Raw genomic sequence first — 116,744 nt, 5'->3', positions numbered from 1 at the left:
CCTCTTTTTAGTCAAGTTTAAAACTACAAATAGCATATAGGTCGAGTCAATGAAAATATTTTAATGAAAAAAAACATTAAATTCAGTATTGCAAATGAAAACATAAAATAAATCAAATATCTTTCAGGTCAAGTGGCTACTAAATACAATGCAACTAAAATGAAATATTAAAGTAAGTAAATTAATCTTTTTCGTCAAATAAATAAAACGCAGATTAAAAAAAAAAAAAATCAATAATCATGACAAAAAACAATTTTGGTTCAAAGTGCAACCAGTAAAAATATTACAAACAAATCATTTTTTTGAACACATTGAATGTTTTATTAAAAAAGAGAAGTTATAACAGTATACTTTTTACACGACTATTTATGAGGTTATAAGCCTATTCATGGAGAGCATTTGTCCTTATCTTTTTTGACAAGCATGCCCACTTCACAATGTCAAAAAAAAATAAAAATATAAAAAGGGGTAACAGAGGTGGGGGGCAAGTGAGAGTGGTGCTGTAAGACCGAGGACGCACGTTTTGGGTAAATGAAAATTAAACACACTAGGTAGCAAAGAGTACATGCTGTGTGTGGGTGTGGGTGTTGACGTGTCCAAAACTCGGAAGAACGGGAATGGGAGGTGTGCATGCAAGTGCACAATAGGTAGACACGGTGGGCGAGCACGCTGTGCTGAAATACAACAGAGGCTCCCTGACCGCAACACAAGTCAACTCTTTGTCATGTTTCGAGATACACCAGGGAAACTAGAGACATTTTGCTCATTTGGTTAAAAAGTTAATTTAGTTTGGAAATGAAGACTCCTCGAGCCAAATCCATTTGCAATGCAAAGGCAGGTTTGAGTTGACTTTTTGTCCACACCAACAGCAGGCTGAGGGTGAGTATATGATCACTTTATTACCCAGCAGATGCAAAATGCTTCTTAAAAAGCAAAAGTATGACTTCAACATAAAGAGAGCTGTTTGTTTTTTGGTTTTGTTTTTTTTCCCAAAAGGTTACAATTCAAGGGGCTTTTTTTTTATGTTTCTCTTATTCAACAATCTAAAAAGCAAGAATTCCAATCTGGATTACTTTTAAAACAAAAAACTCTCTTCAAGTTCACGACATTGCTGTTTGGTGGTTAGGATTAAGAATGACAGGAAAAAAAAAGGAGGGGGAGTAAGAACGCTATTTTGGCAGCTTCCAGAGAAAATTCGAAAGCTGAATACGAATCTGAATACGACCTTTTTAGGTTATCCTGAGTGGGCTCTCATCCAAAATCATCTTAGGAGGAAAAAAAAAAAAAAGAACCTGCATCCCGCTACACTCTTTAAATGTACCGCGGACGCAATGCAAACCAAGGACGTGGTGCCAGCTTTCCATGTGCCTCTTGTTTTGGATGGACTACGCTAGGAAACATCTGTACAAATGAAGCATCTTATACCTATCATCACACGACAGACGCCAGCTAACTTAAAAAAAATAAAAAAAAAAAAAAAAAAAAATCTGACTAAAGCCATATGAATGCTATCTATTTGGAGGACTTGCAACTCCGAACTAGCTATGTGTTAGCATCCATCGAAGTGGAGATTGTCCAAAGAGGAAGAGGAGTACCAAATGTGCTTTTTTTTTTCTCTCCTTTATCCCCTTCCTTTTTTTTTTTTTTTTTTTTTTTTAAACTGTTGTTGACGAGGCACGAAGGAAGGGAGTTGAGCTGGGATCCACACTACTGCATTCTCGGAAGGGGGAATACATTGCGAGGTCCTCTCCGAGCACTTGGACTGCCGTGTTTGGTACTGTAGACACACAAATGTGAAAAGAAAAAAAAAAGAGAAAAAATCCAAACATCTCGTCTCCTTCCTTCCTGCATCGGGGTAAAACTGAGGCGAAATGAAAACGGGGTGAAAACGGACCTCGGGTGAATCCAAAGCGTGCTCAGAGCAGCGGCGTCATGTTTGATGACGTCGTTTGTTCTGGTGACCCTCCCCCGCAAAAAAAAGTGAGTAACTGCCAAGCCGGCATCCAAAAAACGGGGTCGCATCCGTCCGTGAGCATAGCGACATACCCTGTGCGTGATTGTTCGTCTTTGTTCAAATACTGTCTTTGCGTTGGGCGCCACAACCCCTTTGACACACACACACAAGAAAAAAAAAAAAAAAGGTGGGGGTGAGGAAGCGATGCCGAAAGGGGAGGGGAGGAGGAATCTAGATATTTGTAAAAATCCTTGTTTAGTAACAATAATAATAATAAAAAAATCAAGGTGTTTAAATATGAATATTATAAGTCTGCTTTGTCATGGGGTTAGGAAATCAAATATAGTCTCTGTGGGGTGGGGGGGGGGGGGGGCGGGGCTTGCAGGGGGAGGACGACGTCCGCTACTACAACTCCATATCCTGGGCCTCGTCCTCGGAGAAGTCGGACATGGAGCTTTCGGATGAAGAGTCGCCCGCCCCCTCCTCTTGCTCCTTTAGTGCCTCCTCTGTTGCATATTTCTGGATGTACTCTGCACGCACAAGCACAACAATACGTCACAAAACGCATCACCGGAACATGTTTTTTTTTTTTCTTGTCTTCTGCAAACCTTTGATTTTCTGCTTGTACTCCTCTGGCCTGTGCAGGTACATGGCGGCCGCGTCTCCGTTCAAAGGGTCAATGGGGTTGGGGTAGGCCAGCAGCTGTGGCAGGAACGACTCAAAGATGTTGGTCAGGTCTGGCGAGCGTGGAGGAAACAAAAAGACAGTAAATACAAGGTAGTGCCACAATTCTCTTCTCCGAACGAGAGAAGTTAAGAAAAACTCAAATCACTCACCCACTTTGTTGCTTTTCGGTTCAGTTTCCTGCTCGTCATAATCCACTATGCATCCGAACTGCCTGCTATATGCATGTTAGCAGTTGTCCTCACTAATCTAATAGCATGGCTAATAGTTTTCAAGGTCTCATTCCATTTAATTTTTTTTTAGACCATTTAAGACTTTGTTCACATTTTCTGACCAAAATGGGATCAAGTTTTGACTCCCGTGGTTCGAACAGAATTTTCTTCTAGTCATCAGGACTGCAATGCTAACAGTGCTAAGCTAACATTAAATGTCAAGGCCCTTCTGTTTGCGAGCTCCTGCGGTTCTGCTCTCATCTGCTAGGTGTCGCCACTGAGGCCCTGAGAGACTTGAGTCATAAACTTGCACTTCCCCAGTAAAGCTTTTTGTGCTGTGGTCTAGCAACACAGCCAGAATCATAATAAAAATAAAAATAAAAAAGGTCACCGGGAGAAGAGCCTCGCGATTGACCGTCATTAAATCATCTGTCACAAAGAAGCTCTGACCTTTCTTGGCGGTGGTGTTACCTAGTTAGTAATCATTCAACTCCCCCATCAGTAAGACACACACATAGCCATGGACCCACTCACCGTAAAGGGCTGTCCACGTCTGGTTGATGACATCTAAACACACCGTTCCTGACCTGGTTTGGAAGAGCAGAAGACATGTTAGAAAGTGTGTTGTTTTTGACATAGTGGATTCGATTTTTTTTTTTTTTAAATTATCTTGGTTTCAATGTGGTCAGCCAAGTTTTGCTATTTGCTTCATTCATTGCGGTAATCGACGGCCGTACGTGTACTTACGCTTCGTCGATGTTGGGATGAAAGATTTTGTTCATGAATCCTGAAAGTTAACCCAAGAAATGATCTTTAAAAACACATTAATTCTGACAACGGAGGTGGGGAGGGCGATCTTTACCTATTGATGGCGATTTGAAGGGGTATTTATCGGGCAGATCCACTCGCACTTTCCACACGCCGCCCTCGTACGGCGCTGAAATACAACAGGAGACGTTTGTTATTTTTATGAAGACACATTAATTCGAAGAAAAAAAAAAAAAAATGAGACGCAAACTTACTTCCCTGCGGTCCGTAAAACTTTACTACAAATTCGTTGAGTCCACTGAGGATGGTAACTTCATGTTTGCTTTCGATGCTGATTGTCTGTCAAGGACTTGAATTCACAATTTTTTCTTTTTTTTTTTTTTAAAGTAGGAAGTCTCTTTAACTGCACAGATAGTAGCAGCTGGCTTGTCAGTCCTACTGGAGTGTGTATCCTATTAGATTTTTGCAGTGACCCCACCCACCTCCCCCCTCCCCAAGGGGTCAAATCAAACCGAAGGGTTATTTTAAGCTCGGGCGAAAGCGAGCGGAATCCCTGACCTGAGCCAGCTAAACGTGTCACCGCTTGGCCTGGGTCGAGACGCCGGGCGGTGACTTTCGAAGGACGTCCAAGAGATTGCGAGGTGTTAGCGTGCTAACATCGTGCGACTCGAGGCCCTGAAATTGGACCTGTGGAAAAAAAATTAAACAGTGCAATTTTTTTTTTCTTTACTGTTTCAAATGGCTTCTTTTAACTAAGTTCGATTCATTATCGTTTGGAAGCGACGCCAGGTTCTACGCCGAGCTACACCCCCACTCTCCTTTACCTTGGATTAGTATAGATAAGTCATAATCTGTGGTTTGCACCGGTTGTCATTATCTTTTTAACCACACACACACAGCCAAACCTAAACAGAATCAATCCCTTATCAAAACTTACTTTGCAAAAGCACCTGAAAAACATGTGGAGCACAAGTTATAAACAAGCCTGACAAACTACTTTCTCTACTACAATTAAGCATTTATCCCTCGCTGACCACAGTTTAACTTTTCAAAGTGGTTCAAGGGCAGAAATATGCTGCAAATGGTGCTTGTGGTGTAGACATGTCTTATTTTCATTCCTTAAAAATATCCCGTCCTGACCAACATCTTTCCAAGTATGGAAAACAAACAAGGCAGGGAACTTACTTTTTTTTTTTTTTTAAACTGCCTCCCATCATGTCAAATTTGTTTTAAAATGAGGAAGACAAATTGCATCATTGTCACATTTCAAGTACACAACATCCCTATAAATATCTATCACCACATAATCTAATAATAATAGCAACTCATAAAACAGCATCTACTACTGACCACCAGCTGACGTGGAATGGAAGCCATAACCGAGCTTCTCTGGCAAACGAAAGGTTGACGTCCCTCGAGCAACTTAAGAACACGTGACGGCCGAAAGCTCAACAACATTGCTCATTATGCGCCGCCGCCCGACCGTATGCACTTTAGCTGAAATCAAAGATGAAGCTAATAGACTGCAGTCCTCCGAAAGCAGCGTTAGGCTAGAATAAGGTCAGCCAACAAAGCGGCGAGCTGCGAACGTGGGGGAATGAAGAGAAGGTGAAAGAGCGATGGCAAAAGCTAGTGAGAGACATCTTTCCCTTGAAGGCTAAATGACATCATCGCTTTGCAATGCGACCTATGGATGACAAGTCAAACATTTCAACACAAGTCAAACATGAAAATGAGTTGCCACTGCAGTGTTACAATGTAACGACAGATTTAGAAGCTATCCAGTAATTCGCAGAAGAGTTCCAAAACAAAAGTGGGCTCGTATAAAAGCCTTGTGGTACACAATTATACACACCCCATACCAAATATTGTTGTTCCTGAAATTGTTCGGCGGCAGTGTTCCAATGTGTGACGGCACGATAGGCGTGCTATTTTTAGAAACACCAAACTGAACCCCGACAGCTCTACAACAAGTCCAAACAAAAGAAGTGGTGGTAATCAAGTTACTCCACTTACAACAGCTGTCAACTACTGACTAAAAATGTCTATTACGGGCACAAATATTGATTTAAGAATATTAAAATGTCTGTTAAGTGCTTGAACTCGTAGCATGGGTTTGCGGGTAAGGGCCTTAAAGATAAAAGGCAGGAAGTATTGCAGCCGTCCAACCGGCGTGGGAGTTTCCTCTTCCGAAAAATTACAGCAGCGACGTGACGACGGGCATGAAAAGTGTACGTTACAAATTACAACCAAACCATACAACAAAAAAACAGGATATTAATGTTAACATAGTGCTACATAGAACTATTGAAAACCCCAAAAATAGGCACAGTTTAAAAATAATAATAATAAACACAAAAGGACATTCATTAGCAAGATGCTACGGCGGTGGCTAACAATTAGCCAGTTACCAGCCAGATGCTAATCTGAGCTCACTAAAGTCAACTTATTCACTCAAATTTCCTGACGCCCATGTCACTCACCTACTTTTAGTTGCAAATATAGTACATAACATGAGCTAAAGTGACCCAAAACGATTATTTAATGAATCAAAAAGATTTTTCTGCTTCTTCCCTACTACAATAATGTCATCATTTACCACAACAGATGGAAACTAAAACCACAGTCAAAGCAAATACAACTCGAGTGATTCCGCCGCCATCCAGTCAAAATTGACTATGCACAGCCGCACCCCCCTGAGGAGAATTCAATTTGCTCACATGCAAACGCGTGCGGCGCATCTTTGGAATGCTGCACAGAGCGAAATGCGCATATGACTGGTGAAGAATGGCGACCGGGGCTGGCGCTGCTGTGGGAGTGACGCTAGCTTTGCTAAGACCCGTCTTGAATTGGTGGAAAGGGGGGCTCAACTGTCAAAACCCATCTGCTAAGCCAGCTAAGCTTGGAGGGTCTGCTCGAAGGACGCCGTGGTATCCGTTGCCGCGATGAAAAACAAAATGGGCCGTTTGGTATCGGCATGTGTGGTCTGAGGAAAAAGAACCTCGCAGTGGTTTTTACATATCAATGGCAATAGAGACCCGAGGGCTGGCCGCTGTATACTGAAATCACATTTCTACTTTTAAGGGGGAAATAATCCACTGCCGACTGTACTTCTGAAAAAAATAAAATGCTTTGGGCTCAGTGCTTGCCTATTTTAATAGCATTGCCATGCAAATTCAGGCTCTACTACAACAGGCCCGGGCTGATCCTTCCCTGTATGCGAGTCTTTTGTCTCGTCGGTTTAGAAAACGAAAGCCCACCCACCGCAATCAAAAGCGACTCCCTGCGACGCTCCTCCTCTCGGACCGAATCAACGGCCTATTTACGTCAAAAGGGGAGCCTGTCGAGCAAAAACAAACAAACAATAGCATGGTTAATTATCGCAACTAAGGAGAACCTCCAGTTTGGGATCCGTGGCGACTATTTAATGAGCTCACGGGCTCACGCACAAGTTGCGATTTCAAAACTGACATGTTGATGAAAAGTGCTGACGAGGCAAAATTCTAGAAAGACTGGGTTGATTTGATCACATACCGATAAGGGAGACAAAGGTTCATGAGGTCATCGGACACACATGATGCAACAACATTGCCTTGACAATCATGGAATTGATGAACCGGCCTGCTTATTTATCTTGGATCAATGGAAATGAAGGAGCCGTGGTTGGGAGTGAATGGCTGGGGAAAAAACAAACAACTGAAAATTGAGTCCATCTGTTTTTTGTTTTTTTCAGGAGAACTCAGCCATGCATACAAGCAACATGCTGCAAAAAAAAAAAAAACGAAACCACAAAAACATGGCGTGATTGTCACCGTTCACCGTCTGTTCTCAAGACAATTTCTCACACACCGATCAAATCAATCCATCAATCAGTCAGTCTGACAACCCCTTCTTTTGGACCAGTGCAGCTTCAGCAGCTTGGATTTAGCCGGTAGCAGGAGGCCGAGGTCACAGAAAAAAAAAAAAAAAAAGACAAAAGAACTCGAGGCCGCTGATGCTATCCGGATGTCGTGGTTTAGTAGCTCAACAATGGGGGAGGCTGAATGACCAAGTGGAGAGTGGATAAAGCACCGATTTGGCATTCAGCCTCAGGAGGGAGGTGAGCGAGCGAGCTGTGTGGAACTGGGAGGGGGGGCCTCAAATTATTATTTTTTTTTAAACTGACCCCTGACTGTGAATAAATCAGTTGCTTGAGGGCAAAACGCTGCGTCGACACTCGGGCCTCGTCGCACTCACCTGGAGGGATACAAAAATAGCCGACAAAAGACCCCAAACGCGTCACGATAGAGACCGGAGGGGGTGCTAAGCGCTGAGGCACGGACCTCAACTCCCCACCGTGCTGAATATAAATCGTGAGTCGCCATGCTTCACAGAACTACTACACAATCATTTACAAGACCTTTCAGCGGTGACTGAAAGGTAGAATACGACGTCTATGCAGCCGCCGGAAGGTAACGACATTTCAAAAGGGAACCATTTCCCTAAGAACACACCAGAAAAGTGCAGTTAACAGACAGCGAAATACAAATCATTGATGCGTGTCAGCTTTATACATTGTTACGATCTCAACCCGTTTACAACACATTTCCACGAATATTAACTACATATGAAGCGTTTCTGTTCCGCCCTGTTCCCTAGCGCCAAATTCCACCATCCAGATGCCACAAGAGCTCGCATTCACCATGGGCTTAAGTCCTTTGTGGTCAACCTGTGCTCGAATTCCAGCGGCTCGCTGCTAGAAAGCGCGGGCAAAGCAAGCAGGCGATGGATGACAAGTGCAAATAATAGCAAGGCAAAAACAAAGTGAGGGAAGAAAAAAATCCTGTCGCTAATGCGATTTCATGTCGCAAAAGAGATGGCGTTATCATCTCATTAAAATAGTACCACGCAGTCATGTGACTGGAATGCCATCACACATGAAGGCCGGTCGCAATAACATCAACCGGACAAATCTCGGCACGACGACACACCGATTTTCATTTTCAGGTATTCCCTCACGATCCTCTCGCTCTAGATTCCGAAGCTCTCGGGTGGCTCGCCCACTTTCTGGTTTTGGTTTACGGCAGTTAAAGGGGGGTGCTGTAAGGACAAGGATCAGCAAATGAGTCCCGCGGTGGCGAAAAACTCTTCCTGAACATTGCCGGCAGGGTTACACAAACATGCATTGTCATGCAACGCAGAAATGACCCGACTTGATTCAATGCAGACAGTTCCAGGACAACTTCCCCTTATTAGGAGCAACCCAGTGGGGAAGGCACACATCTGACTAAAGCTTTACTGCCACCCCATCAGCTGTTCTAAGCACCTCCCACATGTGTTTTCTGTCTAGTAACAGCCCACCCAATGATTAGGCTTCACTGGGCTGGGACAAAAACAAAAAAATTACTGTCCTTCTAGAACAGGAGTATTTATAAAAAATTTTAAAAAGCAGCTCCAGCTGTCAGCATAAATTTCAAAGACAAAAACACGACGACTTGACAATAAACAAGACGCGTGAAAAGTTGGCCTCGCAACACCTGCAGTGCACCTTCACCTGCCTGCCACGGGGTCACCTATTTTCAACGAATGTTTCAATAAATGAGAAAAAAAAGGGCACACGTCGGGCTTGTGCTGTGTTTGCCAGGCGGCTCCACAAGTACAGTACGGTGAGCCTCGGGGAGATCAGGTGGCCATTTTGATGTTGAAAAAAAAAAAAAACCCAACCAACAAGACTTGTCGCTAGCTCGCTAAGCTAACACACAAGCTAGCCGTTCAAGTGACAGCTGCGCGAGTGCTCTTGGAAAAGCGACACATTTTCCGACACATTCTGCGAGATCTCATTTGATCGCACAACAGGGCAGGCGCTTTAGCGAACAAGAGTTGGAACAAAAGACAAAAACAGGCAGCGTTCTCAGTTGACGTCCGCTGTGCATTATGTAAACAAGCTGGTGTGCCAACGTGTAAAAGGAGGCGAAATTTGACACAAATCCTCTTGACAGCAGGCAGGGCAAAACCAGAACAGTTCGGGTGTTTTATTAAAGCCGTGCTACATTCTAAAGTGTCCCCCCACAAAATGAAAGACATTCCTGTAAAGGGCTGAGCAACGTTAGCCTCTGCTCGAGGTGCTGCAGTTATTTTTGAACACGAGACGAGCAAGCTAAACAATAAATCCCAATGTTACGTTAGTTTAGAGGTACAAAAAAGACAAGCTAGACGTTGTTAGCTCGTTGAATTGAATCGTCAACTTAATGGCACACGGGTTACGAATAGCCCAGGCTTTGATAACAAAATGTTGTTTACACAAACACTAGTCAGTGACAATGGAGGCTCTATGTGTGTTAAGACAACAGGACAAACGTCAATAGAAGGTTAGCTCGTATCATAACCCTACCTACAAAGGATGAAAAGTGGCCCAAGACGCAAATGAGGCTTGTTTATGTTGTTTTCAAAAAAGGATACAGTTTCACCACGTCGGTGTCCATTCGCCTTTTGCCCGGACTTGGAGACGACATTTTTGCGATTTCCACCGCAGAACACAGGCAGGTCAACGGAAAGCTAGCCCCCGACACGCCAGAGAGACCAGCAAACGTCACTATCCGAAAGTTAACATTGGCTTGGGGGAAATGTTGGCCGCAAACACTTCTTCTCGGCTTGAGCGTCTCCGTACTACTCTGCGGCCGAACTAACGTTCGACAGACGACTGGCGTTCACTGCCTCTCAGCGCTCTGGCCATGGTTCTGACAAGCTGGGATCCCTCCGCGCATACGTCATAAATGCGCGACCCGACGTCATTGTCGACGGACATTTTTGTAGTTTTTAATGTAGAGCAAAAAAGCGAACGTGGTAACAGTCTGATGAAACGCGTTTCTTTGTTGCAATCGCTCAAAAGACATCATAAATTCAATTATATGACCCTTTAGGATGAAAAAGACAGCTTTGGAACTAGCAAGCGAAAAAATTGGTCTGTTAACATGTAATATAGCTTTAACTGTTAATGAATCGATACAATTTAGGACATGTAAAACAGTAAAGTATTTCATGTTAATTCCATCAAGAGCAATCTTACTCCAATCAATTTCCTAAAGGTTTATAATAAATTTGAACATTACACAACATTTCAGAGGACAATTTTATTAACCAACACATGCATGATAGTGAAGACTAGATAAGCAATGTGATGTGTGTGTCACAAGAAGGCAAATAAAAGGTCAAGGCAGCTAAGTTCCAACATGATCAATGTTCATGGCACACAAGTCATACAAAATTGCAATCATTAGGAGTGACTTTCTCATCCTAGTCATCCCATTTATGAATTGAAGTGATATTCTAACACACGCTGAAAGTAAATATCGCCTATCCAGTGTCGAGCCTTTCTAGCTCCTTCTCATCGCCAGGGATTTCCTGTAATGGACAGATTTTTTACACACAATTCACAGATTACTATTAAACATGGCGTGCTTGTATCCCAAAATTCAGTAAAGACTCGTTAGTCTTCCTCCAAAGAGCGATGGGATATGATATAATTGCTCATTTCATCAGTTCAGTGGTGAGATGTTTTAGTGATGGTTCCTACTGAGATGGAGCAGATACCTGCCACTGATGGAAAATAGCAAACACTCTTTTGGCTCGATCAGGTGGGCCCTGAGAAGACAAGACAAAAGAGAATGTGAGATAATGCGCCAAGTCATATTGGGACAAAGTACACCAGCCTAACGTGCCTGTCCTGGACTTCCAGCCGCTGTGTTTGTGCTCTTTTGAGGCAGGAGGAGGTCAAGGACGGCCTTCCAGACTTCCTGATGAGGTGCTGGCAGGGAATCTGAAAGGGGCATGGCCTGTGGATCCACATTCTCTTTTCCAACGGCCACCCAGGGACACCAGTCTCTGTGCTGAGCCAGCGGGTCGAACGAATTCTTGTGTATGACCTCGTCCTAAAAGTGCGAGCGAATCATTTAATTCAGTTTGGGGACTTTGAGGCTGAGGGGAGGGGGGAGTAGAGGCACTTACAGCTAATGAGAAGCACAGGCGTTTGGAAGGATGGGACAGACAGTCTTCTTGCCCACGGCTCCGTGTAGCAGGCCTCTTGCCCTTTATCAAGGGATTCAGCGGCTCTTCGACAGGACTGGGTGAATCTCGACTTCGAGCTCGCAAAGTGCCCTCACCCTGCAGAATGGGTTACAAATTTTTGATAGCCTGCAGGGAGCATCACTCATGAAACTTTAATGAAAGCTTGCCTGCTCAGTGCGGCAAGAGTCCTGGCTTCTCAGTTTCATACGACTCGGAGTAGACGGAGTTGTGGGCAAGGGAGGGGTGGACCGTTCCCCCTGGCTCTCCTGAGCGGGAGTCGAGGCGGCCGGAGCGGCTGTAGCGTCCGTCCCGGCATCGCTGTCACCACTCATGCCTTCCATTTGGTAGAAATTCCACAGGCCCACTTTGCGCATACAGTAGGAGCAGTTGAGGATTGGCAGCATGGTGATGTCCACGCCTGGGCTGAGGAAACAAGAGACAATGTGATACTTAATCCACAATGGTAGTGAGTTGGAGGGAAGAGGGAAGGGAGCAAAAACAAAAAGAACTATTGTATTGAAATTAAGGGCCAAGTTTAAATATACAAATGTTGACATTCTTCTTCGGTTTTAAATCTTCTTAGTCACAGTGTCCCATAACCATAACCTGGTCCAACTCACTTTGCAGCCCAGCCACAAATAGAAACGATGCACGCTGCCACTTGGACTGCAAAAGGTTCCGAGGATGTAGTTCCCTTTCTTTTTTGTTCCTCCTCTATGAGCTGCAGGATGGCACTAATGACATCCTCAGTCAGTGACTACAAAACAAAAAGACAATTGTAATATCGGACATGTCCAGATGATTTGTCTTATCCAAGTCCATGCTTCCTCACCATTAATTTCAGCTGCTCAGGCTTCATCGATGGAAGCTGTTGTCCAAGCATACAAGCGCTTTGATAACGTTCTATAAAGGCGGTCAAAAGTTCTGCGGGCTCTCCTGCTGTCACAATCCATAACCGTTCTGAAACACAAAACATTCGGAGAGTCAACAAATGTGGGGTTAAAATGGCTCATTAGACGTTTTAATCGAAGTCAAACGTTCTAACCTGGACAAGGAAAGTCAGGCCAAGGACAAAATTTCTCATGTTTTGTCTGGAGCTGCCTGGACAGTTCTGCGATGCGGGATTCATCTAGTTGAAAGGAGAAAAGTGTCATAGGAGCCCCGGATTAAAGCCCGGGTCATTCATTCATCTTACATTTCTCGAAGTCTAACGTGAGTTGTAGCGATGCGCAGAGGAAGGCCTGGCAGCTGGAGCACTTGAGCATGTCGTGGGCGACGTTGATCCAGCCGTAGCGGGCACACATGAGAGGAGAGAGCGCCCGGGGTTTCCCAGCCCATTTCAAACAGTTCTGTGCTAAGGAATTCTTATTAAAATAATTTATATAACTTTAATTTTAAGGATAACAAAAGGATATAGCGTATGATTGCACTCGACTGAAAAAGGCCTCTTTGTTGGTTGCTTCACAAGATGGAGTGTTGCTACTGACTTCAGAGTCGTTTGAATCACTTTGTCCACTGCAATTCCAGAAGGACACAATGTGGCACATTAAAGTTTCATAATTTACACATTTTTTCCATCGTGAATGCATGGTTGTAACATGAATAGGCCGAAGAGAGACACTTCTAATCTTAGCTTGAACATCATTGCCAGCATTCATCTGACAGTCTCCACCCCCTGACCAAATGGCCAAGGGAGATAAAATTTTGCATCACATGCTTTACACAAGTAGTAGAGATATTGCATGCAAAGAAAGTGCAAGACAGATGATGATCTACAAGCTCTCATATGGGAGAAACGCCTATTTTCGTGCTTTTTATTGTGTTATATAGCTACCATGCTTCCAAGTTAGCCAGAGGATTAGCCAAAATGTTGCACAACGAAGTCGTAAAGATCGGATTAAAGTTGTTGTTTTTTTAAACCCACCATTGGGTAGCGGTGCCAGCTGCAGAGACCCCCTCATTGAGAAGCTTTCGGATTTTCTCCGGGGATGCAAGGGGAGATTTGTTTTGATTGGAGTTACCGAGGCGATCCCCACGACTGTTGCCGAGAGCCGCCATGTTGGGCTTTTTCTTCTTCGGTTCGTCAATGGCGAAGGTGAAATAGCTTTTAGGTCCATTAGCGCCACCTAGTAACATTGCACGACCGTCATGGAAAAATATGAGGGGTCAAACTTAAATTATGATAGATCAGTCGATGCTTCTCAATCCTTTTAAACTAAATAACAGCTGAAACAACATTAGCGTTCCAAGTATCACCAGAATGAACAACACTGAAAAAAATAGCCTAGTAGGGCTAAGTACAAATCGAGATGAATGTTTTTATTCCTAAAAGCTGTATTTATTATTATTGCAGGCCGCTGTAACATCATACACACTTCAACATCAGCACCAGGCTTACAAAAGGAAAACTAATTTCAGAAAGATGACCTCCAAAGCCCTCACACAAACAAAACGTAATAAGGCAAAAACACTAAATTAATAAAATGTTTTTTAAACCACTATAAATGCACAATTTATAAATTGGCTAAAAGTGGAATTTCCAGCAGGAAAACAAAACATCACGAATAAGATAAGAGAAACAAAGGCTTTTTCAAGTTGGGCAAGAACTTGTTTTGTAGGCCATTGACCCCGCCTACCTGCAATGACGCGGCCTTCCAAGAACGCGTCCTCTGATTGGCCAAGGCTGTCGCGTAAGATGAGTGTATGGCTTCAAACCTTCTGAAGCTGCACTCGACCGCTGGTATCATTTACCATCATGTCTCAGGGGGAACTTTAGGAGCAGCTGTTTTTCCTTGGTGTGATGTTGTGAGAGAGGCCACGCTAAAACTGAGTCAAGATGACGGACGCCCAAGGCGATCACTGTCCGGACCAGTTGAATAAATTCGAGAAGCTGACAAGCAGGCCGCTACACGGTGAGCAGACGCTAGCAGATCGATCAACAACAATATTATCACGCATGCTAATGATGGTTACCTCACTGCTGTCACCGGTTGGATGACAAAGACACACACCCATACAGGTCACCTCAGTCCCCAGTCAGATTTCAGCGAGTGCTAAAGCTAAGCTAGCATCTCCATGACAACCGGCGTGTTTATTTTTACTTGGTGAAAACACGTTTTTATTTAAGTGTAATGACTTCATCTCTGCTGTTGTCAGGTAAGGTAGTTAACGTAAATTATTCTTGAGAAAAATGGTATTTACAAATTTACAGGTGACTACACTCCTGGACAGTTAAATACTAGGTACATCTGATCACCCCCCCCCCCTGCCATTGTCAATCAAAGTACAACATCTATGGAAAATTGCAATGCAATGAAAGTCACCTCCTATGTGACCTTTTTGCTCCTCAGGTCGTCGTACTCCCCCTGCCCGCAGTGGCCACCGCTGTGTAGCCGACAACACGAACCTCTATGTATTCGGGGGGTACAACCCGGACTACGACGAGTCGGGCGGCTCAGAGAATGAGGACTACCCGCTGTTCCGAGAGCTGTGGAGGTACCACTTCGCTACGGGCCTATGGCATCAGATTCAAACGGAGGGCTACGTGCCCACAGAACTAGCCTCCATGTCAGGTGAAACATTGGATGAATTCCAAAATGGAGTCAATTCTCAGATAAAATAAAAATGCTAAGATACTACTACACCGATACCTCTGTTTCCTCATTGCAGCCGTATTGCACGGAAACAATCTCCTGGTATTTGGCGGCACCGGAATCCCCTTTGGGGAGAACAATGGCAATGATGTTCACGTTTGCAATGTCAAGTACAAGCGGTGGTCCCTGCTCAACTGTCGCGGGAAGAAGCCCAACAGAATCTATGGACAGGTAATGTTTACTATTCCACATTGAAGACTAACAGATCAAGATTAAGCTGTTTTTCATCCCTTATCCAGGCGATGGTTATCATAAACGGCTTTCTCTACGTGTTTGGCGGCACGACCGGGTACATATACAGCACAGACCTGCACAGGCTGGACCTGACTACCAGGGAGTGGAGCCACCTCAAGCCCAACAACCCTCCAGATGACCTACCCAAAGAACGGTATGCTCTCACATTTTCGCTCTAACAACCAACCGTGTCAGCGTTATGCAACACGCCGTTACAGGTACAGACATGAAATAGCACAGGACGGACAGAGGATCTACATTTTGGGAGGAGGGACCTCGTGGACGTCTTACCCTCTAGACAAGGTACCTGGGAAATATTCAATAGCGCTATTAAGCTAATATTTTTTTTAATGTGTTATTCTGTGTGAAACAGATTCACGCATATAATCTGGAGACAAATTCCTGGGAGGAGATTGGAACAAAACCTCATGACAAAATAGGTTTGTGTTCTATTTCAACATTATTTCACTACAGATGTTTTGTATTTTAACATGCATGGTTCTGATAGGGTTTCCCGCTCCTAGAAGATGTCACAGTTGTGTCCAAATAAAAAATGGTAAGCGCTTTTCAATAAATTATCGCAATCATTTTGGGCTATTTTACTTACTCTCTTTTTTTAAGATGTATTTATTTGCGGTGGCTACAACGGCGAGTTTATTTTGGCTGACCTGTGGAAGATCAACCTGCACACGTTTCAGTGGAGCAGGCTGCCCGCCGTGATGCCCGAACCGGCTTACTTTCACTGCGCCGCCGTTACGCCGGTGGGTACGAGCCATCAAAACATAGAGGGAAAAAAAATGAGAGAAAAGATAAACAGAAGCAGTAGTTACTTGTTGCTCGGCAAAATTTCTGGATGACACTTGAAATAATCACATTAGACTTACTTTTTGTTTTTTGTCCTTCCGGGAAGTCGGGCTGCATGTACATCCACGGCGGCGTGGTGAACATCCATGAGAACAAGAGGACCGCATCTCTTTTTAAGATTTGGCTGGCCGTGCCAAGCTTGTTGGAGCGGTGCTGGGAGAGCCTCCTCCAAGCTTTCCCCCACCTCGCCAACCTACCTGCCAGGCAGTTGCTCAATCTAGGCCTCACACAGGAACTCATCGAGCGCTTGAAATAACAGACTTGGACGTGTAAGGAGACTTTCCTCCTGTGCCATAAATTTAAAGATGCCTTCATTTGTGTTCATGCTGAAAATTTGGGATTTCTTTGCCATCCTGGAACGGACAAGATGCCTTTTTTTTTTTGCTCCTCACCCTGTCATCAGCAGTCGGAGATACTTTACTTTGCCAAATTATGACTTGTTTCTCAAATTTATCTCAATACTTGTAATATTTTTAAAAAATTCTGTGCAAAGGATGGCCCATGTATATTTATTGAAAGGACTACTCTGAACACACGATCCTGTTTTTTTAGTTTTTAAAGCCTCTTTGTTTTGCTTGACAGCTTAATTGTTTACTGTCATGTTATATGAACCTATCATCTCAAAAAAGGAACTTTAAAACCTTATGTAATTATTAAAAGTCCATTTTAATTTTTTCCCCCCCATAATCACGTCCAAGAGAGGGTCAATAAAAAATGCATTGGAGATCAATCACTATATAGAATTTGCAACTTTTACTTACAACTTTTTTTTAAGTCACGTCACTGAATTTGGTGCACTGTCTTTTTAAATGCTTTTTCTTCAAATAAAGTTTAACGCCCTCTCCGACTTTTGAAATTGTTGACTACAGGCAGTGCCTTGACATATTAAAACAGTTGACATATTAAAACAGTTAAACTGAACACACAAAATTACAATTGTTCCCCGCATTGTCAGGTGATATTAGTTTTATTCTGATCACACAACTGTACTTGCACCTGACTTAATTTGTTAACCGTGACCATTGTAATTATGTACACAAAAGGTTCGTCTGACTATACTGTTGAGTTGTCAATAAAGTTGAGTTGAAAACTCATACTAGTCTCAGATAAATTGTATTTATTAAACTTATTTAACAAAGAACAGCAGGTATAAACAGCAAATATCTATTTAGAAATATAAAGGCAAGATCTATAACACTAAACATTTTCTTAACATTAGAAATTCTTCAGTTTATGCATGCTTACCAAAAATACTGGATTGGATTTTTTTTTTTTTTTTTAGTGAGTATATTAACAAGCGCGTGGGGATGGAGCAAAGAAATAAAGAGCCAAAAGGATGAGGTAAACCACGACCAGAGCAGTGCCTATAAATAAAAAAAAAAAAGGTTGAATATTCCTCCCACAACAAAAGGATTAAAAAATATGTCACAGACTTACCCTGAAAGTAGTCACATTTTCCATCCATGAGGATATAGTTGACCAAAATGACGCTGAAGATACTTGCCCAGAGATGGATGTCACTGAACAGCAGCACAAATCCCACGTCCTGTCAACAAATATAAAATGGAAACCTCAGCCACAATAACAAATAGATATGGACATCCTTAAAGAGTGAATTTACTTACGTAAAATGCGTTGAAGAGGATAAGCAGTGGGATCTGAATCATGCACACTTGCACGGCGATGCAGCTCCCAACTTCCAGACTGGGACAAAATAATATAAAGCATGTTTATGCCATTGGCTGAGCTAGAAGGGGGGGGGGGGGCTGCGGGGGCACTGTTCCCCCCTAAAATATAATCAGACCCCTCCCCGGTGCCAAGCCAGATTTGTTTAACCTTCTGAGATATCCCCAACCACCCCATGGCCCCCCAAAGGAGAAAATCCCAGGTCTGCCTCTGGTTTATCAAACTGCATACCTCAAACTGATGTTATTCTGCAGCGCAAACTGGATCCCGTTGACAATTTCGGGAAGCTCGGGCACCATCGCCAACAAGGTCACGCCAATGAAGTACTGTAGAAGGCAGCAGGGATGTTAAATAAAAAGACGGGAGGATAATTTTTTTTTTTTTAGCACCTGGGAGATGGAAGAGCTGGTCAGCATGGGTTTGATGTTGTCCGTGCTGAGATCGGCGCAGCAGGCCATCAGCAGCGTGGACAGGATGAGCATGGCGAGTGCCCTCCACCGCGACCAGTGGACCACGTGATGACCTGACGAATGGATGTCATGGCCTCTATATTTAGCATCAACCCGCATTCCACTTCACGTGACCCACATGCTACCTGTAGCAACGAGGCTCGGCGGGACAATGCTGGCATTAATGCACGAGTTGGCGGCGAGGAGCGGGCCAGCGGCGCCCTCGCCAACGCGGGTGGCAGCGGCTGTGCCCTCGTCGACGGCGTGGCTGCCTTGGCCGCTGATGTGGATGTCGTAGATGTGAGAGTGGGTTTTTAGCGTGAAGATCAGGCCAATGAGGTAGGCGGCGGGCAGCAGGAGGGAGATGGTGTACACCAGAGGCCTGAAAAAGAAATTAAAATCTTTGGAATTATCGGAACGTCTACATGGTCCTCTTGACTTACTCTATGTGCATCATAATCAACTGGGGGTCCGTTTTACTCTGCAACAAAAAGACAACAAGTAAGACAATTCTCCAGAAGCATTCAGTTTAGGAATCGCCGGCAGCCGACCGTGTCGTAGTGGCAGTCTTTGCACACGAAAGGCACGCTGGCGTTGCCGGAAATGTTGTAGCAGCCCTCGCACACCAGGCTTCCAAAGGTTTTACAGAAGAGGGTGGGAGCAAAAACACCTAAGCAAAAAAAAAAAAGAAGAGAGAATTGATTATGCTCTTTAGAGAAACAAACTGCATTTCAAACATACCTCCAACGGATATGAAGAGCAAAGCTGAGCTCACGCCGGCCGAGCGGCTGTTAAATCGCTGCTCCTGGTGTTTAATGCCGCCGATAATCATACAGATACCCTGTGGGGAGGGGGGAGGAGTTGTGATGCATTCATCCACACAACTGAGATCAGTCGGGAGGCTTACGGGTATAAAAAGGATGCAGCCCAGCAGTGTGCCAGTGAGGGCGGCCTTGACGACCTCCTCGTAGCACTTGGAGGCGCTGCGGTGACCCTGCAGGAGCGCCGTGATGTAGAAGGTCATCTCGGTGATGGAACCGAATGTGGCGTTCACCACCGCGCCCACCGCGAAGTTGCTCTGAGCCGAAATGCTGCGAGAAAAAAAATGAATTAGCTGAATCATAATTTGAATTTGAAAGAAGGTCCTATTTTCAAATCGAGATGGAAATTAAAATATTTTTCAAGTTACCTGGCGATGCCCATGCCGATGTAGTATGACAACGGGATTATGGACGTGATAGCCGCGGCAAACTTGGTCTCGGAACTTAAGTATTTGTGGTTCTGGTCACTATAGCCGATTAGCAACGTGATTATTACGAAAGGAAGGAGATCTGCGAGGAAACATGGATGTAAGGAGAATAAAAAGCAACACGCTAAATTTGCTCAGACTTCAAAAGGATACTTAGTGCAAAAATGTTGATCCCTTGCACGGTGTACTTGTAGTAATAAACGTTGACGGCGCGGTAGCAGCACAGGATGACTCTCGCCTCGCACCGATTCGTCTTTAAAAGTAAATTACAGAGTAGTATTGACGTCTCGTGATGACGGGGGAAATTCCTGGTTACCTTTTCCAGAGCGCGGATGTGAACGTCCTCGGGCGCCATGAGGAGGATGACGGCCATCGTGCGGGCGTTCATTTTGGAGATGGGGATAGTAAACACCAGCAGCCAGGATATGACGCAGGCCACCGCGTGCACCACCGCTAGGACGGGATAGCCCAGGAGAAGCCACACGTAGGTGCTCACGCGACACTACAAATAAAATATAATCAAAATGTATCAATTAACAATAGCAAAAAAAATGTCAATGTAAGTTGCAGACGTGATTTTTTTCCCCACTTGGGGGAGCTATATTTACATTCACCACTGTCGTATCTGTGACTTTGAATGTGTGTGGCTTTAAAAGGCCTGGTGAATGTTGTGTGTGTCAGGGAATGAATGTAGTTATCCATCCAGACAATTTTTGTGTTTGTTTCTTCAATAAATGGCCACGCTGATCCATGATCAGTTGCAGCTCCAAATATATTAGAATTTTTTTATCTATCTCCTCACCCAGTGTTTAGACCTGGTCCGAACATCTCCTTCGGGCAACGGTAACTCAATGGGTAAAGGGGTGGACATCAGAAGAGGCCCAGAGTCCTTGGTGTCCTCGGAAACGCTCTCTTCGGGAATGACCTCACACCTCGGTGGCTTCATTGTGGATCTTATTGCCAAGTCAGCAGCCTGAGGTTAGGAAACAAACTGAATCTGGGTCATGCACATCAACACGCCGGGAAATGTAGGGGAAACTTCAGAGCATCTTACCTTTTCCACAGATTTCCCAAAAGGCCAAATAAAGTACAAGGCCAACTTAAAGCACAGTTTTCCTTTAAGAAAAAAAATAAATAAAAATCAGATGCTGAAATTTACTACAAGTCATCTTGAGGAAACAATACCAACCATAGGGGGCACCGATGATGGTCAGAAACATCACAAGACAAATGAGGAGGTAGGTTAAAGACATCCACCAGCCGAATAAAATCACATAAATGATATTCCCAAAGGTCACTACGGAGCCTGGAATACAACAAAATTGATGTTTTTAGTGATTTTAAACAACATAAAAAAGCATTTTTTGTGCTGAATGAATTCAAAGGACCTTCTTGGGGCTTGACGATGCTGAGATCCGAGTAGAGCTCTTTAACCACATCTGATTGGTCTTCGATGGGCCTCTTGGTGACATTGCCTTTCCATTTTCGGAAGCCAAACTACCAAAAAAATTCAATTAGAAATGCTACCTTTAAAAAAGTGATATAAGGTCTGTTTACTTTATAGTTGTTGGCTTCCTTGTGTGCCTCCACCTCATTCTCAGCTCTGATGGTGGTCTTGGAGGTGCTTTCATGCCAACCTTCCTCACCATAGCGCGACGGCGTGGAGCGCACCGAATTGCCGTGTGCTCCCGTGCAAGCTGCATTAAAAATATTTACATCAACATTTGTCCAAAAATGTCAAGTGAGAGTGCGCCCTTTGTCACCTCTGTGCACAGCTAAGAAACATTTGGGAGTGTAATGGCAGAAATGGATGGAAGACGGGTCAGGAGAGGGCGTCTCGGCGGCATTGACGACGAGCTCCGGGTGCTGCGATCCGATGGCAAGAGCCGTTTGGGATAATTTCCGTGGAAACGGGTGATTCGGCTCTGGGTCGTAATTCTCTGTGGAGGAATAAACACGGATGGCCAAATGGTCAGAAAGGGGCGTGGCTATCCCATACAAATGGCTGTGACTAACAACAACCTCTTGACTTGGGCACGACTGATCACATTATCAATGCATTGCTGACACACATACAATACAAAGTTGCTAACGATACTATGTGACAAAGAAGGGAGAATATTTTGACAAATTTTTCCCCCGAACAAAAATTAAATTGAATTCAATTAAAACCAACTTGACCAGCTGTTAATTATGTTCAATTTTGAGGGCTTTGTATCTGGATTTAACCACACTAAATTACTGCTTGTGGTCCCATTTAAATATAAATAAGCATGCCAAGTAAGACATGGAAAGTTAATTTTAAACACTTTGCCAAGCTTCCAGTCCAGGTTTGTTTTCCCACAGGTGACTTTGATTACACGCTAAAAAAAAAACACGAGTACCAACCCTCGAAAAAAATGAATTTGCTTACAATGATTACGTATTGCATTTGTTGCTAATGCTAAGAGGTAACTAAATGTTTTTTTGTTTTTTTTTTAAACGCACCTGTGGCGTCTACAGTGGATCTCCTCCTCAAATTCTCCTGGTCGCCTGCGGTTGGTATAGTCAAAAGCGTGGACTTTGTGAGGGACATGTTCAGCTCACTGTCATCCGTTTTTACGGCTTCTTTTTCTTCCCTTGCTTTCTTTCTACTCGTTGCTTGCTTGACCACACCACTAGTGTTGGCTCGTGAGTGAACGATTCGTTCAAAAGAACGAATGTTTTCAGTGTACGAGAGTGAACGAATCACTTCCTAAAGTGATTCGAATTTTCAGTTCATATGACTTCAACCAGTAGGTGTCGGTAATGCGCGTTGAACTGGTGCCACCTCGCCGTAAAACAAAACGAAGAAGAAAATGACGTAACTTCCTGTTCACGAACGAGTCGTGAATTGCATTTCCCGTTCACGAACTGAACGGATCTGTGAGTGAACGAGTCAGTGATTTGCATTTCCAGTTTATCGCGAGAACGAATGAGGGAACGAATCCTGACTTTCCCGTTCGCGAACGAGTCAATGGGTGAACAACCTTCCTTCCCGTGCATCAATGGATCAGTCAGTGAACGTGTTGCGTCTCCCTCCTGGCGTGAACTATGTAAGCCAGAATGTAGATTTACGATTTGCCAAGGAAAGAAAGAACCACTCACTGAAACACCACTTTTTTTATGCACGTTTTCTCCAAGCTAACGGCTAACTTTATTGCATGAAGGGATGCGCCGTTATGCAACAACGGGGAGATTATGCTTCTCTTTGGGTAATCTTGATTTTATAACACTTATAGTAATTTTTAAAAAACGTGTATGCACATATACGCCTAAATATTGTTATCCAATATATCTACTGCAATTTCAAATTAGATTGCTGGTTTGAAATTTACTTTTATTATTATTATTATTTTAATAAACATTAAAACCTGTTAAAACTTGTCTGGTGTTTTATTCCTTGTTTTTATTTTTTTGGGCATGAAACCATACAAATCTGACATTTGGTTAACTGCTTTATATGACAATATGTATATGTGTTTTACGTTGTGTAATATGTGCTGGTGTCCCCCAAAATAAAGTGTAAGTAGTCAAATACACATTTTTGACACGTACAAAAAAATGCATAAAGTTATTAGGTACACCTAAAAATGGTGGTGTACCTAATGGAGTGTCCGTGTGACGTCACTGATCAACCAGCCAATCAGGAGGTGGGGGTGAGGGCGAGTGTGGCACTTTTCACTTTCACTTAAGCTTTTTCCCTAATAAGTGGCCTGTTATTAAGTACACTTGAAAATGGCGGTGTACCTAATGGAGTGTTCGTGTGACGTCACAGATCAACCAGCCAATCAGAAAGTGGGGGTGAGGGCGGGTGTGGCACTTTTCACTTTCAGTTCAGCTTTGGCCATGATTTTTCCCTAATGAAGTGGCCCGTCATTAAGTACACTTGAAAATGGCGGTGTACCTAATGGAGTGTCCGTGTGACGTCACAGATCAACCAGCCAATCAGAAAGTGGGGGTGAGGGCGGGTGGGGCACTTTTCACTTTCAGTTCAGCTTTGGCCATGATTTTTCCCTAATGAAGTGGCCTGTTATTAGGTACACCTGAAAATGGTGGTGTACCTAATGGAGTGTCCGTGTGACGTCACAGATCAAACAGCCAATCAGAAAGTGGGGGTGAGGGCGGGTGTGGCACTTTTCACTTTCAGTTCAGCTTTGGCCATGATTTTTCCCTAATGAAGTGGCCTGTTATCAGGTACACTTGAAAATGGCGGTGTACCTAATGGAGTGTCCGTGTGATTCCCTCGTTAAGTGCACCTGCGTGAAAAGTTTTAGCTCCTGCAGAACGTGAAATGAGCTAAATCTTTTCACGCAGGTGTGTTTAACGAGGGTGGAAAACATATTGGAACGCGGCCCCGAGGACTAGAGCTTGACACCTGTGACCTTTGACCATGATATTTCCCTAATAAAGTGGCCTGTTATTAGGTACACTTGAAAATGGCGGTGTACCTAATGGAGTGTCCGTGTGATTCCCTCGTTAAGTGCACCTGCGTGAAAAGTTTTAGCTCCTGCAGAATGTGAAAATGACCAAAAACTTTTCACGCAGGTGCACTTAACGAGGGAATCTTGGAAAACATGTTGGAATGCGGCCCCGAGGACTAGAGCTTGACACCTGTGACCTTTGACCATGATATTTCCCTAATAAAATGGCCTGTTATTAGGTACACTTGAAAATGGCGGTGTACCTAATGGAGTGTCCGTGTGATTCCCTCGTTAAGTGCACCTGCGTGAAAAGTTTTAGCTCCTGCAGAACGTGAAATGAGCTAAATCTTTTCACGCAGGTGTGTTTAACGAGGGTGGAAAACATATTGGAACGCGGCCCCGAGGACTAGAGCTTGACACCTGTGACCTTTGACCATGATATTTCCCTAATAAAGTGGCCTGTTATTAGGTACACTTGAAAATGGCGGTGTATCTAATGGAGTGTCCGTGTGATTCCCTCGTTAAGTGCACCTGCGTGAAAAGTTTTAGCTCCTGCAGAATGTGAAAATGACCAAAAACTTTTCACGCAGGTGCACTTAACGAGGGAATCTTGGAAAACATGTTGGAATGCGGCCCCGAGGACTAGAGCTTGACACCTGTGACCTTTGACCATGATATTTCCCTATTAAAGTGGCCTGTTATTAGGTACACTTGAAAATGGCGGTGTACCTAATGGAGTGTCCGTGTGATTCCCTCGTTAAGTGCACCTGCGTGAAAAGTTTTAGCTCCTGCAGAATGTGAAAATGACCAAAAACTTTTCACGCAGGTGCACTTAACGAGGGAATCTTGGAAAACATGTTGGAATGCGGCCCCGAGGACTAGAGCTTGACACCTGTGACCTTTGACCATGATATTTCCCTATTAAAGTGGCCTGTTATTAGGTACACTTGAAAATGGCGGTGTACCTAATGGAGTGTCCGTGTGATTCCCTCGTTAAGTGCACCTGCGTGAAAAGTTTTAGCTCCTGCAGAACGTGAAATGAGCTAAATCTTTTCACGCAGGTGTGTTTAACGAGGGTGGAAAACATATTGGAACGCGGCCCCGAGGACTAGAGCTTGACACCTGTGACCTTTGACCATGATATTTCCCTAATAATGTGGCCTGTTATTAGGTACACTTGAAAATGGTGGTGTACCTAATGGAGTGTCCGAGTGACATCACAGATCAAACAGCCAATCAGGAGGTGGGGGTGAGGGCGGGTGGGGCACTTTTCACTTTATGTTAAGCTTTGACCATGATTTTTCCCTAATGAAGTGGCCTGCTATTAGGTACATCTGAAAATGGAGGTGTACCTAATGGAGTGTCCGAGTGACGTCACAGATCCAACAGCCAATCAGAAAGTGGGGGTGAGGGCAGGTGTGGCACTTCTCACTTTCAGTTAAGCTTTGACCATGATTTTCCCTAATGAAGTGGCCTGTTATTAGGTACACCTCATGGACACTTCAATAGGCACACTACACAAGGTAAAAAAAAAAAAAAAAGAATAAATAATAATAATAGCCAAGGGTAGGATTACATTTATTTACACGTAAAAACGAGCACATAATAAAAGTGACATTTTCTTTAAACTGTCGTGAGGCAACATGGACAAAAGCGTCAAACTAACACTTGTTAAGCCTTTTCAAATCACACAAAAACAGAACTTGATACTTTAAAGAGCCAGAAAATAGCAATAAAATTATTAGGGGACTGACCTAACATCAAATTGAGAAACCAGCAGAGCTACAAATATAAATACTTTTGTAAACATCTCACAAGAATAGCTAATAAATTCATATTGTGTGGAAAAAAATAGGCGGAACTATGACTTCAGCATGATTTACCTACAGTAATGTGAATAAAAACATTTTGGTTACAGCGTACAATGATAGCATTGTCTTTGCTCATGCCCCCTTTTTTTGTTTATAAAATCAAACTTATATATAAATCTGTACAAATAATACCCTTAGTGTGACATCCACTATGTGACAACTTACATGCTCACAAAACTGAAAAGGGAATGCAGTACATGGATTTTTGTGTCGATATTTAAGTAACAATTAAAGAAATTGAGAGATTGCTATGTGCTTCATGTGATTAAAAAATTAATGTTGCTAATTAAAAGAAGAAAAAAAATTAAACCAGCCTTAAAGATGGTATAATGCTGCTTGTTTTTTCATAATCTACACAGTATATTCTTTCAAGCCATTTTATAGCTGCCTCATTTGTGTTCCATCATAAAGTTGCCAAGGAAGCTGTATCGGACTTAGCAGTACAAAAATATGTTTTCTTTTCTCCTGTCATCCCTTTCCTTAAAAATACAAAAAAAAAAGATTTGTAAAAAATAAACATAGGTGCACTTAAGTTTTGAAAGTATCCAGCACTTTTTCTTTAGCTGTCAGTGCAAATCTAAAAGTCTGATTCGGCGTCCATAAGCTCCGCCTCCATCAAGTTCGTCCGCGAGTGGATGGGGCCGTAGCCGACCCGCCGTCCAGCGGGTACCCTCGCCACGTGCGCCATTCTCTCTGATAGCCCCTCCTGGATGCAAGAGGAGGTGCTGGGCGGGCAGCGCGGGCCTAAGCCGAGGTCCTCCGGGCGGTCCGAGAACCCACCGCGGGCGTAGCTGCTCCGAGCGCTCTGATAGGGCGGTAAGCGGCAAAAGCGCTCATCACCGGGCAAAGGCGGAAAATCCGGATATGATCCTGGCAGGACGTCGTCCTCCAGCACCTGCTGTCGCCTCTGCTGCTCCCGCAGGTTGGCCACCAGGCTGGGGTGGGAGGGCAGCTTCGGGAGGCGGGGCACCGAACTGCGACCAAACTCCCGCTGGGGATACACTTGGTGGTCCGCCGTCGCTGCTTCTTCTGCGGCTGCATTCACCTCCTTCCTTCTTTTCTTTTTCTTCTTCTTCCGCTTTATCATCTCTGGGGAGATTTCGGCCTCCACCATCCACAACCTGTTCCTCTCCTCTGGGGGCGGAACTACAGAAGAAACCCAAAATATGTCAGTAAGGACAATTGAGTACAAATACTTAAAATCCCTGCAAAGTGACTTCAGAGATTGGTTTCTGAATACAAGATAGACGTTTGAAAGTAATTGCAGGATCTAAAGTGTTAGTTAGCGATCCAGCTAGCTAGCTAAAACAACATCCGGAAAATGTCTCAATGTTTATTTTACTTTTGTAATTAAATTTCTGAATCTGTAATTTTTTACTTTTACAAAATAAAGGAGTTGACTCGGTACTTTTACTTTTACAAGAATATTTTATCATACAATTGAAGTACCCATACAAAAGCAGATAAAGAACAATCAAACGGGAGCTCAAATTCTCACCCGGCGTTCCTGTGGGAGTGACTGAGATGTCCTGAGGCAAAATGGCGCCTCGCCGGGCCACCATCTTGGTCACGTGCTGCGCCCAAGCCGACGACATGTCGTTAGACGGCTCGTTGATCTCGAAGTTGATTCCGGCTAGAGAAATAACAAAGCGTGAGAAATACGTTATCTATCGTTAGGTGATACTTTACACCAAGATTCGATGTCTGTAAATTTTCTCAGTAGGATAATTAGCTGATTACCGACAGGTCCGTCATGTGACAAGGTATGCATGCTAAACGAGAGCTCCTTCTCGGGGTCCTTGTGCAGCTCCTTCCGCATGGCGAAGGCCTTTGCGATCATCTTGCTCTTCTTGAGCCTCTTAGGTTCGTTGTCACCACGCCCGATGATCCTGAGGGCGGGAACAATCGTGATCACATACTAAAATAGAAACGTGAGATTTTTACGTCAAGTGCTTACTTGCACCAGGTGCGCTTCCAGATGAGAATGGTGGCCTTGGTCCACACCCACGTGCTCATGGCGATGCCGGTGCCAAACATGGAGAACAGGTTGATTTTTTCCACCATCAAACTGGGTCGGTTTTTAATGGTGCACTCCGGGATTGGTTTGTTGGTCTGGGAGGCGATGGTGACGTTAGCCTCGCACCTGTCGGAAGAATCAAAGCACCTATTGTCATTTATGGAATATAGGAACAAAGTATTTTTTGAGGTGATAAAAAAAAAAAAAACATACAACACATATTCCCTGAAGCTCCTCTCCCATTCGGCCTGGTTGAAGAAGTCGTAGAAGTGGCAACCAAAGGTGATAAAAACAAACCCGAAAGCTAAGAAGCCAAATATGCCTGCCGAGAATAAAAACACAAAATTTTGTTTATATTACCACACAATAATTAAAAACTCATTAGGAACTTGAAAAAAAAAAAACATACCAAGTCTCAGCATTGTCTCATTGATTTTGCTAGCTGCTTTTTCGCTCAGTAGTCCCGGGTGGTTACTTTTGATGGAAAACAAGGTCATGACACCTACAAGGACAAAAAGATGCTCAGTGGACTAGATGACTGAGGCGGGACTCGACGGGACTGACCTCGAATGAGAAAATAGCCGCCGACCACAAGCACCACGCCGATGGGCGCCAGTACAAAGCCGGCGCGGTATCTGTAGTTCTTGTAGCCGACAAAGCAGATCCCGCTCACTGAATCGCCATCCACCTAAGGGGAAGAAAAAAATAAGAAATAAATACATTGTGAATCAGAAGATAAAAACTAACTGTATTTAATTATGACCTCTAAAGTTAAATACTGAACTGAAATGGACAAATAACAGAAATCCTACTAAGAATGTTCTCGACGTACCTCAGCGATGGCCAAGATTGCGACCGTGAGGACGAACGGGATGGACCACGTGACCATGTGGAAGTAAGACGTGCGCCCGGTGAGTGGCTGCTGGGTGGTGCCGAGCGCCTTGAAGGACGTGTGCCAGGCGTACGTCAGCATCACGAACCAAATCACTCCCGACATGAGCGAGTAGTACACGATGATGAAGATGGTCACACAGGATAAAGTCTCGGAGGAACTGCGGTGAGGGACACAAATATTTAATTCCGGCACGTTCTCATCAGGCGATCCGAGATGAACTTACGAGGGCTCCCCGAGTCTCATGGTGTTGTCGCTCTTGCACACGATCTCATCACGGGCGCCGTCCAGGAATTGCGCCAGCCAACCGATGCTGCCCACGAAGAAGCAGGCGTTGATGTAGAAGAGGATGACGGCCGGGTAGCGGTTTGAGTTCTTCCAGTCGGCTAGAAACGTGGCCTGACGACAAACACTTGTAAGAACCATCTTGGACAATAACAAATTTCGGAATGACGTACCAGGGTGAAGAAGGTGCAGAGGAGGGTGATGGTGCCAAAGTAGGCGATGTAGGCGTGCATATCGTCATGCTCCTCCTCGGTGAACAACGGGTTGTCACATTGGATACCGCATCCTTCCACGTCTTTGTACCAACTCGACTGGATGTCCGTCTTCACCAGCGGGGCCTCGCACTGACCCGACGTGTTAAACTTCAGCTTCTGCACCTCGTTCTGCCACACAAACACAATCAGTGATCCCGATGGGAAAACCAAGTCCGTCATCTGGTGGCTTACCGAGCATCCCACTGGGAATTTTTCGCATTTGAGGAAGTTGGGCCAGCCGCGCTCCTGGTCCACGATACTGCAAGGGCGACGGGTGGCCAGACACAAACTCTGACTTGGCAGTTCCACTCGGTCATTTTCACACTTGGGCATGTAGACGGCGCACAACAGTGGCTGGATGACGGACCAGCAGCGTGGAGCGTTCCGCAGACCTGGCAGATGACATCACAACATCTCATACTCGACTTGAAAACATTCAGTGATTCTTCCGCGACCACTAGAGGGAGCCATCATACCACAAGTGATCACACACTGAGAATCACATGTACGTAAACATGTTTCAACATTAACAATATTTTGGCATTGCTGGAATATTTTAACACGCCAAGGCCCCACATCCAATCATATTGATGTTATCCCTTATTCTGACACTAACCACTAGAGGGCGTACGTGCATCACAATTGCAATGTAGTGGGATTTCTGCCGTATCTCTTTATAAATCACATCAAAATATATTTATTGACGACGAATGGCTTGTAGTTGCAACTCACCAGACCACATGGTCAGCTTCTCAAATGCTTCCTCCTGGGAGCTGGAGTCTTCTGCCAGTACCAAGGACGTGTGCGTGTACGGCAGAGGTGAACCCAGGCATGTATTGTACTTGAGTGCCTCGCACGTCGTCGTTGCTTTGCATTTGTCCTCAAATATGGTCCCGTTGGGGGACAGCTGCACGGCGACGGTGTAGCAAAGCATCCCGTACAAGCCAACAAAGGCGCTCCAAACTTGGGAGGACATCTTGGGAGCAAGAGGGGGTGGGGGGCACGGAAAAGGAGGAATCGTGCAAAAATGACGAGAAAGTGGAATCGGGTTGCTTTAATAGTGCGATTGTCTTCGAGGCTCAAAAGGCATGTTTCTTCTAGTTCCGCTTATTTGCTGATAGGTGCAAAAAGATAAGCGCAAGGACGATCCAACAAAGTTTTTCCTCCACGAAACTCTCCGTGCTTTTTTCCCTTTGGCTCCTCTTCAAATTCCATCGTTAGGAGTTCGGGAAAAATCCTCAAACCAGTTCAAAATGATCAAAGTCGACAATGTGACCACACAAAAAGTTGGTGATTGGGTTTATTTAGTGGGAAAAATGTTGAGAAAGTTGGAGATTCGCCCTCCCCCCACATCCCCAAAATCTGAAAAAGTGTAACTGGAGCTATAAGTGGCAATGCGCATGCGCCATCCACTACGTCTCCACCACGGTAACCCCCCCCATTCTCCTCTTCCTCATCTTTTTTTTTAAGATGCAGTAAAAAAACGAGCATTGCAAATAATAATCTCTTTTGCCTTCCCTAGAGATAAAAGATAAAAACAAATAAAAAAAAGTACACAATGCATTTATATAAACATTCAATGCACTGCAAAAATATCTCAAACTTTGACAAACTTTCAGGTCGCTAAATACGATGACCAAAATATTTAACAATTATTGTTGTGTTCACCCTAAACTACAACAACAATAACAATAGACAAAATGTTTAATTGTATGCCAATCTGTTCTTTTATCTGGATATTTTATTCTATGTAAAACGACAAACAGTATATTTTATTTCATATTGTGTCAGTTATATATATATATATAGTGGTTTTCATAATATTATGGTAAGCCACTTTAACACTATGCAGTCTGAACATTAACATTACAAAAATTAATAAGATATTCAATTAAACTGTATTACACTCAAAAGTTGAATGAAAATTGTGTTTAAATGAACAAAAAGTGAATTACAACTGAATGGTTCTTTTTCAACCCTTCTGGATGGGAATAATGAGACACTTGAATAGAACAACGTCCACTATGGTTGTGTTAGTGTCATTCATTTGGACAGGAATGGCTGCACACCATTTTGTTTCCATACTCATGAGTGTGTGTGTGTGTGTGTGTGTGTGTGTGTGTGTGTGTCTGGGCCTCCTTACAACCTCCACCTCCTGCTTGAGTCAGACGCAGAAGAAAAAAAAAACAGGACCACACACAAAGTGAAAACCGGGCCAACTCTCTCTTGCGCGCACGCACACACACAATCCTTGACAGTGGCAATTGAGTATTTTGCAAAACATGCAATCGTCATATTTGGATAGCGTTGCAAATGTTTTGATTGGCTCTCTGGAGTGTTTGAGGGCGTTTTGTGTTGTTTTTCTCTCTTCTGCGTCACTTCAGCTCTCAAACCCAACATTTACATGTTTCAAATGAGCCAGCATGACGTCGGTACTCTGAAACAAGTTTATTCAGTCAAGAACGTTCCAGGATTTTCTAGTGACTTTCCGTCACTGCAGAAGGCATTTTTGTTGTCATGTCAACACTGAATTCTTGCAGTTTTGTAACACATAGCTAACTTTTAAACACAGTCAAACTTTAAAAAAGTTTTAAAACACTCATGTAACATTTAAAGATTATTTCTATTAAGTCTACAAAAATAACTTGAGGTCCCTTTTGGAGCATCATGGATGCCAACATAACACACAATGTGCACATGCTTGCCACTCTAAACTTGCTAAATACCAACATAAAATAAATTCACAAAAACATGCACACATATGCAGAAAAATGTGGTTGCTCTATAAGTTTGCATCATGAGCCTAATGAAAGTAGAGAAAATAATTTGCGATGGTGCGAACAGCAGTGTATATCCGTGTAAGTGGGGCAAGATCCAGCAGATGGCGCTGTGGTTTGTCGTTGGGTAAATGATTGTTTTAGCTTCCAAAATAAGTGGGTTTTTTTCTAACAGTGTACATTTACAATGACAAGTTAGTTAGAGGTCAAAAGGTCAAGATTGGTCATCTCCACGGATCGGCGCTGTGTTTGAGGTTGTAGTTCTGCAGTTCAATCTGGTCTTTAATTTGGCTGATGAGGATTTGAGACAGCAGGATGCCCACCAGCTGCAAGAGGCGGCTGTTAGCTCACTCTTTGCGTGCGCATGTGTGTGTGTGTGTGTGAGTGTGTGTGTGTAGTCCCACCTGAGGGATGGCCAGCCCCAGTGCGATGCCTCCCAACAGGAAGAGGTTACTATGGATCCAGTCCACCACTTTATCGATACAGCCGTTGGTGTAGATGATGTTGCCGGCTATAAGGTATTCCACTATCTGAATGCCTTGCCCGCACATTGTGTTTATCACCTGTACACACACACATTAGTTGGTGAACATTCTAAAAAATGGAGGAAGGATAGATGAAACCTTGTCTTTGGTGGTGATGCAACAGGAGAAAGGGACCGAGCAGCGTTCCCGACTTGGGTTCATGTCAGTGCAGTTGAAGTACATGTTGTTGGACCAATCGGTGTAGGTCACAGCTCCACAGCAGCCAAACTAAAAAATATATATATTTTTTTTAATAACTTGAAAAAACATATTTTATGATGAGGTGTGAGGTTGTCACCGACTTCTTTCTGGCCAAAGTCGATGAGGTTCTGCAGGTCGATGTCATCTCTGTAGTGCACGATGGCGTTGTTGACAATTTGGGTCACTTTGTTACGGGCCTAGTGAAAAAACAAAACTTTATTAGTTGGTTTGAAAGAAAATGTAAATATAACAAAAGAAATGCAGAAATTGGTAGAAAAAAAAGTACCGGTGTATGTGGCATGACCACTAGAGGGCAGTATAATACAGCTATGTGCAGTACATAAGCCTTCCTTAGTAAGCCCAAATAATATATAATTAAAACAAAATAAATATTTTTTTTACCTTATCGGAGAAGACAAATCCCAGCACCCCAACAGCCAACTGAAGCAGAAAGATGACCGTCAGACTGATGCAGAACTGCGAAAGAAAGAAAATAAGTGAGCCACCATTTCACAAAATGACCATCCACAAATTGGCAACCTACAAACTCCAACAGGCAAATATTCTCCCGCAGCGAGCCCACGCAACCGCAGAAAGTGATGATAAACATCAGGACGCCGATCACCAGCAGCATCACGGCCGGGTCCACTGTCAAACACGCCAACGCCGTCTCTAAGGGACGAGTCGATAATGAGTTGAATTGACTTGACCGGTTTGGTTGATGAATTTAATTACCTGCATGCTTGACGACACGGGCGTACACCCCGATAGCTATCATGATCATGGCGATGAGCTATAAGAAAAAAGATGAGGGGAATCACAATGGAGCATTTTACAACTTCACTGAGCAAATAAAACGTGAGGAGGAGCACATGTTCATACTTGTCCTGGGAGTGTTGCCATTGTCGAAAACACTCAAGAAGAACAACAGATTTTGATTTACTGCAGCAGCCGATGCTCATCTCGCCCCTTATTTATTTGAATTCAGTATGAATGTCCACTTTGAATAAAGTGGATCCAGTTACTGTACTAATGCATTGTGACTCACTGGTGCTCTTTGTGTGAAGAAACTGAACACTGTTTTGCTACTGCTGAGACTGAGAGGCAAACATTTTGCACAGGGGAGGTGGCGATGTGGCACAAAAATATTTTTAAAAACTTAGAAAATTGTTTCTATCATGTAGTTGACAAGCGAATCGATTCTTTGGTGTTTGAATGAGGGAATTTTTCATTAGTGTTTGTATGAGGGTATTTTGTGTCACCCTGTAATTTGTATTTTTCTTATATCACAATTTCTTGAATTCTATTCTTTGGTGTTGCTGTACATATTTATATTTTTAAATGTATATTTAAATGCTTCATTTTAGTTTAGACTAGTTTGTATTAGTTTTAGTATGATTGTTCTTTACAACAATTCCCAAATAAAATGTCAACTTTCTTTCTTCTATATTGCTGCAAAAAAAAAAGAAAAATCTAAAATAAACTCGAAAGCTCATGTATGATATTAACTGACAAAAATGAAAACAAAAGAAATGTTTACAATAATTCTAGTTTGTTTTATAAACAAAATACTGATTTTTTCAAATTTGGTGTGTACTTTATGTGCGACTACAATACCTAGCTATTTCTAAATGTCAATGTTAGAAAAATGTATATATATGTTATCATGCGTTCTCTTTTATTGATGCTTTACCGCAATATTACTGCAATATATGCTTGCTGCTTGGCCTTGTTGTTTCTATGTTATACCACAGAAGAGAGGTTACGGCGGGGTCAGACAGGACGCGGCTGACAACTCAGCAAGAAGAAGACATCTACTGAAACAATTGAAACAAAGACAATTCCGAGAAACAACACGCCTCACCGCAGCCTTACGCACTCTTTGGAACGACAAGCAAACATCACGTTTCCTGTTCTTATTGTAGAGACAAGGAGTGGTTGCTGATTCCTCATCCTATATTGCCATATATGTATGTAACACCTTGCGCTTTTTTAGCTTACGAGGCAAAGCCCACACGCTTTCCCCCTTCCCTTTAGGGGCTTTTTGTCTCACACTGTGGGTAGGGCAAATCCAAATAAAAAGAGCAGGAGTGCAAACAGATATTTAGTGGAGTGAGATTGTTGTAAGCTATCTGTACTGCACTCCTCGCGAGAAAAGAATTAATATTCTGTCTCACTTGTGGTTTGTCTGCTGATGCTTTTCTTAACAGTTAGGGAATTAAACCTGACAGTCAATTTCCGTGTCGTGCCGGGGGCAAATGTCACAACATCTGCACATTCCACCAGGATTCGCTTCAAGTTTTTACGCATTCTCATCTTGCCCATGCACGACATGCTGCCGCACACTAATACAGGGCGTTAAATAAATTTTAATCCTGTGACTGTGTTCCTTTTGTGTGCACCTTCCCGTTTAATCTGTTATCCAAATCTTAAAGTGAACAAACATGAATTTGGACTTTGGTGTTTCACGTAAAACACGTGTATTTACTTTTAGCTGCTGCACATTTGCGAACGTGTGTTGAGTTGAGTTGGACCACTTTGTCAAAGTTTGACTCACTAAATCCGTAAACAATGTACAATCTGCAGCAGACTCACCCAGAAAATGAAATTAAAAAAGAAGAGCAGATATTTGACCACGGGGTTGACAAAGGAGAAGTCCTCATCATAACGTCCAGGTGAGTTTCTTACACGGCTCCCACACATGTTGCCAGGCAAACATGAGCTTTTTTGGGGTGCCAATGCTTCTATGAAGGTTTGTGCAGCGTTTTTTTGCTTCCTGGTGGGACACACACACTCTTTCTCTGTCACACACACATCTGCTGGGAAAATCTCAACCTCTGACACCGAGGGGGCGGGTCTCCAGAGTCTTGTGTATCCCGCCTCTCACGGGGGATCATCTTCTAATTTTTTTATTTGATATTTTATCGTACTTTATTTTATCGTATTGTTTTCCTATTTTAACTCTGCTCTGTTTATGTGACACGTGACAAAGAGTCAAATGTTACTTTGCTTTATTGGTGATCATGAATAAAATACTTAAATACGCGTGTCTTCTTGTGTGCTTGAGTCAGAAAAATAACATTTAAAAACACAGAAACACACAATTCAAGATCTGTCAGGTTAGTGATTAGTAACTTGCAACATACAAACACTGAGAAAAGGTCAAGAGACGAAATGTAAACGCCGACTCCAGGTGGACTTCACGCTTTGAAAAACGTCGCCATCTCCTGGTCAATATGAGAAATGCTGCCAATGATAACTTCCGGGAATCCAAAACAAATATTTAATCATTCAACTTCCGAACTGCTTTTCCTTAAATTACGAGCCGATTTTCGATGTGTGTCTCGTGCCATATTCTGTTTTCGTTTTAGAAATAAAAAGCGAAAATCGAACAATTATTTCTCTTTAACTGACTCTTTCCAGACAACAAATAAGTAAATCAGGCTATTTTGGCATTTCTATAGTAGAATTAAAATCAAATACAATATATAATATAAAGATGAAAGATGAAAAAGACGATTGTAGGAAATGCAATTTATTTGCAATTTTTTAATAACATCATTCCTCAGATAAAAATGCAATGTTACAGGAATATACATCAGATATTAATTTAAAACTTGCTTTCAAGGGACCATACAGTCTAAATATACTTTTTCCTTTTTATATTTTTTATTTACTGGTAGCGTGCGTTATAAGCAAGACAGACTCTGTCACCAATGACAGACTGACGACTTACAGATACAAACTGTACACGACTTATTTACAAATCCACTTTTTTTTCTTGGTTTTTTTTCAGTGTCACTTTTTTTTGGAAAATAGGAGTAGAAAAGTGATTGAATTAATATTCAGATTTAATTTGTATATTATTTCCCTTTTCTAGAGTCTAAAATGAAATAAAAGAAACAACTTAGAAAAAGAAGAAAGAGTGTTAGACCATGCAGCCGTAACCAAGGCGACCAAGTGATGGGGCCAATAAAAAGCCCTCACGCAACCGAAGGGGTGTGGCTTGTCATCCCTACACTGCCACCCGTTAAACACTCATTTTGACAGTAAAATATAGTGATGTCATCCAAACACTACAGTTGGTCTTTGAACGCCTCTCGGCATAATTCCCAGCTGTGAAGAAGACAAAAACAACCAACCCTGCGAGAGAGTTTTTCGACTCATTTCTGTCAGCAAAATAAAAGGCTCATTAAAGCTGCACACACAAGCACACACCCGTATACAGACATGCTCGCGTGAATCTTTGTGAGCTAAAAAGTTGACTCGCATGTGTCTTGAATCAAATTTCCCACGCCAGGTATTTCGTTTTCATTAACAGCAAATAAATAAGACGAATAAAGCCTCAGTTGCTTCAACTTCGTAACCACTGTTACTATTCACCTGGGTTGACTTTTGAATATCAATCCTTTTGCTTTGGTCACTTCAGTTTTTGCACATGCACTTTCAAAACTCGCTGTGAGAAAGGAAACTTATCAGGGTATAACAACTCAAAGCCTGCGAACTATCAATTGCACTGTCCATCTCCGTCATCTCTTGTCATCCACGCATAAAGTATTTCTCCATTTGATATCTAAAATAGAATAAAGTCGCTATGTAAACTAGCATTCTAGAATATACTTTCCCATAAAATATCTGTACACCTGCTCTTCATTCTGGGTTGAAATTGATTGGAGGCCATGCAAAAAAAAAAAAAAAGGCTTTTTGGGCTTTTCTCTTTGAAACGAAACAAATATATTTCAGTGAGAAAAATTTCCGTAATATATCTCAAGTGGGATGGTCCGATAAATTCATGCTGACACTACAGTCAGTAGGCCATAAATACATTCTTGACCTCTACTTCCATAACATTCTCTTGATTATATATTTGTAGAAAAATATACAATCGTCCGCCTATGGTGAGGCAATATGAATTTTAAACTCCTCTATATCATTGGTATACCTTGAGATACAAACTTCATTTGCTATCAAGCCACTCTTATCTCAAGGCACCACTGAAGACTGTGAAATTGATTGGTTACATTTGTCTTGTCATTTTCTAAACCTTAAAACATCTTTTTTTCCCCCGCCTATGAGCTTTCTTAATCTCAACGATGCCTCTGGGAAATATCAAAATTAATAAATGAGTCACTTTTCTTTATGAATAATCTCAAAGGATCACTTTTTAATATATGCCGGGGTCAGAGGGGGCTTTAAATGAGCTCGACATTGAATTGGGGGCAGCCCTTCTTCGGAGAATAAAACAGAAAAACCCTGCTGTCCTCTTCAAGATATGCAAAAATTATCCTTTCCTTTAATATCATTTACTGCATGTACAAGCAGTCGGGTTGAACGATTAATCGAATTAAAATGACGTTAATTTACATTTGTATAACAAATCTAGTACTGTTTACTGTAATCCGGATTAATTAACTGCTTGTAAAATAAAACATCGGATTGAAAAAAATAATCGCTTAATCGTTATAGGATTTTTCAAAATCGTTCATCACCTACTCTGATGTTGTCATGGCGACACCTGCCAATCACTCGCATCGACCAGAGAAATTAATCAACCGTTCATCAGGCTCCCAGACTGCAAGAACAACAACAACAACAACAAAAGAGCAAAAAACTAATTTCAGGTCAATAAACACGTCAAGAATACTACACTGCATCTCACCTGATTTCAAGTATGTTAGGTTTCTCTGGCATGGGAGGGGGGGGGGGGGGTACAAAACATGCCAGGGGGGAAGCGTACAGACAAAGTTATTGCATATCTTGCTGTTACCAGACAGGGTTATTCAGGGTCACATCTGAGGAATTCTCAATGGGGCCTTTAGTCAAATCGCTCAAGATAACAAATCTTTTAAATATCCAATCGTGCATTCAAACAAAACTGCAAATAAGCGCAAGTAAGCAACGGAATCCAAAATAGCCGACGGCTTTCCAGCCACGTGACATCACATTCACATTAAGTTTGCATAATTCTCACAAGAGTGGTGGTGAATACTGCATCCATTCTCTGCCAAGAGCTGCTATGAGAGGGACACATGGCAGTGTTGTCTTGGGAGAAATGTGGCAAATACGATCTTTGTCTCCAGGTTTGAGTGGTTTTCTCCTCCAGAGGCAACAGGGCGTCACAGCACACGCACATGGATAAGGGCCACAGTGCATCATTGCCCTCATATCAAATTTATAAAACAAGCTGTCCCAAAAGTCACTTTACACTTTTTTTCCCATGTAAATTTGGGAAAGAAAATTTTACAAAAAATAATTTTGGGGTTTGTTTTGTAGATTATTCATTTGACCCTACTTTTGGGGTTAAATAATCAAATTTAAAAAAAATATATATATATTTTAATTATTATTATTATTATCATTATTATTATATATATTTTTTACTTTATGACCCACACTTGGATTATCTTTTAGTCTTAAAACTGCCTGGTTAAAAGTAACCCAAATTGGATGAAATAGAAAATGAAAAATACACTCTAAATCAGAAATAACCACATTTTGGTCAAACATCGGACTGAACCATTTTTTGGATATATTTCAGCCAACCTTTTGATTTGACCGAAATTTGGGTTGTTTTAATAATAATTAAAAAAAAAACATCTCAAAGTTGTGTTAAATTGAACCAAATAGCATGTTGGTCTAATTTCTGACCAAAATTGACTTATTTTTCCATCAAGAAAGTATTTACAAAAAAACAATTAAATAAAGGAAGACCCATAGAGTGACATTTGAGACAGTTGCCCTCTACTACGTCAGAGGACTAGCTACAACATTTGTTGAAACTATAATTAGCAATTGAAAATATTTCCCCACATTTCCAAATCTGTCAGTGCCTTCTTGCTACAAACTCGGACTTGTGATGGACAAAATCCGCATGGCCCACATAAAAACCACCTCCAAAAAAAACAAAGGGAAGCATGTTTTTCCTCGAAGATGGATTTTAAAATTCTTGCAGCATCTTTAAACTCAGCCCTAAGAGTTCATTTGAAAAGAAAAACAATGATAACAGTGTGTTACGGCCCTTTCACTGCATTCATGACTTTTTTTTTCAGCACATAAATAAAAAAAAAAAGAAAATCTATCTCAGAACAGAAAACCCCCAAAACCCGTGACGATTAAAATGTGAAAAGTCCGAACCTTGAAACACTTTGGAAGCATGCCTGTCTGTGGTAACCCTGTCTCACACACACACATACACACACGCACACACACACACACACCCTTGTAATGCTACCTTAAATTACTGTTTAGGCTTAAAAATCTTTTTCATTGAAGCGTACATATGTAGCCACTCAAAGAACGCACACACACTCACATCTTTTTTTTTTCTTTTGGGAAAAAAATAAATAAATAAATAGATACAATCTGTAAAAGGTGCATACTGATTGAGAGAAAGAACACTTGTCTTTACACGCACGTACACACGCGATCGTACGAACGCAGACACGCACCCTCCAAAATAAAAAGGCCTACGCCCTGCTTCGTTACTTAAAACCGCTTAAAATTCTCCTAAAAGTACATTTAGAAAGACCAGCACCCCGATTGTGCAAACAAATCAAGGATAAATTAGACAGCATGAGGAGGAAAACAAAATGGCGGGCAACACAGAGTTGAGGCCGGAGTCCTGTCCAACTCCTCGCCGAAAGAAAATGGCGGTATGGCGAAAGGAGGGAAGGATGGTGAGGTATGAGGTGAAATAAAAAAAAAAAAGGCTGCTCACGTCTCTGCTCGTCACGTTTTCTGTTTGGGAGCAGGAAGTGACAAAAAAAGAAGCCAGTCTGTCGGCCATTTTGGTGACTGTTGGTCCATCCCCCGGTGTGAGGGGGGGGGGGGCGTTCCTTTGGAAGAGGAGGGCGCTTTTGAAATGATGATTATTATTTTTGACAATACAGCGCTTCATCCCGAGTGAACCGAGGAGGAGGAGGAGCTCCGTTGACGGATCTTTGCCTTCCCCTGGCCGTCTTTGCTCGTCACTTTGAGGACGTGAGAAAACTGTGAGGCACTTTAGAGACACGCACTCTCACACGCATGTGCGTACAAAGAGGGGGGAAAAACACGCGCACACAAGCGCACACTCTGATAATATAGAGTATAGTGTGATATACTTTACTACAAACATTCAGACGTACAAAGCATTTGTGACGCGTCTTGGCCGACATTGTTCGGAGCCGCTTCCTCTGGCGCAATAGAGGCGTGTGTGTGTGAAGGGGGCGGGGACTAACATAGCCACCAATCGTGAGACGTCCGGCGGAGCCCCTACAAACTTGTCACACACTCCATGTCCTCATCCTCCAGCAGCACGCTGGTCCTCGACATCACCGAGGAGCTTCGGTGGGGTCCTTCCTCCCTCCCCCCGACGTCCTCCTCCTCCTCCTCCTCCTCTTCCTGTTCCCGCTCTTCCGCCAGGAGCTCTTGTCGCTCTTCTACAGAGGACGGCCCGTGGACGGAGCCTCGGTTCCCGCCCGCCTCTCCGCCGTCCTCCCCTCCGTGGTCCCTGTCCCTGAGGAAGGGCAGGAGGTTGCCGTTGGGGCTGTGCTGGGAGGCGGCGGGCGCGGCGGCGGCGTCCGAGGCAGTGGCGGCGACGGAGGTGTTGCCGTTGAGGATGTTGCTGGCCGCGTGCTCCATCTCCTCGATGGTCATGTCGCAGGCGTCGGCCAGCTCGGCCTTTGTGGCCTCGATGAAGGAAGGGTCCTGCGCGAACTGGCCCAAGCCTTCTGATATTAGCACCTGAAAAGGTTAAGTCAGAGGTCAATAAATTGGTAGGGGGCTGCACTTAAACACACACTTACCGCCTCCACCAGACTTCCGGCGCTGCCGTGCGACAGCGAGCTAGATTCGTGCCTCGATAACGAGGGCACCGTGAGCGACACCGGCCGCGGTGCTCTCTGATTGGTCGCCGGCATACCGGAGGCGGGGCTAGGTACCCGACTGTTCCCATTACTGTCGCTATACCTGCAAAAGACAAACAACTCCTGTCTTCACAACAATGAAGTCACTCTGCTGAGTGCACATCTTGTGTAGTCCACCCTGACGGCTTTTTCGGTCGCTTCGATTGTTTGGTCTTACCAGGGCCCGCAGTTGACTGAGGGCAAGCTGGTGTTGAGCTTTTCGTGAGAGTTGGAGCCCTCTAACCTTAGCGAGGGTACCCACTGATGCGAGGCGTCTCTGCCTTGTCCTACGGAAGGAGAAAAAAAAAAACACTCAGCTCAGTCTGATGATCAGGTCGACGAGGAGGACTACCTGGGGGACTGGCCGGAGGTGTGGAGCACAACCGGCTGAAGAGGGTAGGCGAGTGGCTCCTCCTTATCAATGGACTCAGCCCGGCCACCGCTAGCGCCTTGAGGGAGGAGCGAGTTAGCAAATCCACAAGAAGCTCCCAAGCGAATAAAACGACTTCTACCTGATGATGGACGAGGTGCAGCGGTACGGCCGTCTTCTGAGAGACGTCCGGCCTCGAATGTCTCCTCAGACACTCTAAATGGAAAGAAGATCTCCGCCCTGAAGAAAGGACTTGGAGGTAAAACAAAAAAAAAAAGCAACAGAGATAAAATGAGTGAATGGCGTTGTACCTAAAGAAGTGGGACAGAGAAAAACTCTTCTGGGAGATTGCCAGCCTCCACCTCCTCTTCTCTCCTCCATGTCTTCTCCTTCCTCCATGGGAGTCAGCTGCTTGCAGGTGTCATCGCGGTATATCAGCCTAAGGCCAAAAAAATTGTCGATAACAATGTTGCGCCCCATCACGCTTCTGAATTTGGAGTCGTACATGTCGGAGGAGAGCGAGTGGTCGTCCTCGTGGAATTCCCTCTCGTCGGCATAGCTCTCGTCGTACGTCTCCTCCGTGGAGCCTTCGCCCCTGCGGATGATCGGCAGGCGGCTGTCGCTCGAATCGGAGCTGCGGGCCGAGACGCGGAATGAACACAAACGTGCCGACGAGCAGAGTTTAATTTTGAAGCGGGTCGAAGCTCAGGCCAAAAAAAAATTGGAGGAGCAGCGAGGCTTAGCGTTCAAGCTAATATTGAGAATAAAAACTTCAATGTCCCGCCAATTGTTACAAAACTGGTTTGAGGGCACCAAAGCAAACGTGTGGTTAGTTCACCAGAAGCACGAGTGACAAATCATAAAAGAGCAGCGCCAAAAGCCTTGGATAGGGAAGGTTTGGTGCACCAAACGCTCCATCCCCCAGCTTTGCTCCAGCAACGCAAGCAGTGCATAGCAACCGTCGTCGCTATGGCACTTTCTCATCCGCGCCTTTTCAGATGAGACCGGGCAAAGGCACACTGGGCGACGTACCGAATGAGGTTGTCAAAAAAACACGTCCTGCTTGCCAATGCGCACAAGGAGAAGAAGAGAGGAATGAAAAGTTTCCGAGCAGAGATTATTGTCGTCCTTCGAGGTTTGACGGATGACTGACCTCTTGGGAGGGAAGCACCAAGCCGATCTGGGCAGCAGGATGGGCGTGAGCGGTTGTCCCGTGTGGCCGTCCACCGTGCTGATGGACGGGCCGGGGAAGCGGGCCACGCCTTGCGGGGCCACGCCCACCATGCCGGTGTTGTTGGCGTTGTTGATGTTGGCGTTGGAGCCCGACGACGAGTACGAGGACGGCGTGAAGGTGGTGGAGTCCATGAGCTTCTCGTGGGACGGGCTCTCGACGTCGCAGGGCGAGCCCTTCTGGCTGATGTGCAAGGGACGTTGGGTGGTGAACGACTGCGGGAAGGAGGCACGCCCGTCGCTCTGGTTGTAGTAGTTGACGTGGTTGCCGAACAAGCCGCCTGACCGCTGGAGAGCAGAAAGGCATTTAGAAATGGAAAAAAATAGTGGGGTGCACTATCAATAAAAATATGAATAGGAACATTCATTCCAGCCAGGTTGTAACTTACAAAATGCAGCAATTCAAGTTTCGATAATTTGAGATATTTCGTTCCTTTCTGTGAACTACAATAAATAAAAAAATATTTTTTTTGGGGGTAAAACTGCTCCCAACAAATTAGCATGGCGGTTTATGTGGAAATGATCCGGGCCCAACTGATATGGATTTCTTGAGGCCGATGCAAACTCCGATATTTGGCAAAATAAAATTCTGATAAGCGATTAATAAAAAAAAAACTATATTGAATATTTTAACTTATTTTTTGCTCCCTTAATACGTGGGAAAGAAAAATCGGCAAGAATCATTCATTTAAAAAAAAAAAAAAAGATTAATTAAAAAACTATATTGAATATTTTCAATTCTTTTTTGCTCCCTAAATACTTAGGAAAGAAAAATCGGGGAAAAAATGAATTTAAAAAAATTCTGATTAATTAAGAAACTATATTGAATATTTTTAATTCTTTTTTGCTCTCTTAATAATTAGGAAAGAAAAATCGGCAAAAACAATAAAAAAATATTAATTAAAAAAATTATATTGAATATTCAAACTTTTTTTACTCCCTTAATAGGAAAGAAAAATCGGCAAAAATCAGCCAGTTTTAAAATATCAATCGGGCCCTGGAAATGATGACACCAATGGGAGGCTGCTTGAATGGAAACTTACCAAATATGAATTGATGTACTTGAGCACATGCATGAATATTAATTCATATCTACATGGAGAGCTTCAAGCTGGAGGCCAAGCATCGTTCTCTTGCTTGCTCGCTTTCTATGAGTAAGTGAAAGTGTGTGTAGCCGACCTTTACCCTGAAGATATCGTCCTCGGATGCGGCTGACACGGGCTCCTTGGGGTCTTTGTCTACCTCCTCCTCCACCGTGAGGTCTCCAGAGATGGCCCTCCTGATCTCCGGACCGATGTCATGTAACGTCCGCAGGCCCGCCTAAACGTACCGCGAAATGTTTGTGATGCAGAAATGCAAATTACAAGTTTGTGCGCTTACCTGCAGAGAGAGGGCAGTTTTGGGCGCCACTTTGGCCACCAGACCTTGTTCTTTCCTCTTCTTGAACTTGCGGAAGTATTCCTGAATGAGGAAGGTGGCGTAGAACTTTCCGACGGTCACCTCGTCGTCTGAGTCGACAAAAAACATTTTGAACGTTACATTCCTGCTTGTAAATCGGGGATTTTCCAAAATGCAATACTACACACCGCCAGCAGGGGGCACCACTTGATCCAGAAGTTTCATGCTGGTTCGCTTCCAGATCTTCTTTACGATGGCCCTCAGTTCCTCATTGGCTTGCTCCAGATTCCCTAAAAACACGCACAGAACATAAACAACTTGCATGCATGAAAAGTGAGTCTAATTATGTGCGCTGTACCTTCTGTCTTGATCCTCAGTGCGGTTCTGACGAGTGCAAACAGCGTCGCGTTGAACATGACGGTTCCGTCGCTGTTTAGAGGCATGTTCATGGATACCAGACGCTACATACAAACATAAACACAATGCTAGATGATCTTCTGGAATCAGCTAAAGTACAAACCGGCGTGCAAACCTTGCAAGCGACCCGATGAGGACAGAGCTTCCCGAAGCCGAGCGGTGGCTGGATTCTTCGGAGGAGAGTCACCACATCCAGGTGCTTGATCCTCCCCCTGAAAAACAAAACACGTGAATGATTTTTGCACACCGCTCGTTATCCGTTTACGGCGTCGCTACGCTAACTCACTTAGCTTCCGGGTCGTACTCAGCCCAGATCCTCTTGAACTCGTCGAGATGATGCGGCCCCAGGATGGACCAATCCCGCGTCAGGTAGTCAAAGTTATCCATGATGACAGCCACGAAGAGATTAATGATCTACAGAAAAGATTCCGTCTAAATTCTTTCAAATCACCAAATTTAATTTTGGGCGGGTTTAGACTTGGTGCTCACCAGAAAGGCACAGAGCATGTAGAAGCTGACAAAGTAGATGATAGCAAACTGGCTCCCGCAGTCCTCCTGGATGGTGATGTTCTCATTGGAGGATCCTTTCTCGCATGGGCGGTAGGGCGAGCACGCCAGCATGATCTCTTGCCACGCTTCGCCTGTCGCACATCTGCCCGACATGCTTTGTTTTCACTTCTTTTTCCAACCAATGTTCCAGCACAGCTGGAGCTTCAAATTGTTACACGCTGCCATGTGTAACACACTTTTAAAATACCTTTTTTGACATTAGCGTATATTTTAATTAACCCGAAAAAAGAAAATCCACGAGTGAAGCTTATTTTAGGAAAAAGAAGCTCAGAGAGGGCGCCGAGCGTGTCGAAGGAGACGATAAGGAGCGTTGAAATCTCCCTCACCTGAAGAGCAGCAGCACTGCCTGGGGGAACGTCTGGAAATTGTTGTTCCTGTTGATCTGCGTGTGGTCCTGCAGCGCTATCTTGCCAAACATCTGCACGAGAAGCGGCGGGGGAGGAAAACACGCGAGTCTCTTTGGTCAATTAGGAAAGGCCAATTAAATACAACAGGGAGACGAGGCAGGAGGCGGTTTTACCTGCATGCCGATGACGGCGTAAATGAAAAACAGCATTACGATCAGCAGGGCGACGTAAGGTAGAGCCTGGAGAAGAGAAACGGATCACATTTACTGTTACATTCCATTTTGGTGTGCCACAGGGGTCAACTATGGGGCCCCTGCTGTTTTGGCTTCAGCTTTTTCATTCAGGTTTTTTCTGTCCTGTCTGGAGGAAATCATTTCCTGAATTACTTGAATTGGATCGAGCCTTTGAGTTGAGTCACCTGGAAGGACTTGATGAATGTCCACAGCAAGGTCCGAATCCCTTCCCCACGGGAGAGCAGTTTCACCAGACGCATCACACGGAAGAGCCGGAAGAAGGTGATGGAGATCCGAGCGTTCTCTTCCGAGTTTTGCAGGCCCTTTTTGACGTTATTGACATTATTCGCACACACATGCACACATGCCCAAGTTAGTATGGAAAACTTTCAGATGACAAAAATTGAGGTTTCGTCTGTTTGAGGAATTCACGAGGCAACAAACAGAATCTCACGTCTACTAGATTTTGGTTGTTTTGCCTAAAAAACATCACGGCCGCGCCATTGTACGTGTTTTAATAGATGTCCGTAGAGATTATTTTTAAAACTAGCAGGTCCATAAATCGCCCGGAACAATTCGGAAGCGTCAGAAATCTCTGCCTGCAGGGAGGTTCAAATAAATCACTCCTGGTGTGCGGGAACAACTGGGGAGCTTCACGTAGATTAAGATATTATATCTCCTGGTATAAATTCCCATCATCACGCTTGGCAAATCTCATTCTCACCCCTTTCTAGTGGTTTGCTTTTACTGACAAAACCTCTTGTGACTGACCCTCATGAGTTATTTTTAGACTTTTATTTCAAGGTGGAAATTTGGCAGTTGAGGAGGTTTTTTAGCGGCGGCTTTCTTTTGTATGCCAGCAGTCAATGATAAAAAATTCAAAATATTCATCGTGTTGAGTGCTATTCTAATACGCATTTATTTATTTATGGTACTGTTTCTTCTTAGCGACGAAAGAACAAAAGCAACATGAACATGTGATGTAACATCTGGACACGTCTGTTTGTTGCCACTTTATCAAAACGACATCATCAATTCTGTGGTGTGTAAAAGTTTTGGAACAGATTTGGCTCAGTTCTCTGCCGCACAGTGTACCCCCCAAAAAAACCCAGCCCATTGAATCAAAGAGAGCGTGGGGCAGGAAGCTGAGTTGACATCAAGTTTAGAAAGACAAAAGGAGACCCGGGCACATCAAATAGTGTGACAGCGTGATGGTTTGCACTGATGACGAAGCACCGGGGGGGGCGGGGGGGAGTCAGCGAGCGCCATGGCAACAACAACCACGCCACTTGCAAAAGTCACGCAACTCCAGCGCATTGGACCCACACACAACGATGGAATATCAGCAGTGTGGCGGCGGTGGGGGTCATGCGGAGGACGGCGGGACGGATCGACGCCGGAGGTTACCGTCGGAGCGTACCGTTGGTCTTACCACAGGGGGGTGAGAGGAGGAAGAGGAGGAAGACGAAGAGGACGAGGAGGAGTCAGCTGGCTTTAAGGAAAGGCAACAAAGATCAGCAACAGAGCGGCGGCGGCGCCTTGTGAGTCGTCCAGTTGTCTTCAAATATTTGGAGGTAATACAATTTATTTTGGGACAAAAAAGTCCCCTCTCCCTACAATTGTTTTTTTTTTGCCGTCCATTCTTACTAAAAAAAATTATCTCAGCTGCTCATGAGCTAGATGTCATACTTGAGGAGTTTTACTTGCCGTCCCAAGCAGGAAGTGGATGGATTATTATTAAAAAATATTTTCATCTGGGCCAGGAGGGACAATTCAGAAGATATTACAGCGTATAGATGGGTGGCATAAGGCTAGCTTGAACCATGTTGGGACTGTAGGATATTGGAAAAGTCTGTTTAACGCTTCGGGGCTGAAATAATGAATAATGGCCCGGGCCAGCATGGAGAGAAAGGCGAAGGAGCCGATGATGTGTCTGCAACATTTATGTGCAGGTGCCCGTGGCTTTATGTGCACGGTGATAGATGGAAGGCTGCCTCTGGAACTATCTGTTTATCTTGCTGCCAGCTGGAGCTACGATGCAATAGCAGAAGATGCCGCTACGGAACGTTCAAGCTGTGTTTACCGTATGGGCAGACAATTGGAAAACACCCGATGTGCTATTCGAGGCCTCATTTGAGCTCCAAACAATCCTTTCGAGTCAAATAGGCGCCCCAATCTCACATTCACATTTAAGCACAAAGATGTAAGCCCCGCCCTCCAGTAAGCGACATTTTAAACAAGCTCGGAGCGACGGATCGAGCGATCTTGCGCAACGTTACCCTCCAAAAGCTTCTCCTGGAAGAAAGGTGACTCATTGTAACCGGGCCACCTCACTTCAAAATGGTAGGATTATACCATCTGCCGGTAAGAGGGGTGTGTGTCGTGTTTGATTGTGTGCGAGGTTGACTGACACAAAACAAAATACAGAATGGATATTGAGAGAAAGAAGGACAGAGGGAAGGAAGGAAAGAAGGAAGGAAGGAAGGAAGGAAGGAAGGAAGGGATTTATTCTAAATTGAAATTGTTTTTGTGTTAAACGGCCTTTTGCTGGAGCGCAAGTAGCAGCAACAGGCTTTTTTTTTTATAAATAATAATAAAATAATAAGTAATAATAAAAATAATTGAATCAGCAAAGTTACAATAAATATATACTTACACTTTATGCCTCATTTATTCGTTACAACATAAAACAAAGTGTGGAAAAACAAAATAATTTTTTGCTATAATTATAGTTCGTTAATTTTTGTTTTTAATTGTTGTTAATTAATTGTTTTGATTTTAATTGTTTGTTTTTAAAATGTTCATTTGTAAGATGCAGTTAGATACTTTTAAAAGCATTTTTTATTTTGTTAACAAAAATGTAAAGTTATTTTGTTATTACATTTAGTTACTGAGTGGGGAAAAAAAAAGATCATGACAAGAAGTGAAAAAAACCAAACACCCACTTCAGTAGTAAATGAGAAAAATCAGCCAGGAAAAAGATGACAGATGACATGGATGCATATCTGGGTCATTTTCAAACTGTCCAACCAAAATGTCTAAAAAGTACTGCAGCGAGTGTTGTTCATAGAAAGCCCAGTCTGGATTCCCTTTCTGGACTTGAAGCCGGCCGGGATTGTCCAGGTCATAAAAAGCGGCACTTTTCAAGATGAATTTTTAAAGTGACATTCATCTATTTGACCAGGCCTGCAAGCGACATCGTTGTACAACATGATTTGCTTCCCTAGAAATTGAGTCCTGCCAGCAGAATTTATTCTATGACTAAATGATGTGGAGTTCTGTCGGGTCCTACTCTGCTTTTGCATACTAAAAAGCTTTTCTCCCTTTTTCTTTTTAACGACGGCAAGCAACCCTGAAGTCTAAACACAATGGACACTCGACATTTGACTTGTTTTGGGCTTGTGCATTGTTATGCCACTCCATTGTGCCTCCATGTGGAGAATAAATGAATCCATGAATACATTAACATACATCTAGCAGGCTCTGAGTGAAACCATTTGGGGATTAAATTGTTCCCCGTGCGAGATTCTGCTTCATGTATCTTTTCATTCTAATCCAGACCTTGCTGTCACAAAATATTTTAGAAAGAGATTGAATGACACTAAACCAATGCATCTTGTCATTTGTCATGCCAAAGGAAACGTGGGAGCACCAAAAAAAAAATTGACACCAATCTGTCACAAATTCAAATGATAGAAACAGTGCAGCCATTTTTTTTTTTTTGGTAAAAAAATAACAGGTTAAAATTGAGTGAGAAGCGCTGGCAAAGTGCTTTTCATGTGTTTCAAATTAATGCTACTTTGGGTTCACTTGACCCAATTGGGCCATCGCGGGATCAAATGTGGTGCAGCTGAGGCTTGCTAATCATTTGAAGGCATGCGAGATGGGTATCGCTCGCCTTGCGTGTTTGAGCGTTTGGGGATGGCGCAAGCGTGTTGGCAACGTGGAGGGAGCTACTTACGTTAACCTCGGTGATGGCTATGTCAACAATGCTACCCACAACTATCAAGGCGTCAAATGCGTTCCATGCATCAACAAAATAATGCTGCGTGGCGATGGAAAGAGCAGAAAGATGACAGAAAGAAAAAGGAGGGGGGGAAAAAAGAAGCTTTTTAAACATGACGAGAAGAGAAAGACATTTGATTGGTCCCCAAAAAAAAAATAATGATGGAGGAAATCAGCATGCACGACTGGTGTGAGGCAGTTAGATCCGATTAATCGTCAATAAAGAACCTGACTACGTTAGTGCCTGCCTTACTTGTCTTTATGGAAGTCGGTATCCAATGAGTGGTCTTTTCGGACTCAAGGAAGGAAGGAAGGAAGAAAGGAGAGGGAAAGAGGAGAAATTGGAGAGAAGACAGGTGGAGAGAGAGAGAGAGAGAGAGAGGGAGAGGAGAGTACTTACGTTGATTTCACTGAGAATGACGTCTATTATGCTGCCAATTACGATGAGGAAATCAAACACATTCCAGGGATCACTAAAGTACCCCTACACAGGAGGATGAGGAGGAGGAAGGGAGGGAGGGACCAAGGTTAGAAGGGAAACACCATCTGCCGCCACCTCGTAGCACGGATCAGATATGTCACACTTTGGAAATATCAACGCCTTGATGCCACAGTGGCGCCTTGAGATACGAGTAGCTCAACTTTTTTCCTTCAAGCTTTTTATTAAAGTTCACGGTCAAACTCAAACCGAGAGAATTATGCATGTGTTTAAATCAAAACGACCACGTAGCTTAGCCTCTAATGCTAACACATGTTGGGAAACGAGGCTAACCAGGCTAACGAGCAGCATCGATGTGGCTTCGTATTATTAGCACTTTAAGTGACGGCGATCTGAACACACATGGTGAAGCAGCAAATGTAGACTGACAATATGTATGTTTTTTTTTTCAGGCTGGAATATATTTTTTCAATGGGAAAGAAGACTTAAAGAGTTTTTGAAGTTACAAGCGCGGTCAAGTTAAACTCAAGGCGCCACTGTATTTAATATTAAAACACATGGAGGCTTAGGTTTGTCAAAGGAGGCAAAGATGAGGGGGAAAATAGGGAGGGTTAGGGTGGATGAGTTCACTCATTTGGGTCATTAGGTGTTAATGCGTTCCTTTATAAAATATGCAAGTCTGCTCCAATTCACATCAAAGCGGGCCTCACCCTGGGCTTGAAGGCGATCAATTTGAGGATCATCTCCACAGTGAAGAGCCCAGTGAAGAGCATATTGAGGATGTTCATGGCATCGTTGAAGTTCTTCGTCTGGCCGTGATGCTGCCAAGCGCAAATGGAAACACGCAATTGACGCATAAAGAGATGAAAATAGGATGTGTGTCTGCGTGGCTCACCTGCATGGCCAGGCAGATTGTGTTGAGAAGGATGAGCGTGAACATCAGGTACTCAAAGTAGGAGGAGTTGACCACGTACCACACCTTGTACTGGTACGGGTTCTTGGGGATGTAGCGGCGCAGGGGGCGGGCCTTCAGGGCATATTCAACACACTGACGCTGCGATAAACACACAAAAGATACAAAAGGTAACGCACTGGACCAGGGGTCAGCGACTTTTTTGACATTGAGAATTACATGCCGATAAACTACGTGTAGTTTCATACAAATTTCTGAAATGCGTTAAAATTATTGCCATTAAAATCAATTATCATATGCTGGCTACTAATCACTGATCATGTTAATAATTATTCTGAATTAGCAGTACTGGAAGTTTTATGTATCCAAACTACTAGTTGTATCGGTACTTGGTATCGGTGACCACTCAAGAATTCAGTATTTAATTAGTATCGCTCTAAAAAAAGTGGGATCGAACATCCCAACAAATAAATATTTTTTAAATAAATAAATAAATTCAGCCAAATATCGGAAGCTCAAAAAAAAATCCAAATTGGTTGACCCCGCTACAAATGTTTCTTTTTCTGATCTATTTTTAGAACAGACCATATAAATCCCTCCTTACCTGATTTTTATCAAGCTCACAGTTCTTATACTCCTGCTCGCCTTGCTCCTGGAAGGTGACGATGACGAAACCGACGAAGATGTTCATCATGAAGAAGGCGATGATGATAATATAGATGATGAAGAAGATGGAGATGACCACACGGTAGTTGTAGATGGGACCCACGTCTTCGGTGTGAGAGTCAATGGCCCGGTACAGGAGCCTGCGGGGGAGGGAGGGGGCGGTTGATGAGCCGAAACGAACAACAAACCGTTGTGTGTGTGTGTGATTTTGCATTCATGCACACACCCCGGCCAGCCCTCAAAGGTGGACACCGCAAACAGAGCCATCATGCCTTGCAGCACATCGTCAAAGTTAAATTCGCTGTTCTCCCACAGTCTCAGGGCTCGTTCTGGCTTAGCCACATCGCCGTCCTTATACTTTATATACGAGCCTCTGTCAAGAAGCACAACACAATGACACAACTGCTTTGAGATAATTGCAATTGATCAAGATGGCCGCCACTTACCTGCACTCCGCCTTTGTCTGTTTCGAGTTGTCCGAGCAGAAGAAGAACTTGCCCTGGAGAGCAAAACATTTTTGTAAATGACTTCTTCCTAAAGTAGAAAATAATTTAGCCTTTTTTTACCTTGAAAAGCTGCACCCCGATGCAGGCGAACATAAACTGGAGCAACGTGGTGACGATGACGATGTTGCCGATGGTCCTGATGGCCACAAAGACGCACTGCACCACATGCTGAAGGGAGGGGAAACGGTCAAGGTCAGAAAGTTTTTTGGGGGGATTTCAACACGTGATCGAATACCGACCTTCAGGCCCTTGGCTCTGTTGATGGCCCGCAAAGGTCGGAGCACTCGGAGAACTCGCAGGATCTTCACCACGTTGATGGCGCTGGACCTGGAACGCCAATGTAATTTAGCTGTAGAGCAGCTAAAATGCATTTTTCCAACCAGATATTTATAGAAAGTGGATGTCGCAACTATAACGTCAATTCTCATCATATCGTTTCTAAAGAACTCTACAATAAATTGAGTTTGAATTTTTGTGCATCATCCATCTTCTACACAGCCAAAGCACTTGTTCCACGACATTGTGCGCTTAGGAATCTTTAACACAAATTGTGACATGAATCGTTTCAGCCTGCTTAGAAAAGGTGAAAACACACAAAACAAACAACAGTGAAGACACACTCAGAATCCTTACAGAGGGTTCAACATAAGGGACCGTTTTGGTTTTTGCAAATCTTTTTTTTTTGCTTTGACTTGTGTGCATTCAAGTACCCACAAAATTCTACAAAACAAGTGTAGCATAAAAATAATGACGTCATAAAGCAGATCAGATATGTAAACATGTGGCCTGCACACTGGCAGAGCTAGAGGGGGGGGGGGGCTGCGAGGGCACTAACCCCCCCAAAAATATACTTGGACCCCACCAGGTTCCAAAACAGACTTTTGTGTGTACTCTGATTTTTTCAGAATTTTATTTTCCATCCTCCTATATAGGGAACTATTAATGAATATTCATCAGCGGTTTCTGAAGAGTTTTTTGGTTTTTAAAAAAAAAAAAAAATTTTGCTTTGCGGAGGCCCTGAGCAAAAATAAAAATATATAGCTCCACTAGTGATTAATTACTGACTTTATCTCGAAAGGATAATTTGTAAATTTGTATTCAACTATAACGCCAAAGAGACACACAGTACTATAAACACACTTCTACTTGTCTTGCTAGGGTAATTCACAAGACTGTTAATTGTGTTTTGGAGCAACACAACAAGTCCTTGTATCACACAATGAATCAACTACACACATTTTAAGAACACATCCAGACAAACAAGGTCAAGCAAAGTGTGCTGTAAGGAAAGTGTCAGTTCAGAGGTTGTGCTCAAAACAAAAGCTCCTAAAGTCAAAATGAATACGTTGACATTTTGATTTTTTTTTTTTTACATAAATGTGTGAGAAAAAGTTTGACCTTTCACTAAAAAAAAAACTTTTTCTAAACACTAACCAAAATGTCAGCGCATCATCCTAGGGGTGTCAAACTCTGGCCCGCGGGCCAAATTTGGCCCGCAGTGTAATTATATTTGGCCCGCAAAGACAAATTATACATTGACTTTGTGTCAATACTAAAATTGCAAATTGTTTGTTAAAAAAATAGAGATGTTTATAGCAATTAATATTACCCGCGACAAAAACGAGTTTGACACTCCTGTTCTACGGGATGAACTGTGGAAAGCAAGAAGTGTGTGACGCCTTCTAACCGGAAGTGGAAAAGTGTTTAAAGGTGGGATGAAGCCGCTGACGTGTCACAGTCAAAGTAGCCGTGAGGACTTGGCGTGCTGCCACCATTCGGCAAATAAAGAAACCTTTTAGATGCTATAAAAGCTACGCTCGGCCGACCCGGATGGGAGGGGTTGGGGGAAGTGCGTGCCGCCATTAAGCGGCCGGCCGATGACAGGAAGTGCTCCCGCAAGGCACTTTCGGCAATATTTCCTTGACTTAATTAAAGAAATGAGACGTTCATCTATTTTATGAATGCTACACGCAGATTCACGTTACAAATTGGACTGACGTTGTCTGTGACCGGCCACCAACATCCCACAAAACAAAAAAACACTTAACATTAGGCTGCCATTTCTATTGCTCAGGAGAGTTCTCTTGATTGAGTAATTAATTGTCATTTTAATATTATCATTAAAAGAAGCGATTTTGGCAAAACTCTCCCAAACTCTAGAAACCAAGGGAGTGACAGTTTTGACACATTTAAGGTGTTTAAGGAGTCATATTAACAAGCACTAATATGGACTTACGTCGAGAAGTCTAGTCTATTAAAGAGTTTGAAACAGAAAGTGTAGCATAGCATATTAAACATGAGAAGTAGCACAGTGTACCAATGAGTTATTTGCTAGAAGAAGCAAAGGACATCTTTATTAATAACAAACAGCATGAAAGGGGTGAGGGAGGGGGCGAGCAATGGAGTGTAAAGTTGTTGAGAAGAGTGAGGCCGTGTGAAGGCAATTTACCAAGCAAAACATTTGCCTACTTAGCTACTCGACAAGTTGATTTGTGTCGCCGTAGGGCTCGACTAAACGGCCCGTGAAGGCAAAAAGACGGGGCGGGTGAGGACTCAGTGACGTCGAGTAAGGATAATTGGGAAAGGTGTCAGGGCGATCAATTTTTTCGCGACAATAGAATATTGGACTCACTGTATCCCGGAGGAAATGAGGGAAACGCTGACGACCACCAGGTCCAGAATGTTGAAATAGTTCCTGCAGAAAGAGCCTTTATGGAGGAAGGCTCCGTAAGCTGTCATCTGTGGTGGAGATATTGAAAGACATGTTCAGATTTTGAAATATAATATAAATTTGAAATATACATTTGACATAATTTGGCTGGTTAAATGATTCACAAAATTAGCTAAAAAAATGAAATCTAAACAATAAATCAATTTTATTTTTAAAAATGTGACAATTATTTTCCATTACCAATTTCGCGGACCACTTGCGATACCGCCATGGACCACTAAAGGCCCGCGGACCACCGGTTGAAAATCCCTGTGGTACTCAATTTTTGACAACCAGAACGTTTGTATGACTTACAATAAATTTTTTACCGTATCTCAAATATTTTGTGTTCTGCAATGGACCGTTTGGACTATAACGAATTAGCGCTACTCTGATGTATTTTGGCTCAGTCACGCCCACCAATTAAAATGCACAGCAGAGTCTCGATACCTTGAGAATAATCTCGATGGTGAAAAGCCCCGTGAAGACGTGATCCGCATAGCCCAGGATCTGAAAAAGGAAACCACCAGTGTCAGAATTCAGCACTGACTGGAAGCAAGTGTTTTAAAAGGGACCTCGTTTCGGAAGGAGTCGTTCTTGACCGGATCCTCGGCTGCCAGACTGATACTGCTGAGCAGGATGAAGAAGAGGATGAGGTTGGTGAAGATGTTGTGGTTGACGATCTTATGGCATAGAACCCTGAATCTAAAAAAAAAAGGGCAAACAGAGAGAGAAACTCGAGTTGTTCTGTGGAAAAAAAAAAAAGGAAAGACGATATGAGGATGGATTACTTGTTGGTGTGGCTGAAGACGAAGAAGGCTCGAGCCTTGGGCATGGGAACGGCTTTCTCCTTAAGCTGGATGTCGGAGAGCGGCCGAGGCCTTGGACCGACCGGCACGTCCGGTTCCTCGTCGTCTTCGTCACCTGGCGGAAACATAACGACTGAAGCGTAGAACGACTTAATTTCCCGATTAAATATTTTACCGATGTAATCGTTTGCAGGATATGGATTCTTCTCTTCGCTTTCATCGCCGCAGTAATCGTCCATGTTGATCTGCGCGAGAGATGAAACAAATGATGTAAAACGAATACAAAGGATAGATTTGGGAAATGATTGTGTGTACTTTTGTGGCAGTGTTGCTCTCGCCATCCGAAGTGATGGACTTCAGCTCAATCTTCTCTCGCTTCTCTTTCTCCAGTGGAGGCTTCTCGTTGTTGTGCCTCTTGTCTGGAGTGCCCAGTCTAGAAAAAAAAAAATGGACGCCAACCTTTGAAGCTTTCTGTTTGAGCCCATGACGAGTCAGGCCGAGTCTACCTGGCTAGTTTCTTCCTCTCCTTCTCCTCCTCTTCCTCCTTTTGAGCAGACGTCAGGCTCTCGGCGTCAGCTAGGTTGTCCACAGCGATGGCCAAAAAGACGTTGAGTAGGATATCTGGTCACGGGGGTGAAATTAAGGATGTTGCTGAAATATATGACGAGTTAGGAACATTACACCCCATTTTTCCGACCCAATTATCCCATGAGGAAACATCTCAGCGCAGGATACAGTTTCCGCAGATGAAGAGGATGATGAAGTAGATGCAGACCAGCATGCCGGGGAAGGAAGGTCCACCGTACGCCATGATCCCGTCGTACATCACCGAGTTCCAGTCTTCACCAGTTAAGATCTGATGAAGAACCAAAGGAACTTTGTTTTGGCGGAAAATAGATCTTAACGGGACCGTTTCGATGAGGGGCTTACCTGGAAGACGGTCAAGAGCGACTGGGGGAAGTTGTCAAAGGTGCTTCGCCGGGTGTCCTCAAAGTTGAACTTGCCGCCAAAGAGCTGCATGCCCAGCAGGGAGAAGATGATGATGAAGAGGAAGAGCAGGAGCAGCAGGGAAGCGATGGAGCGCACTGAGTTCAGCAAGGAGGCCACCAAGTTGGACAGCGAGTTCCAGTATCTGGACGCCGCAAACACATTCAGTCACTTGAGTGCGGATTAGCAGTAAATCAATAAATAAATACATTTATAAATGAAAAAACAAACACAAACAAACCCATAGAAAAATATATATACAATTTAAAAACATTATAATAATTAAATAAATAAATATATATATATAAAAAAAAAAAAGAAATTAAAAAAATTAAAAAAACATTAACAAATATATAAAATAAAAAAAATTATAATGATAAAATAAAAAAAAAAATAAAAAAAGAATCAACCTGGTTATTTTGAAGATCCGCAACAAGCGCACGCAACGCAGCACGGAGATGCCGAGAGGCGACATGATCTTAGTTTCCACCAGGATGGTCTCCAGAATCCCGCCGCAAACGACAAAACTGTCAAAGCGGTTGAAGAGCGAGACGAAGTATGCCTTGAAAAAAAAAAAAGAGTGTGTGGGGGTCAAATTTCAAATCATTTCTTGCGAATTTTCGTTTAAATTCAATTTGCACATACCTGAAGGCCCAGGCTGTACATCTTCAAGAGCATCTCACCGGTGAAGAGTGCGAGTAAAACTTTGTTAGCTATGTCTGAAGTGGGAGAAAAAAATTAGCAACTAAAATACGATGTCATCAACCCCAACCAAAACTTTTTCCACCTTGCACGTCTGTTAACCACTGCGGCTGCTGGTGATGTTCCGAGGCAATGGTGAGAGTGTTGAGGAAAACCAGAAAGATAACCAGCCAATAGAAAACCTGCGATTTGACAGCCGCCCGACACTTGCGCCTGCACAGCCTGTTCCACCTGCGTGAGTAGCGACTGAAGAGGACAAAAGGCAGAAACGAGACAACAAGAGTGAATAAGAGCGTTGATGGCGTTCCCCTCTCGCCCGTTGTTTGGCAGCAGAACTGTGTGGGGGGAAAAAAATTATTTCGATTTTTACCCGACAGATGGTTTGAATATAAAAATATTATTTGCCTCTAGTGACCACCAAAAACAAAATAAAAAAATGGAATGCCCTGTTTGGAAAGGAACTGTTTACATTAACGAGGGGCGCCAAATCACCACATTTGTCTAAAAAGCTCAAACAAACCACAAGTCCTATTCGCGAACACTGACAACGGGCACCATTTATTTTTGTTGTTTTCACTCCATCCATCATTTGTGTTTGACTTTCTTCCCCTGGCTCTGAGGCGTCTTTAATAACACGCAAAACTTGGAAAAAGTATCACGCGGGACACAAATTCCACAAGGCAACAGAAGCCGACACGCGCTTTGCACCACGACGTGCCATATTTGTTTACCTACCATCAGATTGCATTATATATTATTTTGGTTAAATATACACACACGTTAGTTGGGAGCAGGTGAGCGGAGCGAAGACGATGGCAAACAACATGTACTAACCTGAACTTGGATTTGGAGATCCTATTTCTGGAACACAGAGAACAGAATGGATTATACACACAGACGCACAAACACAGATATCGACACAACGTGAAGGGTGATTTGAGACCGATTAGGTGCGGCGACCTCATTTGAGTTTTGGTCAAATCACCCTGTGAGAACATGTAAAAAGTGGCAACCACTCAATTAAATCAATTTTCTTTTTTTAATGAACACCAACTGTGAATTTTTTTTTTTTGGAGTCAAATACGGTTTGATTGTTTGCCACGGGAACAACAACATAAACAAAAGACTGAGGACAAAGAGAAAGAAGAGAACCAAACTCCAGAGTGGACAGTAAATATGTTGGCGTACTCCAAAGTATCCAAAAAATAAAAAGTGTGCTGGATTTACTCGATTTTATTTTGTCAAGTGGGCGTGGAAAATAAAATGATCTGAATCCAGATACATTTATTTCATGTAATCACTTGACAAAATTAAATGAAGGAAATTCACCAAAATCTTTTTTTCCTACACTGTATAAACAAAAAAAAAGTAAAAAAAATTCCAGACAACAAACTCATGTTGCTGCAAAACAAATTTTGCTCCTAGCACAGTTTATGACATCATTCCGTTTTTTTTTTTTTTTTTATCATTTTTGGCTCAGACAAAAAAACCACAAACAGCCAAACAAAGACAAAGTAACAGATGGACAGCGAGAGGAGAATGAATAAACAACAGCGTGCCGGAGCGAGCCAGCCGGGGTCGAAGCGAGAAAGCGCCTTTTCGGATCTCGTCGTGAACGAACGGCCAGCGAGTGAGTCAGCTGTTGGTGAGGCGGGTCCAAACAAAAGACGGGCGATCAGAACCAGAGGGGGGGGGAGTGAGCAATAAAGGCTCTTTTACTACACGATGAGATGATTGATGCTTTGCTAATTTACGGTTTGGCACACCTGGAATGAGAAACGTTGTCCTTGGTCGCTGTGAGATTAATGTGATTGGGGTTCTTTTGACACTTTGTTGGGAAAGATCCAGGTCTGGGAAGGGGGTGAGTACTTACGCTAGCCGCGTACAGCAGGTCTCTCCTTCTACATCGCCTCCGGGTGCGTTGTCGGTGTTGACCGATTCATTCTCACTGGCCGGCATGCTCACTAAGAGACGCAGGAGCAAAAAAAGTTTTATATTCGGATATTTAGCAGGATAAAATTCCAATAACCGATGAATCGGGTTATTACTGTAAATATAAAAAAAGGATCAAATGACACTTATGGAATGTTATTGTTTTTATAATATCGTACTTGGTCCTTTAGCATTTTTCTAACGTTACAACCAAACAAAATTGAAACAACATTTTTTTGGTAAATATTTTTTCAATTTTGTCCTACTTTGAAATTTGTGTAAAAAAAAATTGCAAAAATATAACTGCCCTAACCCCCCAATTTAACTTATAATTGTCCGATTAATCGGTAGAGCATTAGTATATATTTTAATAATCTTGTTATGAAAAATAAAACATTTTATAGTGTAAAACTTCTTTCAGTGTGCATTTTCAGTTTGAATACTGAATCGCAACAATTCCCAAGATGGACACAAGTCTGACGTTATTTGTAGTCAATAAATAACCATTTTCAGATTAACACTCAATTTTCTAACAATCACTCAAGCCACTCTCATGATCGGGACTCAATAACAATTTTTGTTGTGAGTTACAATTTCAAGACAATTTCCACAACATCAAAACAAAATATTTTGTTGTACTGCCCAACTTAAAACTAGTTCAAAGTCTGCCGCCTTGACATTTCGAATTCCCTTAGCGTATTTTTTCATTAGATTAGAACAGTCTAATTGATATTGCCAAGCCAACCTGTTCTACAACATAAAAACAAATCATCCAAAGATTTTAACAACCTTCAACACACATCCCCGACGTGTACAACGGCTGCCTAAAGTAATCACATCTTACAATGTTGACATACTTGTGCTACGTATTTCCCGCTGCGGAGCTTTGGGAGCCACGCGAGCCACGCAACAGCTAATAGGGTTGGATTTCTAAGCCGACTCGAAGCCTCTTTTGTGATTTCACAGCTCTCAGGGATATTAAAAGCTGCAAATTGCAGTCTTTCATGTGCAAACATTGCAGGTATATTGTCTCGTAGCGACAGCTGTCGCGTTTTTACGTCTCTTGTCTTAACAAACAAATTTGTCTGTTTGTTACAAGCTGACAAAAAAAAAAAGCGGATTGGTCATTTAGTGTTGGAGAAAGGAAATATCCTCTGCCAAAAGGAACTCGAGTGCCGAGAATGGGGCGGCAGCCAACTGGAAATGGTCGGGGAAAAAAAAAAAAAAAAAAAAAAAAGATCGAGAGATACTTGAGTGGCATTGGAGAAAGTGAAGGACGCTTCCATGGAGGCGGCATTGATGGAGACTAGAAGGTGGGTGGGGGACTGTTATCAAGTGATACATTGCTTTTTATTGCTTCTGTCAGTCTTTGGCCGCCGGCAGCTCCCCTCACTGTCATCTCAAACGCTTATTGTAAAACCCTCTGGAGTCAGACGCTGCATGTGAATGAAAAAAAATAAAATAAAATAAAGAACTACCGCCACACTCTTGGAATCAAACTGGACTCCTGTCAACAAAGTTCTTTCTCATAATAAATACAGAGTTGCCTTGATTAGACAGCGACGCTGTGATGAGGAAACGTTCCACAACTGCTCAAGCACTCTGAGAACCAGCGGCGTCTCCCGGGGGCTAAAAGCCTTTCAAATCCGCTGCCTCCAACCTCAGCGGTGCTCTGAACTAGTTTAATACCTATTGTTGGACTAAGCCCCAAAGACTTGAGCCACAAGGAGGATGGACGGACGAGGACTCACAGTTTCTGGGTTTATCGTCATCCAGACCCTCCTCTTCATTCTCTGGGTCGATATCTTCAGCCTGAGTGATCCAGTCTAAGTAGCCCTGCATTCACCAAAAAACACATTTAGCATATAATTAGCATTTTGAGATTTTTATCCAGACAGCCTACCTTGAGATCCTCCTCCAGCTGCTGTTTTTCTCGGAGTTTCTGGAAGTCGCCTCGTGCCTTGGCCTTCTCCCTTTCCTTGGAAAACTCTCTGGAAGCGAGCGAGGACGGTGCCAGGATTCACATCCAGGATTCATAGCGGGAGAGAGACAGCAAAACAAATCCAGGGTGAAAGTCTTGCTCAAAGAAATACGCATTTTGGATGAGGTGGAGGTGGAAGGAGGGAAAACCTGTCAAGAGAAAGAGCTATAGAGTGTTAGTGTGTACACGGGAGATAAATCACTTATTTTTTCACATCCTAAATAAACTAACCACATATTTCGCAGTCCTCATGTAGCATTTAGGTGACTCAATTCACAGGGAACACTATTAAACAGTGCCTGCACTCTCAGAAGAAGGCGCTATATTTGGCTTGTCACTGGGGGGGGGGAGTACCTCAAGGGTCTATACGAGCCCCCCTGGAATTTGTACAAAGGGTATTGTTTTGATCAGGGATTGGCGACATTCTAAAAATTCTTCCCCTAGCCTTACCTGATTAGTTTGAATAACACGAGTTGGCTAATTAGCACTTAGCGCCAACTGTTCATCTTCACATAACACTTTGTCCATGTAAACAAACAAGCTACAGAAATGGTCTTGTTGACAGTTTGGACCTTTCCTGGTTAGCTATAAATTATCACGCCAGTCTCCCTTCTTTCCTCGAACACACTGCGAATGAAGTAGTTGGGAAAAGGTCAGGCTGTGTAGTGCGTTAACGGCATCATTAGTCACGAGTCAGACAAAGAGTCCGACAGACAGCCGAGCCACCTCGAGTTATTTGCGCCAAACAGATTTTACCCCCACCAAACACCGCTAACCGTGTCATGCCATTCCAAAAAAGTCAGCAAAGCAACATGGCCGTCGGAGAGTTAATATCCGTAAAGTTGTCGGGGTTGCTCGACTCGAAGAGCCAGATGCTTAAGTACGATTTCACCGCAGTTGGCTGCGAGGATAATGATTCAAACATACATGGGACTTTGGATTCAACATCACCAGATGAGAGCATCTCGATAAAACAAGCCTTGAAGTCTCCGGAAAAGTTGGGCTGAATGATTTACAATGTGCTTTCGAATTCAACTGAAGGCGTGAAAAGAAGAGATTAGTCTGAAGTGATCTCGGACCCTAACCCTTACCCGCTCAAAACCCCCAGAACCAAGTTAAGCACAAAGAAGGATCCAATGATGATTAAGGTGACAAAATACACCCACGGCCACTTGTACCCTACTGCATCATTCACCTGGTGGAGACACAACAACAATAGAAGAATGGAAAGGGGAGGGGGTGAGGAGGGGGGTTTAAGGAAAAGGGTTAGATCCTCGGTAATTGCTCGGGATGTGTCACTCGTGTAGGATCCTCGGCGTTTGGCCAGCGGCACTTCATGAATTCATGAATACACAAGACGGCTCATTTTAGAACGCCGGCTCGCAACGGGAGCAGGTGTCCTTCTTGAAAGGGAGCTGGAGGTTCAACCTCAAAGCAGCTAATTGCCTGCTTAATTAATTACTCAAGAGAGGAGGCATTATAGTCACAAAATGTGCAGCGAGACTCCCCTGGACCTGCAGTCCTCAATACATCACTTGATCTCTTTTCCCAAAAATCTTTTAAGAAATCATCTTCCCAAATGAATTTGTTACGATAATGTCATTAAATATAATTTTTTTGTCTCAATTCAATAGATGTGCTGCTCCTTCTATTAATCACAATTTGGCCACTAGGGGGCAGTGTAATACAAACACAAGGCTGAACAAGTCATTCTTCGCAGAGGATAAATACTTCTGTGATTCGTTAGCCTGTCTATGGTGTTTCCCATTATCTGTTAGCATTAAGCTAACACACAGGGTGTAATTCTCCTTGTTTGTTACCCTTCAACTGGACGTTAAAAAAAGTGAATCCCGACTTTTTTTATCCCTCCTGTTGTGTTGCTGTGTTCCGCCTCCACAGCCGACCCAGGGGGTGAATTATTTAAAGCCCGGCGTGTCCCGACAGGCCGGGTGGTGCTTGTACTCGACAAAGCAACCCAGGTCGCCTGCCGGACGAGCACTTATTTAAAACACGTTTTTGGCTCTTTTATTCTCACGGGGCGGGTACGACGTCGACTTAACCTGACGTGAACCGTACAGCGCTGACTCGGATGTGGAATAGAATACACAGTTTGGATGCGTGTCTGTCCGTCTTCAATCGGTTGTGACGGCCTCTCGCGCTTAAATGACAGGAACATAACAGATGGCTACGCTACTGCTAGTTTCATACCCGAGTGTGTGCAATGTGTGTGTGTGCTGCTCCATAAGTAATAAAGTTGCTCGCCTTAGAATATCCATCAATTGTTTCGGTCCGCGCCACGTTACTTTATGATGGATGATGACAATTACACTTGTTTGGCTTTCACCGCAAACGAGACGACGCTCGCTTTGACATGTTATTTGGGAGGATTTATGGTAAAACGCGCAAAGTAAATGGACAGAAGTATTGGGACGTGACACCTGCAACAAGCGGGAAGAGTTTTACATTCACGTAATACGTTCCCACTTCAATAAAGGAGATGAGGAGGCGGTGCTCTTAAAATGTTTGGTGGTGGGAGTCTGGCTGCACACTTCTTCATCTACACACACAAGACAACAAAGCAGAAGCGCTTACCCACTCAACACCCCCAGAACGAGATTGAGGACGAAAAAGGAGCCGAAGATGACGAGAGAGACAAAATAGACCCACGGCAGCTCATAGCCCATAGCATCCTGCATCTGAGAGACGGACAGATGGACAGACAGAGGGGGAGGAAGAAGGAAGAGGACGGGGGCGGTTAATAGAAATATCTGCCGTGTTAAGGTGAGCGTGGACGATCAAATGGCAAAGAGGTGTCGGCATTCGGAAATTGATGCATTCAAGAGGTGCTTGTTAGTATATTTGTGAGATATAAATTTTTCAAGATGGAGGAAAACAGTGTGCTAGCGGCGGGGGTGTAGATTGGAAGCTTCCCATGGCGTGTAAATACCAACACCTGAAGTGTCAATCAAAGCACCCATATCCATGCTGGTGCCCGGCTCACCCAGTACAGCACGTCGGTCCAGCCCTCCATGGTGATGCATTGGAACACGGTCAACATGGCGAAGGCGAAGTTGTCAAAGTTGGTGATGCCGTCGTTAGGGCCTTCCCAGCCCATCTTGCAATCGGTCCTGTTTTGGTCACAGTGTCGCCCGTACGCCAACTTGGGCGCGCACGGCGCCGGTTTTTCCTCCGCTATGGTGCCTGAAGGGGAGCATCACATTTCACGTTTGATGTGATTTAACTTAAGGGAAATAAAATGACCCTTCAAGTAAGAAAATGACAAAAATGTATTTTGTAACACAACCAAAAAAATAAGACAGCTTTAAGATTCAAATATAGAATCGATCAATAGCAATATCAATAAAATAAAAAAATTGCGAAACGGCGCTGTGCTAATTTGACAAAGCTCTCTACAGGGGGTTGATGTATATGGCAGCACTTACCCAGCAGAGCGCTAAAGCCTCTCAGGGGACCTCTAACATCACCATCATACCACTCAAGTCAATTTACACCTGGGGGGCCTTTATTGAAAATTGCTTCAATCATCATTGCTAGCAATTATTGCTAAAATCCTTCATACTCGCCACCATATTAAATATTTAATGAATATGATAGCTTGAAGCGTGTGTGTTGTGTACCTGTGTGGTCGTGATAGCAGGTCTTGTGCATCTTGCCCATGAAGAGCTCCAAGCCGATGATGGCGTAGATGATGATTACGAAGAGGACCAGGAGGGCGATGTGGAGCAGGGGGACCATGGCTTTGATGATGGAATTCAAAACTACCTGTAAACCTGGGGAGCACACACACGAGACAACCGGGAATGTCATAAAGAAGCAAGATGTAGATCATAATGTATCATTTCAATGTTTTGAAAGACAATTTAGTAGGCATCGCTACAAAAAAAAATGTGTTCGAATGTTCGAATTGGATGATGTGCTGCTAACTTTTGCAAAAATGTTGGACAATACTGCAATTGGTCATTATTTTAAAGATGACTATTTTTTAATGAGAAAAATAAGATAAGAAAAACTGCAGTTCACAATGTTGACAAAATGGTAAATTATTTTCAGAGGCAGTGCTAGAGGGGGGCAGCGGGGGCACAGGACCCCCTTTGAAATCTTTGAACCTCCACAAGAACCAGGCCAGATTGACTTTTGGGTATTTTCCATTTTTTTCTGGACAGGAAGTGTAAACTTTTTTAACCTTAGCCAATTTTTGTTTTTTTTCTCTTAAAAATATATTTAAGCAATAGAGGTGAAAATGTTTTCCATAACACCTACACACTCATTTTTTACAAGCCACAGCGGCTGTCCATGGACAAAATTCTCAAAAACACAGTCACCATGACACCAATTTAATGGCAAGTGGAAAGGGTCACGGTTGTGGTGCAGCATGGGAACAATGCACACGCCCACCACACACGAACACACACACATGAACACACGCACGTTACAAGCGGCAGATAAGTTGTCTGTGAGCCCATCTGCGTTAGCGGCCAAAGAAATCAATAATCCAACAGGAGAGCAAACAGGAGGAGATCAGATAAAGCGCAGGTAGACAAAAGTGTGTTTGTTTATTGTGTGTTATTGCGGCTAGCGTCAATACCGGCTCAGTGCTTCATTTCATCCCCATCTTCAGCCGCACCTGATCCCCAGACGCTTCGATTGTGTAGCTTTGTCCTTCCTCTACCACTCCGTGTACTTACTAGGTACTCCGGAGACCAATCGGAGGGGTCGGAGTACTCGGAATGCCCTCAGAGCCTTGACGTCGAAACCCGCCGCCTTGCCTCCGATCGGAGCGGCCCCGTCACCCTTGGTGGCCTGCTCCAAGATGGCGCTGAACAACCTACAAAAACAAAAAAATGGAAATAATTCCAAAAATAGAATCATAATATTGATATCCTACTCCAAATAAACAAATGTTTATTGGTGTTGTGATGCGTATTTGGCATGGGACTCAACGCACACAGTGAAATCTGACTATTTATGTGCAAATAAACAACTGTAAGAGTTTGAACAGGAAATAAACAAGAGTGCAGGCCTCATTTGACCCGCTTTTAACTTTAATTTCAACTCCAGGCCCTGCAAAATTGAATTCACCAACCCTGGATTTAAACTATCCATTAGTTTATTAATAATTTAAATGGACTAAACTGAGACATTAACCGAGCGTGGAAACTTTATGTATTTTTCTAAATGGCTGGAGATATCATTTAAAGTGCTTCTCGGAGGAATACCAGCAGCGAGATAGAATATAAACACAATCATTATTTTGTCCTTCCGCCATGACGATAATAATATTTTTTTCATCTGCTGCCATAACACTTGGCTTGAAATGTTGCAAAGTTAAAAGTGAATTTATTAAGGCTGTGAACTCTGTGACACGGAGCTCGTGTGTTGCTAGCAGAGCTAGCTGCGCGTGTTGTACACTACTGGGCACTAGCTAAAGTGAAAAAAAAAATCTAAAGTAAACTAGCTAGCTGGTCATTTTTAATCTTCCAATGAAAATTAAGGCTTTAGTGTTGAAATAAATTAAAATAAAAAAATAATAAATTAAGCAGAGCTAATGTACACAAGGTGACACAGCTAACGTATATCGCTCGCAGAGCTAATGCACGTGATGCTAACTGCCGGGAGCGAGCTGCCGTGAATCAAAATAAGAGCAAAATTAAGGCTAGATAGCTAGTAATTACCAATCCCCGATGAAAATGAAGACTTTAGGATTGAAAGCATGTACATTAAGCAGAGCTAATTACCTCACCTCTCACCACTCCGAAATTACCATACAATACCATTTTTTTCCCCATCTGCGGCTGCCTCAAAGGCCACTCAGTGCACATTAGTCATGGGCAATTATCAATTAGCACACATGAAATGACCATTTGAAAAGAGCACTTAAAAACCATCTCCGTGTCACTCAACCTGCCTCTCAATTAGACTCCCGCCTGCCTTTGACACTGTCTGTAAAAAGCGCGTCAAGGATCCCGCTGATTTGCATTTTTGCTCCGACGTGGCATTAAAAGACAATTACAGCTTTTGTCTGCGTGTCTTCAAGCTTTGGCACTGGGACAAACTCTTTCACCCGTATGCTGACCATTCCAGAGGGGCGCATACACTGTCATTTTTCATTTCCACACTTACACACACACACACACACACACACACGGGCTGGCTGGCATTAAGACGACACACTCATACGCAGCGAGATGAACATATTCTGGATATGCGCAGTGTGAGACATGAAGAGGGGAATGTGTATTTATGCGTCAGTGTTTTGACTAATATTTTTTTGATTCTGTTCCATATATAATTTCTGATGTCTGTACAATCATTTTGAACTGATTAAAGGCAATCTGGGAATGTTACTACAGTGATCCTTCGCTACGTTTTGTTTATCGCGGCTTCGCTACATCGCGGATTTTTTTTCCAAATTAAAAAAACATTTAAAAGTCAAAATAAAACTTCTAAATTGAGGAAACGTGTTTAGGATAATGTAGTATTGCTCCAAATGTTCGTTTACATTCCTTTAGAAGTGCGTTTTCGCGTGTTAGCACGGTCACAAATTAGCATCTTTCCGCTAACTTGTTAGCCTGCGCAGTACTTCTTGTTGGTGACCATCCTTCGCGGATTTCACTTATCGCGGGTGGTTTTTGGAACCAATTATCCGCGATAAATGAGGGATTACTGTACTCCTTGTTAAGTCTGCAACTATCCAAGCAACAAATAGCGGTTAGCTTCATTAGCTTAGGCTAATATTCGCTGCACAATGCTGAAAATTTATGTCATCAACTCATCGGCTTTGACTCGATCGACTTTACTCCCATGATAGTCAACCGAAAAAAATCTTTCGTCGTCCATCGTAGCACTTAATATCGAGTCCATTAAGTGCTCAGTGTCACTTTCAAGGAACAATCTGCCGGTAGGAAGCTAATTGGTGTTATTGATGTTTACCAGGGGCTAATTGGGGGAGACCTGCTCTGTTGTTAAAAGGTGACATTCCTAAAACACAGACTGACAATATTCCTTGATCCACACTCAGCCAAGGTCAGAGAAAGAACTCATCACTCGTACAGTAGAACACGAGCGCCGTGGCGGCGCTTCTTTTGTAAGCATAAAAGCCTCCGTCCAGACGTAGACAGCAAAAGCTTCAGACAAGCAAACAGAAAGGCGAGATAACCGTCTAAGGATGGTACAGGTTGTGTTTATGCCAGAGGCGCTAGCACCGTGATGCTAGCCAACACACACATTCATAGTCAAAGACACACATGCAGAAGCTTAGCAGCCATAGTTGCTGAGCTCTTGCTATCAGCATCTAACAAGCTAATCAGTTTAAAGCTCACCAATCCACTGGAGGCCAAGGTTTAGTGCGGCTTTAAAACTAGATTCACTGTGAAAGATTACTTTACGGTTATGGGAAACGGGGGCCTTTGTGACTCACTCACGCTGCCATTGCAAAGCTGTCACACAGAGAAAGAAACTGCTCCATTGTCGGAGCGGTCATGAGGTCACTGAGGAATTCTGTTAAGAAATGAGTTAAAAAAAAAAAAAAAAAAAAAAAAAAAAAAGAAGGGGTGAGGGGAAGAAGAACAATCGCCGCTGACTCACCCGACCACTACGATGATGAAGTCGAGCAGATTCCAGCCGTTCCTCAGATAGGCATTAGGGTGGAAGAGCAGGCCGTAGGCTATCACCTTTAGGAACGCCTCCACGGTGAAGATGATGAGGAATAAATACTCCACGCGCTCCTGCAGGGGAGCACACAACACGTGTTTATTTTCATACATTACATAAAACACCTCCATCCATCCATCCATCCATCCATCCATCCATCCATCCATCCATCCATCCATCCATCCATCCATCCATCCATCCATCCATCCATCCATCCATCCATCCATCCATCCATCCATCCATCCATCTTTGGAGAACAAAGTTTTTTGCGTCATTAACAAAGCATCTTGATTATTTAAACAAGGATTCACACGTCTCGCAACTGCACACAAACACGCACGCACACACACACACTTCATGAGTTTTTCTGCAGACGTTGTTATTGTAGCCGTGACCCCTGACTGAGAGGGGGGTCCTGGGAAACGGCCCAAAACGGCCTTAACAGAATTTAGGGGGCGGGATTACATAACATTACAAGCGTCGTCACAACAAGGACTTTTCTTCTCCACCTCATCATCTGTCACGTTATATAAATAATTTCATAAGGCAACCATGCGGAACTAAGATACCAAATCAACAAGGAGCTGCTTGCACCCGCTCGCTCTCTGATTCATTTTTAAAAACACAAAAATATCTGCTTTCATCCATCACTCTGTCCAAACTGCCCCTTGAGCGTGTCTTGGTGCTTTCCCATGGTCGCACGCTCGCGCCTGGCTCGGGCCCCCGGGGTTAAACGGATCTCAGCAGACTGCTGTGGGAGGAACCAGAGGAACCTGACGCTGAAGCTACAAGTTGGCTAAACGGTGACCTTAAGCATTTTGTGTCAGACATCACACAAAGTGTGCAAATATGTGCTTTGACGTCAGAACAACAAACTTTTCGGCGAGTGTACACCGAGACGTGTTCTGTTCTACAGTTTATAGTAAAAGTCTACACACCCCTATTTCAATGGCACATGGTGCTTTGTGACCTCTCCAATGCAATTAAAATCTTGTTGTGAGGGTGTGCACACTTATGCAACCAAATTATTTCTTCTTTTTTTTTTTACTTTCCCTTAAAAAAAGTTAAGTTTTATTGTTAACATTTTTAAAATGACATCATGGTCTCTATGACAAAAAAAATTTGAACAGGGGTGTGTAGACCTTTTATATAGATCAATCGAATCGATCAAATTTGAAATATTTATCAGCGACACTGTACACTTACTTTTTGGTCAGAGAAATGACAAAAAGTCAATTGAAGGTAGCAAATGAGACCAAATCAATAGTCTACTTGCGTCGTCATGGTAATTCAGGTAATTTAATTAGCACCGATTATGGGATGATGATTATGAAGTGTTTGAAAGACAACATCCTTGAAAGGCAATTAAAAAATTTCAGCTTCAGTGGAGCTGGTCCTTCTTATTTGCGTCGCAAGGTGAGAGACTTTACATTTAACACCTTTATTATATTTATTCCTTTTTTTTTTTAAGTGTCACTTGCAGAAGGGGCTCAACAATTGTTTTTATATTCATCACTTTCCGACACACAGCGAGCAGTCTAATTATGAATCTGCCAGTGACAGGCCTGCTTGATGCTCTGACGTCTAATAAAAATGAAGAACATGTGGTAGGGGCATCTGAGCCCGCACGTGCGGGAGTATAACAAACACAAACACACACACACACACACACACACGCACGGGCAACACACACGTCTTCCGTTCATGCGGCCTCGCAAAGGGCAAAATCGATAAAGGGGAGGGGCAAGTAATTTGGTTAGCAATGAAAGGGTGAAAGAAGAGAGGATGGACAGATGAATGGATGGATGAAAGCAGGCAGAGCGGAAAGGTGAACGCGTCGCCGCAATAATTCGGTTAAGTGTAATAGGTCAACTCAGCCGCCAATCCATCAGCGCAGCCAATCGGATTACAGCATTGACATTCTATCGCACGGTGGCCCTCGTTCCCTTTCGCCTTGACCTTCTGCTTGCTTGCGTGTTCGCCAGGATGAACCATTTTGAAGCCGCACGTGTGAGAGTAACTTTTTTTTTTCTCCATCAATGCAGTTGCCAAAGTTTTCTTATTATTCCTCACACATGAAGACTTTCTGTGCACTGTTCTTGTTTTCTCTTGGTCATCATTCATTTTTTTTGCCCCCCAGTGTTCCCACCTCATCTCTTTCTTTCTTTCTTTCTTGTTTTCACACCCACTCTCTTGCTCAATCTTTCTTCCTGGGTGCCAACCACAAGTTACCATAGAGACCAAGATGGGTTCCCAAGTTACCATGGAAACTGCGGGCTGCGGCCGCAGCGGCAGTTGCGCTTACCCGCACGCAGATGACACTGATCAGCGCTGTACCGAGAATACCCGCATCACATCGTCCTAATTGCTACATTTGTGTCACAGTCCGCTTCTGCTATTGTGTGCGATTGTTTGTGTGTGTAAGTGTGTGTGTGTACAGCGTTCCTCAGAAAAGAGCAGAATAATAAGCACAAAATAGAAGTTTTTGTAAAAAGTAAAAAAAAAAACTTAAATTAAGTTAGGAATGAAGAAATAAATACGAGAAATGAAACCATAAAAATATAAAACAATATTCCAAAATAAACTAAAATAGAAATTAAGAAATAATATTGAAATTTAATGTCAAATCTGCAAAAAAAAAACACCTTTCAGAGATTATAGTATCAATTTACCTTTTAAAGCAATTAGATAAAAAAATGAAAAATAGAAAACAGTTTATAAAAATAATCGGATTCTATAGTGTCAATTGACCAAAACTACCAATAAAAATATATATTATAAAACGATTTAATGAATCAAAATCATCAGTCTAATTGTAAATCCATGCATTTCTTTTAATACAATTGCACAAAATAAAATACCCATTCAAAAATGTATTAAAATCAATTAAAATCAAATGTAACATCATTAAAAATATTCTTAAAAGGTGTGTAGCGAAACACGCTAGGATTGCACACTTGCCACCATTTCAATTAACAGACTTTAGCTCTGGAAGGGATTATCTCGTTCAAGATGAGAATTTCCGAGCTCGTGTATAGGCACGACCTTTGACCCTTGCTAGATCACCATGCACTGATTGGAAAGAGGCCGTTAAAGCTGACACCACCACCGAAACCTAATTTCAACGGAACGTATAGCTAACGTAAATCTTGCTTCTCTATTTTTATGCAAACAAAAATGTTCATCACCTCACAGCGACACATCAGAGTTTCTTCATTTATTAATCACGTCACTTTCGAACAAATCAGGCGCGCCGGCTCCGCCTCTGCGCCGAGCAAACAGACGGGAAATGCATTACCATTAAGCTTTTATTGTCTGGGATTAATTATTCATTAATTCACTGTCTTCATGTGCTTTTCTTTCCTCTGCTTCGGGTTAGGGCGCCCGGAGCGCCGACAAGGCCAAATACGGTCCCCACATCCAAACGAAGTGAGTTTTATTCAACCTGACCCGCTCGCTTTTAGAGCAAGAGGGAGGGAAGGGGGCGGGGGTAAAATCAACATCATAAAAGTGCCTGTAAATACAGGCAAAGGTGTCAAAAAAGGGAGGACGATATTTAGAAGCGAGCAGAGAAAGAAGGAGAGAGCGTGAAACTGAGTAATTGGTCTAAAAATAAAAGAACACAGAAGCATAAATCATCTCCTACAGACAGCCCGCATATGTGCACGGGCGAGCAAGAAGGAGAGAGAACCTTGCGAGACAAGAAAAGGAGATGAAGCGGTAAAAGAAAGCTTGGAAGATAATGAAACAGTGAAGGTGAACGACTTGAAGCTCTTTTTCTTTCCGTGAGGTACGAGCGCCGAGGTGCAAATGAAGACAAAGCAAAAGCGGCGCGGCGACGCAGCCGTCGCGCGTCGAGATGCTGCTCGCTAAACTGACAGCCGAAGATAGATTACGAGATCGTCGTGCGTGACTTCAGGCGTGCGTATGTGTGAGCCATGTTGCTCCGTTAGGGAATATAAATAAAAGTCAGGAAGCAAACTGAAAGAAAGAATGCTTAAAACACGATGGAGACAATTTGCCACATGATTCAATAGAATGAAAAGCAATGGAATGAAATGAGCCATTCATTTCAATGACCATTTGAGATACAAATACAGTAATCCCTCGTTTTTCGCGGATAATTGGTTCCAAAAACCACCCGCAATAAGTGAAATCCGCGAAATACGGGCACCAACAAGAAGTAGTGGGCAGGCTAACGAGTTAGCGGAAAGATGCTAATTCGCGATCGTGCTAACACGCGAAATCGAACTTCTAAAGGAATGTAAACGAACATTTGGAGCAATACTACATTGTCCTAAAGGTTAGACACGTTTTCTCAATTTAGAAGTTTTATTTTGACTTTTAAATGTTTTTTTAATTTGGAAAAAAAATCCGCGATGTAGTGAAGCCCCGATAAACGCGAAGTAGCGAGGGCTCACTGTATTTTAAATTAAAGAATTAAACTTGGAACTCGAGGCGCCACTCTAACTATGCACCAAATGGATCTCAACTAAGAATAAATTGTTGTGTTTTCGAGCTTCTATTCAAATAAAAAAAAAAGGCTCACACACTGTTCTGTGAAACCAAAGAAATCCTCCTTTTCTCTCACGACACGGCGAATTTGTTGTTTGGTCGCTATCACGGCCGAACATACCCCTCAATCTCCTCCGAGAGCCCCGGAAAAGCCCCGCGAATGTGTGTGCGAGTGTGTGTGTGTCTTATGTGGCTCCATCATTCCTTCCTAGTTGACAACCGGTCGAGCGGAACCAAACCAATGCGGTGAAAATAGAGAAACAGAACGGTAAACAACTCGGTGTATTTCTTCAAGTCGTGTTACTGATATTATCGCCGTCTCCGGTATCGAGCAATTAATCGTCCCGTGTGCTTCATTTGCATGAGACGCGTTGATGAAATAACATTGAAGAGCATGAGCGCGGTTCCCCTAGCGATGGCACCATGACACCCGAACAGGATTAACTGCAAACACCCACTCCCCTTCCGTTGCCATAGTAGCGCTGTTGAAAAACGACGACCCACGCGCTATAAAAAGACAATCCCAACTTCCAGAAAGCTACAAGTTCATCTTATATGTTGGGGAAAGGAAATATAAGGAAACCCCATTGCGGGGTTTTTGTTATTAAACACATGGACACAGTGAGTTGGCGAAATACTCCCATGGCGACTTCGGGAATCGTTGATCGTTAGGGCGTTGTTAGCTAAACCTGCATAGCATAATGAGATCTAATACGTTAGCTTCATCAGGTCAATTATCTGTCATAGTTTATCTCGCATGACTTTGGAGTCAAACATTTCAAGTTGGCCCTTTTCGCACTGCACTCGCTAACAATAAGACGACGACATGCCCGGTTGCTAGCGTGCCCTTATATGGAAGTGCTGCCTAGCAGGAAGTAAAAAGGCATCAAGAAGTAGTCCGCATTTCAACCCTAACCCAAAACGCATCACCGTATAAAATCTTTAGTGTGTCCCGAAGCTCAGAACACTGAGACACATTCGTTGCCGGTATGCTAAGTGCAGTGCGAAAAGGCCTCTCAAATCAATCTTGTCCTTGTGTTTCCACCAATGTCCTCCAAATCTTGTCCTGTCAGACTAATTAAATCTATCCCCCTTCACCTGTGCCCCCCCCCACCTGTGTCCGGAGCCCCGCCCCCTGCAGTGCGAGGCCAGTTAAGTTGTAATCACTGCCCTTGCGTCTCATCGCCGTGCCGCCAAAGTCGGCCTCCTGCTGTTTGGCCAATCATTTCCTTCTGCCTCGCATCTGTCTTGTCAGCACATCACCGCTCCCAATCATTTCCTCGGCCTCTCCCTCGCGTGCTACTCGACAGTTTGTAGTCCACCTGTTTCTCGCCTTTTGAAAAGCCTTCGCTTTTACCCTATTGGAAGTCCTTCCACCTGGCTTTTAGCACCCTCACTCCACTGAATGTAACTGAACATTAGTTTAGATGAAGGATGAGGCGAGGAGAGACTCGGTGTGAAGAACCCTCGTATTCCCGCAAAACGATACGCTGAGAGTTATGATTATAACGTGACGCATAGTGTGTGAAAAACTCAGTCGATGAATGGCGCTTGCGGACAGATAAGTTTGATGTGTGCGCGGAATCAGTGAGGGTTTGTCACCGAGCCCCTTCTTATGGTTTTTGGTCGATATCACTATAGAGTGCTTTGGCGTCATGGTCAGAATTACTTAGTCATTATGACACTAGCAGAATAATAAAATGATGAGGTCTTATCATAAGTAGACATATGTTTGAACAGTACTAGGCCAGTAAGTCTCTTAAAATGTATTTTCTGAATTTTAATTAATTTTTCAACACCCCACACAATAAATTAAATTAAATAAATAATAATAATGAAATAATAATATAAATAAATATAATGATAATAATAATAATAATAAATAAATAAAAAATAGTAAGAATAAATAATAATAAATAGTAACAGTTGATGAATGGCGCTTGCGGACAGATAAGTTTGATGTGTGCGCGGAATCAGTGAGGGTTTGTCACCGAGCCCCTTCTTATGGTTTTTGGTCGATATCACTATAGAGTGCTTTGGCGTCGTGGTCAGAATTACTTAGTCATTATGACATAACAGAATAATAAAACGATGAGGTCTTATCATAAGTATATTTGAACAGTACTCCTTTTTTTTTTTTAAATAGTACAATTTTTTAAATTAAATTTCCATTTTTTTAAGCTATATGCTATATATGATGAATTGTACAAATCTTTCAGAAATTGCTAACTGTTTCATGTTGCTAAGTGGATTTCACCATGGTAACAATAGCCAAAAAATGTCCACCCTGTCATCGAGCCTTTAACGACGATAGATCCCAGCCTGTCAACACAGCAGCAGATGACAATGTGGCTGCAAGGACGTGTTTCATTTCTCACTCTCCCTTAATTGGTTTGTGTACAGTACCGCTAACTTTAGTTGTTATTGTGATCATTACAGTTTTTCTTTGCTAACTTTTCCGCCTGTTAAAGTCGAAGCTTGCGTCTTGTGTGTCTCTGCGTTTACATGTGTACTTCTGAGTTCGCCTCTCATTAACTTCCCACCCAGCGCTGTGATGTGAACCCCCCGCTGAGTCTGGCATGCTAGCCATCCTCGCGGCTACATCCCTCCCGTCATTATCTCGCTTTTGTTCGCCCGCCGTTTATCTGTTGTCCGTCTAATAATCACAAGGTCTCTTTCTTTTCTCAACTTGACCCTTCGGTTACAAAACGCACACGGCAGACATTTGCATTTTAACCACAGAAGAAAAAGACGCCAAGCAGTCGTTTAGGTCCGTGGGGAGCACAGATGTGTGCTAATGGCTTGTTTCGTAAGAGAGGACAAACTGTACTCGGCGTCACGGCGCGCACACACCCGCAGAAAAAAGGACACGATCAAACATGACAAACGGGAAATACAGATTCGGTATCATGGCCGTCCTTCACGAGAGGACGCGCTAGTGACGGCGACAAATAACTCCAAGACGGCTGAAATGAATTAGAGAATGTATGAAAGGACACAAGGGAGAAAGGATGAAGAGGATCTACAATGCCTCCAGATGCTCAATCTATTAATCGGGCCTTAAACGTGAGCATATTGTAAGCGCCACAAGTGTGCGCGCTCCTTCGCTAGCTCGCCGCCTTGCTTCCCTCCGGAGCGTCCCCATTAGTTCTGCTTGTTCGGCCTTCGATGGAGCCTGTCCCCCCACGCCGGTCCCATCGGAGACGCAGTTGGAGCCTCATCAATCTCCCGGCAGAGAAAACTGACCCCGAGGTGAGATCCCGGCCCACAACTAAAATGGCTGACATCGGGGCAGGAGAAGAAGAAGATTCGGACGGTTTTGAGAGGGTTGTCTTTGTGGGGTCCCCGAGTGTCGAGCGACGGCAGTTTAGCGAAATGGAGATTTCACGCTAGGGCGCAGTAAAGGGCAGTGAGGGTAATAAGCATTCAAGATTTAGAGGACAACATTTAATCCAGATGCCAAAACACAAAGAGCTAAACATGCACAAGAAGAATGATGCCTCATAGTACATAACCCTTGATATCAATTTGCATTGTTGCCGGGTAGACAATTTGCTGAGTTGTTTTTAAGTCGGGGGGACAATACAGTTAGCATGAAAATACAGGAATTTCAGGTTAGCAAAATTTAGCAAAAATATTTGACTGAATTTCCCAACATGCAATTTGGCTACCTACTCTGCCTGAATTGTAAATATCCAACAAGTTCTTTTTAATCACAGCGCTGTGACAGGGCACTGACCCACTTTAGTACTTCATTCATCACCTGACAAGAAACATTTTTTGCTTCTCCTGCTTCTCTCGGACACAACCTTGACTTCCCTCCATAAAAGATTTTTTTTCCCTTCAGTCCTTTCCTTGAGGTAACATTCCATTAAACAACTGCTAGCTTTGAATAGCGTGGTGAAAAATCGACACGTTATGGCTTAACGTTGCTGTTTTTTAATATGAGCGAGAGCGCTACAAGTAGCAGCAGCTAACCAGCCTAGCTTAGTTAGCTTAGCTAGCTTGTACGACAGAACCACTTGTGTGAGTGTTCGTGTTCTGTGACAGCCTGCTCGGCGTGCGACAAAAGGCCTCGGGCGCCGTCGCAGGTGTGATCAATGAACACCATGATGTCAATTAATCATCCTTGAGGGGGTAATGAAGCCCATCGTAACAAACATCTATCTCCATGTTTTGCTTTGTGTAGCGCGCTTGTCGTAGCACGCGTACGACACACCGCCCTTTGCTTTTTATCGAGACTTACGAAGGCGATGAAAAAGACGCGTTACGCTAGCTCTCTTTGTAAGTACAGTAATCCCTCGTTTATCGTGGATAATTGGTTCCAAAAACCATCCGCGAGAAGTGAAATCCGCGAAGTACGGTCACCAACAAGAAGTACTGGGCAGGCTAACGAGTTAGCATAAATATGCTAATTCACGATTGTGCTAAAACGCGAAAACGGACTTCTAAAGGAATGTAAATGAACATTTGGAGCAATACTACATTGTCCTAAAGGTTAGACACACGTTTCCTCAATTTAGAAGTTTTATTTTGATTTTTAAATGTTTTTTTAATTTGGAAAAAAAATCCGCCATGTAGTGAAGCCGCGATAAACGAAACGCGAAAAATCGAGGGATCACTGTATATACAGTGGGTGTGCCTAATAAAGTGGCCACGTGACTTTACCAGTTATTCCAATTATCTGTTAGGCACATACACATTTTTTTTACTACGTTGTGTAACTCAAGTTGTCCTAACTTTCAGGAAGGTTCTATTAATAGACAGCGGCTAGCGTGGTGTATCCATCTATGCACTTGCGTATCTAAACAATGGAGGTCTGTGATTTGTTTAAAGCAAAGCGGCGTGTACCTTAGAATAGACTCCGTGGACGTGCGCGGTGCTCGTGGGTGTTTGAGCACTTACAGAGACGAAGCTTTGCCCTTTTGTGTTTGCTTATCCACTCAATACGCCGCCTGTATGTCAGATAACTCAACAGATAAGTCATTCTGAGCGTTTAGTTAATTGCGTGTTTTGCACACAGATGGCACCTCAAATCTTTCTCCGACAGGCGACGAGCAGTAGCCTGGGGAGTCATTATGAAAAATTTGAAATGTCGTTCTGTTCCCTCTTGCAGTTCCCACAGGGGAGAAGAAACACCCCAGTTAGCGGCGCGGCCCGGCCCGAGACGCGGATGCTAACCAACTTAAAAGTTAGCGTTTGCGTCACACGCTACTTGTTTGGCTGCGCATTTCGTAGCTACGCCACATTGGACTAATCCCCAACTGCCGTGAGGCTCCGGCGGAACTCAATATGAACCCCCCAACAAATAAAAATACAACTCTGCAACTTCTATTTTTAACCGGACAGCGTCTCCGCTATTAACTCACAACACTTTGTCTTAAAATGACTTTTTTGACGTGACATTTGTACGCCGTGGAGGTTTTCCTCCACTGCTAATAAAAGATAAGAGTATAAATGATTGCAGCTGTGGTAGCACATTCATTAGCCAGCCTGCTTCCTCTTCCGTCTCCTCCTCTTCCTCCTCCATTGCTGGATAGTCATTAGTGGACTAATATATATATATATATATATATATATATATATATATAGTAATTTATAAGATCAGGGGATGCTTTGAGAATAATTGTCAATTTATGTCTATGTTAAGCCCTTTGAGACTGCTTGTGATTTAGGGCTATACAAATAAACTTGACTTGACTTGACTTAATTGATTAAACCACTTTATTAGGTACACCAAGTTTCAAGTAAGTTTTGTAAGCTTCCATTTGAGAGTCTTAAGAGGCGAGACACGCATACTGCCAAGCGAGGAGGGATATAGAGAGGGATATTTTTAATAAAGTTATCTAAAACTGTCCCACCTCTGCCTCACATCGACCCACATTCCAGCTCCCACAGAGCACACGGAGGAGAAAGGAGGAGGTTGAGAAGAGTAGCACCTCGATTCCATTTCGGTTTTAATGTCACTATATGGTTTTACTTCGTAAAAATATTTTGTCGTCGCTCACTTCTTCATCTCCGCGGCGCAAAGCGTGACGATAATGTGATGCAAAGCCATGGTGCTGAACCATCCGCTGACATTTTACCATCTGCTCACTTGTGTCACCGTACGTGTGTGTTTTATGACTGAATGTTCAAGCGGTGGCGACATGTGACGGAATAAAACTGTGATGTAGAGCCTGAATGCATCTTTTTAATTAGATAAAGTAATGAAGTAGACCCGGTGAAGGCCCATATTCCTATATTGATCCCCCTCATTAAATCCATAGCCTCCTCAAAGGAGCGTAGATAAGAGGCTCCTCCGAAAGGATTCGAAAGCTTTGAGATAATTGAGATGCGAATTGTGTAAAATGGCCAACGGTGCTCAATTTTTCCTCTCTCTAATGAATTCACCGTTTAGGCCTACTTGACATCGAGTTTTTAATTCCTGTGATGATTCATGCGTGGTTGCGATAGTGAACGGTGGGAGGAAGAATGGTCAGGATCAATAAAAGTTCCTGCTCTTAATGTGAGCCCACACGTGGAAATGTGCAGAAAAAAACCTATGAAATCTTGCAGATGAAGCTGTGATGCGTTCAAGGACGCTCAAATATTGGACGCTCGGACCGGGTCTGCTGTTGTTCACCATTTTTATGTGGAACATAAGAGTCGGCATGTTTTTTGTTTTTTAATTGATCAAATTATCATATTGAGAGGTGTTCCTAATATTTTGAAACTTTGGCATGACAAAAAGCCCAAAACAAACAGCTTGCTGTCATTTCCCGTCCTGAAACTTTTGTAGGACATCCATCAGGTGTGTGTGAGTGCGTGAGTCCGCACGTGTGTGCCTCAGCGACCTCCCTCCCCTGCACCCCTGCACTCTCCCGCTCCTGGGAGGTGACCCAATTTCCCATCATCCAATGCGGCTGCTGCTGCCTTCTTGCCTACCGCGACTGGCGCTGCTGTGTCGTTGCCGTAGCGATATCGCCAGGGCCTTTAATGCCGACTGTGACTGCGCCATGAATAATGGATGGGGAGAGTGACAAAGTATTCGGCGGAGGGGAGGAAGGAAGGAGAGGATGAGTGAAGGAGGACAGATGACGGGATGAGGATGTCAAGGTGGAGATTTAGATTGTTCAAAATATGTGAATGAGACGAAACATTAATTTTGGAAATTTGAAGGTTGGTTGCGAGCTTGTTGGCTTTTCTTTATAAACAAGAAATGGAGATTGTTCCGGACTTTGGAAGAAATGTCATATAAGAGGGTGTGCACACTTGTGCAACCACATTATTACAGTTGTTTATTTTCATTCCATCTCTCAGGAAAAATTTTAGATCTCATGAAATCACAAAACCTATTTGAATAGGGGTGTGTAGACTTTTTATACCAACTCAATGAATATTTACTAATAAATTTAGACGACTGTAAGCGAAAGAGTCCCAGTGTTGATTCAGCTTTGCAGACATGACAAGCTCCGCCTCTTGGGTAACGCAGTTTGACTTAATCGGCGTTGAAGGACAGACGGGACGAGTCCGACAGGTCCCTCGACCTCTAACACGACGCTTTCGGGACACCGCTCAACTGCGTGCGAGTGGTTTTGCGTGGCTGGCGGCTAATCTATGCTGACTGCAGCACACACCTGTTGAAAAGCACTTAAACGGCACACGTGTGTCCCGAGTGCCACCCGCCTAAATTCCCAACGCAATCAAAGCCGTAAATCAACTCAACAATTTACATCATCAAGCGAGACCCCGCGGCGTGGCCGTAGCGCCGCGCACGCGCGCAAAAAGTGCTAACTCATTGGCTCGGCGTGAATAAAATATTTCCCTCCGTGTAAAAGGCTCAAAAGTGCCCACAGAGCTTTTTTTTACTTGTACATTTGCGGCAAGTCAAATCAGAGAAGAAGTACAGCAAGCAGCCTGCATGGGAGATGTTTGTTATGTAAAATGATGCTACATGCTAGCTATTAGCAATTATTATCGGTTATTCTTGTCTTAACTGGACATTTATTGAGATTACTTTTAGTCTAATACAGATTACGTTATTGTTGCTACTAATCGTATAACAAATCGCAAAATTGAATGGGGAGGAAATCAAATAACCGATTCTTTTTCAAAACCGTTCTTAGCCCGCCCCCTGATCGTTTCCGTCCACAGTGAGACGCTTGTCTGCCACTAATGATGCCAATGCATAAGGATGCAAGATGAAAACAGAAGCATCTTTGAAGTGTGTGCAGACTGTGTGTGTCTGTTTTTAATGAGCTGCTTTCTGAAGCGCCGCGCGTGCGTGCGTGCGTCTTCTGTCCGACTTGACCGCAGTTATAAAACCATGCGGAGGCGCGCTATGAGGTTGCCAGGACATTCCGGCGACACCTGCGACCATATTTGGATTTTTCATACCCTCCGCCCCTTCTTCCCGTAAACGCTCCCTTTTTCTACAGTATATCAAACAAATTGATGTGTGTATGTGTGCGTGAGTGTGTGTGTGTATATAATAACGGAAAATACTGACAAGCTGGTGCCTGCTTTTACTGTTTTTGGACCCAATACCACCTGCCACTAATCCAAGTTTGGGCCAAAACTATCAAGTGAAGTTGTTTTAAAGCCACAGATGAACACAAAATGGTGTATTTGGGAATTCTGTCCCGAAATACTTCTGTCTCGCCACTTTCCGTAGTGGAATGCCTTTTGGATATCTTGTTTCCTGGCAATGTGAGGTATTATTACCGCATGAATTTTTGTAAACGCGGAATCTTGTGCTAACAGGCTAGCTTGCGCGTGTCTTTTTTTTTCTACTCCTAATGTCATTTCTCTCCTCGCTCGTTCTCTCATTTAATTAGAATGCCATCTTCAATTTACTTGTGATCTAATCCAACACACACACCATCCCTCCTGCTCTGCTGCAGTGTAAACACGCTGTGTCATATTAAAAAGTCACAATCTGCCGTGTCATGATTGGGATGCTCAGTCGCCGTGAGAATCGGAATTACTCCAAGGAGGCCTTGATTGCCTCCCGGGAATTCTTCCGCAAGGTTTATTCTCCGGGTTCTCCAAAATGGAGGTGTCTGACGATGATGCGGTGTTGAAAAGTCTCCCAAATGGCGCGGAAGGATACGCGAGGGCTCGTCAGAGAGCGAATGAAGGCTGACAGCGCAGATCGGCCCGTTTGTGACGTAACCTCATCCGCACGTGGGCGAACGAGCGTCGTAATCTTCAATCAAGTCCAATTTAATGAAACACGCAGACGCGCGAGAAGGGATCGGGGGGGAGGGGGCGGCGAATGACTTATCAGTCCATTCACAGACAGATTGAGTTGTGTCATCATCTTACAAGGTTGTTCACTGCAGCATGCCAGCTTAACACCAGTGCGCTGCGACTCTCACAAAGCTTTTCATTTGGGGATTTAATGGAGTTGAAATGACGCTGTGAGTTGGAAAATGTCGATTCATAATGTGACGGGATTGTTGCCTTTGCATTTTTCGGACTATACGGCAGATTTGAATTGCTTTGATTTGCTCAAAATTTATCAGTGCGCCTTATAATCAGGTGGATTTTTGAATTGAAGTTGAATAAAGTTTGACTTATTTGCTGGTTTGTTTCATTTAATGTGCAGTAATGTCAAATAATCTGAAAAATACGGTAGCAGGAAACATCCTACTTAGTACAATTTTAAATAGTGATTTTGAATTTAAATTATTATTAATTTTTTTTTAAAAATTATAAATTTAAGTAACTTTAAATACCGTATTTTCCGGACTATAAGGCGCGCGCCTTATATATGGACCAAATTCCTAAATTTAAACTGGCCCGAAGCATTGTGTCATGAAATCAATCATAAGTGGCCCGCTGAAGACTATGAATCATGAATCAAAAAGACTATGGATCATTATTTTGTGATTATAAAGTAATTCGTTGTGTCTGAAGTCGAAATAAAAAAGATCAAATGGAGAATGATTTGATTTGGATTAAAAATCAGACATGATGCATTAATGGTACGCCTTAAGTCCGGTGCGCCTTATATAAGGACAAAGTTTTAAAATGGGCCAATAGTTGAAGGTGCGCCTTATAGTCCAGTGCGTCTTATAGTCCGGAAAATACGGTAGTAATTTTAAATGGACATCCAAAAATCAGGCCTCCCTCCATTACTGCAAAATTTCAATTGATCCACATACTACAACTGACATTTTTTTTCTAAGAACTTACTCTGCTAGCAATGTGCTAAGCTTAGCTCTCCAATGCATAAAACTTCAAACAATAATTCCACATCTTGCTTGTCATGTATTGCAGCTCGACTGACACTCCCAAAATTGTTACACGCACGTGAAAGACAGAACGAAGGCTGAATGATAGACACTGTCTGTCACGTCTGTCTAATTTGATCTTTCTCATCTTACTAATTCTTTGTACTCTCCATCTCTCGCTCAGTTGCTACCTGGCAACAAGCTGGTTGCCTTGGTGACTGAGCTTAACAGCTTCACATTTAATGTCATGGATGGTGTGGTGTTGTGTGTTTGTGTTGGGTGGGGGGGGGCATGCTCGTAATTGAAGATGCATTTTTTTGAAATTCTGTGTTAAAGGTCACCCTTTAAATTGGGATAAAGGCCTGCGGCTTGGTTTTACAGTAGAGTCCAATCTTTTAACTGGCACTTGATGAAATAAAAAGTCATCTTTTAGATGATGTACTTGGAGTTTTAGTGTCTTGTCAGGACTACTTAGTGTTCTCTGGGGATCTGTTTGCACTTTTCCATGGCTAAAAATGTACAGGAATGGTTGTATCAAGTGAAACGGCCATTATATTAATGTCTCTATTGATCACCTTAGTGCCTTTGTCAACCTTCAGTGGATCCGCCAGCCAAAAACGCATGCTCGAGTGGTGCGCCGCGACATTTATAAGTGGTTAGTCAGCGCGTAAACGAGCCAAGATAACTGATCTCCCGCTGAGAGTTTCACACTCCAGTTCTGGAGCGGCGACAGAAGACAGCTTTTGGTTACATTGTGTCCGCAGAGCAAGAGCGGGACAGAGATGTTTATCACGCGCTGATCCATTGACCATGTTTGGAGAAAAGAAGGTAAGCGAAGACGGCGGAGGCAACACATTGTTGAAGTTTTAATGGCAAGGAGGACGGGAAGACAGTGAACACAACGTTAAAAATCTAGGCGACATATTTGTACTCGGTCCAGACTATTCGGTATTACAAAGACAAGCAGCTTTTGGCACCGGTGAGCTGCTTGGCTCTCTGTGGTTATATGTGATATACAGCTAAACAGATAGTGCTAATTTTGCATTATAAGGCTATAGAATGCAAGCTAGCTGGCTAACAGCCATTAGCAGTTTGGTTGTTACTTTATGTGGTTGTTTCTATATAAGGCTTCTTCTTCTTCACTTTTACTTTACACATACTCAAAGTTGGCCACGGACCACGTTCGTCCGATATTATGAGCTAAAACTGAATCCAAATGCCCGCTAGCTAGCTAGCTATTGTTAATTGACTTGGCTAACATCTAATGTTTTTTAACTAACTCTACCAAAAGAGGTATTAAAAAAAAATCTAAACATTTATCAACTCCGACCCTTTAATGTGAATGAAAGCGTAATTAGAGAAAATATTAGCGCTCGTGCTAATGGCCATATTCTACTGGGTAATGATGATTACGTGGATTGTTGGAGTGGTGAGTGGAGTGAGGTTTGCGTGGGGGCTCCGAGTGGTCTCATCTTGTACCTCGGGCCCCTTCAATGGTCCTCATGTTACATTCAGCTTAATTGGAGAGGAATTAGCGCAACGAGTCTTAACGACATGCTAGCTACACATACAAGGGTTCTCTCCTCGCTGCAATCATCGGCCATTGACATTGATATTTGGAAGCAAGACTGACAAGACCGTTCGCCTCCCTGCGGTGTGTTGCACGTGCGTGTTTCGCCTGTCGTGTCCTCTGGGCTACGTTATCGCCCTATCCTGGCGTCGGGCTCCATCTGTCTGGGCCGCCGTCCAAACGACTCACTCTGCGTGGTCTCTCGCGCCGCCGCCATGATGGCTGTTCAATATGTCTGATAGCGAGGTTAGAGCCCTCTGGTGGCAAACCCACCCGTTAATTGAAACCAGCCCACTTGAGTGAGGTTATTCTCTTGTCGATGACACGTTTATTGCGAACATTTATCCACTCAACTCAGACGGAACGACGTGCGACTGCATATCAAGCTGCCGAGGCTCATCTTTGCCGTTATGTGCGCGTGACGGACATGTAGACAACCCAATGATTCACGAATGACTGAAAAGTCAGCCAATAGTGGAATAATACATGCCTACTGAGATAATGATAGTACTCATGACTGACATGCAGACCACCCAATGAATCCGAGAACAGACTGAAAAGGATGCCGATGGCGGTTTAGTCAGATAGAAACACAAGCCACAGCTTGATGGAAGAACACATAGCGACCGACGAGATCCGCACTAATTTACAACACACTACGCCACAGGTGTCAAACCCAAGGCCCGGGGGCCAGATACGGCCCGCCACATCATTTTATGTGGCCCGCGAAGACAAATTGTGCATCAAATTTGTGTGTCATTACTAGAATTGCAAATTGTCTTCACTTTTAATAATATTTATATATTTTTTAAACATATGACCAGTTTTTACTCGTCTGATTTGAAAATGAGTTATTTGTCAGTTTGTTTTGTAGCTTTTATTGAGGTGCTCATACATTTATTTGGGTTGACAGTCATAATGGCCCTCTGAAAGAAGTCATGACTACAATGCGGCCCGCGAAAAAAAATGAGTTTGACTCCCCTGCACTACACCATAACCCCAACATTATCTTTATATTGTACAAATTCAAGTGACCTAAACTGATGACCTGCTATCTAATAGTACCATAAAGTCAATAAAAAAAAAAAATATATATAATCCTTTCAAACACACTCTGGTGCACCTGTCAGGTAGCTTGATGGACATCCTATATAGATTGAGTGCTTGCCACTTGTCTGCGTCTCTCGGATGTGCATTGACCTGTGCGTTTAGTTTTTGTGTGTGTGTGTCTGTGTGAGACCAGTTGCTCCATCGCCTTCTATTTACTGTCAGTCCTCTTGACATATCTCTACTCCAGCCTGGGGTCATAAATAGTCTGCCATCAGACGGGACTTTACTTTATGTCCCACTTACTTTGTGCCACTTGTCACACGGACACATACAAACGCACTCCAACACACATTTTCTGTCAAGCTGCAAACCTGCGCCGCCATTTTTTTTACACTCACTGAAAAGACAAAGCGAGCGAGAACATTTGTACCCGAGTGAAACAAATGATTGTAGATGAGTCATAAGTGGAAACCCACAATGCATTTTCATTAGCAGTAATTTTTTTGGGCGTGTGGGTGTTTTTTTTTTTAAGCTTGTGAAAAAAAGGTGCACTCGAGTTCATTTCGCTGATAGAGTTCACTTAAAGGTGCACAAACTGATTAATTGTTTTCTTTAAAGGGATTACTGCTTTTTGAATCTTTTTTTTTCTGTCACGCCAGATACTCTCAAGCTGGATCCGCGTGTAGAATTTACAGCTGCACAAGAGCGTTTACGGTCTGAATGTCAGCAGCCATCATTTTTCTTCTCATCTAAAGATCCGCCTCGGTTCTCCTCGATGTGTCCAGTCGCCGCGTTCAACAAGTTGCACATGTTGCGAGGTGACTGAAGCTCCGCCTTCCTGCCGACTGCGGCTTGTTAATGTTTCATAGCGCCGAGTGCGGGCGGCGCGGATGAAAAGATCGCTGAAGGTTGGCGGTCGGGTCTTTTCAGTTTTGATTTGTCGAAAAATACTCCATGCGGGAAGATGAAACAGTAAGAAATGTGTTAGTTTAACAACAGGAAAAAAGTGGAACGCCGAAGGCTCAGAGCTTAAAGTTAAAAGTTGAACTGAACAACTTTACCCAGTAACTCCAACTTTTACGGTTTCCTTGAAGAACTATAACATATGTGGAAAAGCGCTAACTTTGCTGATTGGTTGACTTCCATGAGGTGCTAGCCACCAGCTAGCTTGCATGCTAACGGGATTTCAGGTTTCCTCTCGGCCTCAGATGGGCCGTGGCCTTTTTTTTTGCGGCATCAATATGTACAATGACAGCAAACTGTTCTGTCAGTTGTGGCAACCAGGGAATTTCAGGGTGTAAGCATAGCTAGCTAGCTAAATGCTAGCTAAAAGGACTAGAAATAGTAACGAACTCAGGTTGATGCTAAAAAGGCCCTTAAGTTCAACTCACAAAAAACAGATTAAGAAACAAATTTATTTAGAAACTAATCTTTGAATCCCGACTTCCCATTTGGATTCCTCACAGTAGTTTGTTTAGGCACATTTTTTAAACATGCTCAATTTTTCGGATTTACTCACGCACTCTCTCACCTGCCCTAAATTATTTAGTCGCTTTGAGTCAGAGCAGTGTGTGAACAGGAAGTTCAGCATGCTAAAATATGGCTGCCGGCTCCTGCGTGCCTCTTTTGGTGGGGAGGTGCGCTCCTTCGTGTCCGCGTGGGACAGGGTGACGCACCATGCGGCACTGGTCTGAATATTTTAACAGGAAACATTAGTGACGCGCTTCCTTTTCTGCTCTTTCATCATTCTGCCGCTACTTCCACTAAGACGAAGCAAAGGGACTTTAATTACTGGGACAATGTGCAGGAAACATAGAGTGAACAGTTCTGAAATTCCAGCCCAAAAATAGAACTTGTATATCGTTTTTGCAGATGTGTAACTGTCCCCTGTTCTCATCTCGCACCCCCGTTGCAGGAACGCTATCGCATTAGTGATTATTCAGCATGATAGCACGGAGCATCCTGCCGTGTCCAAGCCACTTGTAGGCCAGATAAATCTAACTATATATTTTCTCCCTGCTATATTGGGTGAGAGCCAAAGACGGAAAAAACTGCACAGTCAGACGAACATAATGTAGTATCTCAGGTTTGGAGTGTGCTACGTCTCATTCTTTACTCTGGGTCAATATACAGCACTGATACAAGCTCCAACATTAAGTGCAGTTGTAGAATGTAATGAGATTCAATACAAGCGCAGTCGTAAAGATTTTTAAAAAAAATGGATTGCCTTATGAATTATTAGAACCAACTCTCAGTATGACACAGACGACAATATTAAACATAGCGTTATGTTTATAGAGGTGTAATTGTGTCTGAGAAGTCACTGAACGATAAAATGGTGTACATAATCGGAAGTGAACCGATTAGTTAAATAGTCGACTTATTACTTTTATTGACAATTAAGGCTAGTTGTTTATTTTGTTCCATGACCATGCCCGCTATGCAAAACCGTTGTCTCAAATCGTCTTTCCCCTTTGGAATGAATGGAAATGACATTAATCCGTTCCAGTTATTTGTCAGTTTGTTTCGTAGCTTTTACTGTATATATAATATGAGGTGCTCATACATTTATTTGGGTTGACAGACATAATGGCCCTCCGAAAGAAGCTATGACTACAATGCGGCCCGCGAAAAAAATGAGTTTGACACCCCTGGAATACGGATTGCTAACCGCTAGCATGCTAGCATGTTAGGGGGCTATTCTTAAGGCTGCTTGCTTTTTACAGCTGGTTTGATTAAGCAGGCTTTGACCCGTGTTTGTGTGTTTTCCTAGACATGCAAATGAGGGGCTTCCTGCACAGAAGCCACAGAGCGGAAAAGCTCAAAAACTCCTGTTTTCGATACTGTCCTCATCAAATCACACCCACGCATGCAAGCTGTCTCCAATTGGGGGTTACATTCCTTGTTTTTTTATATATATATACAGAGGAGTTCCTGTTTGTACGTCACATGCTTGACCTACCTCTCAAAGATTTGCTAAATAGTTAGAGAGGAAAGTGTCATCGAACTTGTCGCCTTGGAAACAGCGAGGCGAGGCTTTGCGCCAGCTTGTTAACACAATGCAATGGCAACCATGCGCGGTGGGATGGTGGGTCTGTTTCTCCCCACGTGCTGCCTCGCCGCCAAGACGCTGATGCGTTCAAGATGCAAACGAGCGAGGGCGAAAAACCGGTGGAAAACGACACGGCGACATCTTGTCCCTGACGTGAATATTCGCAAATGACCGACATTAAAATTCACTTCGGCAAGGAGATCATTGGCGCGATGTGGCTTTTATTATCGTTGCTGTTTAGTCACTAAATACAGGAACCTCTCATGACTCAGGGGTTCCAGCACATTTAGATTCAATTATAATGGGCTACATGATCTCATGTCGCAAAATTGGGATTGTTGACATGCTCAAACAGAACCAAAAGCAGCTTTTGACTCCATTTCTGGCCTGGCTTAACATTGCTACAAAATGATACACTCTTAAAAAACGGAATAATGTTGTATTGTGTATTGTATTATTCATGTGTGTGTGTGCCGTTAGTGATTCATCAATGCAGGATGACACAGTCGTGAGAATACTTAAGCTCCGCCCCTTTCGCCCTTCTGTCACCCCATCGTGCGAAGAGTAATGCGTGTGTTTTGTTAATGCCGACAAATAAATACTTTGCCGGCCGTAAAAGCTTTACAGCCGCATATTATATCACTCGATTAAAGTTTACAATTTAACGAGCGACACGTTTGTTTGCCGATGCATGGATTCAATCGCGATTTATCAACGAATACCACTGGGGCTAACGTTAACGTCTCGGCGGGCCAATAAAGTTTGAATTAAAACAATAACAGCCGCCAAAAGCGCACAAGCGGGAGAGACTTTTGCGCATTTTCAGACTCCTCCGTCTCTGTGAAGCCAGGAGATGCGAGGAGATGTGAGGAGCATCGCTACGGTTACCATATCCATGACAACCTCCCTCTCCTCGCGCTGCTATTATTGGCCGCGTCGTCAAGGAGACGGGGCGGCTCATTATGGGATGCGTGACGGAAATAGAAAACGGGCACTGCGAGCGATACGACGGCTATGAGGAGTTACATAAGTATTGTAAACTGTGTGTGTGTGTGTTTTCAGTCGTTGTGTCAGCTTATCTAATAAGATTACAGTACACCAAATGATAAGCAAAAGTATTGAAAATACCTCATATTGGTTCTTTGTGTATCACTTCCAAAAAAAAAGAGGAAAATTGGACAAAACACTTAATGGAGCCTTTGGCCTTTTTCTCGCAAAAAAAATACAAACTAGCATAACAGCAGGCGTGTTTGTGGTAATTGTACTATGATTAAAGCGTCCATTCAGTTCACATTAATTATGCAAACTGCCGAGCGAGCGGCTCGCAAAGTGAGTCACGCAGGTGCATACTGATGGCAAGGTGGTTTTAATAGACTATATATTTTTCTGGAATAAAACACACGGAAAGAATTTTAAGACCTCGCTCGGTCGAATCGTAATGTGACGAGCGAGGTGTCGGATGAATCGGAAATAGTGAGCGCGGTACTAACGTAGCATGTGCGTATTGTAACGAGGGGGAGGCGGGCAACAGCTGTGCTGCCCGTATTTACTTTTCCACCGACTCGCACGGTCTGTCCGTTCCTCGCATCAAGAATCGTCATTCATTTATTCAAATGGCATCAATAATATCCCCAGCGGTATTATTCTGCGGCAATGTCAAAATATTCTAGATTGTTTTTATGTAGACTGACATAATTTGAAAGTTGTTTTTTTTTAGGCTGATATCGATATCGGGTATCAATAATGGATCGAGAATAATCATCAGTAAATTATTTGAGTTTACCGAACGGTTTGTTTTGGCACCGATTTTCTCGAGTACAAAATGTATCAGTCCCAATGTGACAACGGCATTCTTCGAAAGAATGAAAGAAAGGACAGTGTGACAGATGTTACGCGGCCTCGCGGGGATTAGCGGCCTCGCGAACACACTCGCAACCAATGACGCACACGCGGCGCTCCAGTCAAGCGCTAGCGAGTGCTCGGGTTTTGCCAAATGGAAAATGGACTGTTATACAAGATATTTTCAGGACGTCATCAGAGCACACGGCATTCCGCTGAGTGCCGAAGCAATTCCCAAACCAAACACGCTAAGTAACCAAACAGCCGGCTGGGAATTCATCTGGGGAAGCATTCTTTGACTTTGATCTCAATGACATATTACAAACAAGTTGAGTCAAATTGACTGAGCTAAATCCAGAGCAAGAAATAAAGCCAGTTCACAGGAAATGTAGTAGCATTTTCCAATTAAAATCGTCAACGTATTCCAATATTTTGGTTAAACACACTGGCGGAGCTAGAGGGGGGGCCGCGAGGGCACTGATCCCCCCCTAAAATATGCCAGGCCAGATAATTAATTGATTTTTGTTTTTTTTATTGTTTTCCCTGTCCACCTTGGGGAATCGATAATGAATCTTCACTTTTTTTTAAAAAATCTTTGCATTTGTAAAATTTGTTCTCTGCCGGTGTTCAAAACCTTAGCGCTACTCACCAGATTGGAGTTAGTGGCGTTGGAGTCGTCCTCTGGGAAGGGGATGTAGACGGCTAAGGCCACACAGTTAGCGAAAATGGTCATCAGGATGATGATCTCGAAGGGTCTGGGAGGAGGAGGCGGATTAAGGAATACACAACAATACGGGCGCAATGCACAAGCTTGGGCGAGTCCATTCGTCTTACTTAGATTGCCATCGATTTCCGGGGCGATTCGCTCTTGAACGCGAGCATCCCTGTTTAGTAACAGGTGGAATTTGTCACTCTGATAAATGCTTCAATCTTAACAGTGAAAACATCATTTTGTGCACGCAAGGAACAACATTAAAGCCACTCGTGATAAGATATATAGGCTCACTTTTGTGTGTGTGTGTTGTTCGAGAGTGAGCCCGCATGCCCAAATATGGGTGCTGTCGCGTGGAAGACAGGATGTGGCTGGAGGAAAGAAGGAAAGACCCCCTATTTTTTTTTTTGGAGGTCCTTGAGAGACAAGTGACCTCATTATTTTGGGCCGAGCGAGTGAGCGAAAGCCAGCGAAAGAACGTGAAGGAGAGCCAGAGGAGGTCTGCTTTTCATCAGCGCAATTATCCCTTCTACCCCTCCACCTCTCCCGCTTTCCTTTCATCCCGTCGTTCTCCCTCGGCTAGCTAACGCATGCGCGTACACCTAGCATAAAAATGATGGTGGGCTATTTTCTGGGTTAATTCCGGTTATGTTTTCTTGTGTGTATTTGAAAAAAGAAAAAAAAAAATAAGGGAAAAAAACAAACAGATTTTTTTTTTTTTTTACAGTGATGGATTATGTTGTTGCTACTGTAGCCGTCAAAACGGCCTTAATGGTTTTAAAAGTCAAAAATGGATGGACTGCTGACAGAATAAATTTTAGAGAGTTTTCAGAGTGGCCTGCAGACAGAGACGGATATGTTTGCTCCGGTTTTGTGTTTATGTTTGGATTAAGGCTTGACCTCAAGCCACAAGAGCGAGCAAAATGTATCAAACTTAATCACTTAATCAGAACATCCAAACGGGCCTGGTGACTCATAGGCTCTCGGATCCTGACCCATAATCATAAAAAAAAAAAAAACAGCTTCTATCAACGCAATGATAAATCTGCTAGCTGCTGAAATGTTTGGGAAAGAGGGAAAAAAAGAAAAGAAAATTGAATCGTTTTATCTGACTCCTGGTTTAAATAGCAAGCCGGGAAAAGAATACTGTCAATAAGGACTTTCCGCTAATCTCGACGGAACTCATTCTACTGTATCGTACATTTGGGGATTTAATAGGAATTTTCAGAGTGATAACCGGCTTGCACACTATAATTGCGCCGCATATTCAGTTTTGTGGACACCCCTACAATGCTCACAATAGCGCTATGAAATTTTTATTTGAGCTCAGTACTATTGTAGTGCATACTCACAGGACAGTTCATTAGGTACACCCTGGTTTGGACTTTATTTATTTATATATAAAGAATGATTTTAAAATTGCCACGTGAGCACAATGCTCAGACAGTCCCTATAGACCTGTTGAGAGAAGTATCGGTTGTCATGGTAACAGGAGGAGTCACAGAGGGGGAATTTGGAGGATCGGCCGCCTCTTGAAGCAAGTTATGAAGGGCGTCCAATTCAAATTGACCTCCAAATTGAGTGTAATTTGGAGATTTATTGCTTCTCGCGTGCTATTTGTTCAACTCCTTCTCCTTCAGAGTTGTTTGCATGATTAATGCTGGGAATTGTGGGTAATCATCTGCGAACTCATCGGCGCCTGCTGTTTGCCGCAATCGACTATAACTGCTTAGCTATGAAAAAAAAATAAAAAAGCACAAAAATATGTATATTAGCCACGTCAATCCTGAGAGGCCTGGATTTTCCCGACTGGGATGGCAAAGAATTACGTTAATTTAAATACACGATAACCTTGAAGCGACGTAAAGCTCGCGGGACTTGATTCCGTCGCCCCCGCTTTCTTTTTCTCATCCCTCAAGTTTACCTTTCCCATCTCTTCCCAACCGCTAATCCGGAAAGGGAGAAAAACTAGGAAACAATGGATCTTAAAAAAAAAAAAAAAGGAGGAGGTGAAGAGCATGAAGAAGAAAGGCTATTGTACAGTCAGAGGGATACTAAATTGGGGGGGGGGCAGGAGCGTAGGAGGCGGGACCCTCGGGATGGAGAATGAATGCAGCGAGAGAGAAGTGTGACGGAGAAACGAAACGGCTTTTTAATCCGCATGTGAGTAAACAAAAAAGGATGAAAGGGAGAGGAAGCAAAAAGGACGAAGAGGGGGCTCACATGTGTTTGAAAGCTGGAGGGCACGCGGATTGATTAAGCCAGCGAGCCGGCCGATGGCAAGGAGGAGAAAAGAGGCACTTGGGAGTTATTCTTCCATAGATTTAGCCTTTTTCTTCTCCTCTCACTGCCAAAAAAACCCCCAAAAAACAATGAAATTATTTCTTCCTTCCATTAAGGTGTTTTGATGTTTGTGTTCTGACGGGACTGCGTGAGAAATAACGAATTGATTTCGACGCGGAGGAATAATAATGATGTTTCAAAATTTGGAAGATTATGTAAAATAAATAAATAAATAGATTTCCATCAGCTTTCTTTGTGGAAGAAGTGCAGTCAGTATTGATTTTTGAGGAGGGAATTAAATATTTTCTTTGTAGTCGATGATAAGGTAATAAGTCGAAGTTGTCTGTGAATTGGCCTTTTGGAAAACGAGACGCCAAAAAACCCGTGATTGAGCAACAGTTCAGAGTTTCTTGACATGCAAGCTATCGCCATGGCAACAGCTATGTCACAAAAGGATACTTCCACTCGACGATGCTGATGCAGGCCCGGCGAATGGGGTTCTTGAGCGTGAGGCAGAGCAGCGCTCTCGGGGGCCGCGTGGCCGTAGTGGTGGTGGGCTTCTTGGGCTTGGAGCTGTAGTGTTGCCGCTTGCGCTGCGTGGAGCTGGCCGTGGAGATGGGCCCGCCCCCTCCCGCCGCCAGCCCCGCCGTGCCGCCCGAGGCCGCGTTGCCCATCATCTTGGCCTGGCGGGCGGCGTCGATGGCGGCTTGCCAGCTCAGGGCGGCGCCCGGCGTGGCGATGTGCTCCGGGGCCAGGCCCACCACTCCCGCCACGCCGTGGTTGACCCCGCCCCCGCCTCCATCGCGGTCACCACCGCCCGGGTGCTCGTTGGTCAAGCCGGGGGCAGCGGGGCGAGGGAGGGTGGGAGGGGGCGAGTAGTCGGAGCCTGGAATGGAGAAACCAAAAGAAATTAAAATTGAGATTGCTAAAATTGATTTCAAATTTCGATTTCAAACTCTCGACAGGTAAGCGAGCGTGGTCCATAGCGACTCTCCAACAAGAGGTGTCAAATCGCAAAATGCTCGCCGGAGAGTAACCGCCGGCATTACAATAATCTCCAGCAGATTACACTCCCGGTGAATAAAAACCAGAGCGGATCCTTCGAGCTGCCTACTTAGCCAGATTAAAGACACGTATAATATCCCCGCTCTCCACCCACATATGACACCCCAATGAGAATCACCCAAAATGTTCCCCCTGCAGCAGATTATACACACATTTAAAAAACAAAAAGACAGAAAATACTTTTCCTTTCCACGTTTTGATTCGTACCAAGATGTTCAAACTAGATATGAAAATGCCACATTTTAAGTCGTTCCGGTGGAAGTGGATAAGAAGTCCACAGTGGAAGTGAAGCCAACAAAGAGAGGGAAAAAAAAAATAAAGTCAGTGGAGCTGTTATCTATTTAATGATAAAGACTGCAGACAGATGCTATCACTTCAGTGCTCTCAAATGACACACACACGCACACAAAAATATACAAAGCTTGATTGGGGCAAAACTTTCTCGAGCGGTGCCAAGAAAGAACACATTCGCCGTTCGCCATTTCCAATTCAGCGAGGAAGCAGCCAGTTTCAAGTGCAAATAAAATACAATAACGATAATGATAAGCTTGAAGGGGCATAATAGACTTCTTTCAGCATTTGGGCAAGGAAAGTGTGATTGTCATTTCCTCTATGCTTGGCATGACATGCCGTCATTATCACTGTCAGCGCGAACGTTGCTTTTAAAGCCGACACTATTTTTATCCAATTCATGTGCCATCTCCCGAGAGTACAAAGAAAAGCGACTGTTCCCGATCTGTTTGCCGCTGATTAATCTCCGTCGACGTCTGACAAAACCTACACGAGCGGCCACGACGACTCTTTAGATGGGATATTCGCGGCTCACATTGTCCGGATTTTTGCTCTGTTACATAAGTAGATTGAGTTTTGTGAAAGATTTTTTGAGTGGCCACCGGGGGCAGTATCACACAGTTGTGAATACACAAAGAAAAGCTGTAATATGAATCGTTCTTCGCAGGGGATAAAGAATATATGCCTGCGAGAATAGTCACATTATCTGTTTGTTTTCAGTTTTCAGTTATATTCATTGCTTAGTAACACCGCTAGCTCGTTAGCATTTCAAATTATGTGTTAGCATTACGTTAGCAGGCTGCAAAATTGTGGTGTATAGTTTTGCTGTATTTTACCGCGTCACCTTGGAGTTCCCTTGCTATTTCAGAGGACTGTAAACGATATCCAAGGAGATCTTCATAAATCTTAGTGGAGAGGTATATTATGGGACATGAAAACGACTTTTGCTACTTTTAGATTCATTCTAGTGCATGTAAACCCAGCAGAATGCTCTGGTGTGCACATAAATAAGCACCTATATGCTCAGGTGGCCCATTTTCTGGCCCACAGAAGTCACCTGAGCCCCTTGGAACATTCACACAAACACACTCAATGAAAAACACACAATGCGCACATCCCGCATGAGCGCCATTTAAACAAACATCAGCGGATGCTAATGGACAAAATAACGGTTTATTGTCAATTTCCGGCTCACGCTCAACAAATAGTCTTGCCGTCTATGACACACAATGGAGGTCCAAACGTTCCATTTTGCCCCGTCAACAAAGGGAGGCGCATTAAGCGCCGGCTATGAGCGAGGTTAACAGCAAAACTGACGGCGTGCCACTCGACGCGGCTCGCCTGTGAACGCCACGTGGATTTATTCATAAAACATGTGGCACATGCATGAGTGGCGCACAGTCAAGTGCTGAAGGTGTGTGTGTGGTTTTTATTTTCCATCACCAAAATCTGGCATATGAACAGGGGTGTGTCGACTTTTTATACCCACTAATGTGCGTTTTAAAAAATGGAAACAAAATAGTACAAGACCATTTTTAGAGGCTGAATTTGCCTTAATTCATGTTATTTTATTTTAATTTATTGCTTGCATCGAATTAATTTTAGAGGCTGAATTTGCCTTAATTTATGTTATTTTATTTTAATTTATTGCTTGCATCAAAATAATTTTCTGAGTTAATTCTAATTCAATAAAAAAGGGAAAAAAATCATAATTAAAATGTAATTTTTTTTACAGCATGAAAAATATAGTACAGAATACACAAATGTCCCAAAATTATTTCTAATTCAGTAAAAAGGGGAAAATAAATAAATTAAAATGTAATTTTTTTTTACAGCATGAAAAATATAGTACAGAATACACAAATGTTCTAAAATATGAAAAACTTTTTGACTCGTGTTAGACGATCAGGCGGGATCGAGAACACGAAGGAAGCGTAGAACCACAAAGTAGTCACGAGCAAGTCAAAACTGAAAGAAGAGGAGGCGATGGAGGAGGTAGGCCTGTTCACGCTGCCGACCTCCCGCACACATGAAGCCGCCACGCGCTTCGCAGGCAGCAGATATTAATAACTCCTTATTAATATTCATCTGCAGTGAAGTGATGGGAGGCCGGAGTAACCCAGATAGCATTCGTCGCTCTACCTGTCTCTCACTGCGTGTGATTCAGGACTTCTTCACTCAACTTGACCAAGGAGCCAAAATGTCCTAAACGCAAATGTAGCAACACTAGCTCGACTTCCCCGCCATTTCGTCCCCCTTGACGCGTGTAAAGGGCGAGCAGCACGCTTATGATTGGATACCGTTCATACGTCGCTCTCTTCCTCCTCCGCTAAAGTAATTGCGCACAGCCTCACCGCGTAGAATGGAATACGCGACCTTGTCGAGGTCGTTAGCATGCGAGCGGCACTAAGGCAGACTTAAGTATTCTGCTGCTTACACCGTTACTGTTTCTTTACCCGGGCTGTCATCTTGCCTCGATTCATTTTCTGTTAGCAATATCATTAATAAATGTTTATTTTGGTCTCATTATCTTCATAAAGCAGTTGAAAGTATGTGTGTACAAACAAGTGGTGGGCAATAGCAAATTAGCTAACGATATTGCTAACGATGCCTTTTATTGGTCCGAAGCTTCGAGGCAGAAAGTAATTGTTTCAGCACTAATTAGAAGCAAAAGTTATTCCTTGACCTACTCACAACCAAAACAGTTTTGTGGTAAATAGGTCATTTATGTTGGCATAATATTGTTTTTTATTCACTATACTGTGTCAACGATCGCAGATGCCCACAATTAAATATTACCTCCTTGGCAGTCAACATCTTTCATTCCATCTTTTTGTCTATGGGGACTAGAATAGGATTTTCCAAAGTTTATTTTAGCCAGGATTGAAGGGGTGAAAAAAAAAAAATGAAATAAAACAAATCCATGTGTCGAATGTCAAAGAGGATTTCAGATGGAGTAGCTTGGCTCTGACTAGCGTCTCTGTCAGACTAGCTTGCAACTGGGCCTGAGCCAGGAGGGAATGACTCGGGTTGCGTTCAAGTCAAGCCGTGGCTGACTTTCCTCGCGCTCCAAAGAGAAAACAGATGTAAATTTGGGGTCGCCGGCAAATGAGAAGAACAGTACACACAACCAAAACACAACACTCAGAAGAGTCACCAAAAAAAATAACAGCTTTCATAGGCTATCAGTAAAACGGCCATCGGAAGACCAGAAGCCAAGGCGACGCCATTTCGAAACCGGTGGTCTCAAGAGGAGCCCGTATGTGGAATCACAACAACCCACAGGGGAGCCATCCAACATCCACATCTCGGCGTGTACGCAAACGTGGAGGGTCGGCGAAAAAAAGGTTCACGCGCACGACGTAAGGTTGTGATTAAGCGATGAGTCTGCAAGGCCATAAAGCGCTAATGAATGCGCTCTCATAGCTTCGCAGCAGAGGCTCGGGCTCGGAGGGAGCGTTTGGTTTATGACTCCACACGTCTCCCTGATGATCAGGGGCTGCTTGGGACCGGCTGCAGAGCACTTTTAATTTGTCATATAGCGTATATGAAAAAAGGCGCTTTAAGCGATCTAATAAGATGACATTTAAGTGCAGGTTTGAAAATTCTGCTATCGCCAAGATAATAAGGTTTATCTTTGATTGACACGATAATATTACTTGTTCCTCACAGAGGATAAAGAATAAAAGCTTATGAGTGTTGTTTAATTATCTGTCTGTGTTGCTCCACCATTTGTGTTTCAAACTCTTTTTCGCCATTCACGTCACTAAAACAAGAACCGCCAGCTATTACCGCCAACTTCTTTTGTATTGGAATGTGCTGGGAAACATGTTTTGCTCTGATTAAAATAATTTAAAGTAGAAAAAAATCTATGGATGGCAGATAGCAATACTGATGCTATTTGTTAGCTCATCTATGGAATTTTACATTGTTAATTAGCATTAAGCTAAACCGACTCATGCTCTGTGATTGTTTTAAACACAACGGCTAACTTTCTTGGTTTTGACTGTTAACTTCAACTGTAAGACTTTTTTTTAACTGCTGCCAACAACCTCAAATCGTATCTCAAATTCCTGCTCGCAAGTGAAGCAAAAAAAAAATGGTTAGGGCATTGCATTGGAATCTTTTTAATGGTAAACCTTTTTGATGTTGATGTCTAATGGCCTGAGTGGATGTTTCATGTTTAATGTGCTAAATGAGACCGAACCATTTAATCATATAAATTACTAATATAAATAAATAACGCTGAGCAAAGAGAATTTGCATTGCAGCCACTTCAGTTCACACGTGACTCTAATTAGTCAAACAAGGGCGTAAATTCAGTGGTGCATGTTTTTAAATTCCCGCAATGAGCAAGGTGATAAAAATTTCAAGGCATTCAAGCTTTGTATTATCATTTAAAGATGACATTCTCGAAGACCGAATTGCGGTTCAAGTTCATTTGTCGGCGGGAGCGTCTCCGTTGGGTTGTAATGGTGGAAGTAAACATGGAAAAAGATAGAAGAGAGAAAAAAAATGGAGATGGGATATCGGGAGTGCGACTGAGGAGAAGATGATGCTACAGGAGGATGACTCATCACACGCAGAGTCGTGAAGCTCACTGTCGTTCTTCACACACACACAAACACACACAATCATCAACCGTGCGTTTGTCTGATCCTGATTCCCAAAAACGCATCTCAGCCGCTTGTTCCTAATGAGCCAAAATGGCCGCCGCCGCACCGCCGTTTCCAGGCCAGCAAAGACGACGGCCCCAGGGGCGGAGAAACTGGGCGAGAGGAAGGCTCACGAGAGGCCGGATTTAAATGGAGCTCATTAGCTGCTGGTGGCCGGGAGATGTCCCAGCACACTGAGGCAACACGCACACACACACATGCGTGAACACACAATGTGATACGTACAATTGGATGCCTGGCTGGGCGGCGTGTGCTACAGATGGCGTTTGCGATTTTGGACATTGGTACTGAACTGCCCTCTCTGCTTGTCCACCCACTCAACATATGTCCCAGTTATGCTCTACCGCTACGCTGGTGTCACTTTCGGGTCGCGTCAACGAGTCCTGATGACATCCCGACGCCTAAAACCAAAACACGTCGCACTGCCTTTTTTGCACTGTGGAGCCAAACTCTCCTCAGAGGGTGTTTGATTGCTGTTGCCCAGACCACACATATCCCAGGCAGAACAGGCTTAAAAAAAAGAGGGAAGGGCCCGATGTAAATTCAAAATCCTCAGAAGTCTCAACATGTTTGGAGCAGATTTATTTGACATGTGTCTGCTCAGTTTTTCAAGATACAAGATCCACTTGGTGTTTTTAAAACAATCAAATAGCTTTAGCTTTGGCTGACAAATAGCATCTGGCACCAAGTATTTGAACACAAATGGGAGAGCAACACTTGTAGACAGACACTGATGGGCATATATTCTTTATTCTCTGCAAAATCAAATCCATATATATATTATTATAAGGCAGGCTGTCAATTTTTGAGAAAATTAAAAAGTACGCCTTACAGTCCAAAAAATACAGTTTCTCTTATGATTTTTAATGATACTGAATCTCATTAGATTAGGCAGCTGTACCAAACATTGTGGCCGATGAGTAACAAACAACTGACGTGTCATCTATCGCAAATGTGTGAACGTTGACTGTAACACACACACACACACACGCGCACACACACACAGGGAACAATTGTTCTGGCAGGATCTCAGAGTCATAAATAGGCCGGCCGTGCATTCCAGCAAAGGTTCCCGGTGTAAACATTTAGACTGAAGAAATCTCAGCTCATTTGTTGTAGCTCTGCGTTCACCACCACAGTCGGAATGATATAAAGCACACACACAGGTGGAAGCGTTTATGCAAAGAATTGCCAAACAAACGAGACAAAAGTGCAAGACTGGAATTTGACGCGTAGCGTAAAAGACTGGAATACTGCGAGACCACGTGGCAATTTTGCTCCCTCCCCCTACAGCCGGAGAAAATGGGAGCCATCCTATCTTAAAACCGCAACGACTACTACAGCGGGAGAGGAGCGATCAAGTCAACAGAAGTAAAAGAGGAAGAGCGTGGAGTGATTCACGATTGCGTTGAGGAACGTAAAGATTGAAAAGGTTCCGAAATAAACGGCTTCCTAAGGCTTTTTTATGGCATAATGGTCCTTTTTTTTTTTTACACTCAAGACAATGTGCCAACTTGGATTCCCCGGTGACATTTTGTCCGCACGCAACGCTTACTGTTCCAGCACAGGAGAGCTAACATGTAGAGCCGATATAAAAAGTTTACACACCTTTGTTCGAATGCCAGCTTTTTGTCACTCATCAAAAACTTTTTATATTATCAATTACCATCGTTTAACCTGTGCAACATAATTTAAAAAAAATGTTTTTTTCAAGTGGGAAATTGAAAATAAGAGAAAAATGGGGTTGCACAAGTGTACACACCCTCTTATGTGTGCTCGTTCTGAACACACAGCCCAGTTATTAAAGGGTGTGCACACTTGTGCAACCACATGATCTTGGTTCCTTTTTACTTCCACTCTTGGAAAAGATTATATACAAAGTGGTCAATTGAGACTCATTGTTGTCACGGGAGCTTTTTGTATACCGGAAATAATTGAACCAAAGGGACAGATTGGAGCACATCTTAAAAAAAAAAAAAAAAAAAAAAAAAAAAAAAAAGATGACAACTAATAGAAGACAGAAACAGCACATAAAAAAGATGAGATGAAGAACAAGCAGAAGAGCGATGGAGAGAAGAAAAAAAGGAGTCCAAGTTTAGCTCTCCCCTGAGGACTCCTCTTCTCCTCTGCTCTTTTCATCGTCCTCCTCGTCTCCATCCATCACAAAATAATTAACTTGCTATAAGTGAAATTAATTCCACTAATTGGTTTAAAAGGTATTTTTGGACAGTGATGGCAGGAGAGGAAAAAAAAAAAAAAAAAAAAAGCAAAAGATGTGACCTCACCAGGCAGGAAGTGAACTGAGTGGACTTCTGGGCGAGTTTGATGAGGGGAGATGTGAACTTCTTGTGACCTCACAAATGCCTGCCTATTCCTTTTCTTACACTTACATTTCCCCTTTGGACTCATTTAATACAACATATGCTAGCACACGTGGACACTAATTACACAAAAAGGGGGAAAAAAGGGGGAGGAGAAAAAAAAAACCAGAGCGCGTCTAGACCAGTCAGCGAGGCTGTGAAAAGGTCCTGCAGGTGAATTATTCATCTGCAGCCATGACACCCGAGGGCGATCGACCTCCATGTAACAGAGAGTGAGCGAGAGAGAGAGAGAGAGAGAGAGAGAGAGAGAGAGAGAGAGAGAGAGAGAGAGAGAGAGAGAGAGAGAGAGAGACAGAGTGTTGTTCCACCTGTGTCTACATCAGGACACCAAGCGCAACCTGCTGCTGTCACTCACAAACACACACAATGACGGATAGTGTTGCTATGGAAACCAAAACCTTGGGCAGTCACTTAAAGTCACTTGTGGGAATCAAACCTGTGGCCTTTTGGTCACGGGCCTCATTCTTAGGGCACTCATGCTTACTCATTAGTCCTCCGTAGCGATGCAAATTAATTATTACTTTTGATTGATTTATTCGAGGACAGCCTCGTGAGATGGAACGTCTCATTTTCGAGCGAGGGTCATGCCACCAAAAATATTGATTCATATTTTTAGCTAATAATGTACATTCTAAAATAGAGTAATAAAATAATTATTATAAATAGAACGTAACACATTAAACAGTTTGTGCATCCTGTTTTAATGCTTCAATTGAATTCTTGGTGTGGCTCCTAATGGTGTGCCTGTTTTGGCCACCGGGGGCAGCATAATTTATTAACTTTACTTTTTGTGACTCAACAAGCAGAGTTTGTGTTAAAATATCTTAAAGCGTACTAACACAGCGATTTCTAATGCTAATTATTAGCACGTCATGTTAGCATTAAGCTAGCTGGCAAAATTGTTCAGTTTTACAAGTAATTCTGTCTGTTTTGGATTTCATTTCACAACGATTTTTTGGTGGAGGTATTCTACTTGAATACCAACGGTGTGTATACGGCAAATCCTGCCTTGTTTTTTTTAATGCTCACAAACGACACAATCCTTCCATTAGCTGTTATTAAATTAATAACCGCCATCATCCTCCTTTGCCGCTAATACGCTATAATCGGCTGTCTCCACTCTGCGGCCTCTCAAAGCTCGCACTCAGCATTAGCAGGCCCGCCCGGCGACGGTTGAATTATTTAACACACACTTTCCTCACCACGCAAAAAGTTTGGTGCGGATGAGCACCACACACGGGGAGAGAAATCAATGCCGGATGGAAGGGAGCAAAACTGTTGGCGCGCCATCTAAAAGGTTTAATTAAAGTAAATCTAAGTGATTGATTCATGTGCTTAGCTTGAGGCTCCCGCCACTTAGCTAGGCTACATGCTGGGAAAAACTGCATTAAACTGCACGGACAACCACTTAGAATTTGCAAAAGTTTGTCGTGGTTGTAAAAAAGTTTGTCTGGATGCTTGTTGCTAGGCAAAATAGTGTTATCTCTAAATATATCTTAGGTTGCTCTGTTATACCATGACAAAAAATCTCGAACCTTTATTTACCATACAAAACGTGTGATCAATCCAATCATTTAACTTCAAACACCTTTAAAAGTCATTTTTACAAACGTCGGACGGAAACAGCATAAAAGCATTGCGACGTCTCTTGACATTCTTTGCGCTCGTTCCACTTTGCTTTGGCACGTCGCTTGACTTCCTGCTGAAATTAACCAGGCGGTCCCAAAAATAACACCTAGCGAGAGAGGCTGGGGAGAGGGAGGCGGGAGATGATGCGAAGCACGAAAAGATGCGATGAAAAAAAAAAAAAACGAGGGGAGGGGTGGGATCGTGTATTTTGGATATCCGGACGGAGAAAACTTTGGTAACGGCATTTTTAAACAACCGATAAAAAGCACGCAGATGGTGCAGGTGTTCCTATTATTCTGGCTATCATAGAAATAGACTTAATTCGACACTGAGCTTGATAGGTCGGAAAGATAAACTACCATAGCAACTAACGACCTAATGGGGACTAGAAAGTGGTATAATTACACACACACTGCGAGGCTACACGTTACCCCCGTACGTAAACACTCAATCAGACATGACGTCTTTTTTCTTCTCTGGTTCCCTCCATCATACGTGTTAATCAGCGCCGTGTGGCGCCACTCCACGTTCATTACTTCTTGATGAAGCCATCCATTAGGAGGGAACTCTGATTGTCACCAAACAACAGCATTGTGTGTTTGCCAGCGCGTCAAGTTGTACATCACGGGGCCTCGACATGTATTCATCTTATTCCGCGTGTGCGCGCACGTGCGCGGTGAATACATTATGAATCCAGAGCGGATGTAATTTGCGGTGGGCTAATAGAGGGTGGTCATGCGGGCAGACCTAGTCGTGCATTACAAATCACGGCAGCTGGGCCGCGCCTCCCTCAAGGTGACCTTCAGAAAGCTTACCGGACAAAGGTGAGCCCGTTAAGTCTGTATTCTTTGTGGACGGACACAGCTTTGAATGATCATTTCTAAAATGATCCTAGGAAATCACACTGTCCCATTGCTGGTGAGCTATTTTTAGAACTGATAGCTAGCTAGATAGCATTAGGCTAGCATAACGCTTGATAAGCATTAAGCTCGTGAGCTAGCATAAATTATCAAACTATTTAGATAACTAGCTAGCTAGCAAAATAGATAAATATTGACATCTTCGTAATAACCTTGATCTTTTATACAGTCTGTTAAGTCAAGGATCGAAATGAGTCGGGTTAAACTCAACGACTTATTAAATCTATTTCGCCACTGTTTGCTCCAGGCCGCCTTACCTTAGTGCACGCCTGCTTTAATTTGATGATCTGGCTATAAATAAACCTTATCTCATGTCCCTCTTTGCACTGGACATATGTGCGATAAGACGCTTTTTCAATTACCCCGTCCGCAAGCTAACAAGGCGAGGACCACCGCCCTTGCTATTTTTTTAGTGCAATTTGAAACTAAAGCGTTTGGTTATTGAACAAACTGTTAAACCTGGTTGCTATGGAGACAGGAAGCATCTGTCACTGATGTCACAGTTGGAGACCCTCACTTGACATTCATTATTGCTTTGTGGAAGGTTGAGGCCGAGATTGCATTGCTTTGAAATTTGTTGAGACAAAAAAAAAGGCAAACTAGCCTCAATTAGCGAGTGAAAAGGTGCCGATAAGGAACGCTAGCTTGCCCGCCGACCTTGCCTCCTTGATCTTAAACAAGTTGGACGGAGTGCAGCTGGCGGCGCCGGGTGCTATAATCCCTCTCGCGGCGAGAACAAAGTCACGGTTGAGAGGTGCTGATCGATACTGGAAATTGTGAGTGCTAACTAAGCTGACAGTCCAATGAGAAGTTTGATTTGAAACAAAGCCAGACACCAGCTAATGATGAAACGCAGAAATGGAAAAATATGAACTGGCTGTAAATTAATAAGTCGGCGGAGGGCGGTGCCCCTCCAGATACAACAGGGGGCGCTCTTTTACAAAGTTTTTAAAAACCTGGAACAGATTTTAGAATAGGGAGAGTGTTTTAGTTCAAAGTGTATCTAAAGACACCACTGAATATGATTTACGCCCCTCTGATTGAGCACTATGAAATCCGCCTAGCAACAAGAGACTGCAAAAAAAATGAAAAAGATTTGCTTGTCCTTGATGCTAGCTAAAATTTATATAGTTGCAGCTGAAAGAACTGAGAAACACGCCTGGCAACTAGCGCATTTTATTACCCTCATCATCATCATGAGGAGCGGAGGGTGCAAAGACCATAGAAGGCAAGGTGGTGTTACAAAGAGAAGCGCAAGAGCTGATTTATCATTTCCAGGGCCTGACCGGTCCTCGCTGACAGCGGCGAGCTGCCTTGACTCAGCCCTGCAAATTACCGCCCTACCTCATAGGCCCAGCGTGACCTGGGCCTATAGATATACACTACCATGCAGGCCATAAAAGCAGCATAAGCTTTTGATTTCCTCCCTGCCGGCGGCGGTTAACACCGTTGCTGTTCGCGTCACATTTAAATGGAACATTCTCTTCATGTGGGCTTCTTCTGTACCGAATGAAACGCTAGTTGAGATTATGTATACATGAATTGCAGGTACGCGTGACAGATTATGTCAAATGCGGTTCATTTTAAATTCATTCCGACGGCACAACTGTCAAAAGTGTCAATACGTACTCAATCCGTTATAAATTAGCATTAAGCTAGCAGAGGCATGTTGGGTTATTTTAAATACAAACTGTTTTTGTTTTGTATTTATTTCAACGCTCAACCTGAAATGTGAGTGACATTAAAAGCCCAACATCTCTTTTACTGGAGAATTGTTCACTTTCTGCCAAATTCTTAAATTGGGTCAGTTGTACACAGGCAGTTAAAAGAAGCCTTGGTGATTAACTCTGATGGCCACCAGATGCCCGACAGACACGCACACAAAAACGCGCACAAGAACGACCACAAAGACAGCGACTAAATGAACCCAAGAGCAAAAAAAGGTCTAAGAGCTCATATACCACACGTCTTTATGCTTAGCGTAGCGCAAATATGCATACGTGCTTGCTGTGATCTTAGAAGCTTCCAATCAAGCGGCCAATCAGATTGCAGCAAAAGAGCCTGCTCAGACGAAATGAGGCGCTGCCAAAAAACAAAAATCAGCCATGAACTCATATATAATAACCTCAAAGATGAGGCGATATATTTATCCGAGTTGCAACTAGCATGCTAAATGCTAATACAGCAGGAATGCATCTCAATCCTATTTAGTTGCCATTAGTGCAAACTGGGAGCCATCGAATCTACTTTGAGTGCAAGACCTTGTCCAACTAGTCCAAGAAATACAAGCAATTAAGACAAATATGAGGAAAATCAACAAGCCATCTCCAAATTGATCATATCCACATCCCACAGGGATGACGTTTAGCTAAATGAAGAAACATTGGGAAAAATAATTAAGTGATTTCCCCTTTTTTTTCCTCCTTTTAATGAAGCATTCCGCAAAGTTGCTCGACATCTGCGCTCCAATCAGCCCTGATGCGACGCGATTTGACGTCCTGCATCGTTAACGCTTGTTGAGCCATTAGCCAAAATTAGCGCTGGCGCAAGTTAAAAAAACGCATTAGCATGATGATATGAATACATTAAAAAAAAGGTGTCCTAGGGAGAAGCATGAAGACATCTCAGTTTCTTTTTTTTTTAAATACCACAGTGAGAGATGGAAAAGTCTCCGGGGACCGCTGCCATGTGCGAAGAGGAAGATATCGGCAAATTCATCAGCGGCTTCTTACGCGGGCTGAAATTGGTACATCAACCAAAATGGAACTTTTGTGGGAGAAGGGAAGGGGAAGGAAAAGGATGAAACCACAGTGGGTTTGTAACATGCGCCACCAAGCCAAGGACATTGAATCAGTCAGCATTTAAGTGGCCGCAGAACAGCAACAGATTGACAGCAACCACAGAACTGGGTCATTAGACAAGTTGGAGAGAATTCTGAGTTGTTTCAAATAGTGGTCACAATACTTTCAGGCTTTTACTAGAAAGCCCAACAAAAAGGTCAGCAAAAGCCTACTAGAACAATTTAAGGTTCTTTGGGGTAGTTCAGAGGCCCTTTAAATTGTCCTAGGAGTGCACTGATTTCTAATTAGTCATTTAAATGCCAGTGATCAATTCTGAAACCCACCAAATTCCAATTATGAGGGTGTGCACACTTGTGCAATCTGATTATTTCAGTTATTTAAAAAAATATATAGTTGAGTAACTTCAACATAGTTGCTTGGCTTTGAGAGGCCACCAAAGCCACAGCATTTTTTTTTCCGGGGTATCGGTATCAACGGTATCGAAATAAAGATATTTCAGCATTGTCCAATCGGATCCTGTCTGTGATGTGATTAAGCATCAGTAAGGCAGCTAGCTATTTGGGTAGAAAGACGCACCACCTTCCATTTGCTCCCTCTCTTTGTTCACCCTCTCCCCTGCTTCCTCTCGTCGGAACAAGGTGTTTATTTGATGTGGCGTATCCACGGTAACGCCGCCCGCCACGCTGAGGTAACGTCGTTAATCATCAACTTTATCACACTGCGGGTAGAAGACGAAAAAGAAGAAGGCAAAAAGTCCTCTCGCATCCTTTCCTATTTCCTTTGCTCTCTTTTCAGTTGACATGACAACAGACGACCAATTGTTGCACCGTCGCCACTGCTGATGACATCACCGTAGGCGCCGGGCCAATACTATCCCGAAAGGAGGGGATGGAAAAAAAAAAAAATTAAAACATGTCCTCCTGTGTGTCATATATTGTTGTGGAATACAAATAACACACACTCGGGGGGACAAGAGAGACGTGGACGAGAGAGGAAAGCCACGCCCACACTGTCCTTTCTCCCAAACTCATTTCCATACTGGGTGACTTTGGTATAACACACACACTCACACACGCACAATCAATTTTATTGCAAGGAGAACATTTTGTATTCCACAAGTGTCCAAGAAGGACATTACTGGTATCTGCTGCCCTCGTGAATGGTTTAAACATCCCTTTCGATATGGCTCTGTGCAAACACACACACATACACACACACGCTGCAAAAGGAGTCCGGTAACAAGCCTGTTTTAGCCATTATGACTCCAGAGTGTGAAAGTGAGTCTGGTCTTTTGGGAAGTGGACCGCTATGCACACACACGCACACACGTATGTACAGCGTGGTCTGCTGGGAAATGGTTTGCGCACACATCAAGACTGGCCTAGATAGATGGGCTGGCATAGGACACACACACACATACTTGTCTTTATGCACATTCAAGGACACTGTTCCGGCCTACATAGTGCGGTCATTGCGAAGCGGAACGCCTCGCCTGGAGTAGAAGATAAAACCAAGAAACGAGTAAAGAGGAAACACACTCAAGGAAATGAAGCAATTTAGCCGTCCTTTTGTTTAACCTTAGTCTTCTCCCGCCTCCTCTCCATCCCAGCAGCCCCGGTCGCCACGGCAACGGGCAGATCGGGACAGGATGCCATAAAAGTGCTGTCGCAGCAGAGCGGACGGCGAGCGACGGGTCGACAGGCAGAAAGAGGCCGGTAAAAATTGCGCACAGCTCGTTAAGCCGGACAGTGTTCAAAAGAGAGCGGCCGGGCGGAGACGCATAATGGCTTTTTGTCGCCATGGCGACCATTCCACGCGATAGCCAAAGCGGCCCTAATCGCGTTAATGATAAGTCAGACCACTCTGTGACATTTGCTCATGCGGTTGGAGCGCAGTTAAGGTTCCAAATGCTCAACTTTGGCAATTTCTTTGACTTCTAGTTGTTTACTTATAATAAAAATGCTAATTGTTTACATTATCGGATACTTGATGCACCTTTTAATCTATATAAAACAACAAAAAAGTTTGTTTTGGAACATTTTCACGAGGTTCAGCAGTGCTTAAATATTGATTGCTAAAAGGGTTATAACACCACCAATGCTATTCCTTAGCCTCCCTATGGCGTTTTGCATTGTTTGTTAGCATTAAGCTAACTCAACTTTGGTAGACCAAAGTTGTGTGGATGTTTGAAATACACATGTAATTCCTTTTTTAAGATGCACAGCAGATTTTATTTTTATTTGATTTATTCATTTTTATTTATTTATTTACTTTTATTAGTTATTTCTCAAAAATGACAAAACAATTGGACACTTAAAACAGATTTGGTAAACTACAATTTAAAAAAAAAAAATAGCTTTCGAGATCATTTAGTGGCAAATCTTAATGGTTTCACAAGAAATAATATATAAATATACTTCTATTAATACCACAAATATGTGACTTATTTCCATCTAAAAGGCTTTTTTTTTTTATTGGCTAAAAAGCCCCATCTCAAGGGTTCAGCTTCCCTTAACCTCTCCCTGTGACTGAAGAAAGTGACAGCGAATGTTAGAAGCCGCAGGCCAAAGAGCGGACTTTTGTTAGCTGTGATTCTTTGCCCCCGAGAAGCCATCCAGCAATGGTGGCGGCGGCAGACTTGCAACAGCAAGAAGATGCCCGCAAATTGAGCATCCGAACGCAGCCGGGGGCAAGAAAACACACACGCACTCAAACACTTCAGGTTTAATCTGGCTTGCCTTGGAACTGTCCCCCTGCAGGGTGTCACTCACTGAACATAGTGTGTTTTTTTCACCACCTTGGAATTCTGGGGCCTAAAAATGCGACTACAGGGTGTCAGATACTGAATCGCATTTTTTTTGTCTGTTAGGAACACGAAAAATGCGATGGTAAATACAACAAATTTAAAAAAAAAAAAGGTAGGTTTGTCATAATTGATAATTTGTCATAATATTAATTGAGGATTGTATATTTAAGGGGGAGGGGGGGGGCAGTGCCCCCATAACGCCCCACTTTAGCTCCGCCAGTGTATGGCCAGTAACTGTAAACCCCAATTAACCAGATTTGATTAAAGTTAATTTGTTTATGTGTCAAAGTCAAATTAAGATGGACTACTGGAAGATAACTTGCAAATTTCTATTTCGCGTTTCCCCTCCTAAAGCACTGTGACGGATCCTTTTCGCAAGGAAAAAAAAACAGCCATCGAACCAACCGGTAAACTCACAGTGAACCGTCTCAGATTAAAGATGGAAACCACCCCGCCCCTCTCCCCAAAAAAAACAAAACAATGGATGGGTCGAGTTAAAGACGCTTTGTGAGATGAGAGAAGAAGGGCGGCCAGGGCACCGATGAGATGGAGGCAAAGAAGTGAAAAGCGCGGCTGGCTATGAATAATATAGACGGCTGCCTTCCCTCATCGCTCATCCCTCGGCCACACGTGGAACTTGGGGAAACAAACGCACGCAAAACGAGTCGCACTCACGCTCTCTTGGTAATGAAATGTGGCGGCAAAGAAGGGGGCGCACCGCATACTGCGGCAATTCTGGAGCCTGACACACACGACGACGACAGAATTTGACTATTAAGAAGTGTTTCCTTTCGTTCTATGATTTTAGATTATCGCAAGACAAACCGAGATGTGTGGTTAGGATGTTTGTGGGGGGGCTGCTGATACCAGGCACCGATACTTTAGACAAAAAAGTCCTCCTTGGCAGAAGTTGGCGCTATACTGCGAACGTTTGACACATATGTGTCGGTGAAAAGTAATTTCAGCTCATGGTGTAATTAATTCATGACATTTTATATATATTAAAAATAGGTATCGATACTTCAAGTCAAAACATTAGGAACAGCTATCAGTCTGATGCAATAGAATATCATTAGACGTGTACCTAATAATGTGTCCACTTTCATTAAAAGCTTATTTATTTATTTATCTATTTATGTATGTACGTCGAGTCGGAATAAAAGGCAGCTATATGTCTCATCTGTCTGCTTGCGGGTTCACTCCAGGTGATCAAGCATGAGTGTGCACCCTAAAAAAAAAAAAAAAAAACTGTGTATGAGATAGCAAGTCATTATTTCCTGTGGCGGCTTCAGGCGGATCAATACAGGAGGTTGCATGTGTGTGTGTTTGTGTGTAAAAGATAAGCAAGGAACCAAAGATTAGGCCACGCAAATCAAAAGAGGCGTGCACATACAAAGAGGCCGTAATAGCGCAACATGAGGAATGAAGACGGGAGGCCGTGATAGCGCCAAAGAGCAGAGGACAGCCTTGGGATGGATTTCCGATACCACGCCGGCGGCTTAAGCGAGTCACAGTCACGGATAATCCTTCTCTTTCTTCCACCCGACTCCGCCTTTCCATCTATCCGTTCACGTTCGGGCTCCCTCTCATCTTTTGGTTGCTTCCCCTCCGCCCGAGCGTCACCTGGGCCCGAGCGAATGTGCGTCGTATATTAAGAGCAGCTGTTGTTGAGGCGCGCATTTAAGTTGAAGCCGTGACGACCCTCCGAGGCACTACAAATATCTTTAACGCGGATTGGCCTTTAATCACTCATTACATCCGCCAGTAGAGCTGCTTGAACCTCTCGCTCTGACAAAAAGCTCATACACACACACACACACACACACACACACAAAACTGACAATATTACAGTATCTTATATTAATATTACAGTAAATATATATATTAGGGTTATGCAGCTCTTCATAAAAGACAGATGGAGAATGATTCCAGGACGGTTCGATTTGAAAGTGGTACGACTCGATTCGGTTTGACTCTTCAAACGAGAGCTTGTATCTTCCGAATGAATCGCCAAGAAGGTCCGGGCAGTGACACGGCAGCGTGGGGTGCCACAGAACTGTCAATAGAGCAATAATAATGAATGAACTGTCCGTGGTGCTGAAAACACCTCCCCCGGACAAACTCCAAATTCCTCAGCCACTGGTCCTAAAAGGTGACGAGAGCTGGAAGGCAGCCCGTGATGAGTCAGTCTATTGAATTGGACACGAGGATTGATGGGATGACCCAGAGGGCCACTTTTAAGAAGCGGGACCTCATTTTGATCAAACAGGACCAGTATGAATATTAAAATCTGATAAGAGAATAGCGCTTAAAATTTGTTAAGCCATGATGATGGGGTCAAACCCAAGTGTCTGCATAAGTGTAAGATTGTAGAATAGAGTTTAATCTCCGTCAATCACCGCATTCCCAAACAATTTCCTGTGAATTACGTCCACCTGGGAGGATTACGTGGGGATTATAGTATTTGTACATTCCAGGGGCAAAAGCTCCACGCCTACACAAATCGCAACAGTTTGTCACTGGTGTTGTAAAATAAATGGGATGATTAACTGGCGCCGGTACTGTATTTATTAATGTTATTGACCGTCATTAAGTTTATAGTAAAACTATATTCACAACAATCTGTACACTAAAAGTGGACGTAAAGTCGATTTTTTTTATTAATGTAATACATTATATGCACCCACATTAGTCTGAACTCACTTCCATCCCAGTTAAAAAGAAAATTTGACTTCTATTGCCGTCAATGGCAGTGAATGAGCAGAAAAGGCTAACTGGTTTTAGGGGCGGCCATTTTGTCTTTTACTGCCACTTGGGGTCGACTGAAAATGACATCACAGTGTCGACTGAAAATGACATCACAGTGTCGTCAGGTAACGACAGCTCACCTGTTGACAGCCAGTTTCTTCGTACGCAAAATATTTCTTTCTATTATTGGTCGGAAATTTGAAACATACAGCAACATTTTAAATTGTAAAACTGAATTGTTTGGTATCGATATGAATAAAAATTAAATTGTCCTTTATATTTTCATTCAGTGTGATTACCGTCTGCTGTCGTTCCAATAAAGTACCAGCCAGTATTTCAGCATCCCGCCACAAGAAAAAAAGAAAAAAAAAAAGTTTGCGCTGTCTTACTCAAGAAGCGTTTTGAGTCAACTCTGAAAAGTCAACTGGGGTCACCTTTGAAACCGCATTATGACACACGCCTGGCATCCGTGCCGCCCGCGTGTAAAAATTAACAGGATGGCTCATGTATGATGAGCCGTTGCGTGTCTCACTGCGACACGGATGCAAACACACACACGCACACACACGCACACACTCGCCGCCGCTCTCCTCATCTCCCTGTTGCTATGGAACCTGTCGCCATGCAAGGCGGGGAAGGTAGGCTGAACTGATGGAAGCGGACACCGGAGAGGATGACGACGATGAGGAGCGTGAAGAAGAAAGACGATGGCGTTAAGAACCCGTCGGAAGGATGGAAAAGGGGGGCATCTTTTTTTTTTTTTTTTTTTTGCACACCGCAACGTGGGTGGAAGGAGGCGCCGCGTTCACACTGCGCAATGCAAACAGACCCTTTCCTCGCCGGCCATCGGCGAAATCCCGATCCACCATGTGGACGAGCGAGAAACTCTGCAATACTTGTTGGGAATAATGTTGTTGCCCCCCTGCCCCCCACGCTCCCCCCTCACTTCTGCAACAGCCTGTTGACTGACCCGTACGCCCACCCATGACGCCACATGTGTGCGAGAGGCCTCGTTCCGAACTTCCCGGCTGCCCTCCTCCCCCTCCCCTCCATCATCAACACTCACAAGACAGTTGGGGGGGGGGGGGGGCGTACAAATAAGATCACATACCTTGATGATTCTCAAGGGTGTCCTCCGGGATGTACATGTTTTTGCTTTCATTTACCATAAATGTAGTCCAGGGTTCTCCCTATGCGTGAATGGATTGAAAAGAGGGGGGGGGAATAGCCCCCCTCCAAAAAAAAAAAAAAAAAGAAATAAAAGGGGGGCGGGGGGGTGAGTCTGACAGCTTGTGGATATTCCCGTCGCTCGGCAGGGGAGGGGTGTCTTCGGATGGAGTGAATATTACCTAATCCCCATGATGGAGGTGAAGGCGAGAAAAAAGAGGGATCTGTCGGCGGAACCGGTCGGCAAAACGCACCGGCGCATCCCTCGGTACATCCGGGCCCTAGGCGACGAGCATGAAAGCAGCACCGCGTTCAATCTTCACTCTCCTCTCCTCTCCTCTGCTTTTCTTTCCTCTTATTTTATTATTTTTTTTTTTTTGTAGGTGGGGGGGGGGGGGGGGGGTATTTATTTTTTCTTTCCTCAAAGCTTTAAAAGAGCTCGCAAAGCACGGGCGCTGTCAGTGGAAGTGCGCAAAAGACGCATCGCTGCTTGGCATCCTCGCTGCTGCTGCTGCTGGAGGAAGAGGAGGAGGAGCAGGAGGAGGTGGAGGAAGATTGGAAAATGACAAGAGTGCAAATATTCCATCGCGGGGGTTAAATCTCCCAATAGGTTAAATCCACGCTGAGAGCCTGGCAGGAATCCACAAAGGCGCGCAACGCAGGCTGTCCTATCCTGTCCTGTCCTGTCCTCATCCGCGCTCCTCTCGCGTCCCGATCCAGTCCATGGTGGTCTCCTCTCTTGTCGCTCGCTCGCTCTCTCGCTCGCTCGCTCTATGCGTGTGTGCGTGTGTGCGTGTGTTTATGTGTGGAAGTGGACCGGAGTTTGGGCTCTCTCGTCTGCCTCTGCTGCTCCTGCAGCTCTGCAGTCAAACACACTGAGAAAGAGAGAGAGAGCAAGCGAGAGAGCGAGAGAGAGCGGGAGACCCCTCCTCCTCCTCCGTCCGAGTGCTTGCACACACTGACTGCTTCCAGATGTGTGTGTGTTTAATTTTTTTTTTTTTTTTTTTTAAATAGACTGGTCAGAAAAGACATTGTTTGGGATTGTATGCGTGGCAGGGATTTGTCATATTAAAAAAAAAAAAGAAAGAAAGAAAACGTGTATTGGTTTACACGTTTACATGTGCGGTCCACTCGTCTCAATTAGCAGAGGAAGGAACAGAGGTCAAAGTTCGGACACATGTGGCGTGCT

The 116,744-nt window shown here is 43.4% G+C and overlaps 7 protein-coding genes and 1 long non-coding RNA gene across 14 annotated transcripts; 1 reads left to right on the top strand and 7 right to left on the bottom strand.

Moving 5' to 3' along the window:
- Window positions 1-880: 880 nt before the first annotated feature.
- Window positions 881-10,353, bottom strand: ube2h (ubiquitin-conjugating enzyme E2H (UBC8 homolog, yeast)). Its single transcript, XM_037242640.1, has 7 exons — window positions 10,057-10,353; window positions 3,873-3,949; window positions 3,713-3,787; window positions 3,598-3,637; window positions 3,385-3,437; window positions 2,563-2,691; window positions 881-2,484 (listed from the first exon to the last, which is right to left on the bottom strand). The coding sequence occupies exons 1-7, from the start codon at window positions 10,107-10,109 to the stop codon at window positions 2,360-2,362; spliced, it is 552 nt and encodes a 183-aa protein (XP_037098535.1). The 5' UTR covers window positions 10,110-10,353; the 3' UTR covers window positions 881-2,359.
- Window positions 3,981-10,042, bottom strand: LOC119116908. The gene is made up of 2 exons (XR_005096387.1): window positions 7,153-10,042; window positions 3,981-6,958 (listed from the first exon to the last, which is right to left on the bottom strand). It is a non-coding gene; the product is annotated as an uncharacterized LOC119116908 (long non-coding RNA).
- A 762-nt stretch (window positions 10,354-11,115) lies between the features above and the next one.
- zc3hc1 (zinc finger, C3HC-type containing 1) lies at window positions 11,116-13,748 on the bottom strand. 2 transcript variants are annotated; one of them, XM_037242637.1, is made up of 10 exons: window positions 13,586-13,748; window positions 13,077-13,176; window positions 12,857-13,007; window positions 12,707-12,790; window positions 12,494-12,621; window positions 12,282-12,418; window positions 11,829-12,084; window positions 11,602-11,757; window positions 11,316-11,525; window positions 11,116-11,238 (listed from the first exon to the last, which is right to left on the bottom strand). In XM_037242637.1, the coding sequence occupies exons 1-10, from the start codon at window positions 13,717-13,719 to the stop codon at window positions 11,167-11,169; spliced, it is 1,428 nt and encodes a 475-aa protein (XP_037098532.1). In that variant the 5' UTR covers window positions 13,720-13,748; the 3' UTR covers window positions 11,116-11,166. The 2 variants fall into 2 exon arrangements, with proteins under 2 accessions (XP_037098532.1, XP_037098533.1); XM_037242638.1 differs by having other exon boundaries at window positions 12,857-13,010; window positions 13,080-13,176.
- Window positions 13,749-14,333: 585 nt separating this feature from the next.
- Window positions 14,334-17,259, top strand: klhdc10 (kelch domain containing 10). The gene is made up of 9 exons (XM_037242639.1): window positions 14,334-14,573; window positions 15,012-15,233; window positions 15,331-15,485; window positions 15,554-15,702; window positions 15,767-15,851; window positions 15,922-15,988; window positions 16,057-16,104; window positions 16,170-16,309; window positions 16,459-17,259. The coding sequence occupies exons 1-9, from the start codon at window positions 14,498-14,500 to the stop codon at window positions 16,666-16,668; spliced, it is 1,152 nt and encodes a 383-aa protein (XP_037098534.1). The 5' UTR covers window positions 14,334-14,497; the 3' UTR covers window positions 16,669-17,259.
- A 101-nt stretch (window positions 17,260-17,360) lies between these two features.
- Window positions 17,361-22,438, bottom strand: cax1 (cation/H+ exchanger protein 1). The gene is made up of 20 exons (XM_037242636.1): window positions 22,284-22,438; window positions 21,560-21,736; window positions 21,354-21,493; window positions 21,185-21,293; window positions 20,986-21,102; window positions 20,851-20,912; window positions 20,599-20,769; window positions 20,113-20,298; window positions 19,950-20,049; window positions 19,737-19,878; window positions 19,455-19,638; window positions 19,289-19,388; window positions 19,099-19,217; window positions 18,991-19,028; window positions 18,694-18,929; window positions 18,488-18,621; window positions 18,330-18,424; window positions 18,038-18,116; window positions 17,850-17,958; window positions 17,361-17,776 (listed from the first exon to the last, which is right to left on the bottom strand). Exons 1-20 carry the CDS (start codon window positions 22,369-22,371, stop codon window positions 17,703-17,705), a joined length of 2,460 nt encoding a protein of 819 aa, XP_037098531.1. The 5' UTR covers window positions 22,372-22,438; the 3' UTR covers window positions 17,361-17,702.
- A 3,354-nt stretch (window positions 22,439-25,792) lies between these two features.
- smo (smoothened, frizzled class receptor) lies at window positions 25,793-30,942 on the bottom strand. The gene is made up of 12 exons (XM_037243652.1): window positions 30,290-30,942; window positions 29,750-29,949; window positions 29,477-29,686; window positions 29,245-29,417; window positions 28,959-29,178; window positions 28,691-28,814; window positions 28,536-28,628; window positions 28,340-28,448; window positions 28,067-28,252; window positions 27,850-27,998; window positions 27,608-27,742; window positions 25,793-27,255 (listed from the first exon to the last, which is right to left on the bottom strand). The coding sequence occupies exons 1-12, from the start codon at window positions 30,531-30,533 to the stop codon at window positions 26,687-26,689; spliced, it is 2,412 nt and encodes an 803-aa protein (XP_037099547.1). The 5' UTR covers window positions 30,534-30,942; the 3' UTR covers window positions 25,793-26,686.
- A 1,044-nt stretch (window positions 30,943-31,986) lies between these two features.
- tspan33a (tetraspanin 33a) lies at window positions 31,987-35,880 on the bottom strand. Its single transcript, XM_037243721.1, has 8 exons — window positions 35,655-35,880; window positions 33,795-33,852; window positions 33,604-33,731; window positions 33,462-33,536; window positions 33,161-33,256; window positions 32,958-33,086; window positions 32,739-32,897; window positions 31,987-32,660 (listed from the first exon to the last, which is right to left on the bottom strand). Exons 1-8 carry the CDS (start codon window positions 35,760-35,762, stop codon window positions 32,559-32,561), a joined length of 855 nt encoding a protein of 284 aa, XP_037099616.1. The 5' UTR covers window positions 35,763-35,880; the 3' UTR covers window positions 31,987-32,558.
- Window positions 35,881-36,588: 708 nt separating this feature from the next.
- On the bottom strand, window positions 36,589-116,431 carry cacna1c (calcium channel, voltage-dependent, L type, alpha 1C subunit). 6 transcript variants are annotated; one of them, XM_037242684.1, is made up of 52 exons: window positions 115,500-116,430; window positions 95,531-95,957; window positions 92,726-92,831; window positions 69,765-69,904; window positions 66,866-67,005; window positions 65,798-65,950; window positions 65,161-65,360; window positions 64,752-64,855; window positions 62,082-62,169; window positions 61,930-62,014; window positions 60,120-60,210; window positions 59,081-59,107; window positions 58,332-58,492; window positions 58,190-58,263; window positions 57,955-58,106; window positions 57,488-57,689; window positions 57,293-57,413; window positions 57,064-57,178; window positions 56,873-56,990; window positions 56,733-56,802; window positions 56,540-56,672; window positions 56,324-56,453; window positions 56,199-56,258; window positions 55,671-55,777; window positions 53,278-53,365; window positions 53,099-53,206; window positions 52,979-53,031; window positions 52,759-52,905; window positions 52,471-52,672; window positions 51,849-52,007; window positions 51,664-51,774; window positions 50,915-50,998; window positions 47,930-48,001; window positions 46,695-46,832; window positions 46,450-46,515; window positions 46,256-46,347; window positions 45,849-46,011; window positions 45,646-45,773; window positions 45,475-45,571; window positions 45,301-45,403; window positions 45,131-45,232; window positions 44,925-45,052; window positions 44,724-44,864; window positions 43,468-43,832; window positions 43,347-43,373; window positions 42,820-42,948; window positions 42,626-42,753; window positions 42,457-42,554; window positions 42,297-42,393; window positions 42,123-42,231; window positions 41,846-42,008; window positions 36,589-41,783 (listed from the first exon to the last, which is right to left on the bottom strand). In XM_037242684.1, exons 1-52 carry the CDS (start codon window positions 115,555-115,557, stop codon window positions 41,313-41,315), a joined length of 6,831 nt encoding a protein of 2,276 aa, XP_037098579.1. In that variant the 5' UTR covers window positions 115,558-116,430; the 3' UTR covers window positions 36,589-41,312. The 6 variants fall into 6 exon arrangements, with proteins under 6 accessions (XP_037098579.1, XP_037098583.1, XP_037098580.1 ...); XM_037242688.1 differs by lacking the exons at window positions 47,930-48,001; window positions 64,752-64,855 and adding exons at window positions 50,471-50,554; window positions 63,251-63,354 and having other exon boundaries at window positions 44,730-44,864; XM_037242685.1 differs by lacking the exon at window positions 64,752-64,855 and adding an exon at window positions 63,251-63,354.
- Between the last annotated feature and the right edge of the window lie 313 nt (window positions 116,432-116,744).

This window comes from Syngnathus acus, chromosome 23, assembly GCF_901709675.1.
Source record: "Syngnathus acus chromosome 23, fSynAcu1.2, whole genome shotgun sequence".
Classification (NCBI taxonomy): Eukaryota; Metazoa; Chordata; class Actinopteri; order Syngnathiformes; family Syngnathidae; genus Syngnathus; species Syngnathus acus.
The sequence above is the reverse complement of the archived record's forward strand: the minus strand, read 5'-3'. Positions and strand labels throughout refer to the sequence as shown.

What these genes read in the sequence shown, in the direction of transcription:
- zc3hc1 (XM_037242637.1), bottom strand. Translation starts at nt 13,719, where the DNA reads ATGGCGGCTCTCGGCAACAGTCGTGGGGATCGCCTCGGTAACTCCAAT. An exon ending in GTCGAGTGCAATCATACGCT is followed by an intron (nt 13,008 to 13,076) that starts ATATCCTTTTGT and finishes TTAGCACAGAAC; the next exon opens with TGTTTGAAATGGGCTGGGAA. An exon ending in CACGTTAGACTTCGAGAAAT is followed by an intron (nt 12,791 to 12,856) that starts GTAAGATGAATG and finishes CCTTTCAACTAG; the next exon opens with ATGAATCCCGCATCGCAGAA.
- cax1 (XM_037242636.1), bottom strand. Translation starts at nt 22,371, where the DNA reads ATGTCCCTCACAAAGTCCACGCTTTTGACTATACCAACCGCAGGCGAC. An exon ending in GCTCTTCATATCCGTTGGAG is followed by an intron (nt 19,218 to 19,288) that starts GTATGTTTGAAA and finishes TTTTTTGCTTAG; the next exon opens with GTGTTTTTGCTCCCACCCTC. An exon ending in AAGACTGCCACTACGACACG is followed by an intron (nt 19,029 to 19,098) that starts GTCGGCTGCCGG and finishes TTTTTGTTGCAG; the next exon opens with AGTAAAACGGACCCCCAGTT.
- cacna1c (XM_037242683.1), bottom strand. Translation starts at nt 115,557, where the DNA reads ATGGTAAATGAAAGCAAAAACATGTACATCCCGGAGGACACCCTTGAG. An exon ending in TGATCGCCTTCAAGCCCAGG is followed by an intron (nt 50,999 to 51,663) that starts GTGAGGCCCGCT and finishes CCTCCTGTGTAG; the next exon opens with GGGTACTTTAGTGATCCCTG. An exon ending in TCTCTGTCCCACTTCTTTAG is followed by an intron (nt 42,555 to 42,625) that starts GTACAACGCCAT and finishes TCCTTTCTTCAG; the next exon opens with GGCGGAGATCTTCTTTCCAT.
- ube2h (XM_037242640.1), bottom strand. Translation starts at nt 10,109, where the DNA reads ATGTCGTCTCCAAGTCCGGGCAAAAGGCGAATGGACACCGACGTGGTG. An exon ending in GACACCGACGTGGTGAAACT is followed by an intron (nt 3,950 to 10,056) that starts GTATCCTTTTTT and finishes ACAGACAATCAG; the next exon opens with CATCGAAAGCAAACATGAAG. An exon ending in CATCCCAACATCGACGAAGC is followed by an intron (nt 3,438 to 3,597) that starts GTAAGTACACGT and finishes CTTCCAAACCAG; the next exon opens with GTCAGGAACGGTGTGTTTAG.
- tspan33a (XM_037243721.1), bottom strand. Translation starts at nt 35,762, where the DNA reads ATGTGTGGGAGCCGTGTAAGAAACTCACCTGGACGTTATGATGAGGAC. An exon ending in GATTTGTCTTCTCCGATAAG is followed by an intron (nt 33,257 to 33,461) that starts GTAAAAAAAATA and finishes TTTTTTCACTAG; the next exon opens with GCCCGTAACAAAGTGACCCA. An exon ending in TCGACTTTGGCCAGAAAGAA is followed by an intron (nt 33,087 to 33,160) that starts GTCGGTGACAAC and finishes TATATTTTTTAG; the next exon opens with TTTGGCTGCTGTGGAGCTGT.
- smo (XM_037243652.1), bottom strand. Translation starts at nt 30,533, where the DNA reads ATGTCCTCCCAAGTTTGGAGCGCCTTTGTTGGCTTGTACGGGATGCTT. An exon ending in ATGAGACTCGGGGAGCCCTC is followed by an intron (nt 29,179 to 29,244) that starts GTAAGTTCATCT and finishes CCCTCACCGCAG; the next exon opens with TTCCTCCGAGACTTTATCCT. An exon ending in TGGAAGCGCACCTGGTGCAA is followed by an intron (nt 27,999 to 28,066) that starts GTAAGCACTTGA and finishes TCCCGCCCTCAG; the next exon opens with GATCATCGGGCGTGGTGACA.
- klhdc10 (XM_037242639.1), top strand. Translation starts at nt 14,498, where the DNA reads ATGACGGACGCCCAAGGCGATCACTGTCCGGACCAGTTGAATAAATTC. An exon ending in CCAACAGAATCTATGGACAG is followed by an intron (nt 15,486 to 15,553) that starts GTAATGTTTACT and finishes TCCCTTATCCAG; the next exon opens with GCGATGGTTATCATAAACGG. An exon ending in TTGTGTCCAAATAAAAAATG is followed by an intron (nt 16,105 to 16,169) that starts GTAAGCGCTTTT and finishes TCTTTTTTTAAG; the next exon opens with ATGTATTTATTTGCGGTGGC.